The following is a 144,179-nucleotide window of genomic DNA, read 5'->3' as shown; positions in this document are numbered from 1 at the left end:
TTCAGTGCAGCAGGAGGTATTGTCACTGAGAAGAGAAGTTGCCTAGGTCAAAAAAGTCTAGATTACCTCACCTTTATTAAGATGAATGAGGGATGGATCCCGAAGGGACTGACAGTGGGCGATACATTCGACTAAAAAGGCCTGATGAGATGAGCTGCCTTGGGGTAAAAATGGTGATCCTATGTAGGAGGAACAGTCCCTATTCTGCTCTGTGTCAGTGTGTATCAGGGTCCCTGAGGACAGGTGTCAATCCATATCTGCCAAGTGACCCTATGTAGGGGGAACAGTCCCTATTCTGCTCTGTGAATCTATAACAGTGAAAAACGTTTTTTGGTTTTAAATGCACGCTATTGTGACACCAGATATGAGTGGCAATGTGCACTTGCAGAGGTTGCCAGAGTACACGCTGTAGGCCTGACACCCGCTTGAAGACAACTAACTGCTATTCAATCTATAACAGTGAAAAAGGTTTTTTGGTTTTAAATGCACGCTATTGTGACACCAAGTATGAGTGGCAATGTTCACTTGCAGAGGTTGGCAGAGTACACGCTGTAGGCCTGACACCCGCTTGCAGACAAGTAACTGCTATTCAATCTATAACAGTGAAAAAAGTTTTTGGGTTTTAAATGCACGCTATTGTGACACCAGATATGAGTGGCAATGTGCACTTGCAGAGGTTGGCAGAGTACATGCTGTAGGCCTGACACCCGCTTGCAGACAAGTAACTGCTATTCAATCTATAACAGTGAAAAAAGTTTTTGGGCTTTAAATGCACACTATTGTGACACCAGATATGAGTGGCAATGTGCACTTGCAGAGGTTGGCAGAGTACACGCTGTAGGCCTGACACACCCGCTTGAAGACAACTAACTGCTATTCAAGCTATTACAGTGAAAAAAAAGTTTTTGGGTTTTTAAATGCACACTATTGTGCCACCAGATATGAGTGGCACTGTGCACTGGCAGAGTACACGCTGTTGGCCTGACTCACAGACGCTTGCAGACAACTAACTGCTATTCAATCTATAACAGTGAAAAAATTTTTTTTTTAAATGCACGCTATTGTGACACCAGATATGACTGGCACTGTGCACTGGCAGAGGTTGGCAGAGTACATGCTATAGGCATGACACACAGACGCTTGCAGACAGCTAACTGCTATTCAATCTATAACAGTGAAAAAAAAATTGTTTTTAAATGCACGCTATTGTGACACCAGATATGACTGGCACTGTGCACTGGCAGAGGTTGGCAGAGTACATGCTGTAGGCATGACACACAGACGCTTGCAGACAGCTAACTGCTATTCAATCTATTACAGTGAAAACATATTTTTTTGTTTTTAAATGCAAGCTATTGTGACACCAGATATGAGTGGTGGCACTGGGCAGGTGGGCACAGTATCCACTGTGAGCCTGACACAGAAGCTGGCAGGCAGGCAGGCAGGCAACTGCAATTAAATTACACAAAAAAAAAAGCAGACTGATGTTCTAGCCCTAAAAAGGTCTTTTTTCGGGTGCTGTCCTTACAGCAGAGATCAGATGAGTCCTTCAGGACTGTAGTGGACACTGAATACACTAGCCTAGCTATACATTTCCCTATCAAATGAGCAGCAGCTACACTTTCCCTCCTCTATCTAAGAATGCAGCTTCAGAATGAATCTAAAATGGATGCTGTACAGGAGGTGGGAGGGTCTGGAAGGGCGGGTCTGCTGCTGATTGGCTGGAATCTGTCTGTTGACTGTGAGGCACAGGGTCAAAGTTTAGTCAATGATGACGAATAGGGGGCGGATCGAACCGCGCATGTGTTCGCCCGCCGTGGCGAACGCGAACACGCTATGTTCGCCGGGAACTATTCGCCAGTGAACAGTTCGGTACATCACTAGTCACCAGCTGTCAAAGCATTGTAAGTGTAGTAGGGCACTTAAGGATCTACCTTTGGCTACCCTTGTACTGGGGGGGAGGCAAACTAATTTCTTGCACTACACCTGTCTCAATATTAGTACACTGAAAATGTATAATGCCATCCACTCAATAAAAGTAGAATACAATTATAAATAGTTAAGGTTGGTGCAATAGATGACCATGACCAAATAGTAGACCCTGTGAATTTAAACTGAAAGAATATAATCTATTTTAAGATAAAGCATCATCCAGGTGACTCTGAAATAGCCTGATCTTTCATTAGTCTGAAGCCCAGTGGGAGATGAACTCTAATTTTGCAGTTTTGCCATTATTGCTTAAAACAAATATTGATCAGTTCGGTTTTTGGTATCTGTAACTCAAAGTAGTATAAATTCAAAATAGCATGTTCTGGTTTGATGGGTAATAATGGATGATTTACAAAGGAAAAAAATAAAAATATCATATACTGACAATTGATTTAAATTGTGTGATTGAAATCAAATCCATTCTGATAAGTTAATTTTGTTTTTTTCGGGGGTGCAGACTTTGCATAGTAAGGGCTTAAGATGCGTGTGTATAAAAAAAGAAAAAAGTCATATCTCTCAATAGTGTCCTCCACCCATGTTTATAAATGGCTGGAGATGCTGCTGAGAATCTGAGCAACTGATTAGGTCAACATTTTGAGAAAAAAACCTGAGACATGCTTAATCTAATCTAACATGATTTCTGATGTCATCCATTGACTTTGCACTGTGCCATCAGCTCATGTACAACTTGAAAGGCAGACCTGCATATTGTCACACTTTTATTGCTCTCAATTGGTAACTGAATCAAGGGGCTGAGTTGGGTCTCTTTAAAGTGGTTGTTGGCTTCCAAATACATGTATGTTTACTTGTTTAGGCTTGTGGTATTGAACTGGTTATTGCATCTCATTTGTTGACAGCATGGGGTTAATTGAGCAGAGTATAATTTGATGGTAAAGTCTAGCACCCTGCCATCTTGAACTTTGAACCAGTTGCCACTGTGACCCATAGCAAGAGTCTAGATTGCTACAGAACATGTATTATCTCTTTAATGTTAGGACACCCTGAAGTTAGCAACATTGGAGGTGAACAGCAATCTAGAAACTAATGGACTGTGACCATATGCTACAAATGTTACACAGTCAATTATAAATCCATTAGGTTCTCTGCTATAGTTTCATTAGCTGTATTTAATTGCTATAATGTCTCCATAGAAACTGAGCTCTCTGTGATCGGTTATATTCTGTATTAAATCATAAGGTGCTGCCAAAATAAACAAAATAAACTGTACATAGGAATAAATTAAATGAACATGGAGATACGTTTTAAAGTTATATTCCAGGCAGAATATTGCCATATTGTAGTGCAGTTCAGAAATAATGCAATGGAGCACTCCAAGCACCATAACCACTGCTGCACACTGTAGTGGTTATGGTGCTAGGAGTGCCTTGATGCATCCTCCCCCAATGTAAGTAGTCTGGCAATTTTAGAATAGTTTGACTTCTTACCTGGGGACAGCTTGGTGCTGCTTCCTGCCTTTATTACAGCTTCCACGCCAGCCAGACACTCTGTGTTTGAGCTTAGCTATCAGTGTAAGAATTAGCTCATTGGTTGAGAGCAATCAGCTGACGCTCTTAGTTCTTCCGAGCTAAGCCCTGCAGTGAAAAACTAGCTCATTGGCTAAGGAAACTCCTTAGCTGGAGCAGCCTACAAAAAGGCAGAGAACAACGCTCTCTGAATACTGAAGGTAAAAAATCCAACCATTCTAAAACAGTTTGACTACTTACAGAGGGCGGTCCAGTGTGCTGTAGTGATTATAGTGTTTGGAGTGTTTCTTTAAAATGAATGATGCAAAAATTACATTAATGGAACTGCCATACCAACCATTAATCACTATGGTACCTTACCACACCAGAGGCTCACATGGAATGCCACTAGTGAGTATTGAAAAAAGCATGTTCATCTTGCACTGTGCATATGAATGGCGTATAGTAATGCAGATTGAGCCCTTGTGCAGTGCAGCAACTCGAGGTAAAGCAAACAAAATCTACAGATACTATGGAACTGCATAAAACCTCAGTTTAGCTAATTCTAACGTTATAAACATAAAGAAAAAATTCATACAAACCGCTGGAATACCAGCTAAAAGAGGCAGTTTGATCCCAACGTGAACGCTCACTCCAAATCATGAAGATACCATAACCATATTTCTTTGAACTATTGTTTTTTTCAATAGTTTTTTTTTTTTATATATATATACTTTGCTTTGTCTGTTAACATCCACCATATAATTAGTGATGTTAAATATGAATAACAAGATAAACAAACGGTAGTAGCATATAAAAGACAAGTTTGTCTTAAGGTTGTGTAACACAGATCCTAAATTAGAAAGAGGATACCTTTACTCAACTTAAGATCCCAACATAAAGGAAAACACCAGCATGCTCAGAAGAAAAAATGTATGCTAGATGACACAACATGTCACCGGTACATAAGGAGTGAGTAGAGAACTGTACTGGCCAATTAGCAGCTGGGAAATTCTTCCAGATATTGGAGACAAAGGGAGGTAGGAGAACAAGAAGCACAAAACTCATTTGTGACTGACAAAGGATATAACGCTTAAAAAAAGTATTTTTTACATTTCTTTTATTTATACACTGGTTATACAAAACATGTACAGCATTCCTTTGTTTCATCATGTGTGTATGGTTCATAACTAAAATATATTTTAAATCGTATAAGTAGAAAATCTAGCTGAACAATGATGACACATTTCTTACAGGGAAACTGTCACATCTCTCAAAATTACAGCACTGCAAAAAAAACATTGAAAATCTCCCGTATCTTGAGTTAACCTTTTATTCATATGCATACTCTCCATTTATTTAAATATATTTTAAAGATTTATCAAAATACAGCACAATCCACTTCAGTGAAGGCCCACTTTTCCTTCTCTATATGTTTTCTCTATGCTGACTGCCAGGTGCAAAGGACATCATTTATTACAATAACTGACAACTTGATAAATGGAGGTGCCAATTTACATGAAAAAAGAGGCGTGGAATTCTACATTTAATTTCATATTTGACACCTCACAAGTACATATTTGTTAAATATAGGATATAAGTAAGCAGTATTCAAAAAAACAACCTGGGAAGTGACAGTCCCACTTTTAAAAAGGTAATATGCATTTTTTGTTTTTACGAATATGTATGTGAATACAATTTTATATATCTCTCCATATATCGCCACCAATATTTCTTACAAGCAGTTCGTGGTGGTATAGTTTTGTAAATTTGGAAAAAAATATTTGGATAACAAAAGTTTGCATAGCCTGGCAGAAACTGTTACATTTTGGCATTGATTTAGAAAATATGACTGATCATGCAAAAATAAATATTTTATTTAAGGATAGTGATCATTTGAAGCCATTTAGTGTCACATAGTTGCTTGGCTCCTTTTTAAATCATAATGATAACAGAAATCACCCAAATGGCCCGGAGCAAAAGTTTACATACCCTTGAATGTTTGACCTTGTTACAGACACGCATGGTGACACACACAGGTTAAAATGGCAATTAAAGGTTAATTTCCCACACCTGTGGCTTTTTAAATTGCAATTAGTTTCTATGTGTAAATAGTCAAAGAGTTTGTTAGCTCTCATGTGGATGCACTGAGCAGGCTAGATACTGAGCGATGGGAAGCAGAAAAGAACTGTCAAAAGACCTGGGTAACAAGGTAATGGAACTTTATAAAGATGGAAAAGGTTAAAAAAAAGATATCCAAAGCCTTCAAAATGCCAGTTAGTACTGTTCAATCACTTATTAAGAAGTGATCCTTTCAGTGATCTCTTTATACCAAGCCATGGTCAGAAGAATTGTTCAGGATACAAAGAAAAACTCACAGGTAACCTCAGGAGAAATACAGGCTGCTCTGGAAAAAGACAGTGTTTCAAGGAGCAAAATATGACGATACTTATACAAAAATGAGCTGCATGGTCGAGTTGCTAGAAAAATGCCTTTACTGCGACATTGCCACAAAAAAAGCCTGGTTACAATATGCCCGACAACACCTTGATACGCCTCACAGCTTCTGGCACACTGTAATTTGGGGTGATGAGACTAAAGTAGAGCTTTATGGTCACAACCATAAATGCTATATTTGGAGAGGGGTCAACAAGGCCTATAGTGAAAAGAATAACATCCCCACTGAGAAGCATGTGATGGCTCACTTATATTTTTTGGGGGGGGGTGTGAGCTCTAAAGGCATGAGGAATCTTGTGAAAAATTGATGGCAAGATGAATACAGCATGTTATCAGAAAATACTGGCAGACTATTTGCATTATTCTGCAGAAAGGCTGCACATGGGACGCTCTGGGACTTTCCAGCATGACATGACCCTAAGCACAGGGCCAAGTTGACCCTTAAGTGGTTACAGCAGAAATTGCAAGGTTCATGCAAGAAGACATAAGACTTGGCATGACCTGGAGGCATTTTGCCAAGACGAGTGGGCAGCTATAACACCTGTAAGAATTAGGGGCCCGCATAGACAACTATTACAAAAGACTGCATGCTGTCATTGATGCTAAAGGTAGTATTAAGAACTAAGGGTATGCCGACTTTTGAACAGGGGTCACTTCATTTTTTTCTTTGTTGTCATGTTTTGTTTTATGATTGTGCAATTCTGTTATAACCTATAGTTTAATATGAATCCCATAAGAAATAAAAGAAATGTGTTTTGCCTTCTCTCATGTTTTTTTTTTTTTTAAATGGTACATATATTACCAATTCTCTAAAGGTATGCTAACTTTTGAGCACAACTGTATGTAGCATATAATACAAAGAATATATCATAGCAACATACATACAAACACACAGATAGTGATATTAGAATACATAGAAAAACAGCTAACAGCAGGACCAACCTAAATTTGCCCTGGAACTCTGGCCTGGCCACTTACCCCTAGTTTTCACGGTCATTTTGTACCCTCACTTTCTCCATGGCCCAGAAGGGCACGTTTTGGAGGGAAGCTCCTATCCAAATGAACTAACAATTGCTCCCTGTAGTCACCAGGTCATTCCCGTTCAACAAGGAGATATTCCTCCTGGTAAATTACAGAGGGATGGCCCCGGCTGCATGGAACCCTTTTCTGCCAAGGTTGTTGCAGTGGTGCTTGGACAATTCTTCATGGATCCGAGTGCTATTTTCCCTGAATGGGCGCTCAGATTTTACCTATAAAATTATATATAACATGTAGGGTTACCATTAGTTTAATCACTTGTCTCCCAGACACAGATGCACCTGGGCTGGCTTAGAGTTTCATGAATAGGGACCTCGTGCTGGGGGTCTGGTATATAATCTTGTGCTTTTGCCTAATAAATCCAATTATTGTACCCTTCATCAAGTCTCGGCTGATGATTGGGTATGCTAGAGTTATAATCACTGCTTCACTACAGGATTTGGGAGAGAATACGACAGGGGTTCCACTCTGGGTACAGGCTCTCTGTTACACCCTGAATGAGTACAGATATCTGAAGCTGTAGATGTCTACATGGGAGCTTTATTAAGTATATCAACATTGTGGCATATAGATATATAAAAATATTTAGCCATGCCTGCCTACTTTTTGTTGTGCACATAACTTTGTGAAAGTTGGATTTTGTGGAATTTGAAGCAATTTGTAACCATGTAACTGTGGAATGAGAACACTATGTACTCAGCATAAAGATTTGCCAAGTTTACCTGAATCTTTTCACTAAAAATGTATTTTTATTAAAAAGGAGTAACATTTATTCAAAACAGATGTGGGCACACGAATTTAGGAGAAATCATAAATTTTGTGTGACAAACTGGTATTTTCCATTTTAGCTTTACATGCACACTAACAAGCTTTTTTTGCAATGAGTACATTCTGTTCCTCAGTAAAACATCATGTCAAGCTCCTATAATGTAAGCGTGTGTACCCTCATCCATTACCATGCCCTGCCCTTCTCCCATCCAGGATTGCTAAGGACAAAAGTTAGGTAACATGATATGACAGCACTGAACGATTAGCCAGAGCAACAAAATTTGAGATCTGAGGATATACAATGTAGCCTCAGAGACATAGAGCATGGCAAGTTAACTGATGCTGAATATAGGATTAAGTGATATACTAGAATTGCCAGTCCAGGAGATAAAGAACTGTTGAAAAGGATTGCTTGATACTACCAGAAATAAGATTCTGCTATTGATGTGCTCCTGAAATTTAATTAATAGGTAGGTCAGTGAGACGTGCCAAGCAATGTGTACTAATTTATCTTTAAATATGGCAATCAAAATTAGATATGGGAAGCACTAAGAAGTAGTGCTGCTGAGATATACCTGAAATATATCCTGGATGAAAGCCAGCTAGAAGCAAACTCATGGCAAATTGGCAATCATGGGTGCTTGTAACAAAAGCTATATGAAAAATTCCAGCTATAATTCTGAATGTTGCTATACTGCAGTGTTACTATCAGGATGTGCAATTTCAGACCTGGACAGACTAATGGAAAAACCTAACACTGTATTAATACCAAGACATTAATAAGGACCTTCACTCCTTAAGGAAACTGTGCGTAGTGATGTAGCGCACTGATCTTCAAGAAAAGCCACCACTCCTTTGAAGAATAAATGCGATGTAAACCTACCTACTATTCAATATTCACACCAGAACTTCCTGTAAAAACAGTGGTTCCCAAATCCGTCCACATGGCCCAGAAACAGTCCAGGAGTTATGAATTTCAATGTTGTCATCCAATAGAGATACTGACAAAACCCAGACTGTTGCTGGGTCATGACTAGTTTGGGTACCACTGTAAAGAGTCAGGGATGTTCAGATCTGGGGATTGGGGAAGCTAATTGATTTCAATCTACTGCTCATTCTAATTAAACAGAGTATATGGACTACATTCCAGCTTTGGGAACACACATTTCTATGATAGACTGAGTAAATTCTATTTTAATTATTGAGGATGAACCTTTATGCATTGTAACAACTACCCTGTGTCTCGTTCTATCCCTGTGGAAAAGCATTAAATAATACGTCTACGCCCTGCCACCCCGCCATACGTTTATCCTTCCCCTTTCATACGTCCTCCCCCCACCCCACCACCCCATATGTCTATCCTCCACTCACACACATGCAGACAAATAGATACACATGCAGACACACATACACACACATACGAACACACATACATACACACACACATAGATACAGACACATACATACAAACACACACACACACAGACACATATACAGACAGACATAAACACATACAGACATACACACACACACATACAGACATACACACACACAAACATACAAACACACACACAGAGACACACATATACAGACCCACAGACATACACACAAACATACAAACACACAAGCATGCACACATACATACAGGCATACACACACACACATACACACATACAGAGAAACATTCATATATACACACATATATATATACAGATACAAATATTAAATGTTTTATTCACCCTCCTGTTTCCTACCTTTTAAATGCAGGAGGGTGACTTCCGGATATCCAGTGGTGGCTCAGGCTGATGGGAGTTCCCACTCTGACTCCCTCCTCTTCCTTCCGTGTGGCTGCCGGTGGTTGCTGGGAGTAAGTGACCGGGGCAGTCACTTCCTCCCAGCTCTGATGTCATCTCCATGCTCTTAGGGCCAACCGAATTTCCAGGGGGCCCAGTCGCACTTTTAAAGCGCCGCAGCGCTGAATGGGCCCCCTGGAAATTCATTGCCATCGGGTGGCCCAAACAGCATGGACCATCCAATGGTCAATGCGGCCCGGTGGTTATACCACGTGGGCCGGGGCCAGAACACATGGCGGAGGGTACCCGGTCGCAGGGGTCCGCAGGGAGGCCGGGCCCACTGGAGTGACGGGCCCGGTCGCAGCTGCAATCCCTGTGACTGTGTAGTTCCGCTACTAGGTTCAGATTAATCATGTTATCAGTATTCTGCTATCTTCTGTTATCGGTAGATGTATTTGTTCTCTTTTACTTCATTTCTATGGTGATCTCCTCATTGCAAAAAAAAAAAAAAAGCTTGTGAAGGGAAGGATATCTTAAACAAAAAAGACAAAGCAAATGTACCAACGTCAAGGACTTTAGAGTTGTGTCAGTCGTGCTTTTTCAAGTTCTCCAGTATTGTATTTTTGTTTTGTTTTTTTAACACATATTTATTCATGTTTCATCCTTCCTCCAACCAAGAATGTAAACTCATGGCAGAGGACTTCCTGAATTCATTGCTTATCTTGAAAAAACAAGTAGAACAAATCAGAAGTAGAGTGGGACATTTTCACTGGTGAGGAGAGAAGAGGAGATATTGGTCTAGGAATGGGGAGAGATGTTGCACTGGATTTATGGAGATGCATGGAGAGACTTGCTAGGGATGGAGGGAGAAGAGATCTAATAATATTTATTATATAATATTATTATGCATTTTGTTTAATTTCTTATTAGACACATTTGTTAATAACTATGTAAGAAGGGTCTGGACTTGAACTGGTCACTTACACTGACTGTAAAATGGGCAGTGTCTGCAGTGACTGTGTAATGGGCAAGACACAATACAGGGGTTGGGGAAAACTAACCATCTTGTTTCAACTTTAGCTCTTTCAGACTTGATTTGATAGGTAGTGGTCAGCGGACACACAAAGTAAATAGAACCCCTTATTTTATTAGTGTGTAAACCATTGCTTTAAATCAAGCAAGTCAAACTCGCGGCCCACAATGAATATCTTTGCGACCCAGCGAGTCGCAAGTAGATGGCGTTTACCAGGGAGCCCAAGTGGTGGGCAGCTGGCAATCTAGGGGCGCCCTATGAGTGGTGCTTACGGTTAAAGCAGAGTAGGCACCTGCTCTCCCCACATTGCATGTGCCTACTCTGCTGAAATTTACCAGGCCGGTTGGAGAGGAAGCATGAAGCTGGCGGCCGGGTGGAGAGGAAGCATGAAGCTTCCTGCTCCTCACTGTTCGCACACGCCGTCTGTGGTGATGCCGGATATGATGTCATTCCGGCCCGGCATCACTAAACTACATGCGTAAGGGAGCATTGCGGAGCAGGAAGGGATACCTCTAGAGAGAAGATCTCCACTGGACCCTAGGGAGAGGCCCCACACCAGCTCGCAAAGGTAGGGAGCAATCAGCAATAAATAAAATGATTTATGAGTGTGTGTAAGAATGTGTAAATGTGTGTGTGTGTGTGTGTCTGTCAGTGAGTGTGTGTTTTTGTGTGCCTGTCAGTGTGTGTATGTGCCTGTTAGTGAGTGTCTGTATGTCTGTCAGCAAGTGTTTCTCAGTGAGTGTGTGTGTCAGTAAGTGTGTCTGTCTGAGTGTGTGTCGGTCAGTGTTGTGATAGGCACGGCTGGACAGTTGAGGTGCACGGAGGCATGCAATGCCATGTCACATTCCAACGTGACATCCACATGCTCCACCTTCACAGGGTTTTAAGGAGTAGCAGAAGGATCCGCTTTGGCTTAATACTGTACTTTTCAAAATAAACCTTCTACGAATATTTAAGTTTTTGTTTTTTTACTGATCACATAAACATACACTTTGTTTATTTGGCCCATGCTTGTCTTTGAGTTTGACATGCTTGCTTTAAATGTATAAAGGAATTCTTGAGTACCCTGTTGCCTAATACATTCAGATGATTTTGACCAAAATCTTGTGTTTTTGAAAAGTTAGAGATAGCAGTTAGTTATTAAGAATGGTAAATGCCAAGTTTTATATTAACTGCACTTAACAGACCTTCCATGTAACACGTTCTCTCCATGTGACAACTAATTTTGTATCAGTCATTCTAATCACCTGAAAGACCAGCACTGTCATCCAGACAACATGCACAGAAATTACTTGTTTAACCACACTTGCAGTGCTCTCAGAGATACATTCAGGGCATTTTAAGTCCACACTGCTCAATATATGGGAAGCCATGATTGTGTGCCCTACTGGCCAGTTTGTCATCCTGGCACGTATGCAAACCAGTATGTGCATGATGGGCGGACATGTTGTATGTGACGCACTTTGCATCCACTACACACACACTGCATCCACAACACATGCACTAATACACACAATGTCTACATTACAGCCACTGCATCCAAAACACAAACACACACTGCATCCACAGCACACACACCCTGTATCCACTATACACGCACTGCATCCTTGTGGACAGACTTGACAAGGGGCCCTGTGGGCGGGCTTGTAGGTGGGTTCCCGGTGGGTGGGACCTTGAGTAGTGATGTTGCGAACACAACATTTTTGGTTTGCGAACGGTGAACGCGAACTTCCGCAAACGTTCGCGAACCGGCAAACCGCCATAGACTTTAATGGGCTGGTAAAACCCACAGGGACTCTTTCTGGCCACAATAGTGATTGAAAAGTTGTTTCAAGGGGACTAACAGCTGGACAGTGGCATGCCGGAGGGGGATCCATGGCAAAACTCCCATGGAAAATTACACAGTCGATGTAGAGTCTGGTTTTAATCCATAAAGGGAATAAGCCCCTAGTCACCCCCCCCCCCCCCCCCACCCCAAAATAAGTTATCCCCTACCTACCCCCCTCACCCTAAAAAATAGTGAGGGGGGAATAAAATAACTAACCTGTAAAGAAAAATTCAACTTACCATTTGATGTCTTCTTTTTTCTAAAATCTTCTTTTTTCAGCCCCCAAAAGGCCAAATAAAAAGCCATAAGAACCAAAGCAATAAAAAAAAAAAACGAGCGCAAAAAAAAATTATCCATCTTCACCCATGGAGGGCTCCGCGCAGACTGAGCTCTGCAGGGCGGGGGAAGGCTTATAAAGCCTTGCCACGCCCTGCAATTGGGCTAAGAACACTCTGATTGGCTGGTTTAAGCCAATCAGAGTGCTCTTTGTCATTTTACACGCTGTGTAAAATGACACAGAGCACTGTGATTGGTGGGCTTGGAATTTAACCAATCTGACTGCTCTGTGTCATTTTACACAGCGTGGGAAAGTTCTTTGGAATTTTCCCACGCTGTGTAAAATGACAAAGAGCACTCTGATTGGTGGGCTTGGAATCTAACCAATCAGAGTGCTCTGTGTCATTTTACACAGCGTGGGAAAGTTCTTTGGAATTTTCCCACGCTGTGTAAAATGACAAAGAGCACTCTGATTGGCTTAAACCAGCCAATCAGAGTGTTCTTAGCCTAATTGCAGGGCGTGGCAAGGATTTATAAGCCTTTCCCCGCCCTGCAGAGCTCAGTCTGCGCAGAGCCCTCCATGGGTGCAGATGGATTTTTCTTTTTTTTTTATTATTATTATTATTATTTTTTAAATTGCGTTGGTTCTTATGGCTTTTTATTTGGCCTTTTTTGAAAAAAAGAAGACATCAAATGGTAAGTTGAATTTTTCTTTACAGGTTAGTTATTTTACTCCCTCCTCACTATTTTTTAGGGTGCGGGGGGTAGGTAGGGGGTAACTTCTTTTGGGGTGGGGGGGGTGAGTGACTAGGGGCTTGGGGACCCCTAGTAACCTTTGATTGGGGGGGATTTTTATTTAGGGCCCCCACCCACTACTCAGGGGTGGGGGCTGGGGGGGAACAGTAGGTCCCCCTTATTGTTTTTTAGGGTCCCCACGCACCGCTCAGGGGTGGGGGCCAGGGGGGGAGGGCAGTAGGTCCCCCCTCATTATTTTTATGCCCCCCACCCACCGCGCAGGGGTGGGGGCCAGGGGGGGGAGGACATTAGGTCCCCCCCTCATTATTTTTATGGCCCCCACCCACACCGCAGGGGTGGGGGCCGGGGTTGAGGACAGTAAGTCCCCCCCTCTTTATTTTTTTGGCCCCCACCCACCGCGTAAGGGTGGGGGCAGGGGGAGGACAGTATGCCCCCCCCCCCCGTGTGTATCAGGGTCCCTGAGGACAGGTGTCATTTGATATCTGCCAAGTGACCCTTTGTAGGGGGAATAGTCCCTATTCTGCTCTGTGTCAGTGTGTATCAGGGATCCTTAGGATAGGTGTCAATCCATATCTGCCAAGTGACCCTATTTAGGGGGAACAGTCCCTATTCTGCTCTGTATCAGTGTGTATCAGGGATCCTTAGGATAGGTGTCAATCCATATCTGCCAAGTGACCCTATGTAGGAGGAACAGTCCCTATTCTGCTCTGTGTCAGTGTCTGGGGGGAGTATCTGCAGTAATACAGAGTGTCTGGAGGGAGTATCTGCAGTAACACAGGGTGTCTGGAGGGAGTATCTGCAGTAACACAGAGTGTCTGGAGGGAGTATCTGCAGTAACACAGAGTGTCTGGAGGGAGTATCTGCAGTAACACAGGGTGTCTGGAGGGAGTACCTGCAGTAACACAGAGTGTCTGGAGGGAGTATCTGCAGTAACACAGGGTGTCTGGAGGGAGTATCTGCAGTAACACAGGGTGTCTGAAGGGAGTATCTGCAGTAACACAGAGTGTCTGGGGGGAGTATCTGCAGTAACACAGAGTGTCTGGAGGGAGTATCTGCAGTAACACAGAGTGTCTGGGGGGAGTATCTGCAGTAACACAGAGTGTCTGAAGGGAGTATCTGCAGTAACACAGGGTGTCTGGAGGGAGTATCTGCAGTAACACAGAGTGTCTGAAGGGAGTATCTGCAGTAACACAGGGTGTCTGGAGGGAGTATCTGCAGTAACACAGAGTGTCTGGGGGGAGTATCTGCAGTAACACAGAGTGTCTGGAGGGAGTATCTGCAGTAACACAGAGTGTCTGGATGGAGTATCTGCAGTAACACATAGTGTCTGGGGGAGTATCTGCAGTAATACAGAGTGTCTGGGGGGAGTACCTGCTTGTAACATTTATCTGCACTGAAAAAAAAAAAATGAATGCAGCTTCCGAATGAATCTTAAATGGATGCTGTCCAGGAGGTGGGAGGGTCTGGAAGGGAGGGTCTGCTGCTGATTGGCTGGAATGTGTCTGCTGAATGTGAGGTACAGGGTCAAAGTTTACTCAATGATGACGAATAGGGGGCGGACCGAACATCGCATATGTACGCCCGCCGCCGTGAACGCGAACACGCTATGTTCGCCGGGAACTATTCGCCGGCGAACCGTCCGGGACATCACTAACCTTGAGCTGTGTTAGGAGCCCCAAGATTTTTGACGGAAGCCCTGTTCAGGGATATTTTGAAACCTCTTCCTAACTTATATTTTTTTCTAAGAATTTGGGGTCTTCAAGGAGCTGGTATGCCTATACTGATACCGGAGAAACTGACGGAAGCCAAGCACAGAGAGATGGACACAGGTTTCTTCAGGAAGGAAGAGATTCTTTATTGGATCACCGATCGGGACTCAGAGGGACTAACGTCACCAAAATACAGCAAGTTCTGAGCCCCGGACAATAGTGCAGGCTCCTTATATAGGCATATAACTCCTCCCATATTAAGCTCCACCCGCACATTCTCTTAACCAATCAACACAAATAAGAATTAACTTCCTGCTTGACCGCATGGCTTGTCCAGCACAATGGAGGAGGGGGAATACTACATCCTGTATTCTTGCACATGCTCCGTACACTACTGATCGTATCTTGCCTCGTGCAACCAACTGATCGATACGTCAGCATATGCACGTACACATGCCACGTGGTAATCTCGGCCTACTAAATTTATTTTTACCGAGATTCCACCACATTCCCCCCTTTGATGCCTCTTGATATTTTACAATTACTTGAGGCATCACTTAACCTTGGTTTGCATACACCGCAAGTTACCTTGAACCAGACCAGACTTATCTTATGATGTGAATCTTCAACACTCATCTTCCTGCATTGGTTCTCCCTGATCTAAAGCCTTATACTTGTAAATCGCCATTATCTGTGCAGCAGCCTTCCTCTCTGCTATACTTCCTATCAGGCTTTGCACAGACCTAACTACTAGGGGTATAAGACACGGCAGGAGTAGACACAACATTAAAATCAGTAGGACTCCACCTACCACTGCCTTAAGCCCTCCAAACCACTCATACCAGCTACCAAACCAACTACTTGGATTATACCCTTTCCATACCTGAGTAGGCACATGCGCTAGTTTAACCATATGGCTAGTAAGCTCAGCTATTGCTTGCCCTTCGTCGTCTATTTGAAGACAGCAATTGCTTAGGTTAAACTTCCCACATACACCTCCCTCTACTGCCAAAAGGTAATCCAAGGCTAATCTATTTTGGTAGACTGCTGTCCTCATCCTGGTATTATGTTTCGCTAGAAGATTGAGCGCTTGTGATGTTTCATTAGTGATAATCTCAACCACCGCCTGTAATCTTATAATACGGTTGAGCATATAAATAGGGGTTCTGTAACCAAAGGTACCATCCTCAGCCCACGTGGCTGGCCCATAATAATCTATAATACGCTGGGGAGGCCATTCATTATCTTCCCAGGTGCCTATCTCTATGGGTCCCCTTTTCTTCCTATGATTCACATCATACACTTTAACACCTAAAGTCTCACCTGTTTCAATTGGTAACAAGAAGAAGGATGGTTTGAGCATACCCAACACACATGCCCCTTCCCAGTCCTGTGGCAACTCCGAATAGGCTTTCTTACCACAGATCCAGTACAAATTCGCTGGGGCTCTCCAGGTAGATGTGATGGATAAATCAAACCACACATCCTTTAAATTGGCGTATCTAGCAAACGGGTTAGATGGTTCTGAGACATTTGAAGCCGACCACCAGGTTGTATTCTTTGTATCATCATCATAAGCTTTTTGCCCTAGACAAGTTAATTCTCCTACAGAAGTGTTATACATTATTCCTTTCCTTGCTATGCAAACATAACCTATGATGGAGGTCTTTAATCTCCACTCAGATTTACCTCTAACACTCATATGATAATCGGCTTGTGTAGATATTAGTTGGTCAACTGCCTCAGAACCGGACATTACCTCCTTTGCTTCCCAAGGCCATTGGTCTCCCATGTTAGTACCTCCACACACATAGCAGTTGGTAACATTAAGACTACCGGCAATACTTTCGGCTAAATCGATGAACAGGTTTTTAGCATTATGGGGGATCTTATTATCTATACTCATCTCTTCATAAAAGGAATGGTATACTTGATGAGTTTGGGAGGATACCGTATCAGTCTCTATCCCTATAAACAATAATGTCCCAGGATCTAAACCCGTCCCGTATATTTGAAACCCAAATAAATTGCCATATTTGTCTAAGAACTTATCGGGGTTATTTATAAGTATATGGATGGGATTACATTCCATAGACTTACAATATGGGCTAGTCGGCAACTTAGTCACTATCATGTCTTTATCTACTGTCTGTCCCCAAGTCGCCCACCCCACACAAGACCAATATGGACAAAAGTTATAGTCTTTATTTGGGCATCTAGGACTTACATATTTATTTTTACTACTGGGACAAATATATTTATCATTAGACCCATACGTCCTCTCCCATGTAAGATCCCCACATACATTCCACGGCTTTCTACCACTCGATATCGCTTTACACGCATCAAATAGCAGAACACCCGAAGAATGTACGGATTCTAACACCGTCTTATTAATTAGGGTCCCCTGAGGATCTCCATTCCTGAGAGTCAACCAAATTGTACGAGGTTGATACTCCGGACTGAAGCACTTAGGTTCTCCTACTCCTAAATGGCACACACTATAGTCTATATTTAAGTATCTACATCTCGATACATCTCCTTTACACTCGTATTGTGAATGCCAAATTAGGGTTTGGGAAATATGGTTACCTGTTCTCGTAGTCTTAATGCATACCTCACAGCTAGGAGTGTCGGTACCTCTACCTTCCTGAATATAAAAACACATATAAATAAACACTATCAAAAGCACATCTTTCGCCGTCATCCTCAGTCTTCGTCCGTGCGATGGAGCCTCAGCTTCCAGGATGTGAGGGCTGCAGGGAATGGAGTTCTGCTCGTCTTCACAGGTGTCCCTTCGAGACTTTCCTGGCTTATACACTATGTGTTGGTAAGAGGACAGGCTTTATTATGGCCTTCTCACTCACACCTGTAACAATAAAATTTGTAATCCACACGATTCCTCGTTACTCCGACTGAGTAGTGCGTTTTAACCGGATCTTGCAGGGATTCTCTGGATCTGCTGTAACTTGCCAAGAATCGACTGCTGCTGGCTTAACCCTGGAGTGATGTATCCACGGAGTCACTTCGGCTACTTTTATCGCTGTAGGGGTAGACAAAAGAACAACATAAGGACCTCTCCACTTGGGCCCTAACGGTACATTATTCCACTCTTTAATCCACACTTGATCTCCTGGATGATAACTGTGAACAGGGGGATAAATATTCACAGGTAATCTATCTTGTACCCATTTCTGTACCTCCTCCATAGTCTTACCCAACTCTACAACCTGCTGCCGGGTAATTCCTTCTCCCAACTGACTCAAATCCCCCCTTAAGTTACCAAGTACGGGAGGTGGTCGCCCATACATAATTTCAAAAGGAGAGAGGCCCATCCTTCTGGTAGGGGTACTGCGGATTCGCAATAAAGCTATGGGTAAGAGAACGTTCCACTTAAGTTGGGTTTCCTGACACATTTTAGCCAACTGGTTCTTTATAGTTCTATTCATTCTCTCTACCTTACCAGAACTCTGGGGTCTATATGCAGTATGAAGCCTCCACTTTATACCAAGCATATGAGTCAGTTGTTGTAGGCACTGATGAACAAAAGCTGGACCATTGTCCGATCCTATAGAACAGGGTAGTCCATATCGGGGTATTATTTCTCGTAGCAGGAATCTTACAACTTCTCCTGCTTTCTCTGTACGAGTAGGACATGCTTCTACCCAGCCTGAATAGGTGCACACAATTACCAGCAGGTAACGATGTCCACCCGATTTAGGCATCACTGTAAAGTCTATTTGTAGATCGGACATGGGGAGTCCCCCCATAAACTGGACTCCTGGTGGCTTTACTGGTCCTTGTCTTGCATTATTTTTAGCACACGTTACACATCTTCGTACAATGGCCTGAGTCAAGTTGGACAATCTTGGTATGTAGAAATGTTTTCTGAGAGATTCTTCAGTACTGTCTCTCCCAGAATGTGTCCCGTTATGATAATTTTGGACAATTTCTACCGCTAGTGATGCTGGTATGACTATTCTTCCATCTTCTAGCTGATACCACTTGTTCTCCAAATACTTTCCCGGTTCAGTTTTTAACCACTCCTCTTCTTGAGCTGTATAAACTGGAGTCCATTGGGACAGTGGAGTTGGTATAAGAGCAGCTATATGCCCCACATACTCCTGTCTTCCTGATTCAGCAGCACGCTTAGCTGCACTATCTGCCATCCGATTTCCCTTGGTTACATCACCATCTCCTCTCAGATGCGCTCGACAATGTATGATACCGACTTCTTTCGGCTCCCACACTGCTTCCAATAGTTGTAGGATTTCAGCTGCGTATTTGATTTCTTTGCCTTCTGAATTCAGTAGTCCTCTTTCTTTATACAAAGCTCCGTGGGCATGAGTGGTTAAAAACGCATACTTGGAGTCCGTGTAGATGTTCACTCTTAAACCTTCAGCCAATTGTAACGCTCGTGTCAGTGCTATTAATTCTGCCTTTTGTGCTGATGTTCCTTTCGCCAGTGGCCGAGCTTCTATCACCTTGTCTATTGTTGTTACTGCATATCCTGCATAGCGGATCCCTTCTTTCACATAACTACTGCCGTCAGTATAATATTGAACATCGGGGTTCTGGATGGGAAAATCACGAAGATCTGGTCTACTTGAGAATACTTCATCCATTACTTCCAAACAATCATGTTGACTTTCAGTAGGTTGTGGCAAAAGGGTAGCTGGATTTAAGGTGTTTACAGTCTCTAAATGCACTCTTGGGTTTTCACACAACATTGCTTGATACTTGGTCATACGGCTGTTACTAAACCAATGATTTCCTTTGTAATCCAACAACGTCTGTACTGCATGTGGGACTCGTACATAAAGTTCTTGACCCAGAGTGAGTTTATCGGCTTCAGCTACTAGCAGGGCGGCTGCAGCTACTGCTCTTAGACAAGGTGGAAGTCCGCTGGCCACTGCATCCAATTGCTTAGACATGTAGGCAACAGGTCTTTGCCATGATCCCAAGTACTGTGTCAATACTCCCACAGCCATTCTTCTTTGCTCGTGTACATATAAGTAGAATGGTCGTGTGTGATCAGGTAGACCTAATGCTGGGGCACTCATCAAAGCCTTCTTCACATCTTCAAATGCCGTTTGCTGTTCTTGGGTCCATAAGAAGGGGTCGTGCTCTGTACCTTTGATAGCTGCGTACAGGGGTTTTGCTAGTATCGCATAGCTGGGAATCCATATCCTACAGAAGCCTGCTGCCCCCAAGAATTCTCGCACTTGTCTTCTATTCTTGGGTATTGGTATTTGGCAGACAGCTTCTTTTCTCTCTGGCCCCATAATTCTTTGACCTTCAGAGATATGGAATCCCAGATACTTGACAGTTGGCAAACACAACTGAGCCTTCTTTCTAGACACCTTGTATCCTGCCTTCCAGAGAATGTGCAGTAGATCGTGCGTTGCTTGCTGACAGATTTCTTTTGTAACTGCTGCTATCAACAAGTCATCTACATATTGTAACAAGACACACTCTCCTGGGATGGACTCGAAATCCAGTAAATCTTGACTTAGGGCTGAACCAAATAGGGTAGGTGAATTTTTAAACCCTTGGGGCAGTCTTGTCCAAGTCATCTGGCGTTTTGAGCCCGTTACAGCGTTTTCCCATTGGAAAGCGAAAATACATTGACTTTCTGCGGCAATTCGGAGGCAAAAGAAGGCATCTTTGAGATCTAAGACTGTGAAGTAAGTAGCCCCGCCCGGAATTAAAGCAAGCAGGTTATATGGATTGGGCACAACTGGATGTATACTAACAACCGCATCATTGACTGCTCTCAAGTCCTGCACAGGTCGATACTCATCTGTACCGGGCTTTTGAACAGGCAGCAATGGGGTGTTCCAGGGGGAAGTACAGAATTTTAGGATACCATACCGTATGAACTTATCCAGATAGGATTGAATGTTCTTCTTAGCCTTCTGCGGGATGTGGTATTGTCTTAGGCTCACTGGATAAACCCCAAGTTTCAGTTCAATTTTTATAGGTGGAATATTGCGGGCCAGTCCTGGTGGGTTGTTCTCTGCCCAAACTCCTGGTATGTTAAACAATGTCTCATCACTCCTAGGGTTTTGGCTAGTCAACGCTGTATAAAGTCGCCACTCTTCTTCCTTTGGTACAGATAATGTCATAATACCTGAAGGTCCATTAAACTTTAAAGATGTTGTTCCATTTGGTAGGAACGTAATCTGCGCTTGTAATTTTGATAGCATATCACGTCCCAGCAATTGGACTGGACATTCAGGCATATAAAGGAATTGATGTTTTATTACGTGGCCTCCCAATGTACAGAGTCGACTTTTAAGAACCGGTTTTTCAGCACTTCTTCCAGTTGCTCCTATCACAGTAATAGTCCTTCCAGATGGAGGAGCAACTAGATTAGTCACCACTGAATGTTCAGCACCAGTGTCGATCATGAACGCACTCCTTTTCCCCCCTATTGATACATCGACCATAGGCTCCGCTCGACCAAGGGGGATGGAGCCCGTCGGTATCAATAGTCCTCCATGACCGTGTCAGCCAATCCTACGAAGTCCCTACCTTCTCTATCGCGGGACCTTTGCGCTGCTGGAATATACCTGTCTTCCCTAACACTTCCTCTGTTCCCATTACTCCCTCTATAACCATTACTCCCTCCGGGGCCTCCTCTACCTCTCGCTCTGCCTCTAAAGTTTCCGTAACCTGACCTAGGTCTGTCTCTCTCAGACTGTTCTCTTCGCGGACACTCATTTCTCCAATGCCCTTCTTCCTTACAGTAAGCGCACTGATTTCTACTTAGAGGTTCCTCATTCCATCTACTATCGCCTCTATCCGGGCCCCGTCTATCTACGCCTGCGATCGCTACCGCTAGCATATCAGCCTTTTTACGCATCTTGCGCTCTTCCTCTTTCTTACTTTCTGTATCCCTATTCATATACACCTTATTCGCTACCTCCATTAGTTGGGTAATTGACATACCTGCAAACCCTTCTAACTTTTGTAGCTTGCGCTTAATATCTCCGTAAGCTTGGCTGACAAAGGCGGAGTTCACCATTCGGGAATTATCTGCGTCTTCCGGATTAAAGGGGGTATACAAGCGGTATGCCTCCAATAATCGGTCATAAAAGACACTGGGCGCTTCATCGCTTTTCTGAATCACCTCAACTGTCTTCGACATGTTAATGGCTTTCTTTCCTCCGGCTTTCATGCCAGCAATTATAGCGTCTCTATAGGCTCTGAGTTGAACCATATCAGCACCATTTACGTTCCAATCGGGATCGGTGTTGGGATAATGTGTTGCGGCCCATGCTGATGGATTAGCTTGGTTTAAAGTACGGGCTTTATCCTCTAATGCTTTAATGGCTGCTTGATTTATTCTTGTCCTTTCCTCATTGTTAAATAAAGTCATTAATAACTGCTGGCAATCAGCCCATGTCGGGTTATGTGTCTGTACTATGGAGGTGAACAGATCAGTCATAGCTTGTGGTTTCTCGGTATACGAGGAATTGTGGGTCTTCCAGTTTAAAAGATCGGTTGTAGTAAATGGGACATATACGAAGACAGGGTCAGCGTGTGCCATTTGACCTGCGGCATCGATATAGGCTGACCCGGGATTCAGACGAAGAGGCATCTGATAGTGCTTTAATTGTTGGGCACCAGTCAACTGTCGGGTTTGGATGGGGCTACGTAGAGAGGCGTCAGTCATGGGTTCCGGTCGGGGAGAGATAGGGTATGGGGATGTGGGAGGTTGGCTTTGGGAAAAGGTGGTAAATAAAACACTTCGAGCCGAGCTAGATGAAGCTTGACCGGAAGTCTGAAGTGGCGCCAAATCAGGATATTCGTTTTTAATGGGGGTTGGTTCTGATTCCGGAAGGGGAGATTTAGTACGAGGGGGGGTGGATCCTGTACTGGAGGAGGAAGCGGAAGTGGATGGGGGTAATGAGGGGAGGGCTGCAGGACTTCCTGCGTTTGCGTCACTTCTTCTTAACGGAAAGTAAGGGGGCGGCAAAGGGATCTCGGACTCAGGGGGCGTGTCCAAAATGGGCCTAACACCAGTCCTAGTGGACGAACAAGTCCTAGCTACCATGAGGCGACATTGCTCCTCGTGGCATGTCCGGAGCCATTTTGGCGAGTCATTTACGGCCTGTCTCCAACAATCAACATAAGGAAACTGGCCGTAAAGTTCAGGCCTACCTGATACAGCCACGTGTAAGCGCTGTACCAGAGTTGGATCCAAACTGCCACGTGGCGGCCATGCCGCAACCAAAGTAGGCCACTCCCTAGTACACAAAGTGACCAAACGTACAGGAGACATTTTAACCCCAAAATCACAAGTTTTAAATCCCTTTTTAAAATTCTTCACCATACAACCTAAGGGATCCGGAATCGTTGACTGCGACGCACCCATACTTAACAATGGAACGTCGTCGACAACGAATACTATACACGCGGACTTATTCAACAGTCACACCCGTTTCCTCTGGCAACAGCACCACGTGGTACGGTTACCAAGTGAAACGTACACAATAACAATAAACACTCAGGGAATTCCCGTACACACAGCTGCTACACCAGTCACTATATAATCAATATTATGCCCTTTGGCGTAACTATACAGTCACCCACGCTATAATTCTCTATATACGAATTACCCGTCTATAACACACCCCAGTAACATCGTCTTTTACAAATAGCGGTTACAGTACGGTTAGCATAGGTCAAAGCACAAGTTAAGGTCACAATACAATTATTAGTGGTTATGGTGTTAAACATGCAATGGACGACAATGATTAGTACTTATATACAGTGTCAGTAAATATACAGGGTTATGGTACCGTGCACTATAATACAGCAACACACTATTAACACTCTCGCTAGACGGCTGAGCTCGCGCTATCTAACAAGATATACACTTTACTAAACAATCGTTAACACATTTACAATTCCCAACTAAACTATTGGCCAGTACCTTGAATGGACTACCTAAAAACAATCTACATACGTTTTGGTTAGCCACACTGCCCAATCACCACATATATAGCGAGCTAGAGGACCGAATTTACACAGACGCCTCTTAGTCGCACTATCAAAAGTCTAGTGGGTTCCAAATTTACACGCCTTCCCACTTAGCCCAGATAGGATGAGAACTAGCGAACCGAATTTACACAGACGCCGCTTAGTCTCCCGGTCCCTCCGACCTAGCGAACAAAATGTACACCCTAGAACGCTAGTCTAGACAAGACACCGGTGTCCGGCTAGGGCTATTTACACCAGAGCCCCGCCTGACTAACAGAATCAAACGGTCTGACTAAAGAGCGTTCGATCGAGCGGTGCGCCTTCGCTCCTTCCCTCCGACAGAGGGGGCAGATACACAGATTCAAAACCCCTTTGGGCCTACCGCACAATCGGTATACCCCTAGTGGGTCCTGCCGTCTAAAACAGCAGTTGTCTTACCTCCTCGTTCCTGAACCTGAGTTCACACTCATCGACGGGGACACCCCAGCACTTCTCACGTAGAGGCCGATGATCTCCTGGACAACAGACCAGTGGCGCCGAGACGAAGGGAGGTCCACGCAGAAGTTCAGGGGTGCAGCCGTAGAGAACGTGGGCAAAGATAGACCGTCTCACGCCTCTGCCTCTCAGCTACCGTTGAACGATGAGCTTCCCGGCCAATGCACCAAATGATACCGGAGAAACTGACGGAAGCCAAGCACAGAGAGATGGACACAGGTTTCTTCAGGAAGGAAGAGATTCTTTATTGGATCACCGATCGGGACTCAGAGGGACTAACGTCACCAAAATACAGCAAGTTCTGAGCCCCGGACAATAGTGCAGGCTCCTTATATAGGCATATAACTCCTCCCATATTAAGCTCCACCCGCACATTCTCTTAACCAATCAACACAAATAAGAATTAACTTCCTGCTTGACCGCATGGCTTGTCCAGCACAATGGAGGAGGGGGAATACTACATCCTGTATTCTTGCACATGCTCCGTACACTACTGATCGTATCTTGCCTCGTGCAACCAACTGATCGATACGTCAGCATATGCACGTACACATGCCACGTGGTAATCTCGGCCTACTAAATTTATTTTTACCGAGATTCCACCACAATACTACATACATATTTACTGATACAGGAGGCTAAATTTGACCACTTACGAGATCTAAGCAGGACCGGCACTTCCTACAGGCAAAAGTGGGGCCTCCGCAGGTGCTGTAATGTTTGTCTGAAATGACCCCACCCCCCCCCATGAGGCTATGCTGCCGAGTGCTGCCTCCCCCGTGATAAAGCTGCCGGCAGTGCCCGCCCCTCAATGCTCCTAGTACCCTCCTCCTGGTAGCTCTGCTCTGTAACATGATCTTGGGCAGTGTGTGTCTATTAGACATTGTGTGTGTGTGTGTGTGTATTAGGCAGTGTGGCAGTCTGTTGCTATATATATGCATTACATGTATGTAATGTGGCAAACTCCCCCTTTTAGCTGAATTTGCCACGAGTTTTTGGAGGGGACTACTTGCCAGTCTTTTACCCTGGGACTATGGGCCCTGTGATAACCCACGTTCAAAAGTACTGTTTCTGCTCCTTGGACTTTTAACTGGAACAGATTCAAAAATGTGGCGGTGGCCATCTTAAATTGTCCAGCAGTGTTTTGTCGTCGAGTGTATGGAACTGTTTTGGGCATAAGACCATGTGCACGACGGGGCAAAAACATAGAAACATAGAAACATAGAATGTGACGGCAGATAAGAACAATTCAGCCCATCTAGTCTGCCCAATTTTCTAAATACTTTCATTAGTCCCTGGCCTTATCTTATAGTTAGGATAGCCTTATGCCTATCCCACGCATGCTTAAACTCCTTTACTGTGTTAACTTCTACCACTTCAGCTGGAAGGCTATTCCATGCATCCACTACCCTCTCAGTAAAGTAATACTTCCTGATATTATTTTTAAACCTTTGTCCCTCTATTTTAAGACTATGTCCTCTTGTTGTGGTAGTTTTTCTTCTTTTAAATATAGTCTCCTCCTTTACTGTGTTGATTCCCTTTATGTATTTAAATGTTTCTATCATATCCCCCCTGTCTCGTCTTTCCTCCAAGCTATACATGTTAACAGTGGCGTACACACAACCCATGGGGCCCCGGTGCGAAAACTGATCTGTGGGCCCCCCCCCCCCCCCCCCCCCCCCCCCCCCCCCCGCGCTTACTCTGCGCGGGCTGGGGCCGCAACACATGGCGGGCGGGCACCTGGTCACAGGGCTGCGACCCGTGCGACCGCGGTATGTACGCCAGTGCATGCATAAACACATACACTTAAAGGACCACTACAGACACCCAGATCAAATCAGCTCAATGAAGTGGTCTGGGTGCCAGGTCTCTCTAGTTTTAACCCTGCAGCTGAAAACATAGCAGTTTCAGAGAAACTGCTATGTTTCACTGTGGGTTAATCCATCTCTAGTGGCTGTCTCATTGACAGCCACTAGAGGATTTTCTGCGATTCTCACTGTGAAAATCACAGTGAGAAGACGCTGAACGTCCATAGGAAAGCATTGAGTAATGCTTTCCTATATGGGCGGTTTGAATGCGCACGTGGCTCTTGCCACGCATGTGCATTCGGAGCTGAGAGGCGGATCGGGACGGAGAGATCCCCAGCGCCAAGGGAGCCCGGCGCTGGAGAAAGGTACGTGCTTTAGACACACACACACACACTCTCATGAACAGACGCACACATTTACTGACAGACACACACTCAGTGACAGACGCACACAAACATACTCAGTAACAGACACACACACTAACACTAACACACTCACTAACACACTCACTAACACAATCACTCACACTAGCACACACTCACTAACACACTCACTAACACACTCACTAACACACACTCACTAACACACACTCACTCACTCAGACTCACTCACAAACTAACACACTAACACACTCACTAACACTAACACACTCACTAACACTAACACACTCACTAACACAATCACTCACACTAACACACTCACTAACACAATCACTCACACTAACACACTCACTAACACAATCACTCACACTAACACACTCACACTAACACACTCACACTAACACACTCACTAACACTAACACACTCTCTCACTAACACACACACACTAACACAAACTAACACTAACACACTCACTAACACACTCACTAACACACTCACTAACACTAACACACTCACATTAACACACTCACTCACACTCTCACTAACACACTCACTAACACTAACACACTCACTAACACTAACACACTCACTAACACTAACACACTCACTAACACTAACACACTCACTAACACACTCACTAACACACTCACTAACACACTCACTAACACTCTCACTAACACTCTCACTAACACACTCACTAACACACTCACTAACACACTCACTACCACTCTCACTACCACTCTCACTAACACACTCACTAACACACTCACTAACACACTCACTACCACTCTCACTAACACACTCACTAACACTAACACACTCACTAACACTAACACACTCACTAACACTAACACACTCACTAACACACTCACTAACACACTCACTAACACACTCACTAACACACTCACTACCACTCTCACTAACACACTCACTAACACACTCACTAACACTAACACACACTCACTAACACTAACACACACACACTCACTAACACTAACACACTCACTAACACTAACACACTCACTAACACTAACACACTCATTAACACTAACACACTCACTAACACTAACACACTCACTAACACTAACACACACACACTCACTAACACTAACACACACACACTCACTAACACTAACACACACTCACTAACACACACTCACTAACACACACTCACTAACACACACTCACTAACACACACTCACTAACACACACACACTCACTAACACTAACACACACACACTCACTAACACTAACACACACTCACTAACACACACTTACTAACACACACTCACTAACACACACTCACTAACACACACTCACTAACACACACTCACTAAACACACTCACTAAACACACACACACGTTTTTTCTGTTTTTTTTTTAAATTTAATCCCCCCAGCCTCCTTACCTGTGTGAGTGGGGGGATTCCCTGGGGTCCAGTGGTGTTGCTGGTCCTGCTGTTACCCGGCTGGCGGGCGCGCGAGGGAGCACTGTCCCCTGGGTGCTCCCTCTTCAGCTCCCTCGCGCGCCGCGTACTGATACCGGAGCCGGAAGATGACGTCATCTTCCGGCTCCGGTTTCAGTGCGGTGCGCGAGGGAGCTGAAGAGGGAGCACTCAGGGGACAGTGCTCCCTCGCGCGCCCGCCAGCCGGGTGACAGCAGGGCCAGCCTCGGGGGGCCCGGAGGTGGCCGGCTCCTGGGCCCCCCAGCAGAAGAGGCTGGCCCTGTGGGTACATACCGGGTCGCAGGGGCGGCCGGGCCCCCTGGTGGGCCGGGCCCGGTCGCAGCCGCGACCCCTGCGACCCTGGTATGTACGCCACTGCATGTTAAGATCCTTTAACCTTTCCTGGTAAGTTTTATCCTGCAATCCATGAACCAGTTTAGTTGCCCTTCTCTGAACTCTCTCTAAGGTATGAATATCCTTCTGAAGATACGGTCTCCAGTACTGCGGACAGTACTCCAAGTGAGGTCTCACCAGTGTTCTGTACAATGGCATGAGCACTTCCCTCTTTCTACTGCTAATACCTCTCCCTATACAACCAAGCATTCTGCTAGCATTTCCTGCTGCTCTATTACATTGTCTGCCTACCTTTAAGTCATCAGAAATAATCACCCCTAAATCCCTTTCCTCAGATGTTGAGGTTAGGACTCTATCAAATATTCTGCACTCTGCCCTCCTTTGGCGGAGGTACCCAGTCGGGGTGCCAGGTGATCCGTTACATGTAATAATAATAGATTTTTTTTTCTATTCTTTTAGGGCTGCCTTGGGGGGAGTTGGTGTATCTCCGGACATTGAGTGTATCTCTGGGATGCTGTAACTGGGACTGGCTGCAGCTTACAAGGCCACAGCATCCAACTGCTCCTCATGCTCAAAAATCATGGCACAATGCTCAGGATTCAGCCTGACTTAATACCCTTCAGCTGCCAACATGCTGTATATTGGACAGGCTGCTGCTGGTAATCTGTGCTATGTGCGAATGTCAGAGAATGTATAGTTTGTGTGTGTATGGATCAGCGTGTCAGTGTGCAATGTATTCGTGTATGGTTCATTGTTCAGTGTGTTTGTGTAGGGGTCCACTTTAGACAAGCAGATTAAAAAAAAAATCCATACCCTTGTTTGTTTCTATAAAGCGGTTTGTGTGGGTGAGGCAGTGTGTGTATTTATGTGTTTCTTTATTAGCGAGTGTGTGATTGTATGTAATAGGAAGTGTGTGTAAATATGAGACAGTTTGTATGTGTTGGTGTATGTTTGCATTTGGCTGTTTCTGTGTGTATTCCAGGCAGTTTGTGTGCACTTTCTGTGTGTGTGTGTATGTATTTAGCAGTGTACTTGTGTGTATGTATTAGATGGCGTGTGTTTATATGTATAAGGCAGTTTGTTTGTGGGTTTGTGTATGTATAAGGCAGTTTGCTAAGAGAGAGGAATACTCCACACACAGAGTGTCCACACACTGAAGTGCTTTATATCTCTGGTGTTTGTCATTTTCTTGACAGTTTATAAACGGGCTGATTTCAATAGAAATTTTTTATTTGACTTTTTTATTTGGGGGCAAAAACACCTTTCAGTCTACCACACAGCTAGGAAGGTTATTTTCCATTTACTTTAGCTGCACAGAGCTAACAGAAGAGGCAGACGTGTTCTATGAGCATGCTCCTGCCTTACCCCTTTCTCAATGAGCTAAACTAGGGAAACATGGGAAACATAGGAAAGCTGTGATGAAGTGTGCATGCACACAATTGTGGCTCCAATACAGAGGCTTCTCAATGAGAAGCCTCTGATTTGAGAGCTTGCAGAAAAAAAAAAACACATTTTCTTTGTGAGTATATCTACTAAATTGTTAAAAGAAATCAATGGAATGTTTTCTTTTGTCGTTCGTGAATAAACTTGTGACACGATGAAACTATCTCATGAGAGGGTGCCGAATGGATATTAGCCTAAAGCGGCAAAATTCTTGCACCGGCCCTGGATCTAAGAGTATCATAATTTCACACGGTGTAGTTGCTGCCTTAGTGACTTCCTCAGTCACACTCATCTGTTTATCTAATCTATACCTGTTAGATTGAGAGTTCCTGCCGTTCTTGTATTCAGATGATGAATGTTTTCCACATGGTCTATTCCAAAGTTCTTGTTTTCTAAAATCAAAATCCATTTAGTCATGATTGGACTGCCATTTCAGCTATTCCAATTTCGAGTTATATTCGCACTCAAAACTATATGGTAAATAAACTCCTGGTCTAAGCAGGGAACAGTATTTTTCTTTTAACATCAAAGAGAACAAACATTTATTGAGTAAAGGGTTGCTTCCACCTTTATTACAACTTCTGCTTTCAGAGGTTGTCATTGTTTAAAGGGACACTGTAGGCACCCAGACCACTTCAGTTCATCGAAGTAGTCTGGGTGCTGTGTCCCTATTGCACTTAGTGCTGCAATGTAAAACATTTCAGTTCCAGAGAAACTGCAATGCTTACATTCCAGCTCTACGTCTGCCCTCTGTGGCTGTCTAACAAAAAGCCACTAGAGGGCTTAAGGAATCCAAACAGATCTTTGGTCCGTTATCTGATACTGGACGTCCTCACGCTCTGCATGAGTACCTTCAGCATAAGATTTTCCCCATAGGAAAGCATTGAATAATGCTTTCCTACGGGGAGGCCTAATGCGTGCGCAGCAATTGCCGCGCATGCACATTAGGTCTCCTCTGCCGACGTCGCAGAAAGGGGGGGGGGGCGAGGGAGGGACCTATTAACCCTATAGTGCCAGGAAAATGGCTTTGTTTTCCTAGCACTATAAGATCCCTTTAAGAAATCTTTCTGTGCAGTGTTCAGCTGGAAACCCTGCCTATAGAGAGAAATAAGTAAATTTTTGACAGGATGTAGTTACACATCCAGACTGACTAATTCTGTGGAAATACAGTCATCATAAGCAGGAGGTGCTATGAGTGTGCCAGAAAAGAGAACAGATACATCATGTGCGTGCACAGTTTAGCATCCACTAGTCCAACAAGGCTTCTCTATGAGAAACATTTGAATGGACCACGGACAGGGAAATGATTTTAAACTACAGAATAAGAACCAACCATACACGGGTGCAAGGAATCTGATTCCATCTAAACCAGTATATATTCAGGAAATTCTAAAAATAAATTCCACTACTGCCTTTTGAAAGTAGCTCCCCTTTATTCGGGTTCTCAAACTGTAAAACAGCAACGTTTCGACTGCTGCAATGGCCTTTAGCAAGCTTTTTAAAGAGCATTGCAGCAGTTGAAATGGTGCCGTTCACATTTTGGGCACATGAATAAAAGGACAATACTTTCAAAAGGAAGTGATGACTTCATGTGAAGTAGAGGAAACTATTAGGGAGAACTTAACCCAGCACTGGATTCAAGGTCATTTTTAACATTATTTTCAGGTTTTCAACAAAATAGAAAAGGGTTGGTAAGTGCTAAGTGTCCATTTTTATTTGTTAACAAATTTTTATAAGTAAAATCACTAAAGTTCAGAAAACCCTCTAAACACTGATCAACATGTTTGAGACACTTTGACAGTTCAGGATGATGTGATGTTTAGCTACACTACCCCCACCCCTGAATCAACACCACTCTCTCTGGGTGGGATTACTCTATAATTCTTTCAATGGGTTGCAGCTCTGTTTAGTCCTTCCCTTATCGTTTGCTGGTAACTGTCAGCATTTCCAGTACCCAGTAACCTTTAAACCATTTTATTAGAATTATCCTGTATGCACCCAGATGTGACATGTCATATCCTACATCCAAGAAGCAGAATAAAAGCTGAACTTGGAGACTTGTTGGAGGGTGGAGATTGGACCTGACTGTGAGACTGATTCATAGACTCCTATTTGTAGAATAGCTGCTCCAGCTGCAGACACGCATTGAAGCTGCTGCTATTAGGGTGAGTTCCTATTTCTTATAATCTTCAGGGTATTGTGTCTCAGCTAGCAAGGCCAACAGAGTTATTTACTAAAGTGAGAATTGTTGGGAATTCAATGTGAATGTTACACTTTGCTGTTGTCACAATCTAGTCTAGTCTACAAACCTTACCTTGGCATGGATTACCCTTTGGCAGTTCCATTCACCCTTGCAGTTATTAAATGGGTGAGTTATTCTATTTTGGAACAGAAACTTTGAAAAGTCCAGATTGCATCGGCATAGAATATCCAGTCCTCAGGGGGTTAATGTAACGTTTGTGGACTTTACAGGATTCTAAGAATGATTTCCTTACTTTCCTGCATGGGGCCCAAAGAATAACAGAAATAGGCTTTTCTTTTTGTGGTGGTTTTTTATTTTTATTTTATTTTGTTCAATGTCAAAATAGCAGAGACAAAGGTTACATAGTTTGCAAAAAAAAACCAAAAAAAAAACCCTCTTAAATCAGTGATTCCTTTAAAATATGTTAAATCCTAACCATTCCTACATTAGTAAACCCAACACACGATTTTGCTTATTACCTCTTATCCTGCTAAAAAGAGCTGCAACTAGATATTCTGGGTAGGTCAAAAGCAAAAGAATTTAGTAAAGATATGTGTTTAGAATTTGATAATTAACTCTTTCACATCAATTTGCCTTAAATGTCATGCTACAAAGGTATTCTGTTAACACCTTGTCATGAAGAGGTTAATAAGTCATGTATCACTGCAATACTTTATATGTTCTTTAGAACTTTTGTTGTTACAATAATAGCATTTAATGACCTATAACATCTCAGACGTGAGACACAACTATATTTTTATAAACCTTGGTCTTTCAGAGGTTAATGATGTCCTTCTCCACAGTATACATGATCATCACATGTACTTGGTGAATGTATAATGTAGATGATTGACATTCACATATGTAAATAAAAACATGTAAATCCATGGAGTTCAGTAGCAGAGTTCAGATTTGATGTAAATCGCAACACTGTCCTCTTTTTGTAACATTTTACACATAATATGGGATAAAAAAAGTTTAAATAAACTGAACTCTTTTGCATTCTACGTTTATTTTTCGTTTTCTTTCTGTCTTTGGAGCTCAACTCTTAATGTAGCACACAGACACATATGACAGTTAAAATATATTTGTTGTATGCTTGGTTACACCACTCTGACTGATGAGCTGTTTCTAAATGTTATATGGCAGACGTTAAATTTTTTTATTTTTTTACCATAGTAAATGTGAACAGTTGAGCAAGGAAAATTCCAAACTACATAAAAAGCATCTCTGTTACTTTTTTTTAAAAATGTATAGTGCTGCATTGTGTCCCCCTCGGCAGACCAGGTAATTTTTTCAAGTAAAGTAATACGTATACATACGTTTATACATAAAGAATAGTTTACTTATGTAGAAAGCACAGGGTTGACAAAAGGTGGAGTTTTAGTTAAAGGGCCACTGTAGTCACCAAAACAACTTTAGCTTAATGATGCAGTGTCTAGCTCATGCCTCTGAAGTTTCACTTCTCAATTCACTGCTGTTTAGGAGGCAAATCACTTTTGTTTTGGTTTATGCAGCCCTAGCCACACCTCTACTGGCTGTGACTGACACAGCCTGCATGGAAACAAAATAGTTTAATTTTTAATCAGATGTAACTTATTGATTTTATCTCCTTCTCTTTAATTTGAACTTTAATTACATACAATATGCTACTGTAAGGTCTAGCAAGCTGTTAACAGAGCAGGAGATAAGACATTTTAAGTTAAATATAATTTGCAGTAAAGGACGTGTAAACATTGGATGACTCTTTACAGGAAGTGTTTAGGAAGGCTGTACAAGTCACATGCAGGGAGGTGTGCCTAAGGCTGCATAAACAAAGTGATTTGACTCCTAAATGGCAGAGAATTGAGCAATGAGACCACCGTGCATGATCTGTAACACAAAACTGTTTCATTAAGCTAATGTTGTTTTGGTGACTATAGTGCCCTATTATGCTCCACATCATTGTCAGCTTTTGTCATTGGTTGTTACTGAATTACTTACCTCCTTTGAGACCTGACTCTTGCAGGATCCAGATGACAATTGCTACACACCACACCTGACCAGTGAACTGAGCATGCCCGTAATATGGCATGCACCCCCTACTGAGGACAGAGGAGGAGACTTCTGGGGAGCCCCATGGGGGAATTTGCAAGATGGTGGTGCATTGCATGAAGCTGATGGAACCGGCAGCTTATAAAATAAAAATGTATGTGGTACAAAATACAAGTGTTGGGCAGCTTAGGAGACCGCAAGAGAGGGTGTGGTCAGCAAGGGAAGATACTGACAGAGCCGCTTTAATTATTCTATATTAGGTTTCTACTCTGTAACTTTCTTGCCAGTACTAAATGTCCTATGATCCAGTATTTGGATGGGAATTTGCTAGCTAAGGATCATGGGAGTTTTCTTGACACTAATCTAGAGTGCCATGAAATATACGATTCCAAAAAAACATTCAACCAGACATGGTGGAAGCACTAGAAAGGGTTCTTGCATTTTATAGCTCTCCAGTTCTCAGCATGCTGGCTTCCAGACATTGAGGAACTACAATTCCCATGATTCTCAGCTAATTTAGAATCATATAATTTGTTTTGCTACAGTTTGCAATGGCTACCCATAACACGCGTACCTCTGAGTTATGTTTCATAACTTAATATATTATGAACATTATGATGAACCTTCGGTATCACCTATGCATACTTCCCAGCATTTCAAATGGACACTTTAATTTTTTTTTGGCCAGGGGTGAGGTTAGCCTGAGAAATTTTAGGTGACTTACTAATAACAATTTATAAAATATAATTCAGAACAAGAACAATGTATCGTATTTACACAGCCTGGTTTCTAAATACATTTATTAGTATGAAGAAACTTTAAAGAACCATTAGTATTATTGCTGAGGAGCTCTGCTATACACTCAGGCACACCAACAATATAAAGCTCCTAGAAAAGATAAGTATAGAAAAGAGGGACAGAGGGATTTGTGCCCAATATAGGGACTGCCCCTCCTAAATAGGGACACTTGGGAGGTATACCAAAGGCATCTCTTTTAATGATAACTTATTTGCCTCACCTACATGTGGTGAAGATGCAAGCTGTGCTGGAATCCATTAGAAAAACTCTTCCTGCCGTGAGCTAACTGATTGGCATGCATGATAGCATGACTGCAGCTATTGTTTCCTGTAGGAGGCAGGGGAAGGGTAAAAGAAAATGTTTAGCTTATTACTTCCACATCAGTTCGGCTGTTGCCTATAGGGATTACTTTCACACCAACAGCATTCATATCAACATGCAAGCACACCCAACAGAAATGACCTTTTGGAAGTATGTATCAAAGAAAATGTAAAATAGTTTTCATATTACTAGGAGAAATTACTGCTGAAAATAACTATGAAGGTTATTCACTAAAGTGAGAATTAAAAGTGAATTACAAATTCAAGGGAAAAATAGCCGACCTGGCCACACTCTCTATGTCAGCTATGCTTCTGGTTCGGCTACTTTGGCCCTAATTTGAAATTCACTTAGCATTAACTTTGAATTCCCAAATTAGTGAACGCTACAAATGTAGAGACCTGGGCAAAGTTTACATTGTAACATTTCACTGAGATGCCTTGAGGGGAACTGAATTGCCATATTTGCTGATAGGTGATTTAAGTAGCCTTGTAAAATCTAAAACGGTATTTGTGTGTGTGTTTGTGCTGTTCCTTAATACGTATATTGTATGCATTATGGTCTGTAAAGCAGCACCAGTGCTGAGAAATGCATGTTTCGGGTGTGCTCCCAATTCCCTCTTTTTACATAACATGCATTCACTGCAAGTTGACTTGCCAGTAATTTGGATGGGCCCGACCCCTTTCAAGGCAGGTCCGCTCCATTTACCTTCTCCCACTGGTGTGCCGCTTCCCCAGACTCCGATGTTGTGGTACATAAAAAGACTGTATAACCCCTTCAGGACGGGTGACGGACGAGGTCCGTCATCCAGGGAATACCCTTAACGACGGGTGACGGACCTCGTCCGTCACGCGGTAAAATTAACCCCAGATCGCCGCAATCGCGGCGATCGTGGGGTTAATGGTGCTCCCGGTCTGCCTCTGTATTAGAGGCAGACCGGGAGCACCGGATCGGGCTGCCCCAGTACATGTGCACGCTCTGACAGCATGTCAAAGCGAGCACATGTGCTGTGTATACTTACCTTCCGCCTCCCTGCACTTCCGGGTTCACTGTGAAGTGCAGGGAGACGGATCAATGCTGATCCTGCCCCCTAGTGTATAAAAAAAAAAGTTAATTTAATATCCCACCCCCCTTTACCCATTTTAATAAAAAATTAACCCCTTCCCTGCCAATTGATCACTGACTACAGTGATCAATTGGCAGGGATTACATTTTAATATGATCTGATTTTTTTTTTTAACCCCTGAGGGTTAATTCTCATTTTTTTTTAACCCTCAGGGGTTAAATTTATTTTATTAATTAATTTAAATATTTTAAAATTATAAATTTAGCTAGCTGGGGAGGGTGGAAGTTAGTGGGGAATTGGGGGATTTAGTGTTAGGCTAACTAGGGGTTAAGCTTTAAAAAGTTAAAAAATTAAGTTAAAAAAAGTTTTAATAACGTTTAAGTAAAAATAAAAAAAAATAAACCCTTTACCCAGTCCAAATAAAAATTAACCCCTTCCCTGCCAGTCGATCACTGCCTACAGTGATCAAAATACAGATCACAGTATTATACTGTGATCTAATTTTTTTTTAACCCCTGACAATTAACTTTTATTTATTTTTTAACCCTCAGGGGTTAAATGTATTTAATTAACTAATTTAAATATTGTATAATTAAATATTTTGCTAGCTGGGGTGGGTGGGAGTTATGGGAAAATGGGGAATTTACTGTTAGTGCTGCTTACTGCTAGTTAGGGGTTAACGGTAAAAAAAAAAGCTTAGAAAAATGTTAAATCTGTAAAAAAAAGTTTTATGAAAGTTAAAGAAACTTTAAAAAAATTAATAAGCATAACAAAAGTTTAAAAAATAGTTTTAAAAAGTAAAAAAAGTTTTAAAAAGTTAAAAAATACATTTAATAACGCTCATTACCACTACACCTGGTACAAGCTAGCGGAAAAATGATCCCACGCTAAGGTTCAAAATATGCCTTTTGAAATACCCTGGGATGTCTTCTTTAAGAAATGGTATGGCTCTATGGGGTATTTGGATTATATAGCCTGGTAAAATACTCTAAAATGGGACATGGGCACAGCGTAAAAATTTAAAGTTTGAAAAAAAAATGGAATGGCTGTGTCCCAAATGTGCCCCTCCGATGTCCACATATACCTGGCAAAGGTACATACGTGGGTATTTTTGTACTCAGCCGACATAGCTGAGCAACATATAAAGTATTATACAGTCGTAGTACACATAAAGTTTGCAAAATATACTGTGCAAACTCACTTTGTGTGTCAAAAAGGCAGAAAAAACGCTTATTACCACTACACCTGGTACAAGCTAGCGGAAAAATGATCCCACGCTAAGGTTCAAAATATGCCTTTTGAAATACCCTGGGATGTCTTCTTTAAGAAATGGTATGCCTTTGTGGGGTAGTTTGAATTATATAGCCTGGTAAAATACTCTAAAATGGGACATGGGCACAGCGTAAAAATTTAAAGTTTGAAAAAAACTGTAATGACTATGTCCCAAATGTGCCCCTCTGATGTCCACATATACCTGGCAAAGGTACATACGGGGGTATTTTTGTACTCAGCTGACATAGCTGAGCAACATATGAAGCATTATACAGTCGTAGCACACATAAGGTTTGCAAAATATACTGTGCAAACTCACTTTGTGTGTCAAAAAGGCAGAAAAAACGCTTATTACCACTACACCTGGTACAAGCTAGCGGAAAAATTATCCCACGCTAAGGTTCAAAATATGCCTTTTGAAATACCCTGGGGTGTCTACTTTAAGAAATGGTAGGCCTTTGTGGGGTAGTTTGAATTTAAAACCTGCGAAGATGCTTGGAAATTGCACATAGGCCCAGCGTCAAAATCCAAAGTTCTGTAAAAACTGATATGGCTTGGTCTCCAATATGGCACTGTAGCTTCACAAAATAGTGCCAAAGACATTCATTGGGGATGTCTTTTTACTCAGAAGACTTAGCTGAGCATAATTTGGAGGTTTTGAACTTAGTGGCACATATGAAATATACAAAATGCCCAGCAAAAATGTAATCCGTATGTAAAAAATGCCCCAAATATTTTTTTACCACATACTTTGGCATATATTGGTGAAAAAATGGGGACATGCTAAGGCACAATATGCACCTTATGATATACCCTGGAGTGTCTACTTTTACAAATGGTAGGCCTTTGTGGTTTTTTTTGTGGTTTTTTTTGAACAGTCAAACTGTTATAATACCCCAAATGGAAGCATAGGCTCATTAAATCCGTCTCTCAAAATTCTACTGTGAATACTGAAAAGGACAGGTCTCCTGTATGGCACTGTAGCTTCACGAAATAGTGCCATAGACATACAATGGGGGTGTCCTTTTACTCAGAAGACTTAGCTGAGCATAATTTGGGGGGTTTGAACTTAGTGGCACATATGAAATATACAAAATGCCCAGCAAAAATGCAATCCGTATGTAAAAAATGCACAAAATTATTTTTTACCACATACTTTGGCATGTAATGGTAAAAAAATGGGGGCATGTTAAGGCACAATATGCACCTTATGAGATACCCTGGAGTGTCTACTTTTACAAATGGTAGGCCTTTGTGGGTTTTATTTGAACAGTCAAACTGTTATAATACCCCAAATGGAAGCATAGGCTCATTAAATCCGTCTCTCAAAATTCTACTGTGAATACTGACAAGGACAGGTCTCCTATATGGCACTGTGGCTTCACAAAATAGTGCCAAAGACATACAATGGGGGTACCGTTGTACTCAGCAGAAGTAACTGAACACATAATAAAACTTTGTACAGGAATAGCACACACCATCTTTACAAAATACACATGAGAAGTTCTTTGTTATAAGTTTGTGTGCGAAAACCCCCGAAAAACACAATTTTACTCCAATATTTAGCAGAGATTGGCGGTAAAATGGCTACGTAGAAAGTGTCAAAACAACCTTAGGTAAATAGCCTGTGGTGTCTACTTTATATAAATATATACTTTTGTGTGGCAATTTTGTTTTCTTTTATGGCTATTAAGCTTACAAGAGAAACATACCAAATTCTAAAATCGCTCCACATTAAAAGTTTATTTTACTCCTTGTGCTTTGTGACCTGTAACTACCAAAAAAAACTTAAAATCCCAGACACATTATATATTCTGTAAATCAGAACAACTAAATGAATTTATTTTTAATTACTTTCCTTAACCTGCACTAATTGTGCACACGTTATTATTGCAAAAACTGTTAAATAAAATCAAAATTTTTCATTTTTTTTTTGCATTTTTCTGTATTTTTTAATAATAAATAAGCATTTATGTAAATATATGTTACATCAAATTAAAGCCCTTTCTGTCCTTTAAAAAACGGTATATAATATGCGTTGGTGCAATAAATTAGTCAAATGCAAATTGCAGTTGAACGCAAACAGCAAAAAAAATGCAAAAAATGCTTGTGTCATTGAGTGAAAGACAAGCTTCTGAAGCTCTGTCCTTAAGGGGTTAAACCTTTTTTCTACAGACCCTGTGTTTACATTTGAATGGTTTCATGTTCTATTCATTGCACACACAAAAAAACAAAAAAAAAAACATTCTCCAGTTTGTTCTCAACTCACCTATCTTTCCCTAAACTCCACACTAGTTTTTGTATGGTAAAAGAACAAATTTCTTCACAAGTGCTTTAGTTATTTTACTTAGCCCAAAGGGAATGTAGGCAATGTCACACAGGGCTAGATCAATAGCAGGTTACTTGGCTGCACAGATTGCTCTGTGTGAAACTGCAGCGGGCAAGTTAGGTTTAGCAGCAGTTGGTCAGATAACAGAACAAACTGACTCAAAGTGGCTGCTCAATTAAATAAAATAAAGTAAAAATCAATATACAGCATTTAAAATAAAAATCATTACATTTGATGACAGATGTCCTTTAAATTATTACTGTTAATATTGACTTTAAAAAGCTGAGCTTAGATTTGTTTTCTTTAAAAAATATGTTAGACGTAACCATGTGGATGAAAGGAGCTCCACTCAGCTAAGCCCATATGGAAGGACCTAGTTCAGTGACAAGAGTTTGTGGCAGCAGGGGAGGTGGCAGCAGACAGAGGCGTTCACAGGGCGAGGGGCTATAAGATCTAGATCCCCGAGCCTTGTGCAGTAAAGTCTTTTACTTGAGCCAGTGTTTTTATTAGCCCTGGATCTCACCACGGACCATGTTCACAATTTGAGTGGGAAGTGCCTTTAAGCAAGCCGCACAAAGGGTTAACGTTGCTGTGTGCAGCATCTGCTGAGAGTCACAACTTGACCTCTGAAGTTCATCAGACAGGAGGGAGGCAGATCAGAGGAGAGGTGACTGCAGGCAGGACTGAACTTCAAAGAGCCAGAAGACAGCCTGAAGCTATGCATGTAAGTGGTAGAGGAGCCTGGTTTATTTTATATCAGACTAGAAATGTGCATCCTCTGGTTCATGGTGAAGCAGGTGGAGTGGAGGAGGGAAGGATCTTTAAGAGGGCAACCCCACAAAAAAAAAAAAATATATTTCCTAAAGAAATAGTTTGGACTACTTTGTCTTAAGCATTTTTAGTATACCTAACAAAACGTGACAAAAGGCGGAGTTACTGACATAAAGTTTTGCCATTTCGCCGAACTGTCACTAGTGAAAGTTGAGAGGAAAACGGCATTGTCTAGGAAGGTTCTCGTGGTCTCGTGGGATCCTCCAAAGACATAGCTGTTGAACACTTGTGCACGTTCCAATGCTTTCCTATAGGGATTTTACTGCCACTGGATGTTCTCATGCAGAGTGTGAGGATGTCCAGCGTCAATTAGGCGACCAAAAGTCGTCTCGCACGCACTGCCCCAGGAAGCACCTCTAGAAGCCATATAAGGTATGGCCAGTGAAGTTATCACTAGGCTGTAATGTAAACACTGCCTTTTCTCTGAAAAGACAGTGTTTACAGCAAAAAGCCTGACGGTAATGATTTTACTCACCAGAACAAATTCAATAACATGTAGTTGTTCTGGTGACTATAGTGTCCCTTTAACCCCTTAAGGACACATGACATGTGTGACATGTCATGATTCCCTTTTATTCCAGAAGTTTGGTCCTTAAGGGGTTAAATAAATAAATAAATATTAGTTGTTGTCTGTTTTTTTTCCCTTACTTTTCTGTTTTGTATTTATATTTGTTGACAGTATTACAAAATGTTACCAAAACAGCTGAGTAGGAAGAAAAATACCCAATGTGTCTATTTCGATGTTGAATTTGCAAGATTATTGTTAACTCCTCAAAACTCAACACACATTTAAATAATACATGTGATGCAGATATGTGGAATTTTGAGAATTTATTTAATTTGTTCCTTATTTGAATACGATTTCTCTTTTTTATCCTGGATACAGAGCTTAAAGGGTTTCTCCACGCACCATGGCCGTTTATTTTTCTTTTATTTTTTTATCTTTTTTTTTTTATGTTTTCTGTGCACATTATTTTTGTACATTTGTTTATCATTTTTTTCTAGACATTAGTTAGCACATTTTCTACTTGTTTTCTTTTTATGTTTACACTTTCATACCTCTCAAGTGTCCATATGTATGAGTGACATTCCCTATTTTGAGCTCAAATCCCTACACCCCTCTTTTCCTTCCTAATGTCCCTCTTTTCTAGGAGTTTCATATTGTTGGTGTGTCTGAGTGTATAACGGAGCTCCACAGCAATAATACTCACAGTAATGTGTCTGTAAACTTCAATAACTGTATTTAGAAATCAGTCTGTGTAAATAAGATGCATTGTTGTCCAACTTACATTTTACTTGCATAAATTGTTTTCCTGATCAATCATGGCAGCATTTACTCATGGGTTAGCTCCTCCCCTTACAGCAGAAAAAACAGGAAATAGAACTCTGAAACTGGTATAAATAGATCCTCCCCCTTCCCATCAGGCAGTCTTTTTTCCTGTCCTTCACATAAGTTTGGAAGGAGTCTGCTTATGCAGGCCTAGATTTTGCTTTTATGCTCACCAGGCAATATTTTTGTAGCCCTGCCAGGGTTCAGCATCCTATCCCTGAAGACCCAGCAACGCACTATTGTGAAAGTGGCTAGCCTGGGTACCCCCTTTGGTGACCGGGGGTCGGACCCAACCTCTCCCTCAGGGGAGGAAAATGGTCCAGTGCATGCCAGGGTTCAGCCTCTTATCCCTGAAGACCCAGCAACAGGCCAGCCTGGGTACCCCCTCAGGGGCCGAATGCCTATTTGGCTCTATATTTATTCGGGATATTTCAGACATTTGAATGCCAGGGGCTTGCTGAACTTGCAGCCTCTGGGATAAATGATCTTGTCTGAACAGATTTTATGATAATATCCTATTGATTACTTGTTTGGCTTTTTTAAAGTCTTCTAAGGTTTATGCAGCTCAATAATGGTTTTATAGCTATTAGCTATTTTTGAACTCTGTCCCTCCCTCGATATATATACTGCTTGGGTATTCCCCATGAGTAAATGCTGCCATGATTGATCAGGAATAAGGAAAATTTTTCATACTTACCGTAATTTTCTTTTCCTGATCATTATTCATGACAGCATTACGTTCCCACCCATATACTATAGGAGTTGTGAAGCTAGTTGTGAAGCTAGTTACAAAGATGGAAATGGGGAGGATCTATTTATACCAGTTTCAGAGTTATATTTCCTGTCCTTTCTGCTGTGAGGGGAGGAGATAACCCATGAGTAAATGCTGCCATGAATAATGATCAGGAAAAGAAAATTATGGTAAGTATGAAACAATTTTCCTTAAAGGACCACTCTAGGCACCCAGACCACTTCAGTTTAATGAAGTGGTCTGGGTGCCAGGTCCCTCTAGGATTAACCCTTTTTTTTTATAAACATAGCAGTTTCAGAGAAACTGCTATGTTTATAATAGGGTTAATCCAGCCTCCAAATTCCTCTAGTGGCTGTCTCACTGACAGCCGCTAGAGGCGCTTGCGTGATTCTCACTGTGAAAATCACAGTGAGTGCACGCAAGCGCCCATAGAAAGCATTGATGTGCCTTTGCATGTAATCAATGTTTCAGTCCAACTACCTTGACATATTAAGAAAAGCTTGGTAATGGGACTGAAACTGTAAGAAAAAGTTTATTTTGAAGTCCGTTGGGTGCGCTCTTCACTTTAAATATGTTATTGTGCTGGAGTATGCACCTAGCAACAAGACTGGGCCAATATCTGCTCATTACACATGGTACATATTAATGACATTTCTCTGTGTATTATGCATATATAAATGTACATTAATATGTGTAAATATATTAGGCATAATTCTATATATATATATCTAATACACACATTAATATACATGTCTTAAACCAGTGGCGGATCCAGAGCCTGATCCCGGGAGGGGCACTTGCAGATTATTTAAATAAATATTCCATGCACAATAACCACTACTCCTCTGTGTAGTGGTTATGGTGCCAGGCGTGCCAGGACACCCTCCCAGAGTAAGTAGTCAAACCGTTTAAGAACAGTTTGACAACTTACCTGCTTTCCTATGAGACCGGCTGAATGCGCGCGCAGCTCTTGCCGCGCATGCGCATTCAGCCGAAAGGGAGGATCGGAGGCGGAGAGGAGGAGGAGAGCTCCCCGCCCGGCGCTGGAATAAAGTTTTACCCTTTACTCTCCATCCAGCCCGGCGGGAGGGGGTCCCTGAGGGTGGGGGCACACTCAGGGCACTATAGTGCCAGGAAAACGAGTATGTTTTCCTGGCACTATAGTGGTCATTTAATTAGTAAGTAACCTACATTTTCTCAATGCAGCTCCACCCCTGGTCACACCCCAAACCACATCCCTAAAGACATACCCCTAAAACTAAGGTGTTCCTCTTTGTCCATTTGAAATGTTGGGATGTATGCACTTCAAGGGTAGACAGCCACTGAATTACTGAATTAAAAAAGAGCATCAGTAAATGTCTGACACCAGCACCTGAGCATGCCACTATCAGACTAGACCTAGCCACATGTGTCCTAAACACACCAACGGTTACTATTGCCCTATAGTATGTTGGGCTAAGGTAACATCCCCAGGACGTATTTGAAAACCAGAGTAATCTGAATGTACCTTTCCTGGTTAAATACTTTGTTATTGTTATTATTATTATATATTGAGAGATGCAGTACTGTAATTTCTCCATAGTTTTCTGTATTAGTATTTACTACAAGTGTCAGTAATTAAATGTAAATTGCAGTGCTTCAACATTTATTAGAGCTGACCACATGTATTGATGTGGTTAGTGATTAAAATCCCGCCCCCTAAGATTTAGATAAAATGTTGATAAAATGATAGCACCTATGATGATGACAGATACTTTTTTATCGCATTCCCAGAATAATATGTATTATCTGGCAAGCTATGTAGGACGCAGACAAAATGTGTCCTTGGGGACTTCCCTACAACACTACGGGATATTGTGTTCAGAACAATACAGTATTTAGTCACTTACAAGAGGAAACTATTGAATGTCTGAAAAGAGATAAGACAATTATTTGTATTTTTAAAAAAAAGGATCATGTGAAGGTTTAAAGCATGTGGGACTGAAAATTAATGTGTAATTAGCAGTAAATTTAGAATCTCTCCTTATCAGCTGTCACATTCCTTGTTCCTATACAAACTAAGGAAATGAATACTATAATATTTGAGAAGTGTCTCTTACAAATTAATATTTATTTTTTCTTCTTTTCCTTCCTACGATAACCTGGAGTGAACCTCCAGTTATTTCAATGGTGTGATTTTATAACGAAATGGCACTGGTCCATCTGTGAGTGAATGTCTGGCTTCCCTTTGTCAGTAGGAATTGGCTTGTAAGTAATATCGGCCTTTGAATAGGGACACTCTTTTACTGCATGGGATGCAAAGCATGATTTTCATAGGCATGGAAAACAGAGTGTTTTAGACTGTACAGGGTCTGGCTCTCAGGTCCTGTGTGTTTATTTTCTTGAGGAAACACACAGAGAATTTTAAGTGGTTTTAAATTAAATGAATAGGTGTAAGCTACAACTGTTGTAAGACAGACTCTGCTGCTGATTCTAAAGAAGAGAAACACAGGCAGCACTACAGGATATAGAAGGGGAATTTATTTGTGGGTTCACCACCTCACCAAAATGAGTGCGATGTTTTGGCTCCTAAGCTGCTGATACTGTCCAACAAGGCAGAAATAATGGAAAAGAATCATCAAAGCATAAAATAAAAAAGTTTTTGCAAAATTCAGTACTTGGTGTATTTGACCAAACTTCTGGAATAAAAGGGAATCATGACATGTCACACATGTCATGTGTCCTTAAGGGGTACACTGTATGCATCATAACCATTGGAACAGATTTAAGTGGTTATGGTGCATGGAGTGCGTAGATCTTTTTACCATTTAGCAGAAACTCTTGACCTCCAGCAGACTGCAGCCCCAACTCAAAATACTCTTGCCATGTGGATTTTGAGGACAGTTAGAGAGGGGTAGAAGAGAGAGGGAGGGAAAAAGTCTAGAGAGAGGGGAAGGAAAGAGAAGAGAAATAAGAAACAATAAAGTATCTAGATTGCTGGACTCATAATCTGTGTATGTAATCAGAAGTGTAACTAGAAACTACAGGGTCCTGTTGCAAAAAGCCTCTCCTCCCCCCGCCCCCTCTCCTCCCCCCCATGTGTTTCATTCCCCCCAAGCCCCTCTATGTATCTCATTCTCCCTTCTTGGCCCTCCATGTGTCTCATTCTCCTGTCAGCCACTCAATGTATCTCACTTCCCCCAGCGCCCCCTTGTGCCTCATTCTCTTCCCCAGTGCCACCATGTATCTCATCCCCAATTGCCCCTCCATGTGTCTCATTTACCCCCAGCTCCTCCATGTGTCTTATCCTGCCAGCCCCTCTTTGTGTCTCATTTCCCTCCAACTTCTCAATGTGTCTCATCCCCCCAGACACTTCATGTGTCTCATCCACCTCCATGCTCCTCCATGTGTCATCCCCTCAGCTCCTGCATGTGCCTCAATCTCCCCCAGTTCCTCTTTTCCTCATTCCCACCTTCAATACCCGCACACCTCCATGTAGCATGGCCATGCAGACCACGGTAACCAGTCTGACAGGAAGTGCTTGTTGCTCTCAGTGAGTGCTTCCTGTCAGACTGCGGTCTGCTCAGCCACACTACATGCGGCAACTGGCAGGAGGGGAGCACAATGCTTTGCGTTTCCCTTCTGAAAGTCACCTGGCAACAGTGCTCCCCAGGCTGGTGCTGCTGTGTACTGACCCTGAAGTTATGCTGGCCCACCGGTCCAGCCATGTGCATCAGCAGGGGTCAACAGGGCAGTCAAGCTGCCTGAAATGACGGGCCCAGTCACAGCTGCGACCCATGCGATCATGGCAGTCCGCACCAAAGTATGTAATGCAGTTACTAGAAGAGAAGGCCTGGGGACTAGGTGTGGCTGTGTGTGCCTTTAACATAGTCCTTGATTTAATATTGTTGGATAATTTTTTTTACGAAATGATTTGATACTTTTGGATAAACTTTCAAAATGATTTAATAATATGAAAAATATTTAAAAAATTTATATTTTGATAGTCTAACATACATCTTGTGTGTATATATATATGAGATATTTTCAATATTTAAAAAAATATATTTTAAAAGTTTATCCTAAAATAAAAAAATATTTAGAAAGCTTATCAAACAATATTAAATTGAGGCCAATAGAGTCCAACTCTTACAGAAGTACCTGTACAGTACGGCTTTTTCGTTGCAAACACAGATAATTATCTGTTTAACCTCTATACATAAGTTGTGAAGATTTCCAATGTTTGCGATACATATACATAACTCCAAACAAGCAGTGTAACCAGGGGCGGACTGACCGGTCGGGCACTTCGGACATGGTCCGAGGGCCCGGCCGGGAGGGGGGCCCGCCATCAGGGGGCCCGGCCGCCCCTTTAAATGCTGCAGCCGTCTGAGCGCCCTCTTAAGAGCGCTCAGGCGGCTGCAGCTTCTCACCTCCCCTCCCCTGTAGCGTGGCCGAGCTGCACTCCGGTCCGCGGTGCCGGCCAGAGTGATAGGAAGGTGCACACCGCGGACCGGAGTGCAGCTCGGCCACGCTACAGGTGTGGGGGGGGGCAAAAAGAAGAGGGGGAAGGGGGTCAGAAGAGGGGGAGGGGGGAGTGAGAAGAGTGGGAGGGGGTAAGAAGAGGGGGGAGTAAGAAGAGGGAGGAGTAAGAAGAGGTGGGAGTAAGAAGAGGGGTAGGGGGGAGTAAGAGGAGGGCAATTGCCCCCTCCCCTGTCCGCAGGCACCGTGCGGGCAGCCGGCAGGGGAGGGAGGAAGAGAGGACCCGGGAGCTCAGCCTGCAGCTCCTCTGGGTCCTTCTTGCACGAGCACAGATCGTTGCCGCGGTTACCACGGCAACGTTACGGCTCTGGCGAAAGTAAACTCTAGCCCTGGAGCTACGGGCTAGAGTTCACTCTCAACACTCTGACCACCAGGGATTCCTGGTGGTTGCAGTGGTGAGAGTGAACTCTAGCCCCATAAACACACTACCCCCACACACCATACACATTCACACACTGCCCCCCACACACACACACTGCCCCCACACACACCATACACATTTACACACATTGCCTCACACACACACACACATACACTGCCCACCCATACACACAGCCCCCCATACTAACATTGCCACACACATACACAGCCCCCTCATACACACATTGCCCCACACACCTTACACATTCACACACTACACCCCCTCACACACACTGCACCCCTTACACATTGCACCACTGCTCCTATACCCTACAACAGCCTCATATCCCAGCAGACCCCAGGTAAGTTGTCAAACTGTTCTTAAACGGTTTGACTACTTACTCTGGGAGGGGGGCCCGGCCCTCCTGGCACCATAATGACTACACAGAGCAGTAGTGGTTATTGTGCATGGATTATTTATTTAAATAATCTCCAAGTGCCCCAGTAGCCAGCAAGCCAGCCAGCCCACAGGCCGGCCAGCCAGCCAGCCCACAGGCTGGCCAGTAGCCAGCCAGCCAGCCCACAGGCCACCAGTTAGGCTTACAGCCAGCAAGCCCACAGCCTGCCAACCGCAGCCAGCAAACCACAGCCTGCCAGCCAGCAAGCCACAGCCAGCAAGCCAACAGCCTGCTAGCCGCAGCCAGCAAGCCCACAGCCTGCCGGCAGTAGCCAGCAAGCCCACAGCCTGCCAGCAAGCCCACAGCCTGCCAGCCGCAGCCAGTAAGCCCACAGCCTTCCAGCAAGCCCACAGACTGCCAGCCAACAACAGTAATTAAGGTAAGAGGAGCCAACTTGGCCTAGGTATCAGCGAGCTATGTTGTGTTGCTATATTGTGAATAGGAACCAGAGTGTTGGAGAGACCCCACTCCAGGCCCCATTAGACTCCATTGTAGTCTCTAATGGGACCTGGAGGAAATTCTTTCTAACACACTCTCTAAAGGACACTGAGATAGCCTCTGCTAGAATACTCCCCCCTCCATGGCCCATTAGCCCTCAATTGTAGTCTCTACTGGGGCCTGGAGGCGACTGTTTCCAGCAGGGACACTGAGATGGCCTCTGTTAGAAAGAACCCCTTCCAAGCCTATTAGACTCCATTGTAGTCTCTAATAGGGCCTGGAGGGGATTCTTTCTAACACACTCTCTAAAGGACACTGAGATAGCCTCTGCTAGAAAGACCCCCCTCCATGGCCCATTAGCCCTCAATTGTAGTCTCTACTGGGGCCTTGAAGGGATTATTGCACTTTTGTTCCTTGTGTCTAAAGATTGTGTAGGGTGTGGCTGGAGGCGGTGCATGGAGGCGGGACATGGGTGGCGCTTGCTGCGGAGTATGGGTGGGGCCTGTAAGGGGGCCCTTGATTTATTTTGCCCGGGGGCCCTGAGGGTTCTCAGTCCGCCCCTGAGTGTAACAATTTAATTGGAGTGTCTAGGTGTTCTCAAAGGCAGGATCTTGAAAGACCACCATCCATGGTTTGGGGGTTAAACTCCATCTATTATCTGCATCGAGTATATCCATAAGGTGTCCATTTTGGTTTTAATGTGGTATCTATCCATCACGTGCATATAGTTACCTTCTTGACCACAGCCTCTAAAAATGATCAAATGATTCTTATGAATTAACATGCCTGTCTGTGTTGCTGTCTCTGGTGTGATTGATCACCTTAATTTTTATTACAATATATTTTTAACCCTATGATTCAGTTTTACTACGAAAATCGTTTTGTCAAATATGTTAATGGCATTCTCATCCATTTTATTGCAATATCCCACATTCTAACAATTAAAGCTGATGCATAGTTGTTAAAACTGCTTCTTATCTTTGTGTAACAGGTTATCTTTATGCCATTATAAATCACGTCTGCATTGTAGCACAAATAGAAGGTCAGGTATCTCTCCCAGGCTCCTTACATCCTTTTCATAAACACATCAATATACAACCTCCGTTCTGTACAAGGGATTCACTGTTCAGGCCTTTGAATAAAACTCTTTGACTTGAAGGGGGGATGTGCTTTTCCTGCATATTTGTTCTGTTGGCACTGAACGTTTCTGAAATTAGTGGGAATAGTACCATGTTAAAAACAACAATCCCAGTTTACTCTCCGATTCTCTAGAAGTTCCAATGATGAGTCATCACAGTCTGTAACCCTACTTTAGCTGAATCTTACAAACAGGGCTGGACTGGGAATAAACAGCAGCTCTGGAAAAAAATGACTGTATTTTTCTGTGTATAAGACGCCTCCATGTATAAGACGACCCCTATGTTTTGAAAAAATTAAGAAATCAACATATTTAACATCAAATAGAACAACTGATATTTCTGAGGTTACTTCTGAGGAGAACAAAACACTTATGATTCTCAAGCCTCCCCTCTTGAGAAGTTAATGGTTCCATAGTGCATAATAGCAGACTACAGCTCGCACAATACAGCAGGTGGTGTGAGGGCATGCTGGGACATCACAGTAGTATTCCCTCTACTCCCTGATCCCCATTTCCTCCCCCATAACTATAAAGCAGAAAGCAAGACATATCTGAGGTGGAGCAAACATTAATATGGCTGCTCCTTTTATAGTGTGGCATGCTTCATTGGTGGTAAGTGCTGATGTCTACTGCAGCTTCCACGCATATAGGGCTACCTCTTCATCCTTGCCACAGCATTCTGAAATGGATCGACGGGAGGGAGGCCAGACATGTGTGTGGGATGTGCCACACTGAAATGCGGCAGGCGCCATCTTAACTTAGGCCCCGCGTACAAGTGTAAGAATATCTTGTTTCTTTTGAAGTCCTGTGAGTGTGGGATTCACCTTGGCCGAGATCATCAAACTTGATGATCTCAGCCAATCCAATGCTTTCCAAACGTGCCTGAGTTAGGTCCAGATTTAAACTGGTCCAAACGCCACTGGATGGCCAAAATTTGGTCCGAATTCCTTTCAGGCCCAGATTTAAAAAAACAGATTTAGGTCCAGATTTAACAAAAAGGTTTTTTTGTTTTGTTTTATATATATATACACCTCTATATATTAATCCTCTTTTGGATTACTCACTTACTCTACAGGTATACAACATTTTATTAGGAATACTCATATGATAGGCTAAGATTGTTTGTGCGTCTCAGAAAACAAAAAATAATGTGCATATACTCATGCCACTGTTTAACCTGTATACAATGTGTACGCTGTTGTGGCATTTGATCCTGCAATGTACTTACCTGCACGACAAAAAAAATAAAAATAAAAAATAGGGAACACATGGGATGGGCGGCTGCATTGTAACAAGGCTGAGTGATACAAAAATTGGATACAAATGCTGAAAGATAAGTCCTGCGCTCACTCCCATTACTGAGCGGCAGCAATGACTACAGGACACATCAGCCCCAATATATAGTAAAAACCAAAGAAAAACAAGTTACCTGCGCTCTCTCCTTAATCCCTATGTATTTTTAAACAAATGAAGTTTTTTTTTTAGTTACCTCCAATGGCCATGAGAGGATAAGACCACCTGCCAACGTCAAGGCAGACCCCCCCAGGTGGGTCTTAACTCTAACCATGCACCTTGCTTCCTTGACCTTCTGGCAAAGATCTCTAATGAGACAAAAAGGGGTATTTTTTTTATATTTTTAATATACACCCCTATATATTAACCCTTAACAGGGAACATTGCTAGTTAGTCAGGTGTGCCTTTGTATTGTTTCCATGTGTTCCCTATTAAGGGTTAATATATATGGGTGTATATAAAAAAAAACATTTTACCCCTTTTTGTCTCATTAGAGATCTTTGCCAGAAGCTCAAAGAAGCCATGTGAATGGTTAGAGTTAGGACCCACCTGAGGGGGCGGGGGGGGGGGGGGGAGGAATCTGCCTTGACATTGGCAGGTGGGCTTATCCTCTCATGGCCATTGGAGGTAACTAAAAAAACTAAATTTGTTTAAAAATACATAGGGATTAAGGAGAGCGTGCAGGTAACTTGTTTTTCTTTGTTTTTTGCTAGAGGGCTGTCCAGGAAGAGCACAGTAAGTAAAGTGCTCCCTGCCTCCCTAACCATCCGTGTGGCTGAACACCGGTATTTTAAGGGAATGTGGGAGCGGCTGACGCTGGACACACATGCCCTTCGGTTTGGTTCTAAATGCATAGTCAGGAAAAAAGGGGGACAAAACATTTTTTTAGATACATAAATGAGAAAAGAAAAGTAAAACAAGGATTAGTTAGATTAAAAACAAAAGAAGGAAGGTATGTAGAAGAGGATACAGGTCTGGCTGACTGCCTCAATGAATATTTTTGTTCAGTATTTACAGATGAAAATTAAGGAAAGGGGCCCCAGTTAGGAAAACTGACAAATTAGTCATTTGTTACATGTGAGTTTACAGAGGAAGAGGTTTTCTTTCAATTGTCAAAAATAAAGACAAATAAGTCAATGGGACCTGATGGAATACACCGAAAGTTATTAACAGAGCTTAGTGGTGTACTAACAAAACCATTAACAGATTTATTTAACCAATCATTGTTAAAGGACCACTATAGGCACCCAGACCACTTCAGCTCAATGGTTCATCTAGGGTTAACCCTGCCTGCTGTAAACATAGCAGTTTCAGAGAAACTGCTATGTTTACATATGGGTTAATCCAACCTCTAGTGGCTGTCTCATTGACAGCTGCTAGAGGCGCTTCTGTGCTTCTTACTGTGATTTTCACAGTGAGAAGATGCCAGCGTCCATAGGAAAGCATTGAGAATGCTTTCCTATGGACTGGCTAAATGCGCGCGCGGCTCTTGCCACGCATGCGCATTCAACCGATGACGGCCAAAGGAGGAGAGTCCCCAGTGCCGAGGGAGCCCGGCACTAGAGAAAGGTGAGTGTTTAACCCCCTTCCTCTCCATTCAGCCCGGCAGGAGTGGGACCCTGAGGGTGGGGGCACCCTCCGGGCACTATAGCGCCAGGAAAATGAGTTTGTTTTCCTGGCATTATAGTGGTCCTTTAACAGGAGTAGTCCCAGAAGATTGTAAGTTAGTGAATGTTGTGCCTTTTCACAGGAAAGGTAGTAGGGAGGAGTCTGGCAACTATAGGCCAGTAAGCCTTACTTCAGTAGTTGGGAAAGTAATGAAAACCATGTTAAAGGATAGGATTTCTGAACATCTAAAATCACATGGAATTCAAGATCAGAGACAACATGGGTTTACTTCAGGAAGATCATGCCAAACTAATCTTAATGATTTTTTTGATTGGGTAACTTAAATAATAGATCAGGGTGGTGTAGTAGACATTGCTTACCTAGATTACAGTAAGGCTTTTGACACTGTTGCACATAGAAGGCTTATCAATAAACTGCAATATTTAAGTTTGGATTCCAATATTGTTGAATGGGTAAGGCAGTGGCTGAGTGACAGACAACAGAGGGTTGTAGTCAATGGAGTATATTCGAAGCATGGACTTGTCACCAGTGGGGTACCTCAGGGATCTGTACTTGGACCCATTCTCTTTAATAAATTTATTAGCGATATTGCAGAAGGTCTTGATGGTAAGGTATGTCTTTTTACTGATGATACTAAGATATGTAACAGGGTTAATGTTCCAGGAGGATAAGCCAAATGGCAAATGATTTAGGTAAACTAGAAAATGGTCAGAGTTTCTGACATTTAATGTGAATAAGTGTAAGATAATGCATCTTGGACGTAAAAAAACAAGGGCAGAGTACAGCATATTTGAGTCCTAACCTCAACATCTGAGGAAAGGGATTTAGAGTCATTATTTCAGATGACGTAAAGGTAGGCAGACACTGTAATAGTGCAGCATGAAATGCTAGCAGAATGCTTGGTTGTATTGGGAGAGGTATTAGCAGTAGAAAGAGGGAAGTGCTCATGCCCTTGTACAGAACACTGGTGAGACCACACTTGGAGTATTGTATGCAGTACTGGAGACTGTAACTCCAGAAGGATATTGATATTTTAGAGAGAGTTCAGAGAAGGGCTACTAAACTGGTTCATGGATTGCAGGATAAAACGTACCAGGAAAGGTTAAAGGATCTTAACATGTATAGCTTGGAGAAAAGACAAGACAGGGGGGATATGATAGAAACATTTAAATACATAAAGGGAATCAACACAGTAAAGGAGGAGACTATATTTAAAAGAAGAAAAACTACTGAAGCAAGAGGACATAGTCTTAAATTAGAGGGGCAAAGGTTTAAAAATAATATCAGGAAGTATTACTTTACTGAGAGGGTAGTGGATACATGGAATAGCCTTCCAGCTGAAGTGGTAGAGGTTAACACAGCAAAGGAGTTTAAGCATGCGTGGGATAGGCATAAGGCTATCCTAACTATAAGATAAGGTCAGGGACTAATGAAAGTATTTAGAAAATTGGGCAGACTAGATGGGCCGAATGGTTCTTATCTGCGGTAACATTCTATGTTTCATAGGCCACTGAGTGGCACCCAGTGCGGTCCACTACCCTTCCTTAGTACGCCACTAGCAATAATTACCTGCTCAGGGTTAAGGGACCTGGGACACTGCACCCAGTCCACTTAAATGAGCTGAAGCAGTCTAAGTGCCGATAGTGTCCCTTTAAGAAAAAAATTACCTTTTTTCTTAGTTTCTGTTTATTAGTAGATAAGTCCCTAATGTGGTATCTTCAATATGGCAATTCCACATACAAAATTTGGATCTACCAAACAGTTGAAAGGTCAAAATGCATTTTCTTAATTTTGCTGTTTTAGTTGTGTAGTGGAAAAGTCCCTAATTAGCTAGTCTTATGAAAATGAATGGATCCAAACAATGTTTTTGGATGTGAAGAAATTCGGGCGGTTATGAATTCTTCAGAAATTCTATTCAGGACATGCTGCATGCTGTTTGTCTCAGACTAGCAAGCTGTCTGCTGACATCATCAAAAGTTATTGCCTGAGCCAATCACAATGCTTCCCCATAGGATTGGTTGAGACTGTCAAGGAGGCAGATCAAGGGCGGAGCCAGCACAATGCAAACACAGCCCTGGCCAATCAGCATCTTCTCATAGAGCTTAATTGAATCAGGATGAATGTCTATGATGAAAGTTCAATGTCTGCATGCAGAGGGAGGAGATACTGAATGTTTGGATGCAGCCATTGAACTTTCAGCCATCTGAGGAGTGGCCAGTGAAGTTGTCACTAGGCTGTAATATAAACACTGCATTTTCTCTGAAAAGACAGTGTTTACAGCAAAAAGCCTGAAGATAATGATTCTAGTAACCAGAATAAATTCAATAAGCTGTAGTTGTTCTGGTGACTACAGTGTCCCTTTAATGGGGAGGTGAGAAACTATTAGGACTAAGGGAAATGTAACATTATGTAATATTAAGTTTTGTTCCTAAATGTCCAACTGGAGAGGAAAATAATGCTGAATTGCCAAAACCGGAGTTCACGCTGAGACCTTGTGGTCATTGCGTTGGTATACTATTCTGCATTGCCACATGAAAGCTCAATATTGTTCATTTTAATTATTTAGTCCTAGTGTATGACCTGTGATTGCTAAACGTTTATCAACCTATAGGTCATGTAGGTTCTTCTCCGACTGTACATTTATCCAGATTACTCCAGCCATTGTTAGAGCACCAAGTCCCTTTGTGTCTCTCGCATGATGTTGACGGCCTGCAAGAGACTTTGTTTATTCCAATGTGCTCTGCTTTCCTTTAAATATCCTTCCTGCCAGAGATTTGTTTTTAAATTCTACCACAGAACTCACTTCCTCAATTCCTATTGCTGCATATTTCTGTACAGTATTAACTGATCCCTGCTTGATAGCGGTAATGAATATGCTTAGATTCTTGCAATTTGCTGCTTAAATATGGGCTATAAATCGTGGGGATAAGTAGGTGTCCACTTCCACCTACATTACCCGCAATGCACCTTCTTCCTAGGTCTGAGCATGCTTGGGCCCCCTAAGGCACATCCAGTGCTTGCATCTTCTGAAGTCCAGATGATTACATTATAGTGGTGTTCAAAAATATAGAGAGGACTCCAATTCACAGCTTAGGGACTGTGATCCACAAAAGCATTGGCAGTCCTTAATTTGCCCATAGTGTTCTTGTATTTTCTAAAACAAATTGTGGAAGCTCTTTTTTAAGGCTATGTAGACTAGAGCCAAAGCTTTCCTTATCATCCTTGCAATGATGATTTTGAATGCATATTGCCTTTCCTTTACCTCCCCCCAAAAATATAAACAGATGGTCTAATTCATGGAAGAACTGGGTCTGGACCAGCTAGGAAGTAAACATAATTTATCATCTAGCTAAATGGAAGCAACATTTTATTTATTTAATTCTCAATTAATAATTTGGATAAAAGGATGAATATTTTTTTAGTTAAACTGGCTATTGAATTGATGCATTTTAGAAGTGAGATGTGCCACTTCCTCACCAGAATTGAAAACAATATATGGTTCTTTACTTTTTCCTAAAAAAAAAAGAAGAAAAAAAAAATTCTCAACGCATCAATGGCATATCCTGTAAGAGTTCAAAAGGTGTTCAGCAGTAGACTGATAAGACAAAGTAGTTGCTACTGAATAAGGATATCCCAAATTGTTTGTTTGATTTCACAGATGGCTGACCTTAATCTCCTGATGATGAGACTATTTGCATCTCTTCCAAGTCAAGATATTATTATGATGGTACTTATTTAACATGGTGGAATTTATCTTCTGAAACGTAAACTATCCAGCATATTTGGTCCCTATATTCAGCTAGAAATGTGAAGTATAATAATATTTTGGCGTGAATAAGCATTCCAATGATTCTGTCAAAATTCACATATCTTAAGGTGGGTTATTAATTTGTGAAGCCGTTAAATGGAATTTCATCAGTTTAGTTGGAAAACTGCCAATATTGCTTCTGAGATATGCATAGAAGATCACTGAACAAAGACCACCATGGCCAAATTTTAATGGAAGTAAAGCTGCAGACGCTACTATGTAAGGCCCATGGATTATACATTGCATCTGAAATGTCTAGCTGAACATTATATTTGATGAATGCAAATTACTTAACCTTTTAACCCTTTAGCTTGATCAGTTTGCTCAAGCATTTGTAGTCAACAGTCCTACCAAGTTAACCTCAAATGTGAAGACATAGTTTGTTTTTGTTTTTTTTAAATAATTTTTTTTATTGAGAATGGATTGCATGGAGATTTTAATTCACATTCCTTAGGTACATCATAATCAAATGATACATATACAGCAGTCATTAAATGCAATTAAATTTAGAAAACATTTTCACTTCAGGTTTTTACCAAACAATAAAAAAGGAGGGTTACTAGGGAATGGAGGGGGGGGGGGAGGATAATAAGGTAGTGTTGAGATGACAGAGCAGACTAAGAGACAAAGAGTTGGATGGTGATGGTGTATCTCACCAGAACATGATATAACTTAATTAAACATTGCATATGTTACATGTCTCTCCACTCTGGAAAATCCTAGAAGTGGTGAATTCTCGTGCACTACAACTAATTATGTTAAAATTAGCAAAGGCGCCACACCCTCAGAGGAATACCAAGCTGAGGAATTAACATGGTGCATATTTTAGGATGGGAGCTCTAAAGTCAATATGTATTTTTTTTTCCAAATATGGAGAAAAGGTTTTGCCATTATCTCATTATTAGTTAAGGTGTGGTGAAGCCAATCCATTTAAAATTTAAAATTTTGTCAGAAAGAGAGACAAAGAGGAAGGGTCTGGTTGGCTCTGGACCTGCAATATGGCCTTGTGGCCACCACTACCACTATTGTACTAAATTTCTAATTAGAGCAAATATTAGAGTAGCATTGGGGACAGGACCCAGCATTAAAAACTCCGGTCTGAGTGGGAAGGCATAGTTTTTAATTGCTTTCCAATTTGGTGGAATCATGCTATGCATTCTATTAAAGGAAAATTATTTGTGGAGAAACCGACCTCGCCACGTGTCCTTGGAGGGGGCTGCTTGCCCGCCTCTTGCCTTTGGACTATGGACCTGACTTTATGTGAATGTGTTAACCCAGATAGCTATGCCATGGAGCCCATTCGTGTAGTTAAAGACTTCGGCTCCATGGCAATTGAACTGTGTGAATAGGATCTGAGCGCTATTCGGTAGTTTTGTGCGCTCAGATCCCAGCTATCTGGGGATATGGGACATGTCTGTGTTTTATGTATAAAATGTGACTTTGTGTATTTTATAGTATTTTAATGCTTTGTGCTCACCATGTGCATAATGGAGTCTTGTCTCTGTCCTGGGAGATAATTGAATTACTTCTCAATTATCTCCAGGATAGAAGACTCTGAAACTGGTTTGGGCCGGAAAGCCATGCTGGCAGTGGGTTTTATTAATACTTTTGCTAACTTGTGAACCCCTGATCCGATTCGTGCCATTTTTTAATATGTTGTTCCCCTGAATGGATTGATCATGAAAATGTATGTTTTATGTTTGTGACATGTATATTTTAGAAGTTATAAATATGGTGTAAAAACTATATTCCTCTGCCAGTGATAATGAGATTACCCATTGTGTTCAGTAATCCTATCACAGGTAGAGGGGAGGATTTTGTGTGGGAGTGTCTGTGTGTGTTGTACGGATTGATTGGTTGTTCTGTAACGCCCTGTGGGCTGTACTATGTTTGTGGATTTGGAATAAAAGAGACTGTATGTGACAGTACAGGGAGTTCCTGTTTTAACCCTCAAAGTGAAGTGTTGTTTCATTCTTGGGGGGAATTTGACTGTATGCCGATGCCAGGAGTGTAAGCTGTTCGTAGGGCATTTCCTGTTCGGTTGCTTCCAGGGTTTGTGTGTTTCCTGTTCGGGAGTTGGGGGATTCGTGCAGTTTGGAGTTCGGGAGGTTGGTGATTGCAGTAGCTGCTGGTCTATCTGAAAGGGGATTATCGCCTAAACGGTTGTTATCCGCTTGTGAGCGAAACGGTCCGTTACACTATTGTGTTAGATAAAACATGTATTCCTAACACTATACTGCTATAGTAAATATTTAGGTGACCAGCACCCCTTCAAAGTGAAGTTAAAAAGTGTTACCTGTCATATATTTGCACCAGTCTTGCCATGGCTGGCCCCACCGTTCCTGTGGAACTCACTTCCCTCCTCTGTTAGATGCTCACCCAGTCTCCACTCCTTCAAAAAATCCTTAAAAACCCACTTCTTCATAAAAGCCTATCAATTAAACTGTTAATAGCTCCCGACTGATTCCTCTCTTGCAACTGTCATTAGTCTAATACTATCCTTACCTTTTGTGTCACTCTACCCCACTCCCTCTAGCATGTAAGCTCATTGAGCAGGGCCCTCAGTCCCTCTGTTCCTGTGTGTCCAACTTGTCTGATTACAACTACATGTTTGTTCGTCCACCCACTGTAAAGCGCTGTGGAATTTGTTGGCGCTATATAAGTAATAACATAATAATCTCATATAGAAAAGCATTGGAGGCTATGGCGCATACAACCTCTAGCATGTACGCTCATTGAGCAGGGCCCTCAACCCCTCTGTTCCTGTGCGTCCATTTGTCTGGTTACAATTATGTGTCTGTTAGTACACCCATTGTACAGCGCTACAGAATTTTGCTGGCTCTATATAAATAATAAAATAATAATATAATAATACAAGGCAAAATGCAACAATCAACATATCCTTATAGAGATGCACTGAATCCATGCAGAGCATGGATATGCTGAACATAGGTGCTGCACACAGTGCAGAACTGAAACATGAGGCATCTCTAGTGGCAGTCTGAGTGATTACACTTGGAGGTATTACGATGCAGAGACATGCGACAGACACCAGAATTAAGACAGTCTGCAATGGATATAGCAGCAGCTTATGTAGTAGTGTCCTTTTAAATGTTTTTGTTAATTTAGATTACTCTTATTTGGATTTTAAATGCTCAGTTCCAGTTTGGATGTGTTCCTTGTTGGAGAGGTTTTGGCCATAGCTTTACCCTCGGGTTTTGTGGAAATGGCTCCTATGAAGTACCCAAGCACTCTCATTGTCTTGCAAATAGTGGAATATTTCTTGTTCTTATTTACCTTTTAGAATTACTAGTAGAATAATTTGTTTAGCAATTTCTTACATTTTAGGCCCTAATTTAATATTTTTGGATAAACGTTTAAAATTATTTAGTAGTTTGAAATATATGCTAATATTTTCATATTTTTGTTATATTCATTTTTTTAATAAATCATACATTTTTTATATTTAAATTGCTTTTATTTTAAAGTGTATTAAAAAATAATGAACTCATGTGGGGCGGAGCTAAGCAACTGAACAGAATGGCCGACAATTTCCAGAGCTCCTGCAATACGGAACATAATCCACGGCAATCTGCAACCCCACAAAACCACCCTTAGGGGGAAACATCACCATAAGCATCCCTCAAGTGCAGACCAACCACCGATGCCGTTTCTGTTCACCCGAACGGAATTGCTAATTCATTTTCTTTTCAACGCTTTGCAGTCTCTCCAGTATGCAGATAGTAATCCTTTAATTTGATGGAAGTTCAACAAATTGAACCTTTAACACATCTGACTTTCTAGTTTTGATTAAATAAAATCCACAAAAAAACAACAATTTGAGCAATTTCTAATTCTGTCATAAAAAGGAAAAAGAAATCCTAAAGTTTCAAAAGATTTCTTAAAGCACCTGTCACAGTCTAGGAACTTTGAAGAATTTACAAAGAAACCCAATGGTGACATTGCCGCTGGAGGTCCGGTGGCCATGGGGCAAGGAAAAGATCTGCTTACCTGAACATATGTCTTACAGGCACTGCGATCTTCACCTGGCCGGTCCTCTTTAGCTCCTAAAGCCACGGAACTCTCACACATGTGCAAGACCCAGGGATCTTGCATAGATAAAGCCAATTCCCTGCAGCCGTGGCTGGTGACAGCAAAGGGAATTTACAATTCTAGACGGCGGTAGCTCTGCCCAGTGTCTAGAAGTGTCAGGCATAGGAAATATATAGAGACAATATATCTCTTGACTAGGTTAGAATTTCAGAGATTCTATCTTTATGAAATACTAATTTGTCAGAGGGAGGGTTGGGACCTTTAAGGGATTACCAAGCTCTTATTAGCATGCATGTTACTATGAGTTATCCAAAAAAGGTATCCAGACCTTTGTTTTTAAAATATCTATTTGATCTGAATTAAAAAAAAAAAAAAAACACACAGTAGGAAGAAAATTCCATGTAGTTATTGTAAAAACAATCTTTCTTCAAATTGCAATGGGTAACCTCTTGTAATTTGTACAATACTTTAGTGAACAGGTCATTGAAAGTCATACACACAGTGCTACACATGTGCTACAATAGTGTTATAGAGTAGAGTATTTATGAATTGAAGATTGTGCTAGCTTTAGTGTACCTATAATCTTAATTTTAATAATGACAGGAGGGGAATATTTGCATTAACTTTCTTTACTAACTCCACAGCAGCAAAGAAAAACCAAGAGAAATAAAGAACTAATCAGAAAAGGTCAGAGTGTATATAATAGAACACATATGCGAAGCACTACCTCTTGACAACTGCGACATCACAAGTCCATAGTAAAACAAGAAACGTAGTATAACAGTCCAATTTCAGGCTTGAAACCGATAGGGCCAACAAATTCCTCCCATAAGGAATGACAAGGAATTAAACCATTGAGTTCCAGAAACATTTTAAACTAAAAAGAGAAAGAGTGTGATAGGTTGTTAGTCCAACAGTAGGGAACTTCTGAAGCATGTAACCTGGCTGATCTATGCTAGATAATTATAAATACAATCAAAACAATAACCAATATGAAAAAAACCAACCTAATGTAACTAAGTATGACAATACTAGCGAAAACATTGGAGACCGATTAACCCCGTCCCTGAGTAGAAGGAACACACAGAAAGCAGAGAGTAAGAATGATATGGAAAAAAACACAGCATGAAAGGGTGGGAAGAACTGAGAAGTAGGGTGGGAAATATTCGCCTCCTGTCATTATTAAAATCAAGATTATAGGTACACTAAAGCTAGCATAATCTTCAATTTTATAACATGACAGGAGGCTTCATATTTGCAATTTCAACGCTGAGAAAGAAGAGAAAAGGCTGCGTTCGCCGACGGTTGAAATAAGAAAGTACGAAAAGTGGACTCTCGCGTCCAATCTGCAGCTCGAAGAAAGACGGCCAAAGAAGCACCCGCCGAGAAGGCAGAGGAGGCCTCCGCCCCGCGTACAGAGTGTGCCCCGAACCCAGGGTCAATACTGGCTAATGACAGGAGCCAGCAAACCCACCTGGCTAAGGTAGTTACCGAGACTGGGCCATGACGGCGACCATATGAGATGAGTAACTGATGCGATGTAGAGGACCACAGCCTCGCAGTAGTCTCAATGTAGGAAAGAAGTGCTGCGATGACACAAAGTTGTGGGTCAGCAGGGAAAAATGGATCGAAGATCGAGTCCGATTTCGTGCAACGGGAAAACTGAAAGGTAGCTCCTTCGGGAGAGAAGAAAAATGTGTCCACATCGAAAGCACGAACATCCGAAACTCTCCAAAAAGAGACCAAGCAGAGAAGGGTAGTAAACTTTGCTGTGAGCTGACGCAGTGGGAGTTTATCATTTGCTGGCCATTCACGTAAAAACCAGAGTACAACACTAACGTCCGAGAGTTGGGTATATTTGGGGCCCAGTGGGCGCTGTAGTCGAATCCCGCGGAGTAATTGACAAACCAAAGGGTGCTGGCTCACCGGAGTCCCTTGTGACGGGACATGGGCAGCTAAGATGGCCAATCAGACTACGTCAATAGACCGGTAAGACTTCCCGGAGGAAAAATGAGATAGGAAGTTTAGGATCGCGTAAATAGGGGCAGTAAAGGGATAGAGGCCCTGTCCCACACACCAACTGGGCCAAGACTGCCAGACGTAGAGGTAACATTTCCTTGTCCCAGGCGCCCATGAGTCCCACAGCATGTCCTTAGCCATTTGCGATAAGTCTCCGGTGCGCCAGGAACCCCCAGATACACTCCAAGCCACTAGGAGGAGCCGGCCCTCCACGAGCATAGGATGTGGTACCCCTCTCGGATTCCTGAGAAGTGTCTGTTCTTCTGGCAATAGTAGGGAGTCCTCGTGGGATAGTTCCAGTAGGTCCGGGAACCATGGTTGACGCTGTCACAGTGGTGCTGCCACTCATTGTAGGTGGACCTGGTGTAGAACCCTCGCTATCAGCAGAAAGGGCGGAAAGGTGTAGGCCCTGTGACTTGGCCATGTCTGCAGAAAAGCATCCACCGTCGTGCACTCCGGGTCCGGGAGCCAACTGTAGAATTCGGGTAGCTGACGGTTGTTGTGAGAGGCAAACAAGTTGAGATGGAGTGGACCTTTCTGATACTCTAGTGATACGAAGATCTGAGAGTCCAATTGCCAGTCGCTGCCATCCCTCCAATGTCGTGAAAAATCAATCTGCAGTGAGATTGGATTCTCTTGGTAGGTTTTCCGCCATCAGGGTGATATTGCAAGGGAGGCAGTATTCAAAGATCTCCTTTGTTAAGTCCACCAGTGCCTGTGAGTGGGTGCCCCCAAGGTGATTGATATAGCACACCACGTGACGTTGTCCATCCGAAGCAGAATGCAATAAAATTATCTGTCTTTCGTTAGACTGCGGATTGCAAATGATTCCGCCAGGAGTTCCAGGCAGTTGATGGCTCCCCAGCCCCAGCAACTGGCGTCTGATTCCAACACAAAGTCCGGGCGAGTGCCGAATATTGCTCTGCTGTTCCAGGCCTGCATGCAGTTCAGCCACCATTGGAGTGGAATTTGTCCGATACAGGAACCAGTTGATCGTATGTGGGTTATCTGCAGAGGGCATGAGCCTTGAGGCGTTGCATGGCTCTATAGTGCTGGGGTCCTGGAAATATCACCTGTTTTTAAGAGGACAGGAGGCCTACTATCCGTACGAGGAGGCGGAGAGGGATGGACGGTTGCCGTAGTACCTTGCGGATCTCCCTGCGGATGGCCGCAATCTTTGAAGCAGGAAGAACGTACAATTTCTGGAGTCGATCTCGAACCCCAGGAATTGAACCGTCTGAGCAAGATTCAATGCGGACGTGGTATGATCTTGCAACGTTCCCTTGCCTCTGCCGAAGAGGAGGATGTCGTCCAAGTAGATGATACAACAAACTCCTCAAGCATGAAGGTGAGCAACCACCGGTTTCAGCATCTTTGTTAAGAACCACTGGGCCGAATGGGAGGCAGGTGAATTGCCACGTGTCCCCGTGCCAAAGGAACCACTTGACATTCGTCCAAGAAGGACAGTTTGTGAGGGAGGTCATGTTCCTCATCCGAGGAGAATACAGGCACCAGTTTCAGTTCGGACTGTGCCGGCTTCTTATCCTGTCTTACAGGTGCCTTGCCCCTAGATTTTTTTTAGCCCTGGAGCTTTCGCCTTTCCAGTGGCGCTTTTGTGGGTGAGAGCAGTCTCTGGAGGAGTCAGAGTCCTCAGAATCTGCGACACAGTGAGTCTGTTTTGGGGCGGACTGAGCAGGGACGTATTCGGTTGAAAATGCCTTTGAGAACGCAGCTAATCATTGCCTGTGTGTCTACTGGCGCTTAGAGGCAGCTAATCATAGCCTGGATGTCTACTGGTGCTTGGGAGTCTTCCATGGTGACTTAGTATAGGAGAGTGGGACACTGAAACACCTTGGCACAAAGAGTCTTGGGGGCCAGGAACGCAGGTAAGCAGACAGGTGAGGGAACCTGTATCACTAGTCGTAGGCCACAGGACTGTAAACAGAGTGGGGCTCACCCAGGAAAATAGAACCTGCATCAACAGGTTCAGCTCAGCAGCATGTAAAAGGGGGCTCATCCTGGCCAGAAAAAAGGATAAGACCCAACTGGATAACCACCCCCAAAGTGCAGAGCACCAACCTTAATCCTGGTCCCAACTGAGTCTCAAGAGGCAGAGGAAATAGCAGAGTTTGAAGCAGAACCGCAGTGTATTCAAATGGTGGCATGGGGGCGTTTTCCATGAAAAAAAACACAAAAAAACAAAATGGCTGCCGCAAGATGAGCCGCGAAAAAACGCACGGAAAAAAATCCCAAACGTTCAGGCCGTTGCGAGAAGCCATTCACAAAATAGAGTTTGGGAGTTACAGGGAACCACACTTGATGCAAACATAAGGGGGCCGTTCGGGAGCCAAACGTGCGAATGTTTGGTATGCAAAACCACCGAATGCCCTTCACAAATGCTTCAGTAGCCGAACGTGCAAACGTTTAGAAGCGAAACCGCCTATTGCCCTTTGTTCAGCAGCACGAACGGACAGAAAAAGTGCACATTAGAGACCAGCGCAAAGGCTGTGCCCACAAAATGCTGTAAAGCTCCACAAATACCCCCAATGAAACCCCCAGGTCCTAACAATAGGGTTAAGGATGCCCCAGGGAGCAATGGAGGGTGGGGACGAACCCCAATGCCCCAAGAGGGGAAAAAAATGAGTGAAAAGTGTTTGACAGAAAAAGGCACAGCAAAAGAACAAGAAGATAATATAAATAAAAGGATAGAATGTAAGTAGAGTGAAAAATCCCCAAGAAGGGGTGAAAGTCCAATAAAAACCACAGTTAGAGCTACATAAGCAGGAGTAACAAATGTGGTACTTATCTTGTGATGGAGCAGCAAAGAATGAGGAAATTGATTCGCATATGTGTTCCATTATATACACTCTGACTGTTTCTGATTAGTTCTTTATTTCTCTAATTTTTTTCTTTGCTGCTGTGTAGTTAATGCAAATATGAAGCCTCCTGTCATGTTGTAAAATTCACAACATGGACACCGTAGTAGAAGACCTTGCCAGAACAAGAAACTGAGGCTACTGTGGTCTTAGGCACACAAACTGTAGATAGTACAATACTGGAAAAATTTTGTCTGTTCTGATAAATCTTTAACGGGCAGGTGGGCGGTTCACAAATTGGCATAAACAATATGAATCAATGGAACCAAACTACCTTGTGCTAAAAGTTTTTGATAGAGTATGGTGGGGAGGATATTTCCATGGTACACATTTTGCCTTTTAATAGCAATAACTGGTTTCTACTTTTGTTGGCTAGGAGCAAAAAGCTGACACTACTGTGGGAACAGGTACACCAAGAATGATGGTAACTGGGAAAAAGTTTCTTGGTCGGACAAATCTTCAGTTTCTAAAAATGTATCGCTTTAAATTTGCAAAGCACTTTAAATTAAAGTGCACTGTGTGTGTCTCAGCTGCTCGTACTCCACACTCAAACAACAAGCAAATAACCTCAACTACTAAACAGTGTAGCACTGTGAAGCTCTTAATAATATACAAAATTTACATTTGTCAAGGTGCAAAATCAATCTATAAAGTGCTTTAAATCTAATTTAGGTTCTGCATGAAGGCGCTACATGTTCCCCATAGAGATGCATTAATTCAATGGATCTCTATGATGAGATGCTGAGTGGCGCATTTTTGCATTTTGCTATGCATGCTCAATAGCCTTCCGATGCTTTTCCATGGAATTGCATTGTAATGGCTGAGATAATCAAAATCTCAGCCACGGAGGAGGGGCCAGCCATGTCGAGACCAGTGCAGAGTGGCAAAAATGGTGAGTAAACTCACCTTTTCAGAGCGATCTAAGGCACACAGGCATTATAGTGTCAGGAATACATGTTTCATTAGGATAACATTTCAACAGACTATTTCCTAGATATAAAATATTATTCATAACATTAAAGTGAACTCACCCCCCACCCATCCCCATCTCCTCCGGATGGGTCTCTCCCATGAGCACCGAAACTGGCGTGTGTCTGTATTACTGTATAATTTATTCATGTATGTAATTGTATTCTAATTACAGTTTGCATCCAATGGTACAAAATTTAAAGAGGAGCCAAAAACAACAAACGTGAAACAATGATGTATTGTACAAGATAGAACTTGTAAATTCCACTAAGTAGATCGCAAGTGCTCAGGTCCACATAACAGAACATGTTCCGTGTACATACTGAATAACATTGTAGAGCAGGGGTAGGCAACCTACGGCACTAGTGCCATGTACGGCACTCGAGGTGTCTTTGCACGGCACTCAAGGCTGCTAGAGCCAAATAGGCTCTGACCTATCAGGAGTCCCAGGTAAAATTTCAGATATCTGCTAATCCGAAAAGGTGGTGAAGGACAATCCTCAATTTATGCATTGCAGCACGTAGAGGAAGTAATCTCAGATCACTTCCTCCCAGCACTTCTGAATAGGAATCCACACTGTAGTAGAGCAGCTCGCAGTTGCTGTTGCAGCTCCTATCCTTGACATTCCCGTGGCCGCCCTAGTCCCCACTGGAAGCCACCCACACTGCTAGATATACACAGAAATGCAGAATAACCCTCCCCTCATACAAATAATACGGACAGCCCACACACAAACATGCACACAATCCGCACAAACAAAACACCACTAACAGTCCATATACATGCACACAACCCCACATGCAATACCCCAAACAGCCCCCACACACTACCAAACACACACTGTGACATATCCATCCACACACATACACAATTCCACAAGCAGCCCCCATACATATGTATCATACACAATACCATAAACTACTCATGAACATATACAATATAATAGCTCGTATACGCAGGGCCGTCTTTAACGCGGGGTAAACTGGCCAGCTGCATCGTGAGCCCTGCTGGCCTCAACTATTTCTTACCCTCTGGCCGGTAATCCGCACACTAAGGAGGCCCACCGCGTTGCCCATGCGCAAAGGACCACCCGGTGGGCTCCTGTCAGCAGGGGCCCTGTCGCACGCTGAGGCGCTTTAACAGCGCGAGCAGGCCCCTTGCTTTTCGGCAGCAGGCTGGGAGGAAGTGACGACCGCGCATCATTTCCTCCCACAAAGAGAGGAGCGCGTGGGAAAGAAGAGTAGGCTGATTGGAGGGGGCTGGCCGAGAGCTCTAGACTCCAACTCCCAACACCTTCAGCCACCAGCAGGAAAAGTAGGAAACTGGAGGGTGGGTTTTAAAGTGTATGTCTGTCAGTGTGTGTGTGTGTGTGTGTGTTAGTATGTCTGTGTGTGTGTGTGTGTCATCTGTGTGTGTCAGTATATGTGTGTGTGTCAGTATGTCTGTGTGTGTGTGTGTGTGTCATCTGTGTGTGTCAGTATATGTGTGTGTGTCAGTATGTCTGTGTGTGTATCTGTGTGTGTGTGTGTATGTGCATACATCTCAGCATTCACAAACTAGCACTACACACAAATACACCCCTGCATTCAAATTTCAACACTACGTACAAACACATGTCTGTGTTACACACCAAAATTATATGTAAATACACCCCTGCATTCAAAAACCAGCACTACACAAATACATGCTTGCAATCACGCCAACACCACATACAAACATATTCCATACAAAAACCTGTTAACATTCAAACACACAAACTGCTTAGTGCTAAATACAGACTTGCAAACATGGGTAAACGGTAGAGCCCCAGCTGTCAATGCATTTCTGGAGTTGCACGACAGATGGGGATCTACCTTTTAATCACCCGTGCAACAGGGAGACCCCCCAAAATTCTTGCACCTCTCTACTTTAGGTCTGCCACTGTGTTGAGATGGAGGACGTGATTGCATGCCTGAGGAGGGGGGACAGGGTCCAGGGGGCCCCAAGCAAATGCTTTGCCCAGAGTCCAGTCACTATTAAAGACGGCCCTGCTTATACGCACAAATACAACGATACAAAGCAATTACAGTAAAAATAACACAAGCAGAATACAGCAGCATACACCCCTCGATTTAAAAAAAAATAGGACTGGCACGCTACGGGACATGACAATCCTGTATCGGCACAGTGCTGCTAAAAGGTTGCCTACCCCTGTTGTAGAGTGTAAAGGAACCACATGTATGTTTTCATATTCCTGCAACAGAATGCACCAGTTCCTTAGCAGCTCGGCAGCTGTATTTGTTTGCAAGGAATGGATTTGGTCTATATGTAGTTTTTCCTTGTTCCCACGTGCAGCCCCATCTCCAAATCCTGACTGCCTACCGACTGTATGCTATTGCTCTTGCTGAATATCCATGTAAGTCTCCCATTTTCTCTCCCTTAATTCTTTCTTGTTGCCTCTTTTTTACTCATTACCTTAGGCCTTTAAGTATAACCCAAAAAATGAATTCTGACTCAGACTCTGGCTAGTCACTGCGTATTATTTTTACTTACCTGCTTACAATCTTTGTGACCATTATATGTCTATACATCCATGTCTGTTACTAATCTATATGTACTTCTACATCTATACCATCTTTTATTATATGGTTTATTTGTATCTATATGTACACTTTACAACACTTTAAAAAGTATTATTAATAAATCTGTGAACCGGAAAAACATGTTGGGTGTTAGAACAGGTTAAGTATTAGTTCTAGCCTTAATAGAAATCAAGGGAAATATTATAGAAAGGTTGAAGGAGTTGAAAAACAATCCACTGTTGAGCATTGTGACTGGGATGTTTGTGGGAGCCACATTAAACAACTTTATAAGGGGAACCTGGTCTATCGTAATACAGGATTATATAAACATCATTGTATGCACACCATAGCGCACCTTGCCTCCTAATCTTCAATGCCATCCTATGTATATTTAGAAATTAATGAAGTCAATTTAATATGAGAAAAAAATTACACATATGATAAAATACTGCGGCAGGATCAGTGAAGAGTCTGCTATACTAAACCTTCCTCTAACCTAACTCCTAACCCTATACGCTGACTCTAACTGTACATCTTCCCTAAGCTTAAAGGACCACTCTAGTGCCAGGAAAACATGCTCGTTTTCCTGGCACTAGAGTGCCCTGAGGGTGCCCCCACCCTCAGGGACCCCCTCCCGCCGGGCTCTGGGGGGAGGAAGGGGTTAAACTTACCTCTTTCTCAAGCGCCGGGCGGGGAGCTTTCCTCCTCCTCCTCTTCTTCCTCGCGACGTCATCGGCTGAATGCGCATGCGCGGCAGGAGCCGCGCTCGCATTCAGCCGGTCGCAGAGGAAAGCATTCATAATGCTTTCCTATGGACGCTTGCGTGCTCTCACTGTGATTTTCACAGTGAGAAGCACGCAAGCGCCTCTAGCGGCTGTCAATGAGACAGCCACTAGAGGCTCTGGAGGCTGGCTTAACCCTCAGTATAAACATAGCAGTTTCTCTGAAACTGCTATGTTTATAAAAAAAAAAGGGTAAAAGCTAGCTGGACCTGGCACCCAGACCACTTCATTAAGCTGAAGTGGTCTGGGTGCCTAGAGTGGTCCTTTAACTCTACACTATCCATAACCCTAAAACAGTGTTAACCCTTACCCTGAACTAGCACTATCCTTACACTAACTCTAACTGAACCTGACATCAGCAGAGGGATTTCAGAATTCACACAGTACAGACTACCTTGTGAGTGCTCTATAGTGTGTGACTGCAGCATGAGAGGGAGATAATCTCAGCTCCTGCATGCTCAACAGGTAATGGGCAGCAGACATAACACACTGCTGATCCCTTTTGGCAGGGGGTCAGACAGAAAATGCAATAGCTCAGCTGTAATGATTTACAGTGATTTAAGGGGCTATATGCAGTGGTGTATTTTGCTGTATTTTGGTTTTGTGCTGCCCTAGGCATGCCAAAATTCGGGATCCACCCACCCCCAAATCTAAATTTCTCTTGACAGACTCACACCCTCACTGATGCATACACTGACATACACTGACAGTCATTGGCACACACACTGTTTAACCAACACACACTTTCACTGAAACATACACACTAACTGACACACACATTCACAGTTACACACACTCACTGACAGACACACACACTCCCTGACGGACACACACATTCACCGACAGACACACATACACTCACTGACAGACACACATGCACACTTACTGACAGACACACATAAACTCACTGACAGACATACACATTCACTAACAGACATACACATTATCTGTCAGACACACATACGTACTCACTGACAGACACACTCTCAGCAACAGACACACACACACTAACATAAACACACACTGACAGACACACACACATTCACTGACAGACACACATACACACTCAATGACAAATACATATACACACTCACTGACAAACATACACTCTTTGACAGACACACATACAAACTCACTGACAAGCACATATACACTCTCACTGACAAACACACACACTGGGCTAGCTCATGTGGTGCTGAGCGGATGGACGAGCTCCTGTGGTGCTGAATGGCTGGCCGTGCAATCAATGCAAGCGGCAAGAAAGCTCTGATCTTCCTGTTTAGCAAACTCACGCGCCTCTTAGTGATGCCAGGGCCGGAGTGATGTGATATCCTACCTCCGACATCACTGTGGGGCGTGCAAGGGAGCTGAGCAGGAAGGGCTCAGCTCAGGGTAGAATGCCCTCGTCGCCGCCCTCCTCCTACATGAGTAGATGCCAGCCTTGGGGGGGCTCTAAGGTTGCCAGCGGGCCAGCTCCTGGGCCTCCTAGGACAAGAGGCTGACAAGGCATCTTCTGGGGTGTTTAGGGGGTGGCTTTTTTTGCCACCCCCCTGAAAGTGCCGCCCATGGCAAATGCCTTGTCAGCCTCACGTTAAATACTGCACTGGCTATATGTAGTACTCACTTTGAGCACTGCATACAGCTCACGTGTCAGTCTGATCCATGCCATCCTAACGTCGTTAAAGCCCAGCTTCCAGCAGTTCAGCTCAGACAGTGCTATGAAGGCATAGCAAAGAAGGCAGGTTTATACTGCAGAATTTGCTAAGCATTTATTTATTTTTAGGAAAAAAATGCAAAAAAATACAACATATTAATGAGATCTAAACTTCAAATCCATTATTGCTGTATTGGTCCCTTTAATCTGTCAGTTTGTTTTATTTTGGAGACTGAACTGAGAAAAAAAAAACAACACAAACCTCAAGTAGATAGTTATATTTTTGGCTTGTTTTTATTATTTCTAAACCACACCACAACATTAGTTTAACCACTACTAGGTAATTGTCTGCACACTAATCTATGGGTGTTGTAGTAAATATTCTCTGTCTTTAATTACCCAGAAGGGAGGGTTCTCAACTATATCACTCTTATTTCTTTCTTTCCTGTTGACGCTCTCTATACTGCAGATACACCCAACGTCAGCTCTTACTTTCTGGTAAGTTTCAATGCTGTCTTTTCTAATATTCCTATTAAATAATTCTATGGATACATAAGTTGCAGAACACTTTCTAGTGACTGTTTATGTTCTCTTTACATGTTGCCTTGACAATTAAGGTTTTACTAGATGATGTAATTTCTGTGTTACGGGATACTTATGTAAGGAAGATCTCATCGGGATTTACTAACTCTGAATTGATACTTTTTATTAAAAAAAATTATAGATTCCTTCTTTAAATGTACATTTGTAAGATTAAATAGTACACTACACCACTGTTTCAAATAAAAATAAATATCTACCGTATACCTTGCTTTTGTCAGCTCTTGTTGGTGGCACTGAATATTAGAACTCCAGTCATTAAGACACTGACTGTAATTGCCGTAAACCTTTGCCAAGCACGTGGTGAGCATTTGACTTGATTGTTCGTAATAATTATACTTTTCAAACATCTAGAAATGTGCTAAGAAAAAGCACACTTTAGGCACCATAACAACTTCTTCTCATTGAAGTGGTTATAGTGTCTGGAGTCCCATGGCACTGTTCTTCCGTTAGGTATTAAACTGTTTTAAAAAATTTAATGCAGAATATCAGTCCCTAGCAACCCATACCTGTTTGATTCTGAAAAAGCATTACCCTGTGCAGCAATGGGTGCCTGTGATTGGCTGAAGGTGTCAGCTGACCACGTGCAGGCTTACACAGTGCCACTGCTGGTATGAATCGGTATGGCTACAAGGAAGTGTGAAATATCTGCCTTAGCCACACCTCTGTTGATGAAAGTGTTTGTTAAATGTTTGAATGCAGACATATTGAAGAAAACCTTACATTATGATTTTGGTTTAACCCCTTGACGACCGATGGTTCAGGACCGTCATCGGTAACATACCGTTAAGGACCGGTGACGGTCCTGAACCGTCATAACGGTAACATGTACTCACCCGGTCGCCTTCGTTCACCCGGCGGCGATCGGCGGTTCTCCCAGTGTGGGAAGACTGCCTGCAGCACAGACAGTCTCCCCCAGCGGCGAATTAGGACCCCGGGGGCCATGTGATCGCTTAACAGTGCTGACAGGCAGTCTCCCTGCAAGTGTAAAATAAAAAAATAAAAAAATTAATGTTAATAAAAATATATAATTGTGTGTGTATGTGTGTGTGTGTGTGTAAATATATATATATATATATATATATATATATATACGTGTATATGTGTGTATGTATATATATATATATATATATATATAATGTCATACTAAGTGTATTTTTATATTAATATAAACATATATTAATATAAAAATACACTTATAATTAAATTACACACGTGTATATATAATATATATAATAACTCTATATAGTATTATAAAATACAAATAATAAGTAAATTAAATAAAAAAAGTAAAAATAATAAAATGTAAAAAAATTATATATCTATATGAAATTGTATTCTAACTGTATTTTGATATTAATATACATATTAATATCAAAATACACTTAGAACGAAATTGTATATATATCTTGTATATATAAATAAATAAAAATAATATGAATTATACATATGTCATATACAAAATTACATTAATAATTATAGAAATATACACAGACTTCAAATATATAAATATGCATATATATTTAAATTCTACGTGCGTTTTTATGTAATATTTTTACATAATTAAGTAATTTTATTGATTGCAATTTGAGGGACCTGCCTGACAACCCAGGCCAAAAGAGAATTTAATTTGCTAGCACTGTATTTTACCCTGTGACTTTCTATGACACTCTAAAACCTGTACATGGGGGGTTACTGTTTCACTCGGGATACTTCGCTGAATACAAATATTAGTGATTCAAAACAGTAAAACATTTCACAGCGATGATATTGTCAGTGAAAGTGACTTTTTTTTGCATTTTTCACACAAACAGCACTTTTTACTGATGATATAATTGTTGTGATACATTTTACTGTTTTGAAACACTAATATTTGTGTTCAGCAAAGTCTCTCAAGTATAACAGTACCCCCAGGGCCGGACTGGGGATATGAGGCAGCCCTGGAAAAAAAATCTATGCCAGCCCCACAAGTCATTGTGCTATGTAGTGTGTGTTATATATATATATATATATATATATACACACACACATATCTCTCTCTCTGTCTATATATATATATTTATAAACATATATATATATATATATATATATATATATATATATATATATATATATATATATATATATATATATTATTGGTATATTTATTTTTCTAATTCAAAATATTAATCCCTTCAGGGTAATTAAATCATACAGTAAAGCATACTCACATGCAGACAATCTTACTGATGCACACAAATAGACTCATTGACAGACAATCTCAATGACACACAGATAAGGTTACTGGTACACACACAAATTTAGTACAGACAAACTCTGATATACACACAAGCTTACTACAGACAAGCTCACTGATGCGCACACACTCTCTCTACAGACAAGTCCATTGACACACACATGCTCCCTACAGAAGAGCTCACCAACACACAGATTCACTACAGACAAGCTCACTGACACACACATGCTCACTACAGACAAGCTCACTGACACACATATGGTCACTACAGACAAGCTCACGATCACACACATGCTTACTACAGACAAGCTCACTGCACACACACAGGGCCGACCTTAGGTGTTTAGGCACCCTGTGTGAGCCAATCTTGTGGTGCCCTCCCCCCCCCCCCCCCCCCGGTCACCTAGACATACACAAAGAGGAAAAAAACCTTTGTAAGAAATAATTTGTTTTAATTACAGATAGTTTAAGTGCAAGTGCAAACAATTACAATAATAAATAACTGGATAGGCTGGTAACAATAATGTACATTAAGGGGACACTAAAGTCATCAAAACAACGTTATCTTAATGAAGCAGTTTAGGTGTATAGAGCATGTCCCTGGTATGCTACTGCTCAATTCTCTGTCATTTAATTGTTAAATCATGTATACCCTCTCCCTCATTTCTTAACCCCCCTTACCAGTCCCCTGCCCCCATTCACCAATCCTCTGCACCCCTCATCAATGCTCTGCCCCCCTTCACCAGTCCCCTGCCCCCTTCACTAGACCCCTGCCCCCCTTCATCAGACCCTGCCCTCCTTCACCAATCCCCTTCCCCCCTTTCCAGTCCCTTGCCCCATTCACCAATCCTCTGCCCCCTTTGCCTATCCCCTGCCCCCCCTTTACCTACCCCCCCTTTACCAGTCTCCTGCCCTCGTTCATTAATCCCCTGACCCCATTCATCAGACCCTGCCCCCTTAACCAATTCCCTGCCCCCTTCCATCAATTCCTGCCCCCTATCATCAATCCCCTGCCCCCCTTTATCAGACCCTGTCACCTTAATCAATCTCCTACCCTCTTCACCAACAACCATGCACCCCTTCAATAAAAGGCAATATATTTAGTTTTAAAAAAAGTAATAAGAACTAGGACTCACTTTAATGGCTGCTGCTCCTTGGATTGAGCTTCCCACTCCGCCGCGTCGCCTGTGCGGCTTGAATACAGTAAGATTTTTACTATATTTATGGAGGCATGAGGTGCCCAGGGGGGCTAGATGGTGGTGTTAACACTTAAAGGTCAGGAAAACATGTTTGTGTTCCTGACCCTATAGTGATCCTTTAAGGTTGCCCAATGCCCGGCTGGTGCCACCTCCAACAGTCCTGGACTGTTTCTGTCAGTGTAGTCTGTGTGTGAGTGGAAGAGGCTGAGTGTGCCTCTGTGTGCTGGTTACAAGTTGTGCGTGTGATGGGTGACTTTGTGCGTGGAGTGAGGAGTCTGGTAGGGGAGAGTGAGTGTGGCTGAATGGTGTGGTGTCTTATTGTGTGTTTTGCTCCTCTCCTGCTTACGTTTTCTTGTTCCCTGGTGGTCTGGTGTTCCCTGGTGGTCTGATGAGGGATCATTGGGGTCTGCACCAATATCGGCTGCAGATATTTTTTAAAGTCCCCTTGCAGTTCCAACACTCAGTTAATGCCTCTAGCTGCACCTAACAGAGTTCACTTTAATTCAGCTCTGCTCTCTCTTCTGAAGAACTAGAGATTATGTGGTAACACCTCACCCATAATTTGGCTGGTAACAAGTGGGTCTGGCATAAAGGGAGTTGCAGATCAACATTTTTTTCCAGGCGTTCATTTTATTATTATTTAAGCACAAAACAGCCATTTTAAAAGTGACAAAGTACACATTGAAAAAGTAAATTTCTATCATCAAGTTTGATGACATAGAACTGCTGCAATTATATTGCAATATTGTACATCTCCACCAGTTACTAAAAACAAACTGATTTTAATCTATTCACAAAAATATAGTTTCCTCTAAGTTAGTAATGATGGCTTTGTTAATTTGTTCAAAGCCCTTTTAACCCCTTCAGGACCGGCCTGTTTTTACGATGTTGTACGTTAAGGACCAGGGCTCTTTTAACACTTTTGTGGTGTTTGTGTTTAGCTGTAATTTTTCTCTTTCTCATTTACTGTTCCCATACAAGTTATATATTGTTCTTTTCAGGAGAAAAATGGCTTTCTTTACATAACATTATTTGTATCATGTCATATAATTTACTTTAATAAAAATAATAAAATATGGTGAAAATTTTTAAAAAAACAAACATGTTTTTTGACTTTTGCTTGAAAAATCTTTTACTTACCTACGAAAGCTAATGAAAAAAACTGCTAAATAGATTCAAACTTTTGTCCTGAGTTTAAAAACATCCAGTGTTTACGTGCTTTTTTGCAAGTTATAGGGCTATAAGTACAAATAGGAAATTGCTGTTTCAAAATATATATTTTTTAAATGTATCGATAGTGACTGTGTAACACTATTATCTGTCATAAATCTCTGAATCACACCCCACATGTACAGATTTTTTTAAAGTAGACAACCCAGGGTATTCAATATGGGGTATGCCCAGTCTTTGTTAGTAGCCACTTAGTCACAAACACTGGCCAAAGTTAGTGTTCATATTTGTTTGTGTGTGAAAAAAGTAAAAAACTAAATCGAATGCTAATTTTGGCCAGTGTTTGTGACTAAGTGGCTACAAAAAAAGACTGGACATAACCCATTTGCAATACCTTGGGTTGTCTTCTTTTGCAAATGGTATGCCATCATGGGGGTAATTCTTATTCCTGGGCTACCATACGGTCTCAAAGGCAACGTAACCAACCTGGCAATTTTCAATGTAAAAATATTTGACCCATATATTTGACCCTGTAACTTTCAAAAACGCTATAAAACCTGTACATGGGGGGTACTCAGGGCCGGACTGGCCCACCGGGATACAGGGAAATTTCCCGGTGGGCCGCAGCACCTGGGGCTGGGCTGACAGCCCCATTCATCACTGGCCAGGCTCCTGTAATCCCGGCCAGCCCGAGCAGTGCGGCCGCACAGAGCCCCATGGGAGCAGCTCGCACATGGGCGGGATATATATTTTGCAGCGGGGGCGGAGCTTACCGGCAGGCGGGGGCGGAGCTAAGCGGCAGGCGAGGGCCCTGGTAATTTCAGCATAGGAAGCAGGAAGGAGTCCCTGTGAGTGTGTGACTGACTGTGTACGTGTGACTGCCTGTGAGTGTGTGACTGTGTGTGTGTGACTGTCTGTGTGTGTGTTTGATTGCCTGTGAGTGTGTGACTGTCTGTGTGTGTGTTTGACTGTGTGTGTGTTTGACTGCCTGTGAGTGTGTGACTGCCTGTGTATGTGTGACTGCCTGTGTATGTGTGACTGTCTGTGTATGTGTGACTGCCTGTGTATGTGTGACTGCCTGTGAGTGTGTGACTGTCTGTGAGTGTGTGACTGTCTGTGAGTGTGTGACTGTCTGTGTATGTGTGACTGTCTGTGTGTGTTTGACTGCCTCTGAGTGTGTGTGACTGCCTCTGAGTGTGTGTGACTGCCTCTGAGTGTGTGTGACTGCCTCTGAGTGTGTGACTGCCTCTGTGTGTGACTGGCTGCCTCTGTGTGTGACTGGCTGCCTCTGTGTGTGACTGTCTGTGTGTGTGACTGTCTGTCTATGTGTGTGACTGTCTGCCTGTGTGTGTGACTGTCTGCCTGTGTGTGTGACTGTCTGCCTGTGAGTGTGACTGTCTGCCTGTGAGTGTGACTGTCTGTGTGTGTGTGACTGTGTGTGACTGTGTGACTGACTGCCTGTGTGTGTGTGTGTGATTGTCTGCCTGTGTGTGACTGTCTGCCTGTGTGTGTGGCTGTCTGTGTATGTGCGACTTTCTGTGTGTGTGTGTGTGTGTGTGGCTGTCTGCCTGCCTCTGTGTGTGTGGATGTCTGTCTCTGTGTGTGTGGATGTCTTTGTGTGTGTGCATTTGCGAGTGAGTGAGCTTCAGTGTGTGTGTGTGTGTGCGCACGCACATCTGCTAGTGAGTGAGCTTCTGTGTGTGTCTGCATCTGCTAGCGAGGGAGCTTCTGTGTGTGTGTGCCTGCTAGTGAGTTTGTATTTGTGTGTGTGCCTGCTAGTGAGTGAGCTTGTATGTGTGTCAGTGAGCTTGTCTGTAGGGAGCATGGGTCTGTCTGAACCTGTCTGTGCAGAGCATGTGTGTGCAGGGCCAGCCTCACAGGGAGCCGCGGCAGGATCCACTTGGTGCGTGTGAGGTCGGCAGCCAGAGCTCTTAAATCAGCGACGCGGCAGAGTGGGAAGCTCAATCCAGGGAGCAGCAGCAATTAAAGTGAGTCCTAGTTCTTATTGATTTTTTTTAAACTAAATATATTGCCTTTTATTGAAGGGGTGCATGGTTGTTGGTGAAGAGGGTAGGAGATTGATTAAGGTCTGATAAAGGAGGGCAGGGGATTGGTGAAGGAGGGCAGGGGACTGGTGAAGGGTGGCAGGGGACTGGTAAAGGAGGGCAAAGCAATGATGAGGGGTGCAGAGGGGGCAGGGGACTGGTAAGGGGGTCCAGGGGATTGATGAAGGGTGTCAAGTTCTGACGAAGGGGTGCAGAGGATTGATGAAGGGGGTCAGGACATTGATGAAGGGATAGCCAGGTGTTTTGGTGAAGAGGGCAGGGGTTAAATGAATAGGGGCAGGGGTTTTGGTGAAGGGGGGGCAGGGTTTGTAGAAGGGGGTGGAGGCGGCAGATTGTGTGCCTGAAATTGTCTAGAGGGGGCCAGAGACGTGAGGTGAAGAAATGAGGGAGAGGGTATACATGATTTAACACTTAAATGGCAGAGAATTGAGCAGTGACATAGCAGGGACATGCTCTATACACGTAAACTGCTTCATTAAGATAACGTTGTTTTGATGACTATAGTGTCCCCTTAATGTACATTATTGTTACCAGCCTATCCAGTTATTTATTATTGTAATTGTTTGCACTTGCACTTAAACTATCTGTAATTAAAACAAATTATTTCTTACAAAGGTTGTTTTCCTCTTTGTGTATGTCTAGGTGACCAGGGGGGTGGGGGGGAGGGGGGAGGGCGCCACAAGATTGGCTCGCACCGGGTGCCTAAACACCTAAGGTCGGCCCTGTGTGTGTGCAGTGAGCTTGTCTGTAGTGAGCATGTATGTGTCAGTGAGCTTGTCCGTAGTGAGCATGTATGTGTCAGTGAGCTTGTCTGTAGTGAATCTGTGTGTTAGTGAGCTCTTCTGTAGGGAGCATGTGTGTGTCAACGGACTTGTCTGTAGAGAGAGTGTGTGCGCATCAGTGAGCTTGTCTGTAGTAAGCATGTGTGTGATCGTGAGCTTGTCTGTAGTGACCATATGTGTGTCAGTGAGCTTGTCTGTAGTGAGCATGTGTGTGTCAGTGAGCTTGTCTGTAGTGAATCTGTGTGTTGGTGAGCTCTTCTGTAGGGAGCATGTGTGTGTCAATGGACTTGTCTGTAGAGAGAGTGTGTGCGCATCAGTGAGCTTGTCTGTAGTAAGCTTGTGTGTATATCAGAGTTTGTCTGTACTAAATTTGTGTGTGTACCAGTAACCTTATCTGTGTGTCATTGAGATTGTCTGTCAATGAGTCTATTTGTGTGCATCAGTAAGATTGTCTGCATGTGAGTATGCTTTACTGTATGTTTTAATTACCCTGAAGGGATTAATATTTTGAATTAGAAAAAGAAATATACCAATAATATATATATATATATATATATATATGTGTATATATATATATATATATATATATATATATATATATTTATGTTTATAAATATATATATATATAGACAGAGAGAGAGAGAGAGATATATGTGTGTGTGTGTGTGTGTGTGTGTATATATATATATATATATATATATATATATATATAACACACACTACATAGCACAATGACTTATGGGGCTGGCATAGATTTTATTTCCAGGGCTGCTTCGTATCCCCAGTCCGGCCCTGACTCTGAGTGACTGCAACTGGAGGTGTTCCTAGCTTTCAATGTAAGCACTGTATTTTCTCAGAAAATAGCGTTTACATGAGAAAGGCTGCAGGGTGCCATAGTTCTCCCCTGAACAACCTCATTAAGCTGAAGTTGTTCAGGCGACTATAGTGTCCCTTTAATATAGCTCTAAGAGTTAGCCATAGTCCACTGCTGCTGATCTGCCAGAGGCCGGCCGTGTAATCCTTCTCGGAACATCCTTCATTTATTTTGAAGTTAATCTGCTTCTGCAAAATTTAACATGGTTTAATTTAATTCCGACCACCTGGTCACCTTCTGTATGAATTCATGAGCTAGGAAGTGCACAGTACACACAGTAGTTATGCAGTACAGTTCCAAAACAATGTATGTCACAGTGTTCCAATAAAGATGTTTTGAAGTTTGTTGTTTTTAGGTCACTGTTTGTTCTGTAATAATTGAACTGATCTCTGTTTGAGTCAATCCTGTGCGATCTTCTGGTCCCAGGCAAGGGGCCCCTGTAGTAAACTGTGAGGGAAGACAACATCTGCGGCTGTGCCTCATCTTTTGCTTCCCTGTGAGAAACGAAGATGATAGAATAATTCTGGTGTCTCAGGGGTTCTAACACACCCCTTCCCCTGTGCCATGGTAATGGAAAACAAATTGTCAGCCAGTTGATATGTGGATATTTAGTTCTGAATACCAAAATAACGTAAAAACAAATCCTGTGCAGGATTGAGTAACTGGATATTCATTTGGTGCTGCATGCAATTCCCAGCATTTTGTCATCAGTGGGTGACCACATGCCAAGGTACACCACATGCCAAGTAGATGTATTTCCTTGCAGATGTTTCTTCACTACACCCTTGGAAAAATGACTAATGACTAGTGAAATTTAATTTTTCTTTTCCCCTCCAGGATCATTGACTCAGGACTGAAAAGTAAAGGAACATACCCACCAAATCTTGCTAACTGCTTGTAAGTGTTAAGATGCCACTAAATCCATAGTGATAATATATATATATATTTACATCTTTCAAATAGTTTTGACCTCCAGACGGGCGGTGAGGGAGTGCTTATTTGTGAGCTCTCCCTGATCAACAACCAAGTTGGAGAACTGTGAATAATTTCTACATGTACATGATAACAATCATCTGTTCCCTAAAATTAGGTAAATACAATTTCACTAAAATTATAACCCAGTCAAAATATATACTAAGATAAAGTAGAGACTATTAACAAAACACAAATGTGAGGAAGGCTGAACTTGAACAAGTCTCTTTTCAGCTATGTAACTATATAAGGCTGAGCTACCTTTGTCAAGTTTTGTTATTTCCCCCAGCTGTCACTAGAAACTGGTCCACATACAAAGATACACATACACACTGACACGCAGGTACACACTGGCACGAAGGTACACACTGACACACAGGTACACAAAGACAGACAGAATTTACATATTTTACCACCCTCCTGTTCCCTTATGTTTTGGGTAAAGAAGGGTCTCTCTTCTGGGGTCTAGTTGGAGCTTGCACACCTAGGCTGATGGGAGTCCGAGACTCTAGGCTTTATAAGTCTCCCTGCAGCCCAAGCAATGCCCTGTTTGATGGCAGGAAGTGAACTGAACTTACTTTCTCCCAGCAGGCTGTGTGGGAACTCACAAAGTGACCAGGGCCCAGTCTGGTGCAATATTAAAGGGCCCCTAATTATCTCAAAGCAATATTAGCCTTGTGGCTGCACGTCTCAGTCTTGCCTCAGGTGCTGCAGCCCACAGGAAAATTTCACGGCTCCGGTGGCACTTTTCAAATGAGACACGGGGATGGGATGGGACGGGCATACTCCAGAGATGCCCAAAAAAAGTGCTGCCCGGGGCAAACTGACTGCTAGTATAAAGCTAAAGCAGTACTACAGCTATCTTAGAGCTTTTATAGTCACACAGTCAAAACCTGAGCAATAACAGTGACCAGTTATTTTCACCAGGGCTGCCATCAGAAATGTGTGGGCCCCTGACAAAGCACAAGTTCTGACTGAATGTGGTGTGTATAGTGGAAGTGAATTAGAATGTGTGTAATGGATATAGTGTTTGTGTATATTAGATACTCTTTGTGCAGCGAATGCAGAGTGTGTGTTTGTGTAGCGGATGCAGTGTGTATAGTGAACGCAGAGTGTGCTTGAGTAGTGGATGTAGTGTGTGAACAGTGATCTAGTGTGTCTTTGTGTAGTGGATGTAGTGTTTGTGTGTACTAGATGCAATGTGTTTAGTGGATGCAGTGTCTTTAGTAGTGTGTGTATTAGATGCAGTGTCTCTGTAAAGTGACTGCAGAGTGTTTGAATGTGTGGTGGTTGTAGTGTGTGTAGTGTGTATAGTTAATGCAGAGTGTGTGTTAGTGTAGTGGATGCAGAGTGTGTGTCAGTGTAGTGGATGCAGAGTGTGTGTCAGTGTAGTGAATGCAGAGTGTGTGTCAGTGTAGTGAATGCAGAGTGTGTGTCAGTGTAGTGAATGCAGAGTGTGTGTCAGTGTAGTGAATGCAGAGTGTGTGTCAGTGTAGTGGATGCAGAGTGTGTGTCAGTGTAGTGGATGCAGAGTGTGTGTTAGTGTAGTTGATGCAGTCTGTGTGTCAGTGTAGTGAATGCAGAGTGTGTGTGAGTGTAGTGAATGCAGAGTGTGTGAGTGTAGGGAATGCAGAGTGTGTGTTAGTGTAGTGGATGCAGTGTGTTAGTGTAGTGGATGCAGAGTGTGTGTCAGTGTAGTGAATGCAGAGTGTGTGTCAGTGTAGTTGATGCAGTGTGTGTGTCAGTGTAGTTGATGCAGTGTGTGTGTCAGTGTAGTGAATGCAGAGTGTGTGTGTGTGTTTACTAGTGTATGCATGTAATATAATAATGTAAATGTAATAAATGTTATTTTCCCCCTCCCTGCTTCTTACCTGGTCCAGGGAGGGGGGAGATTCCATCCCTGATGGTCCGGTGGCATGGTGGGGCCCCCGGCTCCCTGTATCTGTATTTGCAGAGGGGGCCCAGCAGACTGCAGGAGCGATCATCGCTATATATATGTGCATGGAGGGGAATGTGGGGCCCAGGACCGCCAAAGCAGTACGGGCCCCCCAGGACCGCCGGGCCCATGACAACCGTCATGGTTGTCACCCCCTGATGGCGGCCCTGATTTTCACTATTTACTGTGTTGGGAACCAAATTAAAATAGATCGATTTACTGAATCCATCTCAAAACAACTGTAAACTTCACTGCTGATCGTGTGTAGAAAATAATAAATCACTGACAAAGACAGTTACTACTCCCCTACCTCTTTATCACACTGAATACCACAAAAATAAAGAATTTACAAAAAAGACAGTTACTACTAATCAAACCACCTCCAAGAACCTAATCTATAACCAATATATGGGCACTGGCAGACACTATTAGAGATGTTGAGATGACTGAAGCAAGAACAGCAGGACATGACCCCTGGAATGTCTTGGCCTCGGTGTGACAGTTGGAAACCATTTTGAGTTATTACGGAGGAATCAGCTAGTGAAGCAGATAAGTGCATTGCGACTGAATAAAAGGTTGACTGAAATCCATGTTCCAGAGTCTCAGTGACATTTGGTACAGTTACTGACACAATATAATAGCACAGCACTGAATATTATAATTGTGACCAAACAGAAAACATAACAATGGAAACTCTACTATAGGCGTTATTTTCCCCATGGTAATTTTCAAAACATTTTAGTACAGTTTGATAGCTAACCAGAGTCCTACTGACACCTGCCACTGCGTCCTCTGTATCTGGTCTTCTTTTGCAGAAGAAAATGGATGTTGCTGTAGATTAAAGCATAGCTGATCATTCATTTGCTGAGCTTGCAAATGAGAAAAAGGCAAACGGATAGCAAAGATATAAAACCTGTCATGCACACTTTCAAAACAGCTTCAAATTCCATCTATACATTGTGTTAGAAAATTGATGCTGAAAAATGGAGACACAAGGAGAGCAGAAGACATCTCCCACAAGAGGTCCCTCTGCGCGCATGCACAGTGATTGCTTTGGTAACTCCATAGCCAGGGCTGCCAGCACTGCCAGCACTGACCAGGGAGTATAGGAATGAAGCAATGAGATGTCACTCTGTTAAAGAAACCCAGTGTGTTGACGTCATTGATTTGTTTTGTTTAAGCACAGTTCCCCAAGCGTGGCATACATCCTCAAAGAGCTAATCAGCACAGTCAGAAATGTAACACCTACCTCTGTATGGAGACTGTGGCGGGAAAGTGGAGGGCCAGATAAGTGGTGATAGTTTCCCTTAAAATTTTATAAATAGTTTATATAAAAATGGGTGCCTGTACCTGCTCTCCTCCCACCACTCTATTTATATATCACTAGAGTCTAGAGCAGGCTTCCCCAAATTCCGGCCCTCCAGATGTTGCTGAACTACAACTCCCATGATTCTTAGCCTATCTATTTCATTCATAGAATCATGGGAGTTGTAGTTCAGCAACATCTGGAGGTCCGGAGTTTGGGGAAGCCTGGTCTAGAGGGTACAAACAGCCAGCAAATAAGTAGGGTCAGCCTAGCCTCTGTTAAACATGGCATGTGATAAGGAACGGCTGTTCTGTACCCTCTCCCTTGACTTTAAACCTTTTTCTCTGATACTGTACGCCACCTAATGGCAGATTTCCTTATTGCTACCTTTATAGAAACATTTCTCCTTTAATTATGAATTTTGTTTCCACCCTACAGGGATACAATCAATTTTTTGATAGACTTGTATTATAGGATTAGGTGCCTTACATAACCTTCTTTCTTTGATGTTTTTGTAAATTTGTTTTCTCTTTTTCCTGATAATGATTTTTGATCAGTAGATCTGTTTTAGTTTTTTCATTATATGAACAAGACTGTCCTATTTTGACACTTGAGATCTATTTAAAACAATGATTTATATAAATTATATCCACTATCATTGTTCCTTTAATGTAGGAGTTATAGTTCTTTTAATATTAAGGCACCCTCTATAGATTTATAGCACCATAACCCTATTATGAGTTATATACCTTTGGTACTGAGAATCCCCCTTTAAAAACAAACCATTTTATATTTACCACAACCTAGTAACAGCATTTCATTATCTACAACAGTGGTGCCCAGAATGGGGGATCCCCAGATGTAGAACTACAACTCCCATGATGTTTTACATGTTTACATGCCTCTAGAATATCAAGGCATCATGGAAGTTGTAGTTTTAAAACATCTGGTGATCTACCTTATGGGCACTCTTGATCTACAAAGTGCAGTTAAAAAGGGGAGAATGCATTAAGGTAGGTCCTTTTAAATTGATAGGAAGCTCTTTAAATAGTTATTTTAACATGTCCTGTGTTCTCTACTCAGGTAACCAGTCCCAGCTTAAATGGATGAAGACGATCTGGTTTTGTACCCTTCTTTATATGAATTTGACAACTATACCTTTGATTACTATTATGAATTTCCAGAGACCCAAACTGACAATGTAGGTCTTCATGCCTTCCATATAGCATCTATTGTAATTTACTCTATAGCATTTTTATTAGGCGTGCCTGGTAATGCTATTGTAATTTGGTTTACCGGCTTCAAATGGGATAAGACCGTCAGCACCCTCTGGTTTCTCAACCTGGCAATTGCGGATTTAATCTTTGTCCTCTTTCTGCCCTTACATATCACATATGTCGCCACAAACTTCCACTGGCCTTTCGGGAAAGCCCTGTGTAAGGTAAACTCTTTCATTGCGGTACTCAACATGTTTGCTAGTGTATTTTTCCTTACGGTGATTGGTCTAGACAGATTTACATCCTTTGCTTGTCCTGGCTTCTCGCAAAGACATCGAACACTGAGAAAATCCATGATCGTAAGTGGAATTATCTGGACATTGGCTGCCATTATTGCTGGTCCTGCATTATATTTCAGAGATACAATTGACTCAAGCCATAAATACACCATCTGCTTCAACAACTTTCATGATCACGACCACACAGTCATTCTAAGAACCCATAAAGTTTTTACCTTAATAAGGTTCTTCATTGGATACCTCTTTCCGCTTCTAACCATGATAATTTGCTACTGTTTACTGGCTATCAAAATGAAAAAGAACAACACACGACCTCCCAATACATTTTTCTGGACTGTTCTAGCTATTATTGTAGCATTTTTTGCCTGCTGGACTCCATTTCACATATTCTGTTTGCTGGAACTTAAAGTTCATCACAGTGGTGTCTATCAAGAGTGGCTTAAATTTGGCATGCCCATTTCTACTAGCTTGGCCTTCATCAACAGCTGCATTAACCCAATTCTTTATGTTCTGATAAGCAAGGTATTCAGAAAACAGTTAGGAACATCAATGGCAGAGATATTTAAACACACCCTCAAAGATATGAGCCAGACTGCTATCAAGAGTGATCAGTTAATAGATTCTGAGAACAATCCAACGACCTGTGAGATAATGAATCTTGAACAGATTAAAGCGTAAATCCAGGCTAAAGGTGGTGTATTATACTTGCATGACTACAAATATCAAAATATATGTTTATGACAGAACTTTTAATATATCTATAGTAATACTGCATGTTACTTCGTGTCATAGAACAGCATTCCAAATCTTATGGTCATGCTTGAAGATCCCAAAATAAAATGGAAGAGCCATGCAGATGTACTTGCTAGTGGTTTGTAATGAGCAGTTAAGTACCAAAGTGTTCTACATCCAATGGGCAACTTACATTTCTATATCTCAGCAGATACATGGCTTATATTTTGCTACGATTACTCAAACTGAAACTGACACCTAAGTGGATAATGAAATAGAACCTGGCTTTACACAAGACATCCAGAGATTGAAAATGGAAACTAATCCAGATGTTCATCACTTTTCATGAAGTTCTGTTAATAAAGTCCTCCAGGGATTAACCTACACTTACAGTTCAAACTGTTTTGCAGATGAGCTCCATTTCAAGACACTTCTGCACAATTAACTGGTACAAAAGACTTCTGTTCATCAAAATAAGCTTTTTTTACACAAGCAGTAAAGTATTGCTGCCCATGTATCTAAGACCATCTGCAATCACACAGATCAATTTTACAAACTATGCAACAGTAAAGCACTATCACCATTAGATATGGGAAAAATACCCATCAATAGGACATCAGCCTAGGCTATTGTAGTTTACATGTAGACTGTCCCCTTGTATGTGTTGTAGCTTAAAAGTGTTATTGCAGCCAGCACAATTACCGTTTTTTAGAAGTTACTGTGGGTGGTGGGAGTCTATGTACAGTGATTTAAGATAAGAGTATTTTGCACTGACTAGTTGCACTCCTGGAACGTGACTTATGCAGCTCATAAGTGATATCCATGCTGCAGAATGTCAAATCTGTACCAGTTACATCAGTAAATATGTTGGCAACAGCCTGTTTGCTTCCCCTTTACAAGAAGTGCTTCCACCAAGAAGTTTTGATAGGAATCCATTTTTAGATTTGAATAATGCCTCAAGTTCTGAGCATTCACATGGGGAGAAACCAAGTAAATAATGTTAAGGACATTATCTAAAGATTTCACTTAATAAATTGTAGGCAATTGACTAAACTAATTCTAGATCTAGGCATACCCAAGCTAGTTACAGACTTATTTGCTATAGGCCTCTTAAAAAAAAATAAAAAATATTCAACCCCTTGTCAGTTTTTACATACACAGACTGAACATTGATGACCTGCACAACCCAAGTAAGAACAGAGTAGCCCCCAAAAAAGGTAGCTCCCCAGATGTTTCAGGACTACAGCTTCTATAGCAGGGGTCCTCAAACTCTGGCCCCCAGATGTTGCTGAACTACAACTCCAATGATTATTTGAATTACATAGCCAGAGAATCATGGGAGTTGTAGTTTAGCAACATCCGGGGGGGGGCAGAGTTTGAGGACCCCTGTTCTATAGTATCACAGGATCTTTAGACATCTGTGTAATCTACCTTTTTGGCAGCCCTGTTATAGGAGGACTCCAAATAGCATGCTACGTGTGCACCAACTCCACTTACCCATTTACAGTTAATTGCAACATTAAATATGTTTAGCCATTTTGTACCTTGCTTTTATAAAAATAAATGGAACTTCTAGAAATGTTCTCAAAGACTAATTTTGCTTTTATCCCAGGGTTACTTGTTTTAAAGCCGTTGAGTTTGTGTAAAAGGTGGATCAAAAAAATGCTCACAAGGTTAGACATCTGCAGTGTAGGCAATTCAAATATGTAACAGCTTTTGGAGAAAACTAAAGTGTTCCAATAATTGAACTAATCAATATGTCGCAAACTTTCAGAGTTCTATTTTTGTAGACTAGCAAAAGAGAGTTCTAGCAGTCTGATCAATCGCAAAGAACAACAACGACAAACAAATGCAGGCAAGTGCTTTATTATTGAAGTGCTAGGGGTTAAGTGCAGTGAACTGGCTTTATATCTTGTTGAAAGCTGCAACATCCATTGATTGTACATAGTCTTCAAATGCTGTGATTTTCTCCTCCAGAAGATCTGTGCCCACTTTATCATCTTCCACCACACATGTGACCTGCAGCTTTTTAATACCATAGCCGACAGGAACAAGTTTGGCTGCAAAGAAAGATTTAGGGAGACTTAAGTAAGGAATATACACCTGTTTGCTTTACTGGATTACAGTTTATATGCTTTACAATAATTTACATTGTAATAAATAAAAGGTTGCCAGATTATATGGCATGCAACAGCAATTCACTTATAACTATGCTGCAAAATTCAGAATCTTAGGAATGCAACCTACAAAACAGTATTTGTTAATATACAGCCATTAAAGCCACCAATGCAAAAAGAAATCAGGCATTGTTCGCTGGCTGAATTACAGAACTCTGGTCATTAGCCAGACAGTCTTCACAGAACTAAAAATGTAACTTTAAGAGTATTGTAAGCACCAGACACCCAGATTTGAGATTCTAATGGTCTTCTCCAATATTAGACCAATCTAGTAGTGCAATGCTCACTTCAGTGGTACTCAGAATAGAAAAATATCCATCAGTAATCAGTCGAAAGATGGTGTTATTCAATCATCACTGAAACCACAGTAGAGCAGAGACCTATGAGTGCAGCTCTTCATGGACCAGCTAAAAAGTCTTAAAATAAAGTAGATACATGAATTCATTAACAACTTACATGCTCCCCACACCAAGCCGTCCATCTGAATACTGCGGACACACTCCTCTAGTTTTGCCATGTCTGTTTCATCATCCCATGGTTTCACATCAAGTAGAAGGGATGATTTGGCAATAAGTGTTGGTTCTAGAAAGAATGTTAAGATCGCTTTATTTAATCAACTGCGAACCCATTTACACAGCAACACTGACTTATCTACAGACAACGTCAAAGTTTTGCCTTTTAGGACTTTACACCTTAATATACAGTTAGCTAGACCAACTTCTCTGCCATTTTACACAATTCTGTCAGGAAACAATAGTAAAGTGTTGCAGCCAATACTGTTAAAAGCATAGCACCTTTAACTACAGTAGATATCCTTTTTACATTCGGGTAAGGGATGCAATTCCAGCCAGTATTTAAGCCTATAAAACAGGTTATCCCACAGATTTTGCAGAGACATCTTGAGCAAGTCAAGTGCAGATAGGTGCCTACATTAAAAGATACACGCTTTAGAATGTTATGGTGCAACCTTAATATGGTGCTTGAGTACTATATATTAAACACTACTTATGCAGGCTGGGTTAATAAAGTGCAGGCTTTACGGAAATCGCCCATGCAGGTGTTTATATACCTGTGTATGAGACACAGACGACCCTATCAGACAATCTGAGAGGAAATAAAGCTGTGTAACAAATTTGTATTCCACAGGAGGAATGCTGGAACTGCTACGAGGAAAAACAATTCCAGACCAGTATCTGTGGTTAATGGCTAAGAGACAAAGCAGGGGTGTCCAAAAATATCCCCAGATGTTTTAAGACTAGAGCTTCCATGGGGCATTGCCATTCTAAAGGCAGGCAAAGCATCATGGAAGTTGTAGTGCAACATCTGGGGATGTACTTTCTGTGCACTCTTGATAAAGTTTTAAGTTCTTGCAATTTAACAGTATGTTATGAATATTGTATGATATAATCCTATGGTACTAAAGCCACCCAACTAAAACTCAACACTAAGAAAATGTTAGTATGAACCACTTGAGTGATAGTTACACAATTGTAAAGCTATCAATACGAAGGATTTTGATAAATTCTTAAAGAAAGTCCGGCTTTCGCTAGATGTTTAATAAAAGGCCAGAACACCAAGGCTTTTACTAGCCAGAGACAGGTGGCACACCAACTGCTCATACTATGGAGCTAGACATTAATCTAGCATTCATTGATGCCAAAATGGTTAAGACAACGTACTTACTTTTAGACTTCTTTGATTCATATTGTGCAAGACGCTCTTCTCTGACTCTTTTTGCTTCTTCACTTTCCTGCAAGAATATTACGTGGTTTAGTGTAAGCAATTAAAATTCTTATACGACCAGATTAGAAAAAGACTGGTGCAGTCAGACAAGAACATTTACATCACAAATCAGCCGAAAGATGGTGATTTTAGTTCAATCATCATATGACCAGTCAAAATTTACTCTCAAGTGAAAACCTTAACTGGTTCTTTGAAACCAGCTTAACATTTATAAGGCAAGAATGCCCTTGGTTCTTTTATCTTGTGTCAACTACACAACTTAGAGAAGTTTTTGCTATAAAAATAAAATAAGCTACAGACTGCAGTTTAGACTGGCTTCCATACTAGAAAACTTAGTCTGGTGCCACTGCTCAGCTATGAGATTAAAGTCAGAGTTTTACAATATCCCACTGCTGAATGGCTAGAAATTTTACACAGGTAGTACAGATTTACCCAATGACTATAGCAAAAACACAAACTGAACGGTTAGTCAGGTGGGGCTGGAGTACAGATTCAGAGCCTCCGAGAGGTTGTATTGAGCTTAACATCCCAAAACAGTTTTGCAGAATATACCAAGTTCATATTAAAGTATATTCAGATTCTAAACAATTGCTAGAAAAGCTAACCTCTTCATCATCTGAGCCAAACAGGTCAATGTCATCATCCTCGTCCTCTTTAGTTTCTTTAGCAGTGCTGTCTGTTGTGTCTTCAATGTTCACCGGGCCATATTTTCCCAGTGGTTTCTTCACTCCAGGAAGGCTAATCAGAAAATTGACAGGTAAGCTTTGCATTTAAATATGCAGTTACATTGCACTCAATGCTACAATTCCAAAGTTTTGCCATTCTAAGCAGCAGTCACACAGGAAAGGTTTAATTTATAATGCTAAAAATATTGATGCCAAAGCTGATTGGCATAAATAAGAGGACTGTAAAGTCTGTTGACTTACCGTATTTATTCGAGTATAACGCGCAAATTTTTTTCTACCGATTTTTAATTTAATATTAGGGGTGCGCGTTATACTCAAATAAATATACCTCCCAGGACCGCCGGGCAGCAAGCGTTTACTCACCTCCGTGCAGCTCCTCCAGCTTCCCAGTGTAAATCTCGAGAGACGCGCGGCCAGCTCTGACGTCGTCAGAGCAGGCCGCGCGTCTCGCGAGATTTACACTGGGAAGCTGCACGGAGGTGAGTAAACGCTTGCTGCCCGGCCCCCCCAGGACCGCCGGGCTTGTAATGAGCCCGGCGGTCGGTATTATCGAGCACAACAAGCACCCTAATTTTAGATAAAAAAAAAAAAAAAAAAAAAAGGTATACAATTTTATACAGATTTTTAATCGAAAATTAGGGGTGCGCGTTATCCTCGAATAAATACGGTAAATAGACGCCAGAGGTACCCCCAGATCACTTCATAAGAAATGGCCTGGTGTCACGTCACTGCAATTTTTATTTTTTTTAGAATGGCAGTGTTTTTGCTGCAGGATTAAAAATGCACTTCTACTGGCAGTCTGGAAGAGCATCCACTGCAAAGACACTTTAAGTCAGTGTTTCTCAGAGAGAGTAGGATTGCTACAGCATGGCGATTTTTAGAAGTGAAATAATCCCTTAATGCTTTTCTAAGGAAACTAAACTGGCTGTGATCATCATCAAGATTGACTGATTTTACCATGGTGGTGGGCAGCTGCTTAGATACCAGCTCGATGTGGATGGGGAGACAGACACCTAGATGGTGAATAGATCAAGAGCCAATTGCAAGCTTCATAATGCTGCTGCATGTATAACATTTTACTTATCTTACCTGGATGCTTGCTTCTCATATGATTTGATATGGTTGTACCATCTCAAGGCATGGAAGAGGTCAGCAGGGGGAGCACCAGACAATGTCTCAAATACTGCAACGTCAGCCTGGGAGGGCACATATCTAATGTGAAAAAAAATAAATAAATGAGTACATTTAAACAAAGGCCTGTAGAGAACATGGCAATATGTGAATATGCCTTGACCCTTACAAGTTTAGCTGCGCCTCATACAATTTTTAAAAAGGCAACGAAGGCTTCCAAACTTTACAGCCGTCATTGACTATTTGTAAATCTTAACTACACATTTTAGCTCTCATTTTAAACTGTTCTCAGCTATAGTAGAGCCAATCGATCCTAGCAATTTTATGAGCTGGTGGGAGCACTATTCATGCCACAAAAGCTTTAGTGTTGATCTGAATTCCTAGAGTTGGGAATGCAATACCTTGTCAATAAGAGCAGTGTTCTAAAAGTATACTTTAACATAAGACGGACATAAAAACCACTGAGAACGCACTGCTTGCATTTATCATACAAAAGAAACAATAAGTCCAGACATGTGTAGGGTTTACGATAGCCCATAGAACAAAGCTTCCAAGCTGAAACATTCCATATTCTAGTCTGGTTAAACAGGCTTTTCTGGTTATAAAGAATTCGATCAAAGATCAAGCCTTTCCAACAGGCCTCAAGCCACGTGTCCACTGCTCATACAGCCGAGAAACGGAAGCAGGGATCGGAATGACTTGCAGGAGATTTGAAGCGCACATTGTAAGTCATGCTGTTTATATAAAGGGGGCCTGGCATTTAGGCCGTTATAATGGGAGAATGATATATAATAGTTACAAGGGCCATTGCACGGTTAGACGGACAACGCACAGCTGGAGAGGGATTCATGGAAATGAGCCCAATGCCCGAGCAGATACAGGAAGGAATATAGAGATTTGTTTAACACTCCATGTGGCCAGCGAACACACAGGACATACCTTGCAGCCCACACCTACCCCTCCAGCCCCACAATAAGAAGAGCCATTTACTTTGTCCACTGACCCCTCGATGTAGCTTTTGTCGGCCAGGAACTCATTGAGGACCTGAAGGCCAGCGTTCGATTTGAGATCACCGAAACCCATGACAGCTGCTGCAAGAGGACGACAAAGCAAAGCTGGAGGAGCGGCGGAAAGAGAGGGAGTGTAGCCGCGGCCTGCACTTTTATAATGCAACGTGGCCACGTCACGGGGGCGGGATAGAACGCTGCAACGTCACGAGGGGGCGGGGTAGAACGCTGCAACGACACGAGGGGCGGGGTAGAACTCTGCAATTCCTATCGTAGGGTACAGAGTTCCAACCGCTGCTCTTTGTGTATTATAGAGTTCTAAACACTACAAACCATGATACATGGTATGGAGTTCAAACCATTGCACACCCCGAGTTATATAGAGTTCCAAAAACTTCAAACAATACTACATGGTTTAGAGTTCCAACCATTGCAGATACCAAATTATATAGAGTTCCAAACATTGCAGATCCTATATTATATAGAGTTTCAACCATTTCAGATCCTATATTATATAGTGTTCCAACCATTGCAGATCCCAAATTATATAGAGTTCAAAACACTTCAAACAATATCACATGGTTTAGAGTTCCAACCATTGCAGATCCTATATAATATAGAGTTCCAAACACTGCAAATCCTATTACATGTTATGAACTCACTAAGTTCAACCATTACAGAACGTATGTTACAGAATTCCAAACACTGCAGAGCCTACCCTATAATATGGTACAGAGATCCACCCACATCAGATCCTATGATATAGAGTTTCAAATCGAATAGGCTTGAAACGCATCATTGGTGGTCCTTTTGCTCCCCTCCTGTATAACTTAGCCACATGTCCTTTGAATTAGAATAAAGGTAATTTATTCTGGACTTTGGAGTGTCATCTTTCTTCTGTATGGAGAAGATCCAGTAGTTCAGGTTTTTTTTTTTAGTATACAATTCCAAACACTGCAAATCATATTACATGGTATAGAGGCCAAACCGTTGCAGATCCTATGTTACAGAATTCTGAACACTGCAAAGCCTATAACATGGTACAGAGTTTCGCCCAATGCAAATCCTATGTTATAGAGTTCCAAAACACCACAGCATCTATAACAGGGATAAACAACCATAATTTATCAATGCATTACAAAATTAAAGTTACACTCTAGACCTCTAAAGCACTTTAGTCTGCTGGAAATGTTTATGTGTGAAGAATGTGTCCTCTTTTTTCATTTTGCAAAAAGTGCAGGTTTCGATAGATATTGACACTTTTATACTTTAACCTGGTTACACCACCCCAGACTCTCAAGCAAACAACAGGTCCAGTTACTTCCTGGTTTTCTTCGCTCAGTGGAGCTAAACTCAAAAGGCAGCAATTGTCCAGATCACCTGCCTTGTAAAGACTTCTCATTAAACTGCATTGTGAAGTCTGTGATTGGACAGCCACCTAACGTATGGGCAGTGTTGGAAGGGAAGGACTTGCAAAGGCTGCAGACAAGAAAAATACAGGTTTTGTCAGAGGTTTTTAGATATAATCCCTATGAAAAAAAATTAATTAAATGCATGCACGTTGTCATTTAGTTTATATATAATAAACAGTGATTTGTATTTGGGCAGCGGAGTGTTCCTTTAATGCATTAAAATGTAATACAGAACTGATACCGGAGAAACTGACGGAAGCGAAGCACAGAGAGATGGACACAGGTTTCTTCAGGAAGGAAGAGATTCTTTATTGGATCACCGATCGGGACTCAGAGGGACTAATGTCACCAAAATACAACAAGTTCTGAGCCCCGGACAATAGTGCAGGCTCCTTATATAGGCACATAACTCCTCCCATATTAAGCTCCACCCGCACATTCTCTTGACCAATCAATACAAATAAGAATTAACTTCCTGCTTGACCGCATGGCTTGTCCAGCACAGTGGAGGAGGGGAATACTACATCCTGTATTCTTGCACATGCTCCGTACACTACTGATCGTATCTTGCCTCGTGCAACCAACTGATCGATACGTCAGCATATGCACGTACACATGCCACGTGGTAATCTCGGCCTACTAAATTTATTTTTACCGAGATTCCACCACATTCCCCCCTTTGATGCCTCTTGATATTTCACAATTACTTGAGGCATCACTTAACCTTAGTTTGCCTACACCGCAAGTTACCCTGAACCAGACCAGACTTAACTTATGATGTGAATCTTCAACACTCATCTTCCTGCATTGGTTCTCCCTGATCTAGAGCCTCATATTTATAAATTGCCATTATCTGTGCAGCAGCCTTCCTCTCTGCTATATTTTCTATCAGGCTTTGCACAGACCTAACTACTAAGGGTATAAGACACGGCAGGAGTAGACACAACATTAAAATCAGTAGGACTCCACCTACCACTGCCTTAAGCCCTCCAAACCACTCATACCAGCTACCAAACCAACTACTTGGATTGTACCCTTTCCATACCTGAGTAGGCACATGCGCTAGTTTAACCATATGGCTAGTAAGCTCAGCTATTGCTTGCCCTTCGTCATCTATTTGAAGACAGCAATTGCTCAGGTTAAACTTCCCACATACACCTCCCTCTACTGCCAAAAGGTAATCCAAGGCTAATCTATTTTGGTAGACTGCTGTCCTCATCCTGGTATTATGCTTCGCTAGAAGATTGAGCGCTTGTGATGTCTCGTTAGTAATAATCTCAACCACCGCCTGTAATCTTATAATACGGTTGAGCATATAAATAGGGGTTCTATAACCAAAGGTACCATCTTCTGCCCACGTGGCTGGCCCATAATAATCTATAATACGCTGGGGAGGCCATTCATTATCTTCCCAGGCGCCTATCTCTATGGGTCCCCTTTTCTTCCTATGATTCACATCATACACTTTAACACCTAAAGTCTCACCTGTTTCAATCGGTAACAAGAAGAAGGATGGTTTGAGCATACCCAACACACATGCCCCTTCCCAGTCCTGTGGCAACTCCGAATAGGCTTTCTTACCACAGATCCAGTACAAATTTGCTGGGGCTCTCCAGGTAGATGTGATGGATAAATCAAACCACACATCCTTTAAATTGGCGTATCTAGCAAACGGGTTAGATGGTTCTGAGACATTTGAAGCCGACCACCAAGTTGTATTCTTTGTATCATCATCATAAGCTTTTTGCCCTAGACAAGTTAATTCTCCTACAGAAGTATTATACATTATTCCTTTCCTTGCTATGCAAACATAACCTATGATGGAGGTCTTTAATCTCCACTCAGATTTACCTCTAACACTCATATGATAATCGGCTTGTGTAGATATTAGTTGGTCAACTGCCTCAGAACCGGACATTACCTCCTTTGCTTCCCAAGGCCATTGGTCTCCCATGTTAGTACCTCCACACACATAGCAGTTGGTAACATTAAGACTACCGGCAATACTTTCAGCTAAATCAATGAACAGGTTTTTAGCATTATGGGGGATCTTATTATCTATGCTCATCTCTTCATAAAAGGAATGGTATACTTGATGAGTTTGGGAGGATACCGTATCAGTCTCTATCCCTATAAACAATACTGTCCCAGGATCTAAACCCGTCCCGTATATTTGAAACCCAAATAAATTGCCATACTTGTCTAAGAACTTATCGGGGTTATTTATAAGTATATGGACTGGATTACATTCCATAGACTTACAATATGGGCTGGTAGGCAACTTAGTCACTATCATGTCTTTGTCTACTGTCTGTCCCCAAGTTGCCCACCCCACACAAGACCAATATGGGCAAAAGTTATAGTCTCTATTTGGGCATCTAGGACTCACATATTTATTTTTACTACTGGGACAAATATATTTATCATTAGACCCATACGTCCTCTCCCATCTAAGATCCCCACATACATTCCACGGCTTTCTACCACTTGATATCGTTTTACACGCATCAAATAGCAGAACACCCGAAGAATGTACGGATTCCAACACCGTCTTATTAATTAGGGTCCCCTGAGGATCTCCATTCCTGAGAGTCAAACCAAATTGTACGAGGTTGATACTCCGGACTGAAGCACTTAGGTTCTCCTACTCCTAAATGGCACACACTATATTCTATATTTAGGTATCTACATCTCGATACATCTCCTTTACACTCGTATTGTGAATGCCAAATTAGGGTTTGGGAAATATGGTTACCTGTTCTTGTAGTCTTAATGCATACCTCACAGCTAGGAGTGTCGGTACCTCTACCTTCCTGAATATAAAAATACACATAAATAAACATTATCATCAACACATCCTTCGTCGTCATCCTCAGTCTTCGTCCGTGCGAAGGCACCTCAGCTTCCAGGATGTAAGGGCTGCAGGGAATGGAGTTCTGCTCGTCTTCACAGGAGTCCCTTCGAGACTTTCCCTGGCTTATATACTATACGTCGGTGGGCGGACAGGCTTTATTATGGCCTTCTCACTCACGCACCAAATCCCCAAAATAATAAAATTTTGTAATCCACACAAGTTCCTCGTTACTCCGACTGAGTCGTGCGTTTTAACCGGATCTTGCAGGGATTCTCTGGATCTGCTGTAACTTGCCAAGAATCGACTGCTGCTGGTTTAACCCTGGAGTGATGTATCCACGGAGTCACTTCGGCTACTTTTATCGCTGTAGGGGTAGACAAAAGAACAACATAAGGACCTCTCCACTTGGGCCCTAACGGTACATTATTCCACTCTTTAATCCACACTTGGTCTCCTGGATGGTAACTATGAACAGGGGGATAAATATTCACAGGTAATCTATCTTGTACCCATTTCTGTACCTCCTCCATAGTCTTACCCAACTCTACAACCTGCTGCCGGGTAATTCCTTCTCCCAACTGACTCAAGTCCCCCCTTAAGTTACCAAGTACGGGAGGTGGTCGCCCATACATGATTTCAAAAGGAGAGAGGCCCATCCTTCTGGTAGGGGTACTGCGAATTCGCAATAAAGCTATGGGTAAGAGAACGTTCCACTTAAGTTGGGTTTCCTGACACATTTTAGCCAACTGATTCTTAATAGTTCTATTCATTCTCTCTACCTTACCAGAACTCTGGGGTCTATATGCCGTATGAAGCCTCCACTTTATACCAAGCATATGAGTCAGTTGTTGTAGGCACTGATGAACAAAAGCTGGACCATTGTCCGATCCTATAGAACAGGGTAGTCCATATCGGGGTATTATTTCTCGTAGCAGGAATCTCACAACTTCTCCTGCTTTCTCTGTACGAGTAGGACATGCTTCTACCCAGCCTGAATAGGTGCACACAATTACCAACAGGTAACGATGTCCACCCGATTTAGGCATCACTGTATAGTCAATTTGTAAATCGGACATGGGGAGTCCCCCCATGAACTGGACTCCTGGTGGCTTTACTGGTCCTTGTCTTGCATTATTTTTAGCACACGTTACACATCTTCGTACAATGGCCTGAGTCAAGTTGGACAATCTTGGTATGTAGAAATGTTTTCTGAGAGATTCTTCTGTGCTGTCTCTCCCAGAATGTGTCCCGTTGTGATAATTTTGGACAATTTCTACCGCTAGTGATGCTGGTATGACTATTCTTCCATCTTCTAGCTGATACCACTTGTTCTCCAAATACTTTCCTGGTTCAGTCTTTAACCACTCCTCTTCTTGAGCTGTATAAACTGAAGTCCATTGAGACAGTGGAGTTGGTATAAGAGCAGCTATATGCCCCACATATTCCTGTCTTCCTGATTCAGCAGCACGCTTAGCAGCACTATCTGCCATCCGATTTCCCTTGGTTACATCACCATCTCCTCCAGGGGCGGGCTGGGCCGGGGGGCAGGGAGGCAATTGCCCCCCAGGCCGCCCAAAATTATTTTAGGACCGGCCGCGGCGGGCCGGCCCTTTAAATGCTGCAGCCGCCGAGCGCTCTGTAAAGAGCGCTCAGACGGCTGCAGCTACTTTTCCCTCCCCTCCCCTGTAGGTGGCCGAGCTGCACTCCGGACCGCGGTCCCGGCCGGAGTGATGGGAAGGTGCACACTGAGTGTGCACCTTCCTGTCAGTCCGGCCGGGTACAGGAAACAGAAACTCCTGTTCCGCGCGGAACAGGAGTTTCTGTTTCCTGTACCCGGCCGGACTGACAGGAAGGTGCACACTGAGCACCTTCCTATCACTCCGGCCGGGACCGCGGACCGGAGTGCAGCTCGGCCACCTACAGGGGAGGGGGTAAGAAGGGGGGGGAGAGAGAGAGAGTAAAAAAAGGGGGGGGGAGAGAGAGTAAAAAAAGAGGGGGGGGAGAGAGAGAGTAAAAAAAGGGGGGGGGAGAGAGAGAGAGTAAAAAAAGGGGGGAGAGAGAGAGTAAAAAGAGGGGAGGGGGGAGAGTAAAAAGAGGGGAGGGGGGAGAGTAAAAAGAGGGGAGGGGGGAGAGTAAAAAGAGGGGAGGTGGGGAGAGTAAAAAGAGGGGAGGGGGGAGAGTAAAAAGAGGGGAGGGGGGAGAGTAAAAAGAGGGGAGGGGGGAGAGTAAAAAGAGGGGAGGGGGAGAGTAAAAAGAGGGGAGGGGGAAAGTAAAAAGAGGGGGGAGAGTAAGAAGAGGGGGGGGAGAGTAAGAAGAGGGGAGGGGGGACAGTAAGAAGAGGGGAGGGGGGGAGAGTAAGAAGAGGGGAGGGGGAGAGAGAGGGGAGGGGGAGAGTAAGAAGAGGGGAGGGGGAGAGTAAGAAGAGGGGAGGGGGGAGAGTAAGAAGAGGGGAGGGGGAGAGTAAAAAGAGGGGAGGGGGAGAGTAAAAAGAGGGGAGGGGGGAGAGTAAAAAGAGGGGAGGGGGAGAGTAAAAAGAGGGGGGGAGAGTAAAAAGAGGGGGGGGAGAGTAAGAAGAGGGGGAGGGGGGACAGTAAGAAGAGGGGGAGGGGGGAGAGTAAGAAGAGGGGAGGGGGGAGAGTAAGAAGAGGGGAGGGGGGAGAGTAAGAAGAGGGGAGGGGGGAGAGTAAGAAGAGGGGAGGGGGAGAGTAAGAAGAGGGGAGGGGGGAGAGTAAGAAGAGGGGAGGGGGAGAGTAAGAAGAGGGGAGGGGGGAGTAAGAAGAGGGGAGGGGGGAGTAAGAGGGGAGGGGGGAGTAAGAAGAGGGAAGAGAGGGAGTAAGAAGAGGGAAGAGAGGGAGTAAGAAGAGGGAAGAGAGGGAGTAAGAAGAGGGGGGAGTAAGAAGAAGGGGGAAGTAAGAAGGAGGGGAGATAAGAAAAAGAGGGGGGTAAGAAGAAGAAGGGGGGAGTAAGAACAAGAGTGGGGAGTAATTAGAAGAAGGGGGTAAGAAGAAGAGGGGGGAGTAAGAAGAAGAAGGGGGTAAGAAGAAGGGGGTAAGAAGAAGGGGGTAAGAAGAAGGGGGGTAAGAAGAAGAATGGGGTAAGAAGAAGAAGAGGGGGTAAGAAGAAGAAGGGGGGTAAGAAGAAGGGGGGAGTAATAAGAAGAACAAGGGGGGGAGTAAGAAGAACACAAGGAGGAGGGGGTAAGAAGAACACAGGGGGGGTGAGAACACACAGAGGGAGGAGTGAGAAGAACACAGGGAGGGTGGAGGGGGGATGAGAAGAGCACAGGGAGGGGTGAGAAGAGACCGCTAGGGGAGGGTGGGGGAGAGGAGAGACCACTAAGGGTCAGGGGAGAGCTCTAAGGGACAGAAGGGACAGAAGGGACAGCTCTATAGGACAGGGGGCAAGACAGGGAGCTCTTTAACACTACGCGCACACACACACACACACACAATGCATCCCTATACATACACAGAAACACACAATGCACCCCTATACATACACAGAAACACACAATGCATCCCTATACATACACAGAAACAGAACATGCTTCCCTTACACACAGAGAAACACACAATACATCCATTACACACACACACAATGCAACCCTTACACACAAAGACAATGCATCATTTGCACACATACACATACACATACAATGCAAACCCTTACACACACATGCAAACACACACACTGTTTTTCTTGCATACACACAGAAACACAATGCATCTCTTACACTCAATGCACACACATACAGACACACACCTTGCATCCCTTATGCATACAAACACAGATTCACACAATGCATCCCTCACACACAACCAGAAACACATAATACATCCCTTATACACACAAACACACTGCATCACCTGCACAAACTGGTATCCCTATACACTACATACCATAAGCACACATATGAGATAACACATAAGACATCCCCTACACACTCCACTCCCTGTGAGCGAGCTCATGGGTGGGTGGAACAAATAAGTGGACTTATGAGTGGGCCTTATGGGCATACTCACCGTCAGGCACTGGGGCCCAGACCTTGAGCTGTGTAAGAGGCCCCCAAAAAATGGAGCTGCTTCCAATTCTCCCAGAACGTTGAATTTTGTGACCACAGTTGCAAACAGCCTCCAGAGGTCCTGTTCTACACCAGACCAGTGGAGCCAAACTGCAGCCCATCATCATCCTCATCTAATTGTAAGTAGGCAATCTAGTATATTATTAGTGACACTAATCTATAATTTACCTCACATTAAAGGGACACTATAGCTTAATGAAGTGGTTCTGGTGTCTATAGCTGGTCCCTGCAGGCTTTTTAATGTAAACACACACTGTGTGCAGCACTGGCATTAGTTCATATGGCAGATCATATGGGTGGGGCATTGTGATGTCACATGGGGGGGGGGGGCAAATTTATATTTTGTCTAGGGCGGCAAAAATCCTTGCACCTCTGATCCTGGGCAGGTGCACCAGTCTACTGGTGACCCACAGGAGGGGAGTGCACTGATTGCACTGCACTCTCCTCCTGCCCAGACCCGTCTTGACCGCAGTGCAAGTGCCCTCTGCCCCTAATTTACAGTGGCTCACACTCACAACAAGCAGTGCCTAGAGCCCTTTGCAGAGACGGAAACAAAGAGGTTCTGCGGCAGCTGGCCGTCCTGCAAGCATTACATTAAACAGCTGTTCCCCATGCAGCCACAGATGGCGTTGTGCTGGGAGACTGTGATTACTCTTCACTTCCTCCCAGCCTACAGAGCAGCGCATGGGGGAGAGAGGAGGAGGCATGATTTAATCTTGAATAAATCCTCTAAGCCAACCTTTATAAATTTGGGGGGATCAGCTCTGTTTCCACAGTTTATTGGTGTTTGCTCTCATCTCTGTATTAATATTGAGGGATGTCTAAGTAGTAACATCAGTGTGTGTCAGCAGGGCCAGCCGTTAGGGTGGGCAAGCTGAGCGGTCACGCAGGGTGCCATGACAACAGAGGCGCCCGGCGGCCAACACAGCTCACAAGTTGGGTACACCAGCATATTTAATTTAAACGATTCGCTGGTGGTCCACTGGTGCGCACCAGCAGTAGGTGCAGTCAGATCATATCCTCTCCCTCGTGGTTCCGGCGCTCAGTTAGTGAGTCAGAGCACAGGCTCAGAGATTCTCAGCCTGTGCTCTGACAACATTGAAAGTCAGAGCCGTGAAGGAGCGGGTATGGCAAAGAGCTACTGATTAGCATAACATCAATATCCGTTATAAAACCAGGAAAAGGTGGGCATGGATGGTGAACTGATTTGGTGGCGCAATGGGCCACTTGACTGGTTTTGCCCCCCAGGCCTAAGGCGGCCAGCCCTCCCCTGATCTCCTCTCAGATGCGCTCAACAATGTATGATACCGACTTCTTTCGGCTCCCACACTGCTTCCAATAGTTGTAGGATTTCAGCTGCGTACTTGATTTCTTTGCCTTCTGAATTCAGTAGTCCTCTTTCTTTATACAAAGCTCCGTGGGCATGAGTGGTTAAAAACGCATATTTGGAGTCCGTGTAGATGTTCACTCTTAAACCTTCAGCCAATTGTAACGCTCGTGTCATTGCTATCAATTCTGCCTTTTGTGCTGATGTTCCTTTCGCCAGTGGCCGAGCTTCTATCACCTTGTCTATTGTTGTTACTGCATATCCTGCATAGCGGATCCCTTCTTTCACATAACTACTGCCGTCGGTATAATATTGAACATCGGGGTTCTGGATGGGAAAATCACGAAGATCTGGTCTACTTGAGAATACTTCATCCATTACTTCCAAACAATCATGTTGACTTTCAGTAGGTTGTGGCAAAAGGGTAGCTGGATTTAAGGTGTTTACAGTCTCTAAATGCACTCTTGGGTTTTCACACAACATTGCTTGATACTTGGTCATACGGCTGTTACTAAACCAATGATTTCCTTTGTAATCCAACAACGTCTGTACTGCATGTGGGACTCGTACATAAAGTTCTTGACCCAGAGTGGGTTTATCGGCTTCAGCTACTAGCAGGGCGGCTGCAGCTACGGCTCTTAGACAAGGTGGAAGTCCGCTGGCCACTGCATCCAGTTGCTTAGACATGTAGGCAACAGGTCTTTGCCATGATCCCAAGTACTGTGTCAATACTCCCACAGCCATTCTTCTTTGCTCATGTACATACAGGTAGAATGGTCGTGTGTGATCAGGTAGACCTAATGCTGGGGCACTCATCAAAGCCTTCTTCACATCTTCAAATGCCGTTTGCTGTTCTTGAGTCCATAAGAAGGGGTCGTGCTCTGTACCTTTGATAGCTGCATACAGAGGTTTTGCCAGTATCGCGTAGCTGGGAATCCATATCCTACAGAAGCCTGCTGCCCCCAAGAATTCTCGCACTTGTCTTCTATTCTTGGGTATCGGTATTTGGCACACAGCTTCTTTTCTCTCTGGCCCCATAATTCTTTGACCTTCAGAGATATGGAATCCCAGATATTTGACAGTTGGCAAACACAACTGAGCCTTCTTTCTAGACACCTTGTATCCTGCCTTCCAGAGAATGTGTAGTAGATCGTGCGTTGCTTGCTGACAGATTTCTTTTGTAACTGCTGCTATCAACAAGTCATCTACATACTGTAACAATACACACTCTCCTGGGATGGACTCGAAATCCAGTAGATCTTGACTTAGAGCTGAACCAAATAGGGTAGGTGAATTTTTAAACCCTTGGGGCAGTCTTGTCCAGGTCATTTGGCGTTTTGAGCCCGTTACAGCGTTCTCCCATTGGAAAGCGAAAATACATTGACTTTCTGCGGCAATTCGGAGGCAAAAGAAGGCATCTTTGAGGTCTAAGACTGTAAAGTAAGTAGCCCCGCCCGGAATTAAAGCAAGCAGGTTATATGGATTGGGTACAACTGGATGTATACTAACAACCGCATCATTGACTGCTCTCAAGTCCTGCACAGGTCGATACTCATCTGTGCCGGGCTTTTGAACAGGCAGCAATGGGGTGTTCCAGGGGGAAGTACAGAATTTTAGGATACCATACCGTATGAACTTATCCAGATAAGATTGGATGTTCTTCTTAGCCTTCTGCGGGATGTGGTATTGTCTTAGGCTTACTGGATAAACCCCAAGTTTTAGTTCAATTTTAATAGGTGGAATATTGCGGGCCAGTCCTGGTGGGTTGTTCTCTGCCCAAACTCCTGGTATGTTGAATAAGGACTCATCACTCCTAGGGTTTTGGCTAGTCAACGCTGTATAAAGTCGCCACTCTTCTTCCTTTGGTACGGATAATGTCATAATACCTGAAGGTCCATTAAACTTTAAGGATGTTGTTCCATTTGGTAGGAACGTAATCTGCGCTTGTAATTTAGATAGCATATCACGTCCCAGCAATTGGACTGGACATTCAGGCATATAAAGGAATTGATGTTTTACTACGTGGCCTCCCAATGTACAGAGTCGACTTTTAAGAACCGGTTTTTCAGCACTTCTTCCAGTTGCTCCTATTACAGTAATAGTCCTTCCAGATGGAGGAGCAACTAGATTAGTCACCACTGAATGTTCAGCACCAGTGTCGATCATGAATGCACTCCTTTTTCCCCCTATTGATACATCGACCATAGGCTCCGCTCGACCAAGGGGGATGGAGCCCGGTCGGTATCAATAGTCCTCCATGACCGTGTCAGCCAATCCTACAAAGTCCCTACCTTCTCTATCGCGGGACCTTTGCGCTGCTGGGAAATACCTATCTTCCCTAACACTTCCTCTGTTCCCATTGCTCCCTCTATTACCATTACTCCCTCCGGGGCCTCCTCTACCTCTCGCTCTGCCTCTAAAGTTTCCGTAACCTGCCCTGGGTTGGTCTCTCTCGTACTGCTCTCTTTGTGGACATTCGTTCCTCCAATGCCCTTCTTCCTTGCAATACGCGCACTGATTCCTACTCAAGGGCTCCCTATTCCATCTACTATCGCCTCTATCTGGGCCCCGTCTATCTACGCCTGCGATCGCTACCGCTAGCATATCTGCCTTTCTACGCATCTTGCGCTCTTCCTCTTTCTTACTTTCTGTTTCCCTATTCATATATACTTTATTCGCTACCTCCATTAGTTGGGTGATGGACATACCTGCAAACCCTTCTAACTTCTGTAGCTTGCGCTTAATATCTCCGTATGCTTGGCTGACAAAGGCGGAGTTCACCATTCGGGAATTATCTGCGTCTTCCGGATTAAAGGGGGTATACAAGCGGTATGCCTCCAATAATCGGTCATAAAAGACACTGGGCGCTTCATCACTTTTCTGAATCACCTCAACTGTCTTCGACATATTAATGGCTTTCTTTCCTCCGGCTTTCATGCCAGCAATTATAGCATCTCTATAGGCTCTGAGTTGAACCAAATCAGCACCATTTACATTCCAATCGGGATCGGTGTTGGGATAATGTGTTGCGGCCCATGCTGATGGATTGGCTTGATTCAAAGTACGGGCTTTATCCTCTAGCGCTTTAATGGCCGCTTGATTAATTCTTGTCCTTTCCTCATTGTTAAACAAAGTCATTAATAACTGCTGGCAATCAGCCCATGTAGGGTTATGTGTCTGTACTATTGAGGTGAACAGATCAGTCATAGCTTGTGGTTTCTCAGTATACGAGGAATTGTGGGTCTTCCAATTTAAGAGATCGGTTGTCGTGAACGGGACATATACGAAGACTGGGTCTGCATGTGCCATTTGACCTGCGGCATCAATATAGGCTGACCCGGGATTCAGACGAAGAGGCATCTGATAATGTTTTAATTGTTGGGTACCGGTCAGTTGTCGGGTTTGTATGGGGCTACGTAGAGGGGCGTCAGTTAGAGGTTCCAGTCGGGGAGAAATAGGGCATGAGGATGTGGGAGCTTGGTTTTGGGAAAAGGTAGTAAATAAAACACTTCGAGCCGAGCTAGAAGAAGCTTGACCGGAAGTCTGAAGTGGCGCCAAATCAGGATATTCGGATCTAATGGGGATTGGCTCTGGTTCCGGAAGGGGAGATTTAGTACGAGAGGGGGTGGATTCTGTACTGGAGGAGGAAGCGTAAGTGGATGAGGGCAATGAGGGAAGGGTTGCAGGACTTCCTGCATTTGCGTCACTTCCTCTTAACGGAAAGTAAGGGGGCGGCAAAGGGATCTCGGACTCAGGGGGCGTGTCCAAAATGGGCCTAACACCAGTCCTAGTGGACAAACAAGTCCTAGCCACCATGAGGCGACATTGCTCCTCGTGGCATGTCTGAATCCATTTTGGCGAGTCATTTACGGCCTGTCTCCAACAATCAATATAAGGAAACTGGCCGTAAAGTTCAGGCCTACCCGATACAGCCACGTGTAAGCGCTGTACCAGAGTTGGATCCAAACTGCCACGTGTCGGCCATGCCGCAACCAAAGTAGGCCACTCCCTAGTACACAAAGTGACCAAACGTACAGGAGACATTTTAACCCCAAAATCACAAGTTTTGAATCCCTTTTTAAAATTCTTCACCATACAACCTAAGGGATCCGGAATCGTTGACTGCGACGCGCCCATACTTATCAATGGAACGTCGCTGACAACGAATACTATGCACGCGTACTATTCAACAGTCACACCCGTTTCCTCTGGCAACAGCACCACGTGGTACAGTTACCAAGTGAAACGTATACAATAACACAATAAACACTCAGGGAATTCCCGTACACACACAGCTGTTACACCAGTCACTAGATAATCAATATTATGCCCTTTGGCGAAACTATACAGTCACCCACGCTATAATTCTCTATATACGAATTACCCGTCTATAACACACCCCAGTAACATCGTCTTTTACAAATAGCGGTTACAGTACGGTTAGCATAGGTCAAAGCACAAGTTAAGGTCACAATACAATTATTAGTGGTTATGGTGTTAAACATGCAATGGACGACAATTATTAGTACTTATATACAGTGTCAGTAAATATACAGGGTTATGGTACCGTGCACTATAATACAGCAACACACTATTAACACTCTCGCTAGACGGCTGAGCTCGCGCTATCTAACAAGATATACACTTTACTAAACAATCTTTATCACATTTACAATTCCCAACTAAACTATTGGCCAGTACCTTGATGAACTACCTAAAACTATGTACACCCGTTTTGGTTAGCCACACTGCCCAAGCACCACATATAGCGAGCTAGAGGACCGAATTTACACAGACGCCTCTTAGTCGATTACTATCAAAAATCTAGTGGGTTCCAAATTTACACGCCTTCCCACTTAGCCAAGATAGGTTGAGAGCTAGCGAACCGAATTTACACAGGCGCCGCTTAGTCTCCCGGTCCCTCCGACCTAGCGAACGTAATATACACCCTAGAACGCTAGTCTAGACAAGACACCGGTGTCCGGCTAGGGCTATTTACACAGGACCCCGCCTGACTAACCAAATCAAACGGTCTGACTAAAGAGCGTTCGATTGAGCGGTGCGCCTTCGCTCCTTCCCTCCGACAGAGGGGGCAGATTCCATACACAAATAACCCCTTATGGGCCTACCGCACAATCGGTATACCCCTAGTGGGTCTGCCGTCTAAAACAGCAGTTGTCTTACCTCCTCGTTCCTGAACCTGAGTTCACACTCATCGACGGGGACACCCCAGCACTTCTCACGTAGAGGCCGATGATCTCCTGGACAACAGACCAGTGGCGCCGAGACGAAGGGAGGTCCACGCAGAAGTTCAGGGGTGCAGCCGTAGAGAACGTGGGCAAAGATAGACCGTCTCACGCCTCTGCCTCTCAGCTACCGTTGAACGATGAGCTTCCCGGCCAATGCACCAAATGATACCGGAGAAACTGACGGAAGCGAAGCCCAGAGAGATGGACACAGGTTTCTTCAGGAAGGAAGAGATTCTTTATTGGATCACCGATCGGGACTCAGAGGGACTAATGTCACCAAAATACAACAAGTTCTGAGCCCCGGACAATAGTGCAGGCTCCTTATATAGGCACATAACTCCTCCCATATTAAGCTCCACCCGCACATTCTCTTGACCAATCAATACAAATAAGAATTAACTTCCTGCTTGACCGCATGGCTTGTCCAGCACAGTGGAGGAGGGGAATACTACATCCTGTATTCTTGCACATGCTCCGTACACTACTGATCGTATCTTGCCTCGTGCAACCAACTGATCGATACGTCAGCATATGCACGTACACATGCCACGTGGTAATCTCGGCCTACTAAATTTATTTTTACCGAGATTCCACCACAGAACAGGAAAGGAAATAAAAAGTCCCTCTGTGCACTATTTTTGAAAACCTAGGCATAGGATGAGTAGAACTGCTCTGTAAACTGATAGTACTCATATTCTAGTTCACAGGGTTTTGTGCCACTTATGACTGAACCAGGGTCTCTTCCTGGGAGGACTTGGATAGCCCATGTTGCGCAGTCTGTGGTTCTGCTCTCTCTTTTGGGAAACAAGGTTTATGCCTGAAAAGCATGGTGACTGTGCAAATCTTACCATGAAAATCATTTCCTCAGCACGTTACGTACAGAAACTAGATCATACCTTCCTATTTTTGGACACAAATCCCTCTGTCTCTTTATTCTATTGTAATTCTAGGAGCTCCATGGTGTTAGTGTGTCTGATTGTATAACAGAGCTCCATAGCAATAATACACACAGTAATGTATCTTTATATTAAAATAAATGTGTTTAGAAATAGGTCTGTGTCAATAAGAGGCACTGTTCTAGTTCAAAATGGGAGGTTCATGATGATAGATCTACATGTAGCAGCGAATTCCTCTTTATTCACATGGACCGTTGTATCATTGCTGATTATTAAAATTTAGCTTCAGCTATTAAAATGGCAAATAAAATAAAATGTGCCCATAAAAAACATGGCGTTTACTTTTGTTTACAGGTTTCTTAAAGGATGACAGTGCGCGACTTTTGTACGTCACGAGCGTTCGCCGTCGATGGTTTCGGAAATAGCCGAGGTATCTCTTCAAGTGGATCGTAAACTCCCGAGTTCGTTCCGTCACCTTCTCCGGAAATTGCCGAGTCCGCCATATTAGCCTACTGTCCAGCCAACGCTGCTGTGGTTTAGAAGGCCGAGTAGCCGTAGTGCCCCGAGAGGCAGCCAGCAGAGTAAGTGGGGAGAACTCGGGGTGTTATCTGCAGACTGTTAATGTATATGTATCTATGCTCTTCAATGAGGGCCGCGGCTGGTAACTCTTGATTTGTGTTGCTGGGTCACTCTCATGCCCTTGACAGGTCCTACTGGGTACTGCTTCTTATCCCTAGCCTGTCTCTATTATCACAGACAGGAGCTGGCTATTCATTATATAGTTACACGATTCAAGGATACAATCTCCATAGCTGCTGGTTTATACATCTAAATAATTATTTTCATTAAAAATAACTGCATTGAAATGGTGTTTAAGGGAATACAGGATGGTGAAATCCTCATGTTTACTTTTTGTATCCTTTGAAAATGGGCATAAAAAATTAAAATTCTGGATAACTGATTAACCCTTTAATCCCTTAAGGACACATGACCTGTCATGATTCCTTTTTATTCCAGAAGTTTGGTCCTTAAGGGGTTAAACAGAATAAAATGCTTTTACATTTTTTTTTAAATTTTTTCTTTATTTTCACATATGCCTATTTAAAATACTCCATCAATATTTATTTTTGTGTGTGTGTGTATTATTATTTTATTATTACTACTTTTTGGCATTTATATAATGACTACTTATTCCGCAGTGCTTTACAAAATGTGTGTGTATATATAAAGTCTAATAGAAGTTGGTAAGTTCATACTATGATCCCTTTTACATATCGTGTTTGATTTGTATTTATTTCTGGTAAATTTATACTAGAAGATCTATTAAGTTTATTTCAAATTAAAGGGACACTGTAGGCCACTATAGCTAATTGAAGTGGTCTGGGTGCTGTGTCGCTTTTGCACCTAGTGCTGCAGTGTTAAACATTGCAGTTCCAGAGAACTGCAATTTTTACATTGCCGCTCTAAATCTGCCCACAGTAGCTGTCTACCAGACAGCCTCTAGACGGCTTCCGGAATCGTAACTGGACGTCCTCACTCTTTGCACAAGGACCTCCAGCATCAGATTTTTTCCCCATAGGAAAGCATTGATACATGCGTATTAGACCCTGCTTGTTGCGTGACGGAGGACGTGTCGGAGCTTTGACCCAGTGCAGAGGGACATCGGCGCTGGGTTAAGGTAAGTAAATAAAGGGGGGCGCGAGGGATGGGGGAGGCAGAGGGATCGGTAGTGCCAGGAATACAGTTTTGTATTCCTGGCACTACAGTATCCCTTTAAGGATTAAAATGTGTGTGTGTGTGTGTGTGTGTGTATATGTGTATGTATATATATATATATATATATATATGTATTCTCTTCTGTGAGACAAACGTATTGTATTTTTTTTTTGTTCATGTTTAATGTGTTTGTGTAACACTTTTTTTTTTTCTAGCACCATGCTGCGACTACCTGTTGTCTGCAGGGTTATAACGAATGTAGCCCAGGCTTCAAAAAATAATGGTAAGTGTATGCTACAGTTATCCAAGTTTATTTAAATCAGGATTATTCGGTAAAGTGAGAATTCCACTTGAATTTTAAAATGAAAGGGATACTCTAAGCACCAAAACAACTTTAGCTTAATGAAGCAGTTTTAGTATATAGATGATGCACCTGCAGGCTCACTGCTCAATTGTTTGCCATTCAGGAGTGAAATCACTTTTGTTTATGAAGCCCTAGCCACACCTCCCCTGGCTGTAAATCTCACAGCCTCCATAAAAAAAAGTTTCATTATCAATGACTCATACAGCTTGCATGAAAATAAGGTTTAATTTTTTTTTATCAGTGCAGTGTGTTTACTTTAGAAGTGTTTTGTTCTTGCTCTGCTAATTGCACATTAATCACACGCAGGATGATCCTACAGGCTCTAGCAGGTTATTAACAGGGCAGGCGATAATACATTTTAAATTAAACAGCATGTGCAATAAAGGAAGTTTAAACATTACATAGTTACATAGCTGAAAAGAGACTTGCGTCCATCAAGTTCAGCCTTCCTCACATTTGTTTTTTTGCTGTTAATCCAAAAGAAGGCAAAAAACCCCAGTTTGAAGCACAATTTTGCAACAAGCTAGGAAAAAAATTCCTTCTTGAACCCAGAATGGCAGTCAGATTTATCCTTGGATCAAGTAGTTATTACCCTACATTGAAAGAGTATATCCTTGAATTAGATATCTTTTTACAGGAAAAGGGTAGGTCACATGCGGGGAGCTGGCTAAACAAAGTCAATTATGAAGAAGAGAGCGAAGAAAGTTATATGGCATCAATAAAATCTAAATAAACCAATATCCTTAAATAAACAATTATATCGCTAATTTGTGCAAATAGAATAAAAAAAAAAAAATATTGAAAAAGATAATAGATAAAGATAAAATCTTTTTCATTTTTTTTTTTTTTTAATTCTATTTGCACATTTTAAATTTTATACAAGCCTTATAGACTAATTATTAGGTTTTTCATACTTTTATACATGAGAAAAAGTATATACTAGGGCGGGTCACTGGTAGTGTGTGTTGTCTCATTTGACGCGTATGCCCAAGGAAGGGCAGGGCGTAGAATTCTACGCCGCTATATTAGAAACACAAAGATAGCGGTGCCATGAAAAAAGTCCTAGTGGTACTGGCACAGTGTGGGAAAAGTTAAGTTGCACTACTCTTGGATCATTGGTTGGCGGGGAGGGGAGCTATATTGAGACTGGGGGCCAAAAGAAAAATATAACAGACCATAGTTGCTTATGTTTCTTAGTAGGGTAGAACATGTTCCAGCTATCAGGCATGTGTGCTGTCCGTAGATACTAGGAATGCCACTTTTCTTTTTTTATTCATATTTTTTTTTTCTGTGATATTATTTTTATTTAATTTTTTTTGTGGCTCCAGCACAGTCATTGCAGACTCTTAGTTTAACAAACTGTGTAAGAATTTTAAACCTGTTCATAAATAAATCTTTTGAGATATGTGCTTATGCTTTGTTGCATAAACACCTGATATTTTCTATAGCTCTCATTACAATTCTAATGCAATTATGTTTGTGTTTTTTTTTTTTTTTTTTTTAGTACGAACAACATCAACAGCTGCAAGTAACTTGGTTGAAGTGTTTGTGGATAGCAAACCAGTGCTGGTGGAACCAGGCACCACAGTGCTACAGGTAATGAAACATGTTTTTAAAAAGAAATGTTAAACCAAGGTTTGTCATATGCTTGGCAAAGTATTTTAATGAAAATAAACTGTAGAGAATTTTGAAATAATTTTAGCAAAATCTAAAACTACAAGGAAGTGACAGCTAGTTTTCTAAACAGACACAGGTTACATGAGGGCTAGACAATTTATTACACTCCATTAATTGTAGAATTACAGCTTCTATTATTCCATATTTGAGTTTGACCAAATGTTGAGTTACAGCCACCACTGGGAAGTTGTGGGAACATTTTTATGCAGAACAACTACAATGTTCTAATTTGTAGCATAAAGTTATTTGTAAGGCAAATGTGTGATATCAGGCAATTGGCTGTTATGGACTGTTTTTAAGGTTGCTCATCCAACCAATGGCCGCTATGAGAAATGTAGTCCTCAACTGCTAGGTTTACCTTGCCTTATGATAAATAGCATTCGATCATGGTATCCATTGGTATGAGCCCTAAGGCGCAATATGCAGGGGTGAATTGCAGGGGCCATTGTATATTGCTGGATATTTTTCTTTCTCTTTATCTGTATCTAATGCTGTTCTATATACTGTTATTTTTTTATTTTTTTTTTATTTTTCTGCTTTCTATTGACTTACCCTAGAGGAAGCACTGGCTGCAACCCCAGTCCCCTGTTTGATTATTGGAGTACTGCTGGCTATTCCAACATTTTATAGATCCAATTTCACTATATTATGTTTCTTTTTTATTGCCATGTGTGCAGTTAAAGTTTATATATGTATTTTCTTTGTGAATAATGGTACTCCTACTATTTTTCTAGGCCTGTGAAAAAGTAGGCGTGCAGATTCCTCGCTTCTGCTACCATGACCGTTTGTCAGTTGCTGGAAACTGCCGCATGTGTCTTGTGGAAATTGAGAAAGCTCCAAAGGTCGGTATTCTGTCTCTTTATGGAGTTGTTTTATGAATGAACTATTGAACTTAAAAAGAAAATACAAACAAAATAACTAAGTGACATTAAGATACCAATAATTTTGAGTCTGCTTTGTTTTATTCTCACATAAATATTCCTTTGTCATAAAACCATTACGTTACGTTTATTGCTCTCCTTATCTCCAATCTCCGTGTTCTCTGTAGGCTCATGTGTTGCTGACATATCAATGTCCAAGTTATTAGCTTATTGGATATCTTATTGCTTTGAAATGCCCATGATCGACTTGACATATTGCTGTATTATGCAGATGATCTTACGGTTGTCCTGTCTATGGATATTTGTTAATAAACTTTAAATGACAAAAGAGACTCTGTTTCTTCTCAGTGCAGCACCATTCCACAGTTGCTTTGATCTAAACACTGAAGAAGCAAGGTGTGTGCTGAAAGGATCACTAGTGAATCAACACAGTAAAGGAGGAGACCATATTTAAAAGAAGAAAAACTATCACAACAAGAGGACATAGTCTTAAATTAGAGGGGCAAAGGTCTAAAAATATCAGGAATTATTACTTTACTGAGAGGGTAGTGGATGCATGGAATAGCCTTTTAGCTGAAGTGGTAGAGGTTAACACAGTAAAGGAGTTTAAGCATGCGTGGGATAGGCATAAGGCTATTCTAGCTAAAAGATAAGGCCAAGGACTAATGAAAGTATTTAGAAAATTGGGCGGAATGGTTCTTATCTGCCGTCACGTTCTATGTTTAGTCATTATTTGAACCAAGCTTAAAGGACCACTATAGTGCCAGGAAAACATACTCGTTTTCCTGGCACTATAGTGCCCTGAGGATGCCCCCACCCTCAGGGACCCCCTCCCGCCCGGCTCTGGGGAGAGGAAAGGGTTAAAACTTACCTTTATTCCAGCGCCGTGCGGGGTGCTCTTCTCCTCCAATCCTCCTCCTCTCCTCCCATTCGGCTGAATGGGCACGCGCGGCAAGAGCTGCGCGCGCATTCAGCCGGTCTCATAGGAAAGCATTTACAATGCTTTCCTATGGACGCTTGCGTGCTCTCACTGTGATTTTCACAGTGAGAATCACGCAAGCGCCTATAGCGGCTGTCAGTGAGACAGCCACTAGAGGATTTAGAGGCTGGCTTAACCCTTATATAAACATAGCAGTTTCTCTGAAACTGCTATCTTTATATAAAAAAGGGTTAAACCTAGCTGGACCTGGCACCCAGACCACTTAATTAAGCTGAAGTGGTCTGGGTGCCTAGAGTGGTCCTTTAATATGACACTTTTATTTACTCGGAGGAAGATTGGGTTGATTACTCTGTTGCTCCATTAATAAGTATGTTGCTGACATGCTTTTCTTTCTCCCTAGTGCTAAGGAAATGTTTCTGTAAATACATTTTTTTTTTATTTTTTTTTGTCCTGTAGTGTAGAAAACCATAGATTTAAAATAAAATGAGTAAATCTGATTTAAAAAAAAAAAAAAAAAAAATCGAGTTTTCCTTTAGTATGGAACTACTATAGCCCCCATTCTTGAAATTGTTTCCACTAGATTTATGGAATGTTGCTAAGTGGATTTTTGTCTCTTCCATCACAATACCATTAAAGGGAAGGTCTAGCCTAAAAATGCATTTTTATTTATTTATTTTTCACTTGGACAAGACTGGGTCATTGCCCACTTTTGAGATACTGAAATGTTTACATTGCAGGGTTAACTCCTCCTCTACTGGCCATCACACTGCCGCTAGAGGAGCTTCCACAGCAACATAGAAAAGCATTGATTCAGTGTTTTCCTATGGGAAAGTTTCAATATGTGCGCATTAGGTACTCAATGTTCCTGGATTTTACCCTAGCTTTAGCGCTGGAATTGGGTAAGTAAACTTCTTCTTTTTTTTTTTTTTTTTTAAATGTATTTTTCTCCAAAGATGGGGGTGGGGGTGGGGGAAGGACTTAGTTAGAGCTAGGAGAGGGACACTATAGCATTCAAAAGGCAACAACTGTCTAAGAAGGGATGCACGTCCCTTTGACCGCTAACTGTTAATGGAGTATCTACTAGAGTGTTTTTCAGCTGCCCATGTTTATCATAACATAATATTCATATTAAAGGACCACTCTAGGCACCCAGACCACTTCAGCTTAATGAAGTGGTCTGGGTGCCTGGTCCCTCTAGGATTAACCCTTTTTTTTTTTAATAAACATAGCAGTTTCAGAGAAACTGCTATGTTTATACTGAGGGTAAATCCAGCCTCCAGAGCCTCTAGTGGCTGTCTCATAGAGAATGCTTTCCTATGGACTGACTGAATGCGTGCGCGGCTCCTGCCGTGCATGCGCATTCAGCCGATGACGTCGCGAGGAAGGAGGAGAGGAGGAGGAAAGCTCCCTGCCCGGCGCTGGAGAAAGGTAAGTGTTTAACCCCTTCCTCTCTCCAGAGCCCGGCGGGAGGGGGTCCCTGAGGGTGGGGCACCCTCAGGGCACTATAGTGCCAGGAAAACTAGTATGTTTTCCTGGTACTATAGTGGTCCTTTAAGCATTAAGTGCCAACTAACACACCTATTTGCATCTTTTTTGATAGTCCTCACTTTATTATTCTTTAGTTATAGAATTGCAGGGCAGTTGTGTGAAATCTACCTGAGGTGAACACACTATCATTTTTTCAACAAATGGGTTCTATGCCAGACAATTCCATTTGTTTAAAGGACCACTATAGTGCCAGGAAAACATACTCGTTTTCCTGGCACTATAGTGCCCTGAGGGTGCCCCCACCCACAGGGTCCCCCTCCCGCCCGGCTCTGGAAAGGGGAAAAGGGGTAAAACTTACCTTTTTCCAGCGCTGGGCGGGGAGCTCTCTGCCTCCGATCCTCCACCGTTCCACCCCGTCGGCTGAATGCGCACGCGCGGCAAGAGCTGCGCGCGCATTCAGCCGGTCGCATAGGAAAGCATTTACAATGATTTCCTATGGACGCTTGCGTGCTCTCACTGTGATTTTCACAGTGAGAATCACGCAAGCGCCTCTAGTGGCTGTCAGTGAGACAGCCACTAGAGGCTTTGGGGGAAGGCTTAACCCATTTATAAACATAGCAGTTTCTCTGAAACTGCTATGTTTATAAAAAAAAAATGGGTTAACCCTAGCTGGACCTGGCACCCAGACCACTTCATTAAGCTGAAGTGGTCTGGGTGCCTAGAGTGGTCCTTTTAAGAAAGAGTGCAACAAATACACAAACCTACTAGAATTTTTTTTTTTTTTTTTCATCCTCAAATTGGATAATCATGCATTGCAAGACATGCTACCTAGATTGTATGTATATACAATTCAGAGTTTCCGAAGTAATAAAATAGATCTGCAATTTGAATTTTTTTCTTAATACCTCTTAAAGGGAGGAGAAATATGCTGTATAGGTTATCATTTTGTAATGACATTTTCACTTATGGGTTGTTCTTTATATATTCTCAGCCTGTAGCTGCTTGTGCAATGCCAGTAATGAAGGGCTGGAATATCCTGACAAACTCTGAAAAGACCAAGAAAGCAAGGTAAGTGGGTTTTTCAAAAATAAGACCCTATGGTGGTGACTAATGTGTGGGTGTTAATATCTTTTTTGTGGTTTACATTTTAGTGGCATACTTCTTGTTTCTAAATTATGCTTACACAGCACCATGCATATGTTAAATGTACTGCTGCCTGAAAGTGACTTGCTCATCTGCACGTTTGTCCACTCAAAGGGCTGGATTCTATTATATATTTGCACTGACTAACCGTCATTCTATTTAGAGTTGTGAGGATTTGTGCAGTTCCATAAACAAATATATGCTTAGGTGTCTTAACTCAGTCTTAGTAGTGAATTCCAAGCTATAGCTGGTAAAGTAGGTTCTTCATGCTGGACTTAACTATACTTTTATAATAAACTTAAAAACAATAAAAAAGGGCACTCACCCGTGGATGTTGCTGCTAATTTCCAGACTTTACAGCTTCTGCAGTGTGATCATAACCAACCAAGAAATTACTTGGGTCACTTGACTTTCTATAACACTGCTAAATGAGTACTTTATGGGCACGGGAAGAGTGTTTCTTAGCTGTAATTCATATGTCAGCTTTCCCCTGTAGATTTTATGTACAGCAGTACATAAACAGAAGTGGAAAAACAACAGTTTGAAAAGGAGGCAATGAAAAGGTGGTTTATGGAGCAAAGCCAATATAACTCTATCTATCTATCTATCTATCTATCTATCTATCGATGCACTCTGAGGACTTAATAAGTGAAAAAAGGGTAATTTATTCCAATAGGTATTACATCAAAAATTAGCCGACATTTCAACTAATTTGGGTCTTTCTCAAGGACCTTGAGAAATAAATGAACTTTTGCATGATATTCTAATTTTTCGAGTATTATATATATATATATATATATATATATATATATATATGTATATATATATATAACTCGAAAAATTAGAATATCATGCAAAAGTTCATTTATTTTAGTAATGCAATGTAAAAGGGGAAACTAATATATGAGATATCCGCATTACATGCAAAGCAAGATAGTTCAAGCTGTGATTTGTCATAAGTGCGATGATTATGGCTTACAGTTTATGAAAACCCCAAATCCACAATCTCAGTAAATTGGAATATTACCTGCAATCAATAAAACAAGGAGTGTACATAGAACAAAAATCGGACCTCTGAAAAGTATAAGCATGCATATGCACTCAGTACTTGGTTTGGGCCCCTTTTGCAGCAATTATTGCCTCAATGCGGCGTAGCATGGAAGCTATCAGCCTGTGGCTCTGCTGAGGTGTTATGGAAGACCAGGATGCTTCAATAGCGGCCTTCAGCTCTTCTGCATTGTTCGGCCTCATGTCTCTCATCTTTCTCTTAGCAATGCCTCATTGATTCTTTATGGGGTTCAGGTCAGGTGAGTTTGCTGGCCAATCAAGCACAGTAATCCTACGGTTATTGAACCAGGCTTTGGTGCTTTTGGCAGTGTGGGCAGGTGCCAAGTCCTGCTGGAAAATGAAGTCAGCATCCCCATAAAGCTCATCTGAGGAAGGAAGCATGAAGTGCTCCAAAATCTCCTGGTAGACGGCTGCGTTGACCCTGGACTTAATGAAGCACAGTGGAACAACACCAGCAGATGACATGGCTTCCCAAATCAACACAGACTGTGGAAACTTCACACTGGACTTTAAAGGAACACTATAGTCACCTAAATTACCTTAGCTAAATAAAGCAGTTTTAGTGTATAAGGGGATAAGACAATCTTAATTAAACAGAACTTGCAATAAAGAGAGCCTAAATAGGGCTCTCTTTACAGGAAGTGTTTATAGAAGGCTGTGCAAGTCACATGCAGGGAGGTGTGACTAGGGTTCATACACAAAGGGATTTAACTCCTAAATGGCAGAGGATTGAGCAGTGAGGCTGCAGGAGCAAGTTCTATACACTAAAACTAGGTATTTAAGCTAAAGTTGTTCAGGTGACTGTAGTGTCCCTTTAAGCATCTTGCAGTGTGTGCCTCTCCAAACTCTGGATCCTTGGTTTCCAAATGAGATGCAAAAGTTGCTCTCATCAGAAAAGAGGACTTTGGACCACTGAGCAAAAGACCAGGTCTGTTTTTCTTTAGCCCAGGTAAGACGCTTCTGACGTTGTTTGTTGTTCAGGAGCGGCTTGACAAGCCGAATACGACATCTGAAGCCCATGTCCAGGATCCGTCTGTGTGTGGTGGCTCTTGATGCACTGACTCCAGCCTCAGTCCACTCCTTGTGAAAGTCCCCAACACTTTTGAATGGCCTTTTCCTGACAATCCTCTCCAGGTTGCGGTGATCCCTGCTGCTTGTGCACCTTTTTCTTCAACACTTTTCCCTTCCACATAACTTTCTATTAATGTGATTTGATACAGCACTTTGGGAGCATCCAACTTCCTTCGCAATTCCCTTTTGAGGCTTTCCCTCCTTATGGGGAGTTTCAGTGATGGTTTTCTGCACAACTGGCAGGTCAGCAGTCTTCCCCATGATTGTGATTCCTACTGAGCCAGACTGAGAGACCATTTAAAGGCTCAGAAACCCTTTGCAGGTGTTATGGCTTACTTAGCTAGTTAGAGTGGGACACTGAGCCTAGAATATTGCACCTTTTCACAATATTCTAATTTACTGAGATTGTGGCTTTGGGGTTTTCATGAACTGTAAGCCATAATCATCGCACTTATGACAAATCACGGCTTGAACTATCTTGCTTTGTATGTAATACGTCTATCTCATATATTCGTTTCCCCTTTTACGTTGCATTACTGAAATAAATGAACTTTTGCACGATATTCTAATTTTTCGAGTATTGTGTGTGTGTGTGTATGTATATATGTGTGTGTGTGTGTGTGTATATATATATATATATATATATATATATATATATATATATATATACCGTATATACTAGAGTATAAGCCGAGTTTTTCAGCCCATTTTTTGGGCTGAAAAACCCCAACTCGGCTTATACTCGAGTCAGAGTCTGTATTATGGCAATTTGCATTGCCATAATACAGACTGGGGGGAGAGGGGTGCTGGCAGAGCTGTACTTACCTTTCCTGCAGCTCCTGTCAGCTCTCTCCTCCTCCGCGCCGTCCGTTCAGCACCTCTGTCAGCTCCCAGTGTAAGTCTCGCGAGAGCCGCGGCTCTCGCGAGACTTACAGTGTGAGCTGATAGAAGGAGCTGCACGGACGGCGCAGAGGAGGAGAGAGCTGACAGGAGCTGCAGGAAAGGTAAGTTACAGCTCTGCCAGCCCCCCTCTCCCCCCCACTGAACTGCCACTGGACCACCAGGGAAGGAGAGCCCCCCTCCCTGCCATGTATCAAGCAGGGAGGGGGGACGAAAAAAAAATACAAATATAAATAAAATAAGAAATAATAATACAAAATAATACTAATAATAATAAAAATAATAATAAAAAAAAGGGGGTATAAGGACCACTGTGGGAGGGGGGGGGGGGTATAAGGAGCACTATGGGAGGGAGGGGGTGGGATAAGGACCACTATGGGAGGGAGGGGGGGGTATAAGGACCGCTATGGGAGGGAGGGGGGAATAAGGACCACTATTGGAGGGAGGGGGTGGGATAAGGACCGCTATGGGAGGGAGGGGGGGGGGATAAGGACCGCTATGGGAGGGAGGGGGGGGGGATAAGGACCACTATGGGAGGGAGGGGGGGATAAGGACCACTATGGGAGGGAGGGGGGGGGATAAGGACCACTATACCACTATGGAAGGGAGGGGGGGATAAGGACCACTATCGGAGGGAGGGGGGTGGGATAAGGACCACTATGGGAGGGAGGGGGGTGGGATAAGGACCACTATGGGAGGGAGGGGGGGAGAAAAGGAACACTATGGGAGGGAGAGGGGGATAAGGACCACTATGGGAGGGAGGGGGATAAGGACCACTATGGGAGGGAGGGGGGGATAAGGACCACTAGGGGAGGGGAGGGGGGGATAAGGACCACTAGGGGAGGGGAGGGTAAGGACCACTAGGGGAGGGGTGAGTCAGGACCACTGGGGGAGGGGGGTGAAGGAACACGGGGGTGGGGAGGTAAGGACCACTGAGGGAGGAGGAGGGGAGGTCAGGACATATGGGGGGGGCAAATATCCTTGCACCGGCCCTGCACACACTGCATTCATACACTGCATTCATTCATACACTGCATTCATTCATACACTGCATTCATACACACACTGCATTCATACACACACTGCATTCATACACACACTGCACTCATACACACACTGCACTCATACACACACTGCACTCATACACACACTGCACTCATACACACACTGCACTCATACACACACTGCACTCATACACACACTGCACTCATACACACACTGCACTCATACACACACTGCACTCATACACACACTGCACTCATACACACACTGCACTCATACACACACTGCACTCATACACACACACTGCATTCATTATACACACACTGTAAATAAATATTCAATTAATATATTTTTTTTAGGATCTAATTTTATTTAGAAATTTACCAGTAGCTGCTGCATTTCCCACCCTAGTCTTATACTCGAGTCAATAAGTTTTCCCAGTTTTTTGGGGAAAAATTAGGGGCCTCGGCTTATATTCGGGTCGGCTTATACTCGAGTATATACGGTGTGTGTGTGTGTGTATATATATATATATATATATATATATATATATATATATATATATATATATATATATATATATATACATATATAAAAAATCCTAAAGCTAAATAAAAAAACACCTTCACGATTATTCACTAAAGCGAGTATTCAAATTTAAATTTCAAATTTAAGGTCAAAGTAACCAAACTAGAAGCCCTTCTCCTGAATTCTTATTTTAGTGAATAACCCTGCTGGTATAAATATAAGCTAGCCTGCACATCACACCAGACCAGTTGGTTGTCCCTTCAACTTTTATCCTGTAGTCTTGGTGTATCGTATAACTTCCTTAATTTGTGGGGGTTCTTGAGCAATAACAACCTAATCCTAACCAGCAAGCTTTTTGCATAAAAGTTTTCACCATATGAACTTGAGCATACATATTTTGATGGTCCAATGAGATGTCTGTTTTAAACCGGAACATCTGTATAATTATATAACTTTAACAACATGTTACGTCTCAATTTGTTGTGTTTACTAGGGAAGGTGTAATGGAGTTTTTGTTGGCAAACCATCCATTGGATTGTCCTATTTGTGACCAAGCGGGAGAGTGTGACTTGCAGGTAAACACAAAAGCTTAATATAATCCTGTATTGATAAATATGTACAGTAAATTCCATTTACAGATTACTGGGATACTGATGGATAATATTCTGAGGAAGACATCTAAAGCAGCAGTGTGCAAGCTGTTAGCTGTATTTTATTACACTGGTATCTCATCCTGTTTTCCTAATCTATTGGAACGAATTACCAGGAAACATTTTAAAAAGGACATTATATTATAACTCTGCAAACGCACTGCAAAAGATTCCATACAAGCAATTTAAATAAAATGCCTGTTAATTTGCATGAAAACCATAACTTGTCAGAATGTAAGGATCTCCTTAATAGACACCTCTTTATTCAACAGGCGCTACTAGTGTGCCACTAATCTCTCCATCCATCTGATAGTTGGAATAAAATATGGAATATTGCTGACTATTTTGGAAATGTCAATACCAGCCCCTTTTTGCCTCTCTAATACACCACCTAGTTTAGTTCTATAATAATTTTCTGCTTTTAGTGTTGTACTCAATGGAGAATCTTTCTCAGACAGTTAAAACAAGAACATATATTAAAAAGTTATAAGCCACCCATTGAAGTACTGTAATTTATTATTTTTAGTTTTGTTTTATTTCTTACATAATGCACATTATTCCAGCATGATAGTTTGTTAGTGTATCTGCTGTATCTTTAATAACATTTAGAACTACTGGTTTCTAGCATTGCCATCTCCAACTTTCATCCTTCCAAGAATGATACTGCAGGACATCCGTGAAAAGAAGTTTAAACGGAATGTATTCTTTCTGGCTAAAGGAACACTCCAGAATTTGTTTATAATCCTGGAGTGTTTTCTGAACCCTTTAGAAAACTGTTGGCCCTTCCCTCATGAGAACATCAGCTGACACTGTTGGCTAATAAGTGGCACCCATTGCTTCACTTCTCTGTTAAGTATAGGGGCCGAGCAAACAAGGGATCAATCAATGCGCCTTGGTAGTAACTTAGATTTTAGACTATCTGAAAATGATTTGTTATCCTTTAAAGTAAGAGTACAGCCGGGACCCCATCCCCCACATTTGAAGAGTACATCCTCTTGAAATTGGTTCTTTTATAGCCTGTGAAAAAGTTGAGACTTTGTTAGACATTAAAGTGCTTTAAAGGTTTGCAATGTTCATTTAAATTGTTTCCTATTAAATTTTTTGTATCCAGTTGTTGACCTTTTTATTTGGTTTCCATCTGTAGGATCAGTCTATGATGTTTGGCAGTGATCGGAGTCGTTTCCTAGATGGGAAACGTGCTGTGGAGGACAAGAACATTGGTCCTCTTGTCAAAACTATTATGACTCGCTGTATACAATGCACTCGATGTATAAGGTAAATAAGCTCCTTGTGGTTGTGAATACTTATTCAAACTGTGCACTCTTGAAATAAATGGCCTTTTAGTCACTTAAATTGCAAGGTAATTGGTTTTCCTTTGATAGCTGCTTCGGTTACACAAAATGTATATGATTTGGATTTTAACATTATGCAAGTGGTAATTTAAACATATACCTTAAGGATTTTCTTTTACTTAAGGCACCACTAAAGTCACCCAGGCCTCTTCATCTCAATTAAGTGGCCTGAGTGCAGTGGTCATTTAGTTTTAACCCTGCAGTGTAAAATACGTTTGTATTCCTAGAGCTTTAGTGTTCCCTTTAACTGTTATGTGCCTAATTTTTACTATCTGTATGTGTTTAGTATTATTTTGTAAATTTTCAGGTTTGCCATTGAGATTGCTGGAGTAGATGATCTGGGAACTACAGGAAGAGGAAACGAAATGCAAGTTGGTACCTATGTTGAGAAAATGTTCATGTCTGAGCTCTCTGGAAATATCATCGACCTCTGCCCTGTTGGAGCATTAACCTCCAAACCATATGCATTCACAGCTCGTCCTTGGGAAACCAGGTATTCATGTTTTAATGTGTGCATAATGCATTATATATTCCAGATGTGATGCCTTCAGAATAAAACATTTTAAAGGGTATCCTGCATAAAATTACACTCCTTTTTGTTCATCCTTTGTGTAATTCCTCACTCTCCATATCTATATTTCCAATTTCTTGCCATTTCTTTTCCATCCTATTTATCTGTCCCTTCATGCAAGTGGAAATGTAAACATATACCTTAAGGATTTTCTTTTACGTAAGGCACCATTAACATCACCCAGGCCTCTTCATCTTAATTAAGTGGCCTGCTTCCTGTTCCTTCTGTAACTCTCATCTGTAAGCTACATGTTCCACTTCCTTTCTTAGTATGTTCCCCATTCACTTCACCCCCCATTCACTTTAGTTCTCTTTCCCTCTTCCTCAGTCCTGCCATTTGTCTCCTGCTCACTAGATGGTCATTTAACCCCTTAAGGACACGTGACATGTCATGATTCCTTTTTATTCCAGAAGTTTGGTCCTTAAGGGGTTAAAGGGTTAATCCAACCAGAAATAGTGTTTCTGAAATGTCACCCACCTTACTTTGAGGGGGAGGGGGGTGGGGGGAGGGGGGAATAAAGGAAAAGATCACATTTGATCTGGTGCTGAGGCCAGGTTCTCCTTGCAGCTTGACCCTCTTCCATGATATGCTTGCTGATGTCAGGTGCCTAATATGCACAGAATTCACATTAGCCAACCATAAACTCTTGTTTCAGACTGTCTAACTCCACCTCCAGCAGCAATGTACTTTGTATATACAGTTTTTGAAAACTGAAACTGTGCACATACAAACTTCAAGTACCATGACCACTTCAAATTAGTGAAGTGGTCATGGTGCTTGGTATAACCCCCCAGACTCCTTTCTTTTCTGTCTCAGATTTCAATTTCTGTACTTACTCTACTCTATACTTGAATGTGTATACTCCCTTTACATTCTATAATTATCCTGTTTGAATCTATCATATCGGCCCTCTTCTTTCCTACCATATGAGTTCCTATTATACATCCGTTTTTCTACCTATCTCCCCCATAGTAGTAAAGCTTCTCCACATCCCACTATTACATATGAAAGTACTTTCTTTACTTCCGTAAGTACTGGCTGCTCTGCTCAAGGTTCCTCCTTTAGTTCACATTAAATTTCCCCTTGGCATATGTGGTTCTTCTTTTCTGTCCCCACCAGTGCTCCTTGTGAGTTTGTATAAGCAGCAGTGACAAGTTACATGCAATATATGTCTGAGGACACCATGTTTAATTGAGACTCCGAGTTTGATACCTACCTTGCAGGCATAGCCAGAGTGGCATCTCAGAAATCTGAGTCATGCAAGTTGGCCCATGCTATAGGTTAATCATCAATGATTTATATTGATGAAGTTACATGATGATCAACAGAAGCTGTTTTAGTAATACTAAAATTATAGTCTAAACTAGGGGTTCCAAAACTGTGTGGGACACAGGGGAGCCGCAAAATGTTTTCTCGGTGCTATGATCATAGCACGGGGAACTGTGCATCCCTCTCCCCTGCCGGCTCTGCAGGACCGGAGGGGAGATCTGAGATCTTCCTTTCCAGCCCGCTAGCACTATAATGCTGACAGCCAGAAGAGGAGAGAGAGAGAGGACCCGAGGGACCTGCAGCTCCGCTGGGTTCTCCTCTCGCAAGCTCAGAATGTTGCCGCGGTTACCACGGCAATGCTCCAGATTCTTGCGAGAGTGAACTCTAGCAGCTCTTGAGGCTGCTAGAGTTCATTGTCGCCACTTGGACCACCAGGACTTCCCCACCGGACCACCAAGGATTACAGGAAATGTCCCCCCTCCCAGGCAAAGGTAAGCAGGGAGGGAACCACTGGGCTAAAACTAAAAATCATTAACAATCCGTAATTATGTGTGTTCTATTTTCCTTGAACAGAAAGACCGAATCCATCGATGTTCTGGATGCCCTCGGTAGTAACATTGTGGTAAGCACAAGAGGTGGAGAAGTAATGAGAATCCTGCCTAAAATTAACGAGGACATCAATGAAGAATGGATCTCTGATAAAACCAGGTAAAAAATACTGGCAAGACCACACTCTCTTCTTATTTCTTTGTTATACCTTAAATTTTCTACCAATAGCTAAATCTACTGTTTATATAAATGCTTCTCCCATATAGTGATCACTTTTTTAATTGAACTACATTATGTTTGACAGGGCAATTAGTAATTTTTTATTAATTCATTAATCGAGTGAATTGACTGTTTGATGTTGAATTAGGGTTGAATTGTTTTCTTGGTTTAATACAGAAGTCATACTTTTAAAGAAAATGCTTTCATGTGAATAAACGCATAATATACTGTGGGATATGTACTTTTTATCATGAATTGACTTGTTTGACATTTTGTAAGAGTTCCAGAGTCATGTGAAATACGAGTTAAACACGTTTTTAGTTGTGATCATTGTTTGCTGCTAAGAAAATTACAGCAAAGTACAGTTTTGTGGTGGAATGCAAACTGGAAGAGGGAGCACATATATAGTTTACTTACTTGCTAACAAATTGACTTTTTTCCCCCCAAAGAGACTTTAAGCACCATAACAACCTATGGTTTTTTGGTAGTATATCATTTCTCTACATACTTTGTATTATAACTGTAGTGATGTTCAAAATATATCTGTACAGCTGTAAGACTGCTCATTTTGACCCTGATCTCAAAAGAAGGTGTTTTACTTCCCCCTATATCAAACGGGCATCCAATTTGGGTGCATGAGTTCACTTAGTGGGTGCATATAGTGTGTGTGTGTGTGTGTGTGTGTGTTTGTTTGTTTTATTTTTTAATGTATTAAATTTTAAATTGTTATTTACAGCTTTAATATAGGTATATCAAAAGCCGTTAATATTTAATTTAATCTATTCACAAGTGATATTGTAAATTTGCCCTGCGTACTCTAATTCCATCGTATCTCTACTGAACAGATTTTCTTATGATGGTTTGAAGCGGCAGAGGCTGACACAACCAATGGTCAGAGATGACACAGGTCATTTGGTTAACGCAACGTGGGAAGATGTTCTAGCCCGAGTGGCTGGAGTGGTAAGACATGCTCTATACATTAAAAATTCTAGTATTCTCAAGTGTTAGATTTCATCTTATCCAAGCTTGACAATTTTATATGAATTTGTGGGCCAAACTCATTTTGGTAGTATATGGGCATACACGAAAACTTAAGTTTTGTAAATCTTCAACCAAAAACATGCTAGATTTTGTCACACCTTTCAGCTGCAAAATGTTCAGGGCTCATCTGTTGCTGCTATTGCTGGAGGACTAGCTGATGCAGAGGCACTTATTGCGCTTAAAGACTTGTTGAACAGGCTGAATTCAGATGTCTTGTGCACAGAGGAAGTGTTCCCCAACACTGGAGCTGGGTATGGTTCTACTGTATTGAATATCCATGTAATTAGAAATTGAAAATCCATGCTCTTAAAGACTTTCCTAGAATTACTTTGTTTACTATAATTTTTAATAAACATAATAAATGTTTGTTTACTATTTCTTTTTTTTCCCTACCATATTGCAGCACTGATTTGCGTTCAAATTATCTCCTGAATTCAAGAATTAATGGTGTTGAAGAAGCTGATTTTCTGCTGCTAGTTGGGACAAACCCACGTTATGAAGCCCCGTTGTTTAATGCAAGGATTCGTAAGAGGTTTGTACTTTATAAAATATACTTTGGGTTACACTGCCTCAGAACTCTGAAACAAGAAACATCTGGTTGAATTGTTTAGTGGTTGTTTTTTTTTTTTTTTCTCAGGCTGGTGTCTGGCACAGCCCTGTTGCTGTATCTGTTGGTTTATGTATCTTCAACATAATACTACAATACAATAACATGTTCAAATATTCAAAGGTTGGAGCTGGCTTCAGTGAAACTGATGCTAAATATTGATTGACTGAAAAAAGCAAGTGCTATTTTGCAGTAACCTACAAAATATATGCCCCTCCCCCCCAAAAAAACCCCTCTGATGTTTCGTTTTAGCTGGCTTCAAAATGACCTGCAGGTGGCAGTGGTTGGAAGTGCTGTGGACTTGACTTACACATATGATCATTTGGGAGAGTCCCCTCAGATACTCAAGGAGATTGCATCAGGAAAGCACCCATTCAGCAAGGTGTGTAACAATGATTATTTCAATTTCATTCTAATGTGTTTTAAGTTTTCTGTAATACATGTATTATTACAATAGGCAGTCACTTTTGAATTAGTGTTTGACACCTTGATGGACAGGTCTAGAATTCTACATGCATTATTAAACCTTAATAATCACTTTGCATTTACACTCTAGTGTTTATAGACAACAGTCTCACAAACCTGCTGGTCACAAATAGGTCAAGATGCACGTTTAAAGGAAACTCTCTAAGAACAAAACTAACTAGGCCAGTTCCCATTACAATTCCTTGTGTGTTGGTTTTCTCCCCCCCCCCCCCCCCCCCATTTAGGGATTCTTTAACATCCGGCAGACGCTCCTCACATAGTGTCCAATCTAAAGTCAGCTGTTGGTTTCTGTATGGGAGGATGAGACTGGCTCATGCCTTAATAGTGGGATACATTTTGATCTTATTTTTATCAAATACGTAAATAAGTTAATTTTTTTTGCATAAGGGGAAGCTTTTATGCAGGAAAAAATTACTCCTAGATCAGTGGGCTACAGGCCACCTCACATTGACTTCAGGGCTATAAACAAACAAACAAAAAAAAATTAAGTTTTTGATTGACATTGGGTTTCTCATCTGGCAATGTGTCCATTACAGTGAAGTAAATGGAATTGATAAGCAGCTGATGTAGGTAATAATAAGCAAAAGCATTAGGTGCCCTGGACATTTCTCTCTGGTTAGAACAGTTCAGGAACCCACTGATTTCTAGTCTCTGGTGTATAGTAAGCATAGTACTTAGCTGTGATACTAACACATCATGACTGGGAAATATGCTGGCACGTCCTTTGGTGCGTATGGCTCATGTGATTGGAGGCTTGATTCCATTGATATGGTGGTATTTGCTTCTCAGGTTCTTGCACAAGCCAAGAAGCCCATGGTAGTTGTTGGTAGCAATGCCTTGCAGCGCAAAGATGGGGCAGCCATTCACGCAGCAGTTTCTGCCATTGCACAAAATGTAAGGACTAGCAGTGGCGTTGGCGAGGAATGGAAAGTGCTGAATGTTCTGCACAGGTTGGTTATCTTTACTATTGTACAAAAAAAAAAAACAAAAAAAAAACATTTCCAACACCTGCTTATTCCACATATAGTATATTATTTTATTATGTTAAATTGTATGCACAGTGGTAGAAGAATACTGAAGTTGTTGCAAATTTTCACTCCGAGGATTCATACTCTAGTTCAATGTTCCACAACAGTCCAGGATTTGTGTGTGTCCCTGTTTTATTCCAATGGAGATACTGACAAAAACCTGGACTGTTGGTGGTCCATGAGGACTGGGTTGGGGAACACTGCGTCTAGTTTATGTCTCTTATGAGTGCAAATTCATTATAATGTTATGTATGTGATTGCACTTCAATGAATAGTCATTTGACTAGTTTTCCAGAGACCTGGAAGCAAGTCAAGATAATCGCTTTAGAACCATTATTTATTTTTTATTATTATCACACAACCGTTTGTCAGATTACGTTTAATTCAAGCAGTATCTGTGTGACTCATTCTACATATGTCAGCAGCCATTCATTGCATTGTAAAGTTTAGCAGGTTATGCAAGTTCATAATGAATTATAGCATTTATGCCACGGAAATACACTTACCTATTGCAGTCTGTGAAGTACTGGATATTGAGTGAATATATGTATGCATGTGCTGAATTGATCTTACACCTTTCAAATACTCAATTTGATTCAGTTACATTGTAAAGGTTATGGTGCAAACATGACAAATATGATTTTTTTTAAATGTAATATATGTATTTTATTTTAATATGTTCAGAGTTGCAAGTCAGGTCGCTGCCTTAGATCTTGGTTACAAGCCTGGAGTGGATGCTATACGAAGGAACCCTCCAAAAGTATTGTTCCTACTTGGTGCTGATGCAGGCACTATTACACGTCAGGATTTGCCAAAAGACTGCTTCATTATCTACCAAGGTATCTTCCTAATCAACTGCTTGTAGAGTTCTAGGTTTATAGATGTGTCACTGCAATCTATCAAATTCTGATATTCTATTGTACAAACGCAATGACCACATTCCTTGCTATCATAATTTGGGTCACAAATACAGTGTCATGATGGGACTTCTAAATATGTAGGATCACATCTTAGCAGAGCCATCCTGATGGCAAATAAGGGTGATGCCTTCTGCTATCCAGCTTCAAGTGGCCCAGTGTATCATGACTGCACAAAACCTTACTGACCCTTAATGGTTTTGGTTTACTGAATAATGGAAACCCTTTTCAAGTGGCTTACTATCAAATACCGTTTATGTTTACAGAATGTTCTGTAGTAAGCTTACATTTGACTAGTTTCCAAGGCTGTTTCACACATATTAGGAGACTTTCCAGGCCATGTGAAGATGCAGAAAACCATAGTGTTAAAAAAAACAGAAATGTGTCCATATCTAAATATTTGCTGAATAAGTTTACCAAGACCTATGTGATATTAGAACTTACACGACTTATCATAAACAATCTGTGAAATGACTACCTGAGATCATAATTTATCCTACAGTTTTCTTAATGTAATAAACATGTTTTGTTGGAATGGACAACACTCTGATTTGCTAAGACACTCCTAAGTCAATTTACCTTCCTATCTACCATCACCCCTGGATGTCCATCTTAGAGGTTTTCCCATGGATCAGAAATATCTACTGTTCATCTTAATCAAGATCTGGCAGTCACTCAAAGCCTTTCAATCAATCGGTGTGAGTTGCTTTGAGTAGCTGCATTGCACATTAGGTGCCTCTCCATTCATTTCTATGACAAGTGTGCCATGTACCTATGAAAGAGAAATACAGTATTACAGGTCTCCCCATTTCTGCTGGAAGTTTCTTTATCAACTGCTCCCTGCATGGTGTGTTCCTTTAATAATGTAACCTGTTTACAAGCAGTTGCTCTTTTGTTATCATATAATTGTAGTACATAGACTGATTGATTGTTTTTTTACTTTTGTTTACCAAAATAGCTCAAATTTACCAGCTTAAAGGATCACTATAGGTTCGGGAACACAAACATGTATTCCTGACCCTATAGTGTTAAAACCACCATCTAGTCCCCCTGGGCACCTCATGCCTCCATAAATATAGCAAAATCTTACTGTATTCAAGCCTGAAGCTGTAGCTCTGCATGCTGTTTGCCTCAGAAAAACAAGCTTTTTGCTAACATCATCAGAAGTGGTAGCCTGATCCAATCACAATGCTTCCCCATAGGATTGGCTGACACTGACAAAGAGGCAGATAAGGGGCAGAGCCAGCATGATTTAAACACAGCTCTGGCCAATCAGCATCTCCTCATAGAGATGAATTGAATCAATGTATCTCTGAGGAAAGTTCAGTGTCTGCATGCAGAGGGAGGAGACACTGAATGTTTGGATGCATTTTAGGCAGCCATGACCCAGGAAGGATGTCAACAGCCATCTGAGGAGTGGCCAGTGAAGTTCTCACTAGGCTGTAATGTAAACACTGAATTTTCTCTGAGAAGACCGTGTTTACAGCAAAAAGCCTGAAGGTAATGATTCTACTCACCAGAACAAATTCAATAAGCTGTAGTTGTTCTGGTGACTATAGTGTCTCTTTTAAACTAGTGAAAGTGTCCTGGTATGTGAAAGTCAAGAGGGGGAATTTGTCCCATTATGTATTCTATAATTACAAGCAAGCGTTTCAGATTTCAAACTCCCTGTGAAGGGAAACCATCACTTCTCTGAAAACTAAACCGCTGAATAAACAATTACCTATTATATCACCTGTAATTATGGTTAATTTGTAATTCTCTGGTTACTTTTAAATGTGTCCCCTGATCCCTTGCACATGTGTCGGCTAACTCGCTCAGCTAATCAATGTCATCAAAGTATGAACAAGCAGTTTTATGTGGAAGCAAGGGACAGCCACAATTGCCTCCTAGTACCATAACCAATACAATGGGCTGCAGAAGTTAAGGTTATTAGCCTGCTCCTTTTAAATAAAGGTAAAATAACATTTAAAAAAAAAAAAAATAACGAATTGTGGCAACTCCCTTTTTTAAGTTAAAATTTCTATGAATCCTTACATTCTTGGCTCTATATTGCGGTTTGTCATTGTGATTATATAAATTCAGACTTGCTTTCCAGGTCATCATGGGGATGTAGGAGCACCTATTGCAGATGTTATTCTCCCAGGGGCTGCTTACACGGAAAAACCAGCAACCTATGTTAACACAGAAGGCAGGGCCCAGAGAACCTTTGTGGCTGTCACTCCCCCTGGCTTGGCAAGAGAGGACTGGAAAATTATTCGTGCCATTTCAGAGGTATTGTATATATTTTTAATTATACAATGTTTGTAAAGGTTTCTTTATTTATGTGCAGCTGTTTAAAACACTGTCCTGATAAATGTGTGATCTTTTCTAGTTGGCAGGTATCACCCTCCCATATGACGATCACGATGCTGTCCGAGACAGATTGGAACAAGTTTCTCCAAACTTAGTTCGATATGATGAGGTAGAAGAAGCAAATTATTTCAAGCAGGCAACAGAGCTGTCAAAGGTATTTTATTGATTTCAGATTGATATTTTGCATCCCTGGAATATTCTCCATTATGTTGCCTTATTTATGTGTCTTGTTTCAGCTTGTTAACCAGCAAGTGCTTATAGATCCTCTGATCGCCGCTCAGCTGACCATTAAAGATTTCTATATGACCGGTAAGTAACTTTGGATCTACCTTATTGTTTGTTTGTATTAATGGGTTTTACAATCTAACAAGCAGTGTGGCTGTCCACACAATCTGGGTTTTTTTTTTCTTGTAATATTGCCTCCCATGTTATGCAGAGCCTGCCAGTTTACCAGCTGCAGACATCCAATCTCCTCTCCATCCTTACCACAAAACAGTTGTGAATGGCATGGAGAGGGAAGGGAGAATAATTACATTGGTAAGCTTGCATGTCGCTTTTTGATTTTCTCCAGACCCACAAGGAGACAAAGTGTGGCCTTTAGGTACTATTTCTGAGTTCCAAGGTGCCTTGATTTTTTTAACCTACCTAGGGACTGGCACACTAAAGCGTTAGAAATACAGGTTTGTATAACTCTTTTTTTAGTGTTTTTTTTAGCTATTCAAAATGTAGTTCTACATTCTTTAAACCACAGACCTTCTTGGCAACAATGCCATATAGGTGCTTTTTCTATAACTGTATGACTACAAGGCAGAATGAATCAGGTTCTGAGAAAACATAACTAGATAAAAAATTTCTATTTTAAGTCTGGGCATAGTTTGACAAACAAGAGGTAAAATCAATGATTCTTTTAATTATATATTTATTTATGGAGTGGAGAATCCTTAAGCTCTACCAGACAGCCACTAGAGGGCTTCCTGAATTGAAAAGGACCTTTGGTCCAGTATCTGATGCTGGACGTCCTCAGGCTCTGCATGAGGACCTCCAGTGTCAGTTTTTTTTTTCCCTATAGGAAAACATTAATTCATTGCTTTACTATGGGGAGGTCTAAAGCGCACGTGGCATTTGCCGCACATGGGCATTAGCACTCGATCGTTGTGGTTTTAACCCTTTATTTACCAGGGGAGAGAGGCACCTTTGTATTTTGTATAAGGTAAAGGGACACAATAGTCACCAGAACAACTACAGCTTAATATAGTTGTTCTGGAGAGTATAATCGCTCCCTTAAGGCATTTTCATGTAAACACTGCCTTTTCAGAGAAAAGGCAGTGTTTACATTGCCCCTAGGGACACCTCCAAGTGGCCACTCCTTAGATGGCAACTGGAGGGGGGGGGCTCAGGGATGCACAGTAAGTAGCCCTGCAGTTCAGCGTCCCCACGCTCTGCATGGAGAAGCTGAATTTTCCTCATAGAGATACATTGATTCAATGCATCTCTATGAGGAATTCCTGATTGGCCAAAACGGCATTTGGCTCTGCCCTTGTGTCGATTTTAGTCAATCTAATGCTCTCTCTATTGGATTATCACAAAGAAGGTGGAGCCAGCGCCGGCGAACCTGCGCGGCACTGGAAATAAGGTGAGTTTTAAACTTTTATATGGGGGGCCAAGCCACCTAAATGGTGAGTTTAGCACTATAGGGTCAGGAATACATGTTTGTGTTCCTGACCCTATAGTGATCCTTTAATCAGTTGTGGCAAATTGAAGAATCTCTAGCTGTATACTTACATCATCATCTGTGCATGTTATCATACAAATTGGGTAACTATTTTAAAGTGACTATAAATATAAAAACAAAGTGACACTATATAAACGTCTTTACCACTGTAGCTAATTTGAGGTTATGATGCAATGAGTCTATTGGTACCGTCCCCCAGTTTTTGTCAACTTTCAAACAATTTGACACAACTGCAACTAAGGCTCGGACCCTATGCATCCTACAATAAATTGGATTGTTAGATGTCTGGTTGCCCGTCCAAACTTTGAGCTGTGAGTGGTGAGGCAGTAAATGGTTTGACAGAAAACTAGATGACACCCAAAGACTCAATGCACCATAACATCTACAATGTGTTGTAATGCTGATGGTGCATCGTGTCTCATTCATAATCTCATCATAGTTTAACACTTTGCTCATTAATTTAGTTTTTTTCCCCCTGTTAAATTTTTATTTGCCATCTAGAAATCTCATTATGTGTCTGTCCCATGCGGGGTCATAATACACACCATTAATCTGCAAAAAATGGATTTAAAGGAACACTATAGTCACCTAAATTACTTTAGCTAAATAAAGCAGTTTTAGTGTATAGATCATTCCCCTGCAATTTCACTGCTCAATTCACTGTCATTTAGGAGTTAAATGACTTTGTTTCTGTTTATGCAGCCCTAGTCACACCTCCCCTGGCTATGATTGACAGAGCCTGCATGAAAAAAAAAACTGGTTTCACTTTCAAACAGATGTAATTTACCTTAAATAATTGTATCTCAATCTCTAAATTGAACTCTAATCACATACAGGAGACTCTTGCAGGGTCTAGCAAGCTATTAACATAGCAGGGGATAAGAAGATCTTAATTAAACAGAACTTGCAATAAAGAAAGCCTAAATAGGGCTCTCTTTACAGGAAGTGTTTATGGAAGGCTGTGCAAGTCACATGCAGGGAGGTGTGACTAGGGTTCATAAACAAAGGGATTTAACTCCTAAATGGCAGAGGATTGAGCAGTGAGGCTGCAGGGGCATGTTCTATACACCAATACTTCTTCATTAACCTAAAGTTGTTCAGGTGACTATAGTGTCCCTTTAATTTCTTTTTTTTTTTTTTTGGTAGTGCATGAGAATTTTTAATGAAATATTCTAAAATTATTTTGTAGATCCCATCTCCCGGGCATCACAGACAATGGCCAAGTGTGTGAAAGCTGTAACCGAAGGAGCACAAGCTGTAGATGAGCCATCCATTTGCTAAACAGTCATTGCAATCTCTTCAAAACTGTGTGAGCTTCTGTCCACCCTAGCCTGATTTTAAAAAATAAGGGGTGATCTATAGAACAGTGGTGGCTAGCCATAGTAACTGCAGCTTTTGTAGACTGCATTTCCATCAATGCACAGCCATTATGGGAGAGGTGGCCCACATCAGCTGCAGTACCAAGGATTTGCTGTACCACCTATATTAGAGCAATGCTGGATTGCTGCTTTACATCTGTGCTTGTTTGAAAGCATATTTAATGGTTATGTGCACCTGAATACAAATGATGCATCAAAAATAAAATGGTGTGTGTAAAAACTACTTATAATCTTATTAAAACAGTTTATTACAAATCCCATGTCTGTGTTATTTTTAAGTTTTAGCTTTTGGGGGAAAGAAAGAGTAGGGATTTTGTTAGCAGAAGAGGTTCCTCTTGACAATTTATAAGCCATTCAATACATATTGCAATATTTGTATGGTACCTGGGGTTTTGTCAGATCTATAAGAGTAGTCATGATTGGCACACCTGTCCTATGATCTGCACTGTAGACCAGCCAACACAAGTCTCGACAAATCCCAGGCGCCAGGTCTTCATGGCACCTCAGAATTTTGGATTAAATAAATTGATACTTGGGGCTCCTCTCTGTTAGCTGGGACCATTTTAGTGGCCCCAGACTGTCGGATGAGCTGTAAGCAGAGCTGAAAGTGGGGAGATTTAAATCTGCAATGTGGCATGAGAAGAGTAAAATCCCTTCTCACACCAGGTGACCCAGATATCAGTTGATCAATGGAGCGCAGCTACAATCATTTAAACGCCAATTGCTTCAATATATTTTTTCCCCTGTTCACACCAGAAAGACCCCGGTATCAATTAATACCTTGGGCTCTTCTCCATCAGCTGGACCCAGATTTAGTGGCCCTAGACTGACTAACTGTATTCAACGTTCAAAGGGAGTGCTGCATTTACCGTTTTAAATCCATTGAGAACACCTTGGCTGAACAGATTGCACTCAGCCGCAGTTGTTCTTACTCTGGGTTTCCTCCCACCAAGCTGATCCTGGCTTTGCCAGCTGCCCAGCACAGAGCAGAGTAATCAGCTAGGAAAGCATGTTTAATTTTTGTATTACAGAAAAGCCAGTCATGGTGGCAACATACATCCAGTACTGATATTAGCAGAGTATTTCCTTACAGTTAAATGGACACTCCACTGTCTAAATACAAAATAAATCAATACTTAGTAGATATACCCCAATGAAAACATTCATTAATTTACATTGGGGATATATCCAAAACTGCTTGCGAAACCTGCAAATCATGTCTCTGCAGCATTTTTAGCCCTCCCCTTCTAACCCCACTCAGACTTTCTGTAGCTATCCAATCAGACTTCCCAATACAGCTCAGTGAGACGTCTTTGCATGCAGGTGCTCTGGTCAATTGCTGCCTCTTAAATTTAGTTCCACTGAGGTAACCAAACCAGGATGTAATAGAGGTCATTGAAAGCCAGGAGGATGTAACCAGGTGAATTTATAAAAATGCAATTTCTATTGAAATCTGTGCATTTTGTAAAATTAAAAAAAGAGAACAAATTCTTCACACATAAAGAATCTCAGCAAGGTAAAGTGCTTTAGGGGTCTGTAGTGTCCCGTTAAGGTTAGTGCTGTTTTAAGGTAAGAGATGGTGCAGCTAGCATTGGTGTAAGCATAGAGTTTAGTTTAGTATAGCATTAGAGTTTACTACCAAAACTTCATTTAGATTCTAGACATATGAAGAGTTTACATTGATACAGACAAAAGGAGAGTTGGCGGAAGACCTTTCTGGCACATTGTGTGTACAATAGGAAATGTTTATCTGGAACAAGGAGAAGCAGAAACGTCTTTGTGTAGGACAGTAAGACTGCTTAAGGGTCTGCCTAAGCAAATGTATTAGGAATACAATTCAGGATTATTCTAACATTTAGTGACCGAATAATCTAAATTTTATTAAAGACAGGAGGCAAATATTTGCTTATCTTTCTTTACTGAAACTCCCAGCAGCAAAGAAATAGTTAAATCAGTGTAAAAAAGTTTAATCAATCAGCATGCATCATAGTAATATATAAACTGCCATCAGGCTCCTCCAACTCCTCTTTCTTGATGCAGCCGAACAGCAGTAGAGTCAACCATGTAAACAGAGAACAAGAGGACGATGAGTAGATGACGATGTAAGATCAAGTAGGAGGAAAACCGTGCTCAACTGGCGGAGGAAACTTTAAACGGGGATGACGAAATATCTTCAGACTAGAAAGAAAGAGCGAAACATCATGAATGTATGGTCTCTTGGGCAAGAGAAAACCAAACTAAAAATGCAATGAAACTAATGTTCAAATTGAAGGCAAGAAATACAAAGTTACAAATCAAATGACAAGTATAGGTTAAATAAGGAGGAAAAGCCAAGAGAACACTAGCCACCTATTTAGAAATGGAGGCACTATGAGATACTTACCGAGAAGGGTGGGTAAAAGTATTTCATGGTGGGAAAATATTCGCCTCCTGTCTTTAATAAAATGTAAATTATTCGATTACTAAATGTAAGAATAATCCCGAATTTTATGGCAAGACAGGAGGCTTCATATTTGCTGTTTTAACGCGTAGATAGCATGGATAGAGAAACATGTGGAGATTGCATGAAATAAAAAGTACGGAAAGTAGACTCTCTGGACCAATCAGCGGAGGATAAAATGTTTGCCAGAGAGCCTCCAGCCATAAATATGGAAGAAGCGGTAGCGCCTCTAACAGAGTGAGCCACAAAAAATTGCATCAATGCCAGCTAGAGCTAGAAGCCATTTAATCTACCGAGCAATAGTAGGGCAGGACACTGGCTTGTGTGGTCGTACATTAGACACAACGAGGGGCCCAGTAGGTACTCTAAGAGGGGTACCGGTAGTGCAAGAGATATAATGTCTTATGCAACGGGCTGCACAGAGGAGGGGTTTCTCCAGAAAATAAGGGTAACTCACTGTAGATGAATTGGTCTTGGTGCGTCTGATGTGGAAGTTCGCCCCCTCCGGAGTGAATTCGAGGGCATGAAAGTCAAAAGCCCTGATGTCGGAGACTCTCCGGAAAGAGACGAAACAGAGAAGAAGTGCTAATTTGGCTTACAGCTGGCATAAAGAGAGCGCCTCGTTGTCTGGCCACGATTGTAAGAATGCTAGAATGAGAGCCATATCCCAGAATTGACTATATCTAGGAGCTGGAGGCCTTGCAATGCGGACGAGTCTACACACAAGGATGTTTGCCTACTGAAGAATTGTCAATAGGAACGTGAGCTGCAGAAATAGCAGATTGAAAACATGTTAATAGACTGGTAGGATTTGCCCTGATCGAAAAGAAACGACAGGAAATTGATAATGTTAGAGACGTTGAAAAGGAATCAATGTCCCTTTCCAAACACCAGCAACTCCAGTGACGCCATGCATAGAGGTAAGAGCGTCTAGTTCCAGGGGCCCATGAGTCCCAATGGAGTCCCTGAGCAGTAGCCGGAAGGCCTGAGACCTTCCAGGATCCCCTGAAACGGTCCAAGCCACTAGTCAGAGATGACCCTGAAGTGCCAACGGGTGAAAGTTGCCTGCCGGGTCCCTGAGGAGATCGCAGGAGATGGGTAGAAGCAGGGGAAATTCCACTGACATTTCCAGAAGGTAGGGGTACCATGGTTGGGCTCGCCATAGGGGGATCACCAGAGTTATCTTCATACCTTGAGTTTTGAGATACTGTAGTGTGCGTGGGATCATTGAGAATGGAGGGAACGCATATGCCCTGACGTTGGCCACGTCTGTAAGAAGCCGTCGACTGCAAGGCACACTGGATCTGGCAGCCAGCTGAAAAATGCGTCCGTCTGAAGGTTGAGGCGAGATGCAAACAGATCCAGGTTAAATGGTCCCCGCTAGATGTTCAGACGGTGAAAGATCTGCGGGTCCAGTTGCCAATTGCTGGAATCTCTCCAGTGTCGGGAAAACCAGTCTGCGACGAGGTTGTCTGATCCTGGTAGATATTCTGCTCGAAGGGAGATATTCCTGTCTAGGCAGAACTGATACAATTCTTTTGTCGGGTCTGAAAGCATCTTCGATTCACAACCTCCTAGACGATTCACATAGGGAACCGCTGACACATTGTCCATCTTCAGAACCAAGGAACAATTGTAGACGTCTTTGGCGAAACTGCGGATTGCAAAAGAACCTGCAAATAGTTTGAGGCAATTGATATGAAGTCTGATTGGGACCAGAGTCCTCCGGTAGAATGTTCTGAGCAAGTCGCGCCCCATCCGAGAAGGCTTGCATCTGACTCCAGAATTAATCGGGTTGGGATCCGAAGATAGCTCTCCCGTTCCAAGCTTCCATATGATGTAGCCACCAGTGGAGTTCTAGCCAGACTTTGTCTTTGAGCGTGATCTGCTGATCGTAAGATGTCAACTGATATAAGTAACGTGTTTTTAGGCGCTGTAGTGCTTGGTAGTGTAACATGTAATGTGAGATTTCTGTTAGAAAAGCAAGTCTTATGACTTGACTAGTGTGCAGATCTTTGCTTCACAATATATTGACTATACACTTGCTTCAGGTGGAAGGGGTTTTCAGTCACGATTTTTCCCCACTATAACATGTGCTTCGCAAGTAATACCAAAAAGTACCAGCCAGTAACCAACCTCATGCTGATGAGTTGCATTAACAACGCAACAGCTGTCTATAAGTGGTTCACTGGCTTTGCATCTCTTTCAGTTGTTTCAAAGCTGTTGTATACAGCAAACATAAACTCCAAAGAAACCATATTCAAAATAATCAGGCAAAAATGTGATTCTTTGTTAAACTAATTTGCATATGCCCACCAAGAATCCCTTGCAGTAGTAACATCACTGCAAATTTTAGAAAAGTCTTATGGCTTGACTGGTATGCAGATCTGTGTTTAAGAATGTATTGACTATATATTATAGGCCCAGAGGAAAGGGAGGCCTGAGAATTTATAGGCTGACTAACCCCTCCCATAATTACAGGTCAAGCATTCATTCTAACTGATTATAAACAGGCAGTACCCCTAATTGCGGTCAGAAGCAGAGGAGCGGGAAGCAGGTGAGTGCTCAGGACGGCAGGAACTTTCTATGCTGCCCGCCGGCGTTTAGGGAACGCCTGCTGTCCTTAATGGGTTAAAGAGGAAATGTCACTTCCTAAGAAGATTGTTCCTTGTTCCCTCTGTATGTTACATAGGCTTGAAAAGAGACATGTGTCCACCAGTTCAGCCTTCCTTACAATTGTGTTTTTTTTGTAGTTGATCCAAAAAAAGGAAAAAAAAAAACAAAACAGTGTAATCCCTTAAGGACACATGACATGTGTGACATGTCATGATTCCCTTTTATTCCAGAAGTTTGGTCCTTAAGGGGTTAAAGCACTTCCAATTTTGCAAAAAACTAGGAAAAAATTCCCTCTTGACCTCAGAATGGCAGTCAGATTTTTAATTGGATCAAGAAGCTATTACACTACAATTGAAAAATTACATATTTATTATTATGTTTTTGCAATTATGCATCTAGTTGCTGTTTAAAGGGACACTATAGTCACCTCAACAACTTTAGCTTAATGAAGCAGTTTTGGTGCATAGAACATGCCCCTGCAGCCTCACTGCTCAATCCTCTGCCATTTAGGAGTTAAAGGAACACTATAGTCCCCTAAATTAGCTAAATAAAGCAGTTTTAGTGTATAGATCATTCCCCTACAATTTCACTGCTCAATTCACTGTCATTTAGGAGTTAAATTACTTTGTTTCTGTTTATGCAGCCCTAGCCACACCTCCCCTGGCTATGATTTGACAGAGCCTGCATGAAAACATAACTGGGGTTTCACTTTCAAACAGATGTAATTTACCTTAAATAATTGTATCTCAATCTCTAAATTGAACTTTAATCACATACAGGAGGCTCTTGCAGGGTCTAGCAAGCTATTAACATAGCAGGGGATAAGAAAATCTTAATTAAACAAAACTTGCAATAAAGAAAGCCTAAATAGGGCTCTCTTTACAGGAAGTGTTTATGGAAGGCTGTGCAAGTCACACGCAGGGAGATGTGACTAGGGTTCATAGACAAAGGGATTTAACTCCTAAATGGCAGAGGATTGAGCAGTGAGGCTGCAGGGGCATGTTCTATACACCAAAACTGCTTCATTAAGCTAAAGTTGTTCAGGTGACTATAGTGTCCCTTTAAATCCCTTTGTTTATGAACCCTAGTCACACCTCCCTGTATGCGACTTGCACAGCCTTCCATAAACACTTCTTGTAAAGAGAGCCCTATTTAGGCTCTTTATTGCAAGTTCTGTTTAATTAAGATTTTCTTATCCCCTGCTATGTTAATAGCTTGCTAGACCCTGTCGGAGCCTCCTGTATGTGATTAAAGTTCAATTTAGAGATTGAGATACAATTTTATTAAAGACACGGAGGCTCCTATTATGCATATCTCTTTCTTTATTTCCTCAGCAGCAAAGATAGAGGAATATAAATATTATCAAAAAATGAAAGAAAAAACTGTACAGGCATAACAGGTAGCCAATCACATAACAGAGGAAGTAGCTATATAAGTCCTGTGTCTCCCACAATCCCCCTCTTTCTTTGCTGCTTCCTCAGACAGCTAAGTATTTAGCTTGAGCTCTCCTACTCATTGCATTTTTGTTTACTTGTGCTTCATGTTTTGATTATGCTTTGTTTCATTATTGTCGTTTTTATTCATTGTTGATTACTATCTGGTACCTACATCGTTGGTGTATTTGGGGGTTCCCCTGGGGGGCTTTGCCCGCCGCCGCGGGCTGTTTTTCCCCTCCTACCGTCCCTGTTGCCGCTTCTCGGCGCTATCTCAGCCGCGTGGCCCTTCTCTGTGACCGCGGCTGAGTGTGCTCGTTTTTTCCACTCTCGCGGGCTGCCCACGCGGGTAGGTGCACGCGCCCCTTCCCCCGCCTGGAGCCGGTCCACGGGCACACCCTGACACGTGCGGCGGCCATTTTGGGCGGTCATTCGTATCACCCTGTTCTGCCGTGCGGTCGGTCCCTTTGCTCCGGGTCCCCTTGCTACACCAACGATCAGGTTTAGCCTTTTTTCTGTTCTGCTGGGTTAATCAACCCATTTCTAGTATTCCGTTTTGCTTCTATTGTGCCTCATTAGGCAGGATAGCAAGGATGGGCCTACTGACCCCTCTGGGGATTTCCCAATAGATAATCCTGAGGGCGCTGTGGCCTCTCAGGAACTCCAGGCCTTATTAGAAGCTACTATGGCTTCCTCCCTTCAAAAGGCTATTGCCTCCGCTATGGGGACTGTCTCATCCTCTTTTGCCCAGTCACTTCAGTCTGTGCTTTTGCCTTCTATGGCTGCCCCTAACCCCCTGGGTGTGGGGTCCCCTTCCCCTGCCCAAACTGTGCCGGGTGCCCGTAAGGCGAAGGCAAAGTCTAGACATATCGGATCCCACTCCTCGATGCAGGCTTTGCCTGCCATGATTGACACGCCTCTGGCGGTCGCAGATAGCGCGCATCCCACGCGCACAAGAGCCCCTGGCCGGGCTAAAAAGGCTAGATTGTGGAAACGGGCTAGAGCCCTGGATGATGGGTCGGATACCGACCGGAGTGTGGACAATGATTCCGATGTTATGGAATATGACTCCTATGGGGAGGACGAGTCAGGCGAGGATCAACCCCTTACGGGTGTAACCCCTTCTGGGTCCTCTGCCGTTCCCCGTGGAAAAGTGCCAGACCCCGCTGGGGATAATGAAAAAGGGCTTTTAGACCCACAGGGTAACCCCCTGTTTGACCCAGACGACCTGCGTCACCCGCGGTCTGCTG

The 144,179-nt window shown here is 42.3% G+C and overlaps 3 protein-coding genes and 2 non-coding genes across 13 annotated transcripts; 2 read left to right on the top strand and 3 right to left on the bottom strand.

The window, feature by feature from the left end:
• Window positions 1-31,569: 31,569 nt before the first annotated feature.
• CMKLR2 (chemerin chemokine-like receptor 2) lies at window positions 31,570-88,142 on the top strand. Of its 8 annotated transcripts, none has more exons than XM_063430085.1 (6): window positions 31,570-31,667; window positions 32,007-32,190; window positions 68,893-68,953; window positions 72,025-72,053; window positions 81,320-81,379; window positions 85,780-88,142. In XM_063430085.1, the coding sequence occupies exon 6, from the start codon at window positions 85,799-85,801 to the stop codon at window positions 86,888-86,890; it is 1,092 nt and encodes a 363-aa protein (XP_063286155.1). In that variant the 5' UTR covers window positions 31,570-31,667; window positions 32,007-32,190; window positions 68,893-68,953; window positions 72,025-72,053; window positions 81,320-81,379; window positions 85,780-85,798; the 3' UTR covers window positions 86,891-88,142. The 8 variants fall into 8 exon arrangements, with proteins under 8 accessions (XP_063286155.1, XP_063286150.1, XP_063286153.1 ...); XM_063430080.1 differs by having other exon boundaries at window positions 71,959-72,053; XM_063430083.1 differs by lacking the exons at window positions 68,893-68,953; window positions 72,025-72,053 and adding an exon at window positions 81,135-81,212.
• A 652-nt stretch (window positions 88,143-88,794) lies between these two features.
• EEF1B2 (eukaryotic translation elongation factor 1 beta 2) lies at window positions 88,795-93,830 on the bottom strand. Of its 2 annotated transcripts, none has more exons than XM_063430087.1 (6): window positions 93,685-93,830; window positions 92,640-92,762; window positions 91,470-91,602; window positions 90,805-90,871; window positions 89,578-89,703; window positions 88,795-89,004 (listed from the first exon to the last, which is right to left on the bottom strand). In XM_063430087.1, exons 1-6 carry the CDS (start codon window positions 93,762-93,764, stop codon window positions 88,850-88,852), a joined length of 684 nt encoding a protein of 227 aa, XP_063286157.1. In that variant the 5' UTR covers window positions 93,765-93,830; the 3' UTR covers window positions 88,795-88,849. The 2 variants fall into 2 exon arrangements, with proteins under 2 accessions (XP_063286157.1, XP_063286158.1); XM_063430088.1 differs by having other exon boundaries at window positions 93,672-93,805.
• Window positions 90,191-90,322, bottom strand: LOC134572134 (small nucleolar RNA SNORA41). Its single transcript, XR_010085247.1, has one exon. It is a non-coding gene; the product is annotated as a small nucleolar RNA SNORA41 (small nucleolar RNA).
• On the bottom strand, window positions 90,938-91,016 carry LOC134572133 (small nucleolar RNA SNORD51). The gene has a single exon (XR_010085246.1). It is a non-coding gene; the product is annotated as a small nucleolar RNA SNORD51 (small nucleolar RNA).
• A 16,119-nt stretch (window positions 93,831-109,949) lies between the features above and the next one.
• On the top strand, window positions 109,950-136,695 carry NDUFS1 (NADH:ubiquinone oxidoreductase core subunit S1). Its single transcript, XM_063430078.1, has 19 exons — window positions 109,950-110,088; window positions 111,439-111,506; window positions 113,092-113,183; window positions 113,999-114,106; window positions 117,565-117,641; window positions 122,779-122,860; window positions 124,080-124,210; window positions 124,595-124,780; window positions 126,701-126,835; window positions 127,741-127,855; window positions 128,042-128,187; window positions 128,340-128,468; window positions 128,796-128,925; window positions 129,819-129,979; window positions 130,742-130,896; window positions 133,073-133,248; window positions 133,349-133,483; window positions 133,566-133,638; window positions 136,251-136,695. The coding sequence occupies exons 2-19, from the start codon at window positions 111,443-111,445 to the stop codon at window positions 136,340-136,342; spliced, it is 2,187 nt and encodes a 728-aa protein (XP_063286148.1). The 5' UTR covers window positions 109,950-110,088; window positions 111,439-111,442; the 3' UTR covers window positions 136,343-136,695.
• The last annotated feature ends 7,484 nt before the right edge of the window (window positions 136,696-144,179 follow it).

This window comes from Pelobates fuscus, chromosome 8, assembly GCF_036172605.1.
Source record: "Pelobates fuscus isolate aPelFus1 chromosome 8, aPelFus1.pri, whole genome shotgun sequence".
Taxonomy (NCBI): domain Eukaryota; kingdom Metazoa; phylum Chordata; class Amphibia; order Anura; family Pelobatidae; genus Pelobates; species Pelobates fuscus.
This window is presented reverse-complemented; position numbering and strand designations above follow the sequence as displayed.

Excerpts from the sequence above, each read along its gene's own strand:
- CMKLR2 (XM_063430079.1), top strand. The coding sequence starts at position 85,799 with ATGGATGAAGACGATCTGGTTTTGTACCCTTCTTTATATGAATTTGAC.
- EEF1B2 (XM_063430087.1), bottom strand. The coding sequence starts at position 93,764 with ATGGGTTTCGGTGATCTCAAATCGAACGCTGGCCTTCAGGTCCTCAAT. Across the intron at positions 90,872-91,469 it reads TTGGCTCAGATGATGAAGAG|GAAAGTGAAGAAGCAAAAAG; the intron begins GTTAGCTTTTCT and ends ATATTCTTGCAG. Across the intron at positions 89,704-90,804 it reads TGAATCAAAGAAGTCTAAAA|AACCAACACTTATTGCCAAA; the intron begins GTAAGTACGTTG and ends CATTCTTTCTAG.
- NDUFS1 (XM_063430078.1), top strand. The coding sequence starts at position 111,443 with ATGCTGCGACTACCTGTTGTCTGCAGGGTTATAACGAATGTAGCCCAG. Across the intron at positions 111,507-113,091 it reads CCAGGCTTCAAAAAATAATG|TACGAACAACATCAACAGCT; the intron begins GTAAGTGTATGC and ends TTTTTTTTTTAG. Across the intron at positions 117,642-122,778 it reads GAAAAGACCAAGAAAGCAAG|GGAAGGTGTAATGGAGTTTT; the intron begins GTAAGTGGGTTT and ends TGTGTTTACTAG.